Below are 137359 nucleotides of genomic sequence, written 5' to 3' on the forward strand. Positions count from 1 at the left end.
CCCAGAATGGGACGCAGTCCGGAATCTTGTTCTGTTTTTTTTTTTTTTCTTTCTTGTCTTTCTTTATCTGCCTGTATATCAGCCGCTGTCCAATCCGACGGCCTTTTCGTTCAATCGCGCGGCCACTCTGGCCTCCGCCGCATCGCTGCATCCTTGAGCCCGCTAATGGACGAGCGGCGCTGATGGAACGATATCAGCTGGTTCCGCTCCAAAGCCAATCAGCCGCCGCCGCCGCCCCCCACCCCCCCACCCCCCCCGTGACTGACAGCCGCCGTGCATCAACACACACAAACAAGTTATCTCGCCAACAAAGACGCGTTTTTTTTACGACCGTCCCACCCCCCTTTTTCTTGTATCTTTTTTTTTTTTTTTTCTTAAGAGTAATAGCTGTCATAGGGCAAGAAGACGCGTTGAATATTTATGAGGCCCGAGACCGAGGCCTGCAGGGGCTGAATCACTCCTGACGCCCATCTTTCCACGTCAGTGAATTAGTGCCGCTGATGAAAAAAGCCCTTCCGTATCACCTGCAGTCGCGTCGTCTCAGATTCTGAGTGAACTCGGCCGTGACCCCCGGAGCCCATCCTTCGCCCCCCCCCCGGGGGCAGGCGGAAAAACAAGTCGAAATGACAAAAACAAGAAAAACTTTTTTTTTTTGGTAGAGTTCCACACGACTGCTTGATTAAGACCTGTAGGGGAGGACAGCGGGGGTGGGGGGGGGCGGGGTGTTCTGGATAGGAGGTTTTTGGCCGTATCTCTGGTAGTATCTCCACCGTGCTGTGTCACCTTGGCACCGTTCCAAGGCACAATTAGACCCCCTCGGAAAGCCGGCGGATTAGATGCCAGGATGATAGTTTGCTGTTGCCAGGTCGGTGCTTTTTTGGGGGGTTTTTTGTTTGTTTGTTTTTTGTTTTTTTTTAGTTTGTAGCTTAGCTTTTCGTGGAGGGGGAAGCGACGGGCACTTAGCATGCTACATGCTTCCTGTAGCCTGTTAAGTTCATCCTCCTCAATTAGTCCGCACCGGGGAGGGGCAGTTATGGATTCCTCCAGCAACACCACCACCACCACCCGACCCAATCTGGCTCAAGCAGACGTCCCTTTAATTAAAGCACAGCTGAATTCCCTTCGCCTTTGGTCGGGAGGTTGGAGGGGGTTGCTGGTGGGGAGGGGGCAGGGGGGGCAGCCGCTGACCGCCTCTCAGCAAAGCAAAGCAGCATCCGGCTCGGCCGTCCAGATGTTCATCATGAAGTGACCCAGATTGCACTTGCTCGCCCTCCCGCTCCTCTAAAGCGGCGGCGGCTGTGGCGTCCAGCCGCTGCGGAGCCGCCGCTGGTCAACGCCGTGTCACTGCGGCCTTCTACCCTCCCCCCTCCGCCACCCCCCAAAGCTCTTCCTGTCCGCGGCCTCTCGTGTGTCATCTTCACCGGGGCGAAATCCCCCCACCACCACCACCACCACCACCACCACCCCCCACCCTCCCTCCCTCCATCAGTGTCAGCGAAGCATGAAAGCATACACAGAGTGCATGTTGTCAAATCTTCTTAGTGCAAGTGTGTGTGTGTGTGTGTGTGTGTGTGTGTGTGTGTGTGTGTGTGTGTGCGCACGCGCCCGCACGGGCGCCCGCACATGTGTGCGGTGTGATTGTGAAAGCGTGTGTTTACACCATGATTCCGTTCTTCCCTGCGAGTTGGGAATGTTTTCAGAAGCCGAGGATTTACTCAGCTCAGAGGCTGTGTTGCTTTTTTCGTTTTTTGTTTTTTGTGTGTGTGTGTGTGTGTGTGTGTGTGTGTGCGTGCGTGTGTGATGTCTTTTTCTGTTGTTGTTGTTTTTTTTTTTTTTGCCCTTTTCTTTTTCTAACCCTGGCAACTATTGACGGGTAAAATTGTGCTTCACTTTATCGCCACAAAAAAGTGCTTTTCAACAGTTTTTCTCCCGCCCCCTAAAAACTTTTGCCACCAGGCTGTGCACTTCACCTTTTTTCCTTTTTAAAGACAAAAGCGACTGGGACGGTACGCGGGCAAACACACACACACACACACTCACACTAATGTGATGACACACACATGCTGACAACAAAAAGACTGGGAAAAGAGTTCAGAGAAGAAATAAAGCCCAGGAAAGATCAATCACTGTGTATCATTAGTGCTATAAATATGTCGGTCCATCTTGCAGGCTTTATTTATCTATTTCTGTGTGCGTGCGTGCCACATGCCACGCAGGAGTAGGTATTCAAGCCTTCCTCCTCACTCTCAATATGCAGGCGCCGCCCCATTGTTCCAGACCCAGGGGGAAAAAAGGAAGGAAAAAAAAAGGGGGGGCACAAATGTTTTACATTCACGACAAGACCTAAAATATGCGACATCGATCGCTTTGTCTTTCAAGACAATGGCTGCCAGCCTAACAAATGTAGACGGAACCAAACCGCGGTGCCGTTTTTACAGCCGGCGCTCTGATTTACAGCCCATCTTGTTGATTTTTTTTTTTTTCTCCAAATTTATTTTTCTTTTTGTCGTCGCCGTCTCGTTCGTCAGCGGAACGGCTTCCCGTTTTTTGTCCCGTCTCCTCTCGCTCGCTCGTTCTTTGTAAGCCCCGAGCTGTCGGTTAGTTGCATCACTCATCCCCCCCCCCCCGACCCGCCCAGCGACCCTTCGCCACCCGGCACCTTCCTCGGGATTATCGGCCCGATTTAGTTTTCCCGAGTACCAACCTTGCAGTCTGGTGAGTGCACGGCAAAGCAAACCCACTCTATTAAACCGGCGCTGATGGACCCTGATTGGCGCCACGAGAGAAGGTGAGGAAGCGGTGTCGCTTCTTTGAGAGGTTGGTGGACGGGTTGTTATACGATTGATCGCCGTCCCTGCTGTGTCCCGAATGTAATGAGGGGAGGACGGCGGGCATGGACGAAAAAAAAAGTGGATTTGCACGTGCACCTGTTTGTTGAGTCCATCGATCCATTTGCTTTACCCGCTTCTTCAGCTTAGGGTTGTGGAGGTTTGCTGGAGCCTATCATAGGGTGTCATAGGGCGAAGGCAGGGTGGCACCCTGGACAAGTGGCCAGCTCATCGCAGTGCCACATAGAGACAAACAAGCATTCACTCTCACACTTAGACTTTAGAGTTTCCAATTCACCTCACGTGCATGTTTTTGGAGTACGGGAGGAAGCCGGAGAACCAAGAGAGAACCCACGCAGACACAGGGAGAACATGCAAACTCCACACAGAAATGTCCGAGGTCCAGAATCAAACCCACAACCTCCTTGCTGTGAGGCGGCGGCGCTAAACCTCTGCGTCACCGTGTCGCCCGTTGGTTGAGTTGGGAAATGCCAATTAATCCGACCTCCCATTAGTCCGATGAATTGCGCATTGGTTCAACCTCCCATTACGGTTGCAGTTACAGTTACAGTTACAGTTACGGGTAGGGTAAGGGGAGGTCACGGGCCACGCTCCCGGTTGAGTCGAGTGTTGGAAATAAAATCCAGGTTTTTTAGAAGGGATATGAAATACATCCACCTTCCGGTCAAAAACAGTAGAGACTGCAAAGGTGGGCGGTTGGGGTTAGAGTGCCTGAGGTTGGGGTGTGTTTATTTTCCTGTCACTCACATCCTCGCACGAATCGATGGCGTCCATTAATGAGGAGGCGACGCCGCCCAAAGTCACGGCGCCGCGTCACTGAGCTCCCCGGGCTGCGCCGGCCGTTAGAGTCAAGGAGAGAATTGCTCAGCCAATGAGCCCCGGCAGGAGGCCGCGTGAAGGGTAAGAGGGGCACAGCCTGATGGTTTTGCTGCTCGGTGCAGACGGGGTGTGGGTGAGGGAGAGTGTGAGGGTGAGCCTCCCTCACCCACACACTCTCTTCTGCCACAAACAGGGAAGCTCGCCTGAAGGTTAAAATGCTGTCTTGAGGTGAGAAATCCAAAAATTAGCCTATTACCTGGTGTTGCGTGATAAACAGCCGCAGGGCGCTCTTCAGTCGGTTACGCAACAACGGCAGGGGGGCAATAGGTAGGTGGCGGGGAGGTTGGGGGGGGGGGGCGTCTGTGGGTTTTTTTGTTTTGGTTGTTTTTTTGTTTTTTTTTACGAAATTAGTATCGCCATTAGCACACATTTAGCTGCATCACGTGGAGAGGCCTCAACTTGGCATCCAGGGAACATCGAGCAGCGGTGGAAATATATACTTCGGGCCAGATCCACAAAAAACGACCGTTAAGCAAGGAAATTTGTTCAAATTGCAGCAAAAACACTGCGTCCCATCCACAGAACCTTTTGCGCCTTTTGCGCCACGACGCAAAGGTGGCGGAGATTACGGCCGCAAAGTCGCCACAAATTGACCACTGCGCTCCATTCTTTGTGGACCTGGCCCTTCCTCTCCTGCCTTGGGGGCACCTGAACATTTCTGGGTGATGGCCGCTCTTTGATCGTTCAAGCGTTTCGAATTACATCATGAAGAAGGGGAGAGAGAGAGAGAGAGAGAGAGAGAGAGAGAGAGAGAGAGAGGATTCATGGGAAACAGGATTATAAAAAAAAAGAACTTTCTATTTGTGCTTTCTCTCTTTAACGCCGCTTATCTACCTTCCACATCAGTGCCGGTTCCACATTGGCCTCGGAATCGGCGATAAGCACGCCAATCCCGTCTGTCACCAGAGGTGGCGCCGGAGGGCCGCTTTTCCAAGCTTGCCGGAGGCTTTTCCACACTGTCCCCTCTTCACCTCCTCACCCCCCCACGCCCCCAGCCCTGCCTCAGGGGAGCCTTGTCACCAGGCTATAACGCGTGTACCACTGCGTGACGAAGGGGTTGTGCTGCACCCGTGTGGTGGTGTCAAAGGTCAGGCGAGAGCGACGTACACAACCGACCAACACGCACACGAGAGAGTGATAGAGAGAGAGAGAGAGAGAGAGAGAGAGGGAGAGAGAGAGAGGGAGGGAGGGAGGGGAAAAAAAAATCCCAGTCAATCAAACACACAAGCTCATAAACATGCATGTGGACGGCGGGGCGGCGAGGTTAACGGGGATCAACAGATCATCGTGACAGCAGTGGACGTGGGCGGGGCCTGGGGGGGAGGGGCTGTCGTGTGGGGGGCGGGGGTTGTTTACGGCACCAACACGGCGCGGAGAGTCGGGCAGGCCGTTAAAACAGCAAGTTTTTATGGGTGTAATAATCCCAAGCGCCCGGCCACCCGGCCGCCCGCCTTCCCAGCAGGCCGCGTCCAGATTAAGTGGGGCTCCGACACGACACGGCCAGGCGGCGGCCCATCAGCTAATGGCGAGGAGCGCGTCGCGCCGCGGCCGGCGAGAGCACGTCAGCGACGTTTCAGCTTCCCGTCGACACGGCCGAGAGATTATGGGGAAGTTTCCGGAAGGCTCCTTGTGATGGGATTCAGCCCGTCGGTCGGTCGGACTGCACCATTAAAAATTTCCTCGCCAGCTGTGCGGGGGGTTTTCTCAGTGCCCCAGGTCGGAGTCGAGAACAGCGTTCCCGAGCTATTTTTCACTCCGCTTTTGTTTTGCCCGTATCGCTGAGTTTCGTGCGGCGACCGGCCTCCGCTGACTTCCCGGTGATTGCGTTATTTCACACATAAAACTAATAAGAGCGGCGGGCCCAAGCAAAGCGTCTCCGGTGGCGCGCTAATGGGGCTCAGCGCGGAGATTAAGGCATTGCGAAGAGTACAGCTCGAACAACTTGATGATAGTTGAATGCAATATTCATGCTGTTTTGTCCTCTTTTCCTTTTTTTTTTTCAACTCGGGTAGAAGGCCTGATCGTACCTGGGAGATTGCCTGTGAGGTTTCCAGCCAAAAGCGCCTGTTACTACGCGCGGAAATGAGACTCTTGTCTTGGAGTGTTTTGTGAAGATCCAATTGCCAAATTTAAAAAAATAAAGAAAAAGAAATGCTTATTTTTTTTCCCATTTACTGCTCCCTGCTTTTGTGTCTAAATTGTTCAGATGTGACTTGTTGATTTTGGAAATGCTCGTCTCTTGAGGCGTTTCCCTCCACTCAAATGACAAAATACATGCAAGAGCTGCAGAAGAATCCCCCCCCCTCCCCCACCCTTTAAACCAAGTCCCAGTTTCTCAACAGAGTCCCCAGTGTGTGAAGTGTAAAGAAATTCTGTTTGCGTATCAACTTGCAGAGGGGAATGTTTGCAGGCAGCGTCGGCTCAAAGGGAAGAAGCCGGCTAATTAGCTAGCTAACGAGCTAACAGAGCCTCATCAACATGCAATTGATATACAGAGTCTTTACAAGTGACGTTTTATCGCTGTCCTGGTGCTGCTTCAAACAATCAGTCATTCTAAAGATCATCAGATTTAACCCTTTGTTTGTTGACGAGATGCTTCATGTTTGGAAAGGGATCAAAACAAGGGGTCAGAGGGCGAAGCAGCACCTGGCTGGGCATGCCGTCCCTCTCCATGAGGAAGTTGCACTGCCTTTTGTGACATCACAAAGGGTTGATTGCCAGAAATGCGTGTTTTAGCTTGCACTTTTTGAAAAGTTCAGAGAGAAAAATACACAGGAGTTGGACCGGGCATTTCATTGGCGAGCTAGAAAGACAGATTACTGTCCGAGCACATTAACAAAGTGAATTTTGCAAAGTATGGGACGTTTGTAGCGGCTGGGCTCCCGACGTGGTCTGAGGATTATCTTGGCTTAGCAGCTTTTACTCCTTTGCATGAGGCACCGCCATTAAGTTGCCCCCGAAAACAAAGCAATAAAGTGCTTCAGTCAGAATCTTTAAAAGTCGTGCCCGTGCGCCTGGTGCAGTCGAGGTGGGGGGTGGGGGGGGTGCGCGGTGACACCCTCGCTCACAGCAGGTCCCAGATCAGCTCCGCTGACTCCACCGCCGCTCAGGGCGCCACTTCAAAGGCGGCGTGCGGCGCAAAAAGTGAAGCGGCGGCGGCGGCTGGTGGAAACTGTTCAAAGGAATGTTTACTATTGACTTTGCAACAATTACCCGGGCATGCGTGCGCGTGTGTAATTAGATAAGGCAGCCCAGTTGTTCTCTAACGCGGGCAAATCAAATTAACTAAAGATGGCGCATTGATTTCTTTGTGTTGCCTAAATTATTCATCTTCACTTTGCACTGAGTCAACCAGGCAGCCACCGGAGCTTTCCCCCACCTAAACCTCAGCGTGTTCAGGCTCCCATGCTGCCTGCACCCGCTGATTGTTTTGAGAGATTTACCCAAGTACCTTCTATCCCCCCCGACCCCAACCCCAACACACACACACACACACACACACACACACACACACACACACACACACACACACACACAAGCTCGCAAACTCACAGTTTTTCCAGCATTCAGCAATTTAGCAAATTGACCTGCGTGAAAAGGAGGATGGAGAAGCCGGGGATTCCCATTAACTCAGATTGCTCTGAGCTCCATCATTGTCATGCTCATGCATGCGTGCGTGCGTGCGTGCGTGTGTGTGTGTGTGTGTGTGTGTGTGTGTGAGAGAGAGAGAGAGAGAGATACAGTGGCGAGCTGGAGAAAATTTGCTTTGCACCGTTGCGCGGCTGCACGCTGCGAGCACGCAGGCTGCGAACCAGCGCATCTCCATCGACGTCCTGTTCTTTGGCATGTTGTGCACGAGGTGAGCTGGGGGGGTGGAGGAAAGGGGGATCAATATGACCTTACCTCCACCACCCGCTCCTTTGAAACTTGATTACTGATATTCAGCCACAAAGTCATCATCGTCCGGCTGTCAATATTCATCGGGGATCATTAGGAGCCTAATAAAAGAGGTTATTTACGGGTCCGCTCCGCTGACACGGGGGGGTCCAGAGCCGCGGCTGCAGCCGTCTCAATTTGATTCACCTCCTCCCACCACCTCCTTCTCCTCCTCCTCCTTCTCTCTCTCCCTCACCTCTCCCAGAAGCACTGACCTGAAAAAGAAAAATTGACAGGAGAGGAATGAACAGGAGGGGAGGATGGAGGGTGAGTTCTCCTGGCACGCCGTTTAATTCTCTCCTCCCGTGTTTGGGGATTTTTCAGCCCGTGCCAGGGAAAGAAAAAGAAAAAGAAAAAAAAACACCGACAACAACTACACGAACAAGACGAAGGAGAGCGAGTGCGGGAAAAAACACACACACACACACACACACACACACACACACACACACACTGCAGAAGCAGTCGTGTCCCTAACTTTTAACTCGGCTCGCTGCTGGCGTCGCAGTCAGACACGCACAGGGAGATTTCCTGACATTTAGAGAAATGTCGCGCCGACAACAGGCTTTTTCAAGCTCCTCCGCTCCGACATCGGCGACTGTGTTTTCCAGGTGGCGACGCTTCTTTCCCCAGGTTGGTTTTTCGGCGGCGGGAAGGAGGGAAAAAAACAACTCTTCAGAAACATGTTCTCGGACCCTCAGACGTTAGCATTGCGGCGGCGTGGAGGAGGAGCCGCGTGATTGTAGAGGATGGCCGTATGTTAATTTATTCAATAAATCAATGGCTTCGCCGTAATTGAAATGGTCGGCCATCTGCTGCGGGAGGGGGGGGGGGGGAGGAGGAGGAGGCAGTGGAGTAAAGGGGGGAATGGAGAAAGCGAAACAGTGAACTCTGTAGATGAAAAGAGGTACTGCAGTCTACCTAAGATGATCCTACGTTGTGTTTCAGAGGCACACAAACACACACAAACACACACAGAGTCAGAGGCGCATGTGGCTCTCCAGGTTCCTCTTAGCGTCTTGATTTATTCGGCCCGCTTTGCGAGCCCGGTAGCGCCGGATGCCGCGCGCACACTGCGGCTCGCCATCCCACAGCAATTAGTGTTGGGGCTCCACCGCCGGCGCGGGATCGTCAGCAACAAGATGCCTCCTGACGGGAGCCACAAGCCCGCTGACTTATTCATATGTGTTTACTTTTAAAAGCCTCCTCTTTCTGTTCGGGACGGGAGGAGGGGTCGGATGTGGGCGGGGTCACCAGATTTTTGGCCCAGCGACCGCTCAGCGCTGACATCTGGAACACCTGGATGGATTAATGGCGGGTTTGCCGCCGAGAATCCTCGTCACCTCTAATGATTGTGATTAGTAAATTCTCCGTGAGGAGCTTAGCTCCCCTTTTCCATGCCAAGACATAAGCTGTGACTGATAATGTTGTCGTCGTTTTTATTTCCGTCTGCGTTCACTATTTTTACGCGTTTTTGGAAAAAAAAAAAAAAAAGGAAACAGCAGGAAGGCATGAATAATGAAACAGGACCGTCAGAATCCCACCACCGCCACCTTTTTTTCTTCATGTGGCATTTGTGGCTCAGTTGGTCGAGCGTGTCGTCCAATGATTGAAGGGTTTTGGGGATTTCAATCCCGACTTCTCCAGTCTACGTGTCAAAGTGTCCTTGGGCAAGACACTGGACCCTAAATAGGCTCGCAATGGGCCCATTGGTGTGTGTGTGTGTGTGTGTGTGTGTGTGTGTGTGTGTGTGTGTGTGAATGTTGAGTGTGGGTGAGTGAGAGGCCATTGTGTTGTTATTGACATTTTGTCCAAATTGAGGTTGCAACGTGCTTGAATGATTGTTTGCCTGTCCTGTCTTGTTATTATGTTGTTTTTGTATTGTGTTGCTTCGTATTCGGAGTAGCGCGGTGGCGCAGTGGTTAGCGCTGTCGCTTCACTGCAAGAAGGTCGCACGTTCCATTCCGGGCCTGGGGCCTTTCTGTGTGGAGCTTGCATGTTCTCCCTGTGTCTGCGTGGAGAAACATGCATGTGAGGTGAATTGGGAACTGACCGTAGGTGTGTGTGTGTGTGTATGTCAGTGCGAATGGTTTGTCCAGGGTGTCACCCTGCCTTCGCCCAACGACAGCTGGGAGAGGCTCCAAGGAATTTCGTCCAATGAATAAACCTTCCTAATCGGTAACACTAGCTGCATTTCCATTCCAGTTTTTCGCCAAATAAAAGCGGTATTTCAAAAGTTTCGACAAAGTACAATTGCGATTTGCAGGTGTTTCCATTGAATGGTGTGAAGCGCCGTAATTCTCGTAAAGTTCAATTGAAGTGAACTGGTCATGTGACCCCGTACGTCACGTCCGGTGACTTGTAAATGCGAAAAAAAAGTGTTTCCATGACACTTTTGTGATGTTCCTCTATATCGATGCGTCTGAAAAACCACCTCATGAGAGCATCAAAACCTCGTAGCCATATTTGAGAGATTTTTCCGAAGTTCAGGTGTTTGGATTACCAGTTTTTCATTGCGATGTTTAGGTTTTGCGCAATTCTAGGGGTAACGGAAACGCAGCCACTAAGCGCTTCATGTAAGTTCAGTCTATTTACTCTTTTTGTCTGCGTGTCTCCGCAGCGACCCCAACAAGCCGGTCCCCCAGGACACCAAGTTCATCCACACCAAGGCCAACCGCTTCGAGGAGGTGGCCTGGTCCAAGTACAACCCGCAGGACCAGCTCTACCTGCACATCGGCCTCAAGCCGCGCGTGCGCGACCACTACCGCGCCACCAAAGTGGCCTTCTGGAAGCACCTGGTGCCGCACCTGTACAACCTGCACGACATGTTCCACTACACCTCCACCACCACCAAAGTGCCGCCGCCGGAGGCCACGCAGAACGCCGGCGCCACCAAGCGGCCCGGCGCCAAGGCCGCGTGGCCGTTCAACACCAAGCGGCCGCCCATGTCGCCGGCGTACAACAGCGAGGACAAGGAGTCGTGGGCCGACGGCGGCGGCGACGACGTGATCACGGACCCCCTGGTGGTGGAGAACCCGCGGGACTACTCCACCGAGCTGAGCGTCACCATCGCCGTGGGCGCCTCGCTGCTCTTCCTCAACGTGCTGGCCTTCGCCGCGCTCTACTACCGCAAGGACAAGCGGCGGCAGGACTCGGGCCACGGGCAGCCCAGCCCGCAGCACCCGGCCGCCGCCAACGACATCGGCCGCCACGGCCCCGAGGAGGAGATCATGTCGCTGCAGATGAGCCAGGCGGCGCACCACGAGTGCGAGGCGGGCAACAGCGGCGGCATGGGGGTCGGGGGAGGGGCGGCGCTGCGACTGGCCTCGCTGCCCGACTACACGCTGACGCTGCGGCGCTCGCCGGACGACATCCCGCTCATGACGCCCAACACCATCACCATGATCCCCAACTCGCTGGTGGGCGTCCCCAACCTGCACCCCTACAACACCTTCACCACCGGCTTCAACTCCACGGGCCTGCCGCACTCCCACTCCACCACCCGCGTATAGCTTTAAGGAGGCCACGGAGGGGGGGGGGTGGGCGGCGGAGGACGAGGAGGAGGAGGAGGAGGAGGAGGAGGATGAGCGAACGCTCGGACGGACGGACGGACGGACGGACGGAGGAGAGGATTGTGTTTTATAAATATCACAGCGGAGGGAGGGTGGGGGGAGGGGGAGGGCGGAGAAAAGGGCGCGAGCGGGATTAAAAAGACGAAGAGATTTAACGAGACTTTTACTACGAGGAGAGTGTGAGCTGAGAGCTCCTCCGTGGATGTCAAGTTTGTGCAGAGCTGCCAAAATCAAACTGCTTCCCTTCTCCCCCCCCCACGCAGGGAGGCGGCAGGGGGGAGGAGGTGGGAGGGGGAGGAGGAGGGGAAGGGGCCGCGGCTGACGGCGGGGGGTGGGGGGGGGGGTCTCTCTCTCTCTCTGCAGTGGTTTTTTCTAAAGTAATCATTTTAAAAAGCCTTTTTAAGCGGGAAAAAAAACCAGAGGAGATATCAACACTTTTTTTTCCCCTTTTGCTTGAATTCATAACAAACAGACGAAAAACAAAACAAAGAGAAGTGCTTTTTTATTTCCCATCTCCCGTCTCCCACCGGGAGACGCATCTCGAACAATGGCCTCTATACGTCAATACTCGCAAAATGTTTTTAATTGCTCTTCTGTTTTTTGTCTTTACGTTTCAATGCCTTACGAAGCGCTTTTCTTTTTTTTTCTTTTTCTGCTTTTGTTTTTTCCTCGCCATCATTTCTATTCCCTCAGACTGCGTTTCCAAGTCGCGGAGGATGTTGCAGGCTGACGAGACTCACAGATGAAAGACTGACTCCAGGATGGAAACCGAGAGGATGTGCAGATGTTGAGATTTTTAAAAGCCGCATCTCTTCTTCTTCTTCTTCTTCTTCTTCTTCTTCTTCTTCTTCTTCTTCTTCTTCTTTCTTCTGCTCTTTGCGTATCAACAAAACAGCCACGCAAAAATGGTGTTATCTTTTTTTTTGTTTGTTTGTTTTTTTTCGCTCTGGTCCGGTATAGAAATTAATTTGTCTTGGGACAGCTCTCGCTGGAGGATGAGAAGGCAGAGATAAAAAAAAAAATTAATAATAATAAATACTACGTTACTGTGATTGTTTTGTTAAGGATTTAAAAAAAAAGTGCATCTTTTTCATCCAATTTATCTGTTCTACTATCTGATATAATCTCCTCTGCAGAATGTGCGCCGACACATGCTGCTCAGAGCACCTGTGTTTGTGTGCATGTGGGTAGAAAAGACGGTTTTTGCGTTGCTTTTGCGTGCGAGGAGGCGGAGCTGAAGGAAGAGACACCGTGTCAGGACTTGCAAGCGCAAGGAGGATGAGCGAATGTGTGCGAGTGCGTGCGTGAATGTGTGTGCGTGCGCGCGCGCGTGTGTGTGCACGCACCTGTTTATTAAGTTTGTTTACAGTTTATTTTTTCTCGCTCTGGGTTTTGGTAGATGTGGGTGAGGGCTGCAGGGTTCCTTTTCCTCGTTGCTTTGGGTTCATCACCAGAAGTGTTTCTGCTGCGTCTCTGGGTGTCTTTTTCTTGCGAAATAGCACTTTTTTTTGTTTGTTTGTTTGTTTTCAGAGTTCTAAAGTTATATGTCTAATTTTTTTTTTTTTTTTTGCTTAAAGATTACGAGAACAAAAAAAATATATATTATTTTATGTGTAAGAGAAAAAAATAGCTAAAGATTCAAAACTGAACTAACTGACATGATTCCATCGACTTTGTAAGAGTTCCTCTCGGAAAAGCAGACAGTGGCCTGTTTGCGCTGAATAAACCTACATCAGTGCACACTTGTATTTCTTTGAATATATATATAAATATGGGCATACATACATATATGTATAGGGCTTCTATGAAGATATCGGTCCCACCCTGGAAAAACAACTTAAAAGTACAAAATGCAGATGAATTCTCTGTTTTCTCCCCCATCATTTGAAACATCCCGAGCCAAGACCGCTCCAGGTGTCTTTGTCAGAGCTCTATATGTATATTTATGTATAAAAATATTTAATATTTATTTATGTAAACCAGATGCATACATGCTGATTGTGCCATGTGCCAAATTAAAACTGTAAAAAGAAAAAAAAAACTAAAAGAATATAAAGTTTGACAGAACTTTTTCTTTCTCCTCTCTGGCTTGATCAAAGTTTGTCTTCTTTCCTTTTTATGGCTCTTTTTATTACATTCATTTTGAATGAGTCAAAAAAGAAATATTCTTGCAGCGAGTGCTCCCCCCTCAGGACCTTCCCTCCACCCTCCCCACCCTAACCCCCACCACCACTCCTTCTCCCTGGCTGAAAACCTTTGAGAGGAAACTGGCTAACAGCTCGGGGGCCTATCTGCACGCATAACTTCCACATTTTCCCCTGTAATTCATGCAAAGTAGCGCCGCAGCGTGGGGAGACAGCGGCGGAGATTGCCTTGATGTGCTCACACAGCGTCCCATTATGCGTCATTCGCACAGAGAAAACAGAGTTATTGATTCTCTGAGTAAAACTGACAATTTCCACCAGGCAGTCTCGACACAGCGGCGCAGTGGTTAGCGCTGCCGTCGCGCAGCAACAAGGTCATAGGTTCAATTCTGGGTCCGGGACCTTTCTGTGTGGACTCAGCATGTTCTCCCTGTGTGTGCGTGGGTTCTCTCTGGCTTCCTCCCACAGTCCAAAAACATGCATGTGAGGTGAATTTGGAACGTTAAAGGGCTGTTTACATGGAGACTGATTTTTTTGAAACCGCACATTTTTGAAAAACGCTCTTGAAAAAACGAAGCCGTATTCAAAAATAAATCCCATTAACAGGGATACGCTAGAAACGACTGAAAACAATGTAGTACCTGAGCCAGGCCTGGTGTGGCACCGCAAGTTCAATCCCTGAATGCGGAAGAAGAAGAAGAAGAAAACTTGAAGCACGCCATGTTTAAAGAAGCAGCAGCTCGCTAACAACATTAGCACCACTGAGAACAGAAAGAAAGATCGCTGGTGAAGGGACGGTGTGAATGAACGACAGAGTTGAACTTCTGCTTCGAGTTACTGCAGAACACAAACCCAGAAAAGGTCCATGTTTAAGGTTGACTGGGAGTCGTGCCAATAAAAGTTTGTTAACTTTTTTTTGTCATTTAGGTTTCCTGCCTCAATATCCCAGTCCGCTGTGCTGCCCCAAAAGAAAATCAAGAAAAAGTAAAACATTAGGTTTGCAAATCGTTTGCAAATGTGTTTATTTTCATTTTGCACACGATGCACGATCGATCCACTGACCACCGTGTGTTACTGTTAGCGGTTTGCTGTAGTGAAGGTTAATGGGAGACTGCAGGCTGATCATTAGTAGCAACAACAAGTCCGTTGCCCGACGTGGTTGTTGTTGTTGTGAGTGGTCGTCTGCACCTCACGGCCGCTCAGGTTGCAGGGCGGGGGGACGGGTTTAGAGCAGTGACATCAGCATTTCCAAAAAATGATCGGTTTCGGTGAAAACGCTGGCTTCATGTAAACGCAAAGAAACCTGTATTTGTGTAAACGGGGCCTAAAATGACAGTAGGTGTGTGTTTGTGTGCAAATGATTGTTTGTCTTTGTTTGTCTCTATGTGGTCCTGCGCTGAACTGTCACCCTGCCTTAACCCTATGACAGCTGGGAGAGGCTCCAGCAGACCCCCTGGACTCTGAGCTCAGGAACGGATGGACGGTGCCGCTGTGCCCCAACTCCGCCTCCCAGACTCTCCCCCCTCGCCAACACCTGGATGCCTATTTTTTTCACGCACGTGGACCCTGAGCGTTGTCATGGCGTTGTGTTTTTAAATGAGCTGCAGCAGCAGGAGGAGGAGGAGGAGGAAGAGTCTGGTCAGCTCATCAGCGCCAGCAGACGGGGTTATTTGAGGGGAACGCCTCAGAGACTGATCTCCATGACTCATCTCCTCTTTCCTCATCCTGCCTCGTGCTCGTGCTCGTGCTCGTGCTCGTGCACTTTCCCCCCACCCCTCTCCACTCCCCAAACCTCCCAAGTCTTCAGCTTTCTAGCCGGCAGAGGAGGGAAACTGTAGCTGCCGCTGCTTCCTGAAGCCTCGTCACAAGGAGCATTTTAACAGCGTCTCCCTCCGCGCACGCGCTTATCTCTGCAACAGGCTCTGTATACGGGGGGAAAACCAAATAGCGCCCCAAAATGTGCAAAGACACAGCCCAGTCACGAACGCCGGGGTATCAGCGGTGCCTCGTCTCCCGGCATTAAAGAGAAAACAAACGTTACGCTTGATGACATTTTGCCTTCAGTTTTTTTGTTTTGTTTTTTTACTCCAGGATTGGGCCTCGGCTGCACGGCGAAGGCAGCCAAATTAATTAAAAACTGCAAAACATCCAAGTTTTGACATCTATTTTTTTCCGGAAAATGAAAATATCCTTTTCAGTGCAAATACAGATAATCCATACAGTGGAGCTGCTCAGCTAGAAAGAGCACCGGCTAGTCGTTTCTTGCAATTAATTTGGAAATTTCTAGATATAATAGCACACCCATTGAGTTCACCCAGACGAATCGCTTCATCAGACGCACAAGTTGGACCTCTCACAAATCTTTTCGCTGTGTTTTTAGCATTCAGAGCGGAAATCTCAAAGATCTGGCTGCCGTGCGAGGTTACCAATCAATACTTAGATACGGGTCTGGAACTTTAGTATATATATTTAAAATCTCATCATCGAAGATTGCGCATCGGTGATGAATTTGTGTTTGAATGAGATAGATACAGACGACACGGTGCTGGTCCTACGTGGAGGGAGGGGTTAGCCTCAGTCCCGTGGTTTTGATGAATGCCAGCCCCAATCTTTCCTGCCGTCCTGCAACGTTATTTATATTGTTTATCAGCATTGCCTGCCGCCCGCCCACTGCGCAGTACCTGCACCAGAGGCTAAGATTCCAGGCGTGGGATTTTTATCTGGCCCTAATTTACAGCCGGGGTAACTGGTAGCACCAGCAGGGGATCAGCGCAATGGTATTAAACATCAGGGGAAAGACTTTATGGCGTTATAAAGCACAAACAAATCCGCTTTTGAAGAGGTAAAAATGTGCCGCTTAATCTCTGGCTTAAGCACGTATTGAATTTTGAGGTCCTGTGTTATACACATTTTCAGATCTCCGTCACCCCGGATCCCATTAGAGCTGTCTGGCACAGGCACAGAAAAATACTACTGTCATAACATTTGACACCCCACCATCTCACAAGCAGACAATCTTTCAACAGCAGCGCTAGCCAGCCGCTAAAATTATTGCCAGGACCAGAAAGTGTCTCTGGCACCGCTGTGTGAAGAGGCAACACAAAGCCGAGCTCCGCCGTTGCCTCTACAAATACGGGCCATTCAAGGTTTTTCTACAACTTGGACAATAGTGGAGCAGTAGGTCACAGTTAAATAACCCCGAAAAACTCGATTGAGCGCCAAGAAAACTATCTGCAAATAATAATAATAACTAACTTGATGCTGAAAGTGAAATTTAGTTTGATTATCCACAAGACGGCCAAAGTATGGAACAAACACCTAGCTGTGGGTGTTGTCACTAAGCTGGGAATAGCTGTTGGTGCCCTTTGTGACATCACAAAGAACCGATTTCCAGAAGCATGTATACACTTTCTGAAAAGTGGAGCATTTGAGGGAGTTCGCCAGCGAGAGACTTCTTCTTCTTCTTCTTCTTCTTCTTCTTCTTCTTCTTCTTCTTCTTCTTCTTCTTCTACCGCTTATCCGGGGTCGGGTCGCGGGGGCAGCAGCCTTAGCAGAGATGCCCAGACCTCCCTGGCCCCAGTCACCTCCTCCAGCTCATCCGGTGGGACCCCAAGGCGTTCCCAGGCCAGCCGGGAGACATAGTCCCTCCAGCGTGTCCTGGGTCTTTCCCGAGGCCTCCTCCCGGTGGGACATGCCCGGAACACCTGCCCGGGGAGGCGTCCAGGAGGCATCCGGAACAGATGCCCGGGCCACCTCAGCTGGCCCCTCTCGATGCAGAGGAGCAGCACTACTCCACTCCGAGCTCCTCCACCGGGAGACAAATTTTTGTTAATGCGAAAACAGGGATTTCGCGTAATAAAAAAAAAGTTCAATTAAAAAAAGACAAAAATTTGAAGTTCCTTCCGCTGTCCACGGGTGATTTTAATTAATTTGTATTTATTTTTGCCTAATTGGATGAAGTGTGTTAATCAGCGCAACTTTTGCGAGCTGACAAAGAGGCACGGAACAGAGCGGGAGAAAGGGAATTCTTTTCATTATTGACTAATTATGAGCGAACACCATCTGCTGATGAGGGCCAGGGGACTCTGTTTACACTCACTTGTTCTTTTCTCTCTGTTTTGTTTGTTTGTTTGTTTGTTTGGTTTTGTTCCTGAGTGAGCTCGCATGAACCGGCCCGTTCAGACGAGATCTAAATCAAAGCGGACATCTCCTCCCTCGCCGGATGCCTCGGCAGCGGTCGCAGGTCATTTTTCCCTTGACTCCGACGCACACACACACACACACACACACACACTAACACACAGACAGACAGGCAGACAGAAACGCACGCACGCTGAGCTAAAATTGAGTGCTGAGCTCCAGAGCCAACTTTGAAAAGGCTTGCTTGTTTTCTTCTCCTCCTTCTTTTGCAACCGCATCGTTTTTCCCATATTTTGTTAAAGCGGAGCAGATGTGGCCGGAGAGGAGCTCCCGTCCTCGGGGAAGCAGGCCGGGGACTAGAGGCTCTATAAAACATACGAGGGGCAGGCCTGGAGCTAGTGGCGGCGGCGGTGGCGGCGGCGGGTGAAAAGAGCGACTGGGAAGCCTTCAGCGATCAGGGCGCACCTGTAGGCTCGGCTGAAATTAGCCCAAACGTCGGGCTGACAGGAAGTGGCAGCGCTGGGGGGGGGGGCAGTTACGAGGCAGACGCGGCTCTGCTTTGCACTTCAGCGAGCGTGTTTCCAAAGTGATTTTTTTTTTTTCCTTTTTTCGCGACTGCCTCGACAGCAGCGCAGACAAATACCAGGCTCGGAAAATGGATGCGCCAAATTACACAACGCCACCCGCTGGGAGGGAGCTGCAGGTGCGAACGTGTGTGTGTGTGTGTGTGTGTGTGTGTGTGTGTGTGTGTGTGTGTGTGTTATTTTCCCACCGCCACGACAGTTTCTCATCGTACGCTTCCTCTCCGCCACGCCGTGGCCCTCATCACTCTCCCAGAGCTGCCGTCCCATCCGTCTCCTCGCTCCCCTTCTTCTTTTATCACGCGAGTGTTTTTCTTCCGCGCCGTGGAAAAATGCGAGCCGAGCTGCTCCGCCGCTGTCGCACGCGTTAAAAAAAAGGCGAAAAAGAAAGAAAGAAGGAAAAAAACGACTCACCAGATTTTCCCTCCTGGCTCGTTCCTCCTCCTCCTCCTCCTCCTCTTCACAGGTGCTGTGATGTATGCTGCTCCCTTACTCCCAATCATTTAAGGCCTAATTTTGCTTCAGTTTAGCGCCTTTCTCGCAGGACCGCCGAGCTAATTATTGTTTCTCATTGTGAGGCGGAAACAGGACCAGCGCCTGTGAACCACAAAGAGGGGGGGAAAAAAGTATGTGCTTTTTGAAATTAAATTGTTGTTTTTCAGTCGATTTTTCTCCAAAGGGAAATCACTCTGAGTTTTTGCAAAAAAAACAAAAAAACATCTGTAATCTATTTTTTTGCCATGTGAGAGAAATTCACTTGTGAATGGCCGAGTGTGAACACACCGCCGGTCTATGTTTTGCAGGTCTCGCTAACAAAGCGGTCCCGAGTAGCCAATCAAACCCATGTATTGTAACAGCGGCTATTTTTGTCGTTTACCAAGGATTTTCAAAAAGATTAAGAAAAAAAACAAAAAACAAATATTATAAATTTCCACTATGGTCACACAGGGACACAGGAGAGAGAAAAAAACTATCTCTGAATGAAAGTTCTTGGGTAGTTGGGTTGGACTTTTCAAACTACTGGGAATTCTTGACCGGGCAGGTCTTGGTGCAGAAGAATTTTGATTGGTGGGACACACTTGCAGCATTCTACACTTTGCTTCACCTGCCCTAGAATGCGTCACCGCACTTGTTTATTTAATTTCTGTGCTTGTGTTTGAGCATTTTGGAAAAATGGAGCAAAAGAAGAGAAGCTTTAAAAAGTAAATGGATGACAACATCGTCAAGGCTGTTTCCACCAAAGCATTGGTGTAAGAAGCAACCGATGCTGTTCAAGCTTATCTTCATCACCATTAAAAATAACATGTCGGTATGGATTCTTCTAGTCTCATGGTACAGCCAAAGATACTGTATACAGACTGGGGTGATTCCACTAAAAGATCTCCACTTCCTTTATCTTCAGTGCTTGGATTCTAACTGTGATAAGACAAGGCATCCAAGCAGAGTCTCTATCAGATTCTATCATCTCCACCTCCCGTTTTTTTTTTTTTTTTACCTCCATTGTTATGATGCAACAAATTAAAAGAAAAAATCAACTCGAAGCAGCATTTCATTAAAGTTGTAAATTTCACTCATTTCTTTGTCCCCCTTACCTGAAGGAGGCTGTGGTGACGACTTCTAATCCACGTTGCCATACTGGAGTTTAACAGAGGGCAAGTAGTCCAAATTGTTTTGACAGTCCGATATCAATATAGTGGCCATATGCCAAGAAAAACAACATATCTCTATACTGCCTGTATGGTTTGGTCCACGTGTCAGCAGTCCAATTAGACTGGAAAATATATTACATCTTTCTTTCTTTCTTTTCTTTTTTTTTTTCAAGCTTATGGCCCCGGTGAAACCTCCGTGTTGTTATATGGATGAGGAAATGTCACCCGAGCTGCCACTGACATAGTGGAGAGTGGCAAAAAAGGATGACATTTCAGTTTTGGGCAAAACTATCCCTCTAATAAGCCCCAGACCAGATATAGCATATGGCTATTTATTACACTGTCATAAAAAAAAATAGTGGGCTGAACAGGAGGCAGACGGCTGCACTGGGTGACATATTCTTAGGTTAAAACAAACTCTATTTACAGCTCGTCAAACTGGGCTCGGCTCGGCGGCACGTGCAACACGGACGAACCGTCCAGGGCAAAGTTCTGCTGCAGAGTTGTCTCACTGTATAAAAAAAAAACTGAATCAAATGTGTTTTTAATGGCTTTTTAGTGAGCGGCCGAGCCCATGTGTCACAGAGGCAGCAGCTAACGGCCGTTCAGACGGCACTTGTTAGCAGGATGGATCCACGGCTGCTTTTCTTGGCCACTGGCGGTGATGGTTCCAGTTTAACTGTGAGTGCGACCGGCTGTGAAAAGGAACAGTTTTTTCCCCGTCTTTGCGGCGGCGCCGGCAAACATCAGCAGCATCCTCCAGTTTGCGGAACAAGCAGTCTGACCTGCCGCGGGTCTCAAGCCGCCTGTCGACCGCATAATGATCTGCCCTCTGGAAGATGGATGGCCGGGAGACACCGGGAAGGCTGCCGGGAGCAAACCGCCAAGCGCTCCCGGTGTGTGTGAGGAGGAAGGCGACGACAGTAAACAACAAAGCGCATTTCTGGGCCTCGACATGAGGTCGATGCTGCTTCCTGTCCACAGAAAGCCTGTTCCCAGGAGCGGCTGCTTGTCGGCTAATTTTTTTTCTCTCTTTTTAGCTAGTCAGTCAGTCAGTCAGTCAGTCAGTCAGTCGGTGCTTCAGATCCAGCGGGATCAGAGAAAGTGTTCCGTGGAAAACTTGTGCGTTATTTCCCCCTCTTTTTTCCCCCGGCTATTATTCAAGGCACCACCTCGCAGGTTGGGTTGCCGGGGCCGCTATCTCTCGCTTGCATCAGCCGGGGGTCACCATCAGATGGCAGTCAAGCTAATGCCTTTTTTTTTTTTTTTCCCCCGGAACGAGGGGGGTTGCATCAGAAGGCCTTTGGTGTTAGAACTGTGCGGACTGCAGTGGAGTCCTGGAGGACTTTCTCGCAAGCGTCTCATCACCTCCATCACGCCACAATGACTTTCAGCTGCGCCAATTTCACCCTCACTGCTAATCCAAGCGACTGCAAAGGCGAGTTTATCGATGATCTTTAAATGAGGCAGGGCCCTAACCCTAAAGGTCCTTACACACCCGGGAGTGACTTCGCTAGGCAAATAATTTGTTGTTGTTGTTGTTTTTTTTAAACCTATTGAGGTCGGTGGAACCTTACTTAGTGAATCTGCACGGAACAAAAAAGCGGCTGTTATTTTTTTCGCTCTTGTGTCGAATTTTGCGAGGCGAAAAAGCAAACGGCTGGATTCCTAAATCCTAAATGAGTAATTAGGCTGAAGTACTAGCGAAATTTCACCGGGTCAAATCTGAGCTCCTGGGTCGCCGTGTTGAACTCACCCATCTCCGAAGGTCATGGTTCGTTTTACGCACGTAAAACAAAACCTCTCAGTCGTCGCACTTTCTAAAATATAGGCACATCCAAAGGAAAAGGAAAAAATCTTGTAAGGCAACAGGAACTGTTTGTAACCGTCCCTTCTTAACCAATTATTTAGTATCTTCCACCTGTTCCGCCAAGTATTCACCTGACCTATACATCCACCTGACGCACACAACACGGCCCCTCATTTTTAGCAATACAATAAGCAGAATGCACATGTCCACTATAAACTAAGATACTAGCCATACAAAAGTTATTACTTAAATTGATCAGCTGTAGCACCTCTCTCAAGAACAATATTGGGTCTACCCAAAGACTTCTATTCTTCATCATCACTTGAGGATGCAGTCGACTTCATTGTTTCTCCGTCGGTGCGAAAGAAGCAGCGCCGAACTTTATTCGCCAGAATTTTATACGCATATTCAAGTCGCGTTTAGTGCGTACAGAAAAGATTTGGCGCAAAAATATTAGCATTTTTGTGTCGCTTATTGCTTCGCCTATTGCCCGTTGTGTAAGGGCTTTTTTTAATATTTCGTACAGGAAACACCCTTCACAGTGAATATTTATGTCCGACACCTGTAAAAGTGCAGTGAAATCTCGGAATTGTGGCTAGCGTTTCATCCAGGCCTCGTATTAAATGTGAAGGTTTTGACATTGTAGCGGTCGCAGCTGAAAGACTTCAGACAAATTTTAACGGGGCAGGGGGAATTGTTGGAGCAATTACGAAACAGCTCCACGTCTGTGTGATTTTCTCCGGCAGGACGGCGGTCCACAGGTGGCGCTGACAACTCTCAAAGGCGCCACTGGATACCAGAAATTTCACACGTTCATTTCAGCCAGCGGTGCTGAGACGCGCTGACACGACAGCTGAGACTGTGACTAAAAGCTTTGTGCATTACAATGAAGAGCATTGATTTTTCTGCCAACAAGGTAGCACACGGCTGCTGTTGCAAATATGTCACCGTCACCTCTGTTGATGCATCACAGTCTCCATACATAAGTAGCGTTCAAGCCGGAGACGTGTCGCCTGCGACCGTGCTGCTACTTCAAGGGGACGGCTCCCATCTTTTAGATGTTTTCCTTTCTGTAAAGTAACACAAGGTAGACTGTGTGCTCCATGCATGCACTGACTGACAACGATTCCAAAAGAGCAATATAACAAAGTCGTTATTGGTCCAGAAACGAGGGAAAAGAAGATCTTTTTATCCTTTTTTTCATTTCTTAATTTAAAAAATATATTTTTTGACCTGACACCAGCATAACTCCAATATTCTAATATTCTTCAACCAGGGATGATGAAAAAAGTCATTTTTTTTGCAACAACCTTCCTCTAATTAGAATAGCGCTAGCAGTCTCAACCATGAGACCATCAGGACGAATATCTCAGGGTGATGGAAGCCCCAACTGTGTTGCAGTATGTTGGTGGTTAAATCTGATATGATCATAATATTTAAATAAGCCATTCACTATTTATTGAAATTCAGAAATTGGCTTTGGAATAAATTATATATTAGATATTGAATGTTGCATGAACTCTTTTAATTAAGTACAAAATAAAAAAAAATGATTTGATTACATTTTGGCACTAGGGCCATTGCGTCCAGTTCATATACTGCCTTTAACCACTTGGCTTTTTGCCCCATGAGTTTTCACTGCAGGCTATGCACGAGCCTGAGAGTTAGATATATAAATAATTATTACATAAATAAGACATATATCCTGAATTCATTAAAAGTGGAAATAAGTGCATTCATAAACGAAATAAATCATTATACATTCAATTAATATAACCCTTCAAGTCTCCAGTGATTGTCACATCCTTCGAAATTTGTTCTCCGCATTTGACCCATCAAACCCTGAGGGAATGGTGGGCAGCAGTGGTGCCACGCCCAGGATTCATTGGGTGATCTAACCCCCCAATTCCAACCCCAATACTGAGTGCCAAGCAGGGAGGCAATGAGTTCCATTGTACTTTGCTGTGTTGTCTTTGGTATGACTCGGCCGGGGATCAAACCCACAACCTACCAGTCTCTACCACTAGACCACTGTGCTAACCCGAACACCAGCCCCAACCATAACCCAGGCCGGAACCTGATCCCAATCCTAACCCCAGCCCAGACTCTAACCCCAACCACAACCCTGACACTGCAGACTGTCGGTTTCTTTAGGGGCCAAAAATGTAAAAGTTGCAGATCAGCCCGAACTCACAGTATAGTAGAGCATGAAATTGGATGATACTGTATTACAAAATCTCAACATGTCTGGGAACCAAAAGAAAAAGTCATACTGTTCATGTCCAAAAATAGAAGGGGAAAAAGCCATACTATACTAGTACTGAAAGAAAACGTCATAATTTAAGAATAATTTAAAAATAAGTAACTACTAATTTAATTTAAATCAAGTAACTTAAGAAAAGTCTTTTTTTTTTGTTTTTGTTTTTGTTTGTTTTCAGCTTTTTGATATTCTGATATGGTTTTTGCTTCGTTTGGTCACTTTTCAACAATCACTTTTTCAGGAAACAGCTTTATAGGAAACAAAAGGGGCATGATGTGGCGTGGAGGAATCCCCTGCGATACGATGGAATGACTTGTTGTCACCCAGGGTGGGATGAATCACATTCTTTAGGAGTGACTCCTTTAAAAACAAATCATTGCACCGGCTTCCTGTTCATCACAATGAAGACGGGGGGGCACAGAGCAAAAACAGGAAATACCACAGCTTGAGGTGGATGCTTTCATTTACATCACAACAACCTGAAAAAAAAAAAAAAAAAAAAAGATAAATGTTACCATCATCAATGTTGTTGCCAAGGAGTTGCTAGCCTCACATATTAGCTTTGAGCCAGCTAGCATTTCCCTCATCAGCACAATTAAACTGCTTTCTGTTTGACAATCTGAAATTTTGATCTGTGGATGGCATATATATATATATATGTATGTATACATATATATATATATATATATATATATATATATATATATATATATATACATATTCATTCCAGGACAGCGCAAATGTCTGTAGCCTATCCGATGCAAACCATTGGGTGGCTGTTGAGACATTTCGCTCAAATCCACAAATGTCAGCCTCGGTGGCGCTGGCGGAAATGTCAGCAGATAAGTCACCGGGATAACCTCCAGGAATGTATATGAGGATTTAAAGGAACTGTGCAGTGCACAGATCGGTCTGAAAGCGAGCGAGTTCAGCGGGGAAGTGGGGGGAGAAAACAATTAAGTTACAGGCCGCCTGCATTCTATGGCCCGGCTCTGATCACATCAGTGTTTAGGGTCCTGTGACGCCACAATATAAAGATGGCTGAAAAATCAGTATTTATGGCCCTCTAGCTTGTTGCTTGGAAGAGATGTTATCTCGGAGCAGAGCACCAGCTCCCTCTGCCTCTCCAGATTTGTGCTCCTCTGCAACGACAACAACAACAACAACAACAACAACAACAAAACATCACACAAACTGTGTGTGTGTGTGAGATGAATAGGCAAGCGCCTCTATCACATCACAGACAAGACCAGCGCTTTCACTGAATATGCTCAAACAACAGACTGTGTGGCCACCGTAGCAAGAAGAAAGTGATAATCGCTTTCAATTACTAAGTTTGTTCCAATTACGTTTCAATTCCCGACCAAATTTTTAATTAGTTTCCAATTTTCAACCATTCAACCATTCACTCATGTGCACATTAAGTTTGGTGAGTTTTGGAGCACGTTGAGGGCTTCGCAGTGACATAACTACAACAACAACAACAACAACAACAACTTACAATAGAAATAGAGAAATAAAGAATCAGCAGAAAGGCAGCAGGGTCTCTGCCCTCCTCTCCCTCCAGGGTGACACTGGCTCCGTGGAGCCGCTCCACCCTGTGGGCTCGGCCCCTAATAATCTGGCAGTGATCCCTGAGCCTGATATGGGTACAGGGAGCCGCCTGCAAGTAAAATCTTGCGGGATTCAGTCAATTATGCGCGGCGTTCGCGTGCGCACCCATGTGTGTGTGTGTGTGTGTGTGTGTGTGTGTGTGTGTGTGTGAGAGAGAGAGAGAGAGAGAAAGAGAGAGAGCGAGCGAGCGAGCTCTGGGGGCGACTGAGCCCGCTAATTCCGTGGGAGCCGCGTGGTTAGGCCCGGGTCATTTGGAGAGCTCTCGAGGGAGCGGCGGCGCTCGGCTCTCTCATCAGGCGGATGACAGAGGGCTGCGTGCTCTGCATGCCGCCGCTGCGGCCGCCCTATCACCGCTTCATTTACCCATCGGCCCGATAATAACGAGTGTCTCCTTTTTCCCCACTATACTCAATTAGAACTTCATTAGCCCGCTTAACGAGCTTAAAACAAACCCCGGCATTGTTGCGTCGAGATTTTAAGTCCGTGCGACATTTATTACCGGGGACGGGATGAGTATTTATTAGGTGGGGGGGATGTGGGGGGGGCTTTATCGCATCGCCGTCTCTCAAACCTGTGGAGACCTGTCTCGCTGTCACATCAATTCATTTGAAATTACCAGCTAATAACCCGGGGTTTCGTTTTTCATTTGCGCCGTCGGTTAATCCAAAGATAGGCGAGGGACTGGCACACTGGCCTCTCGCCGTCAATCAAAACACACCGGTCACATGGTAATTAGCCAAACAATGAGGGTGGGTAGAGAGGGGAGAGGCGGGTGTTCCCCCCCGGGAGATTAACTGATATATTACATCAGATGGCGTTTTGAAGGGCGGCGTAATGAAAGTCGCGTGGCGTAATTAGCTACTTGTGGCTTTGGCAGGAGCGGCTTCAGATCGCGGGAGATTACGGAATCCGTTGTTTTCTTTCGCCCTCACAGGCGACGCTCGCTCGCGCAAGCCCGTTTCCTGCATTGTTGCCATTCCATTCCTAGAGGAACAGGACGTGCGCTCCGTCGGCGACAGGCGACTTTGGTTTTTTTTTTTTGTTCGTTAGCATCCTGAACAGCTGTGGCCTCAATCAGTCACCCAGTGCCGCCCGCCGCCGTGCCACTAAGTGGAACAGACGCGGCAGAAGGAGCAGCTACCTCCGACCCGTGTTCGCTTCCACACTTGTCCGCTCACTCTCGCTTCCCCTCGAGGGCTTTCCTCTATCGGATCCTGTTTGTTTTCACAGCGCCGTCGCGTCCCGAGCTGGGTTGTTTGTTTTTTTTACTCTCACTTCCACTTACTCCTCACTAAACTCCCTTCTGTCCCCAGACGAGCGCCACCCCCCGGTCCGGGTCGCAGGGGGTCAAACAGTTTTGCTGCGGTGAACCTTCTGTCTCTTAATGAGACGTAAACAGAAGCTACTGCATCTCAGACGGCCAGACTTCCTTCCCCGTTTTGCAGAAGACTCCCCGCTGATTATTTCAAAAATAATCCCCATCCGTAATATATCAGCAGGGTCAGCGGAGTGGAGTGCGTCGACGTCGGCTGTTTTTGTCTCGTATCGGGAGGAAAAGAGCGGCGTTTCGATAAACGCGCCGAGGCCTTCGCGTCCCCCCTCCTCTCCAAGGCTTCTGTCTCGATTCACTTTCAACGAAGTGGGAAACCAGCCTTTTCCAGTAAAGCCGCGTGCAGAAATATCGCGGGGATTGACGATTGTCGTTCCCCATTCAGCCTCCTAACTCGCAACTCAAATGTGGCAGCCGACTAAAAATAATTTTCGCACACTTCAGCGGGATTATACAGCTGACGTCAGTCTGCGTGTGTTAAGTCTGGAGTAGGCTGTGTGGGAAAAAATTAAAAAAAAAGAAGAAAAGTGTGTAGACACTTTATAACCACGTCATTCTGGCCTGACTCGGTGTCTGGGGGAAGGGCTGCTTCGGAAACGAGGAGGAGGACACCTGTAAATGGATTACGCTCGGCAGAAGCACCTCAGCGGTAACGTGGAACGACGGAATATAAACAGGCCAAGACGAGAGAAAGTCGGTAAGAAACAACAACAGCAACAAGACTGGTTGATCTTTCACAGGCGGCACAAACAAAGCACAAGTATTTCCTTCCATCTGTCGGGAGCTTAGGTTTCAGGAAGCCGCCGAGCCGAAAACCCCTCATGAGAGTTACAGTACAAAGTCTAAATGAGCATTGTTTCCCCAAGAACTGCCTGACGCACTTCCTCTGCACGGTGTCTATGCTAAATCTGTGGGTTTCCTGTCTTGGCGGCAGAAGTGCGACTCGAGAAAGGAGGACCTGAAAACTGAAAAGAAGAAGGAGGCAGGCGAGGCGGAAGTGGGGGTGGGGGGTGGGGGTGGGGGGTAGATTTGAGCTGAAAACTTTTGAAAAATATGGTGAAACTATCACCAGTGTGGTGGGTGTTTTTGTTTTGTTTTTTTGCATGGCAACAGATTGAGACAGCAGATCATCTGGAAAAAGAAAACAGCAAAGATTTAATTTAAAGTCATATGCAAACAAGAGATGTGATTTAATACATTACAGTTAGTATTTAGTTTCATTTCTGTGCGTGTTAAACTGTACAATATTTCATATTAGAAAACAAATGGCACAACATCAACATAAACTGTACACGTTCAGCAAGTTTTTAGCGCCAAGCGGTTTGGCTGCGCTTCAGGCTGGAATCAGCTGAGATCAAAACAGAGGTCGCATTCATCAATTTGAACAAAATGAAAGTTCATCCTGGAGATAAACAGAGCGCGAGAAGAGAAAACACGGAAAGAAAATAGGAGCGGTGTAGTCAGGGCCAGTAGCTGGAATGATACCAGAAATCTCAATGTAGCATGAAATCTATTGTATATTTTGATAGTCTTGGCAGTTGTTTTGGGTTGTTGTTTTTTTCCTTCGCTGCCCCGACATAAAATCATTGTCTCATTTCCAGGGAACACGTCACACATTTCGGATGCAGTCCAGCCGGCGGTCCCTCCTGACGGCTGGCAGCCGCGTCCACAGGGGTCGCTGGGGTTCAAGGGTGGCCTCGGATTTTTAATTCCCCCAACAGCAACCAGGACATTTTTTATTCATTTTATTTATTTTTTTGGCATCCCCCTCGGACGTGTCGTGGTGTCGATCCGCTCGGCTCCTCCGGGCCTTCTGGTCCGCTTTCATTTATGCCGCTCGCCTCCTTCTCACATCTCTGCCAGAGAAACAAACAAACAAACAAAAAAAAACAGAGTTGGATGGAGAAACTCCTGAGCCCAAAAACACAAACACAAACACGCTGCACACGGCCACTCGGTCGGGGGTGCGGTGGGGGGGGGGGGGGGGGGTTGGTTTACGGCTAATTTGCAGCATTAATTCTCCCCTCCCCTTTTGTCTCCGCCGCTGACAGCCGGCTACACGTGTTTTGTGCTCGCCGGTCCCTGGCGCGCTCACGCCGGGCCATTACTGGCGATGCCCGCGCAGTCAAGTATTCTATTATCGCTAAAGGTGCTGCAGATAGTCCCCTGACACGCCATTAACACAGAAGAAGTGCTCAGAGATAAAGTGGAGAGGGGACGGCGGGCCCGTCTCTCCGTAATGTGCTCTCGCCGAGGCTGTCCCGGCGATTCCGCCACGTCGTCTCCAGTGGAGATGAGGCACACGCGCACACACACACACACACACACACACACACACACACACACACAAAGGGAGTGGGGGGGGGGGGGGGGGGGGGGGTAATTCTCTTAATACTCACCTGCAAGTTCCTGGTCCAACATGCTGATAAAACTCTCCAGCTCCCTTGTGTCCCCGAGCTTAGCTGTAGAAAGGAGGGGAGAAGGAATTTGAATAGGGGGAGAGTGGAGGTGGAGGAGGAGGAGGAGGAGGAGGAGGGGGGAGGTGGAAAAAAAATGGCAGCAGTGGAATTTTTTTTTTTTTTTTTTTTATGGGTGGAGAAATGCAGCTCAGGTCGATGGAATTTCCTTTGGAGGGAACTCTGAAAAGGAATCTGAATGACTACATGTGAACCGAAGCGCCTGTGGGCCTGCAGAAGAAGAAAGTGTGTGTGTGGGGGGGGGGGGGAACTACTGCTTCAGCGTATTTTTTATTTTTTATTTTTTGCAAATTGAAGTAAAGCCGCTCTTAAGTTGTTGCAAAAACCCTCGGCCGATTTTGTTGTTTTTTTTCCTTGTCAATAAATACGTGAAGGTATTCTCTGCAAGAGTGAAAGGCACCTCCTGGAAGCCCGCCTTGTTTTCCATCCATTGAGATGTAAAGACGGCGCTGCAACATTCCGACACACACCTGAGACCGCATTCTCCACAAACAACCCCCCCCGGTGGAGGGGGGGGGGTTCTTTTTTTTTTTTTTGCGGGGGGGGGGGCAAGACGTCACAGCGGTAGGAGCTTTGTTGTGTTAAAACAAAAGAGTCCCCACCCACACACACACACACACACACACACACACACACACACACGCGCACACACACACACACACCTCCAAGCCTAATGTAGAAGTTTTTTTTCCTCTCTGTTGTGTTGCTGTGATAGTGATCAGAGCAGGAGCGGATAGCGATCAGGGCTATCTGGGTGGAGATCGGCTGTGCGTGCGCTACCTTTGGGTGCCAGCGTTATGCCTGCTGTGTGGAGCTCCTCCTCGCTGGCGTTCAAACTGTTTCCCAAAGATGCTTCGCTGCCTGGGGGGGGGGGAGAGCAGATACAATCAGCGACAGGCAGAGTGAGTCCATGCGAGACGACGATGTTGCAAGACACAACATCGGGACCCAGAAATGAAGATAAACACGTGTTTCTGTCGCAGACGCTGGCTTTTTTTTATTTGGAGAGAGCGGTAGAGTTGGAGCTGTTCGTCTAAATACCGGTACCAGGGTGAGTATCGGTATCGGTATTGGTATCAAAACTTGCGGGATGAGATCAATACTTTTGTTTCGTTTCCCCTCCAGCCTCTGGCAGATTATTCCAACTTCCTCGCAGCTCAGTGCCATAAGCAGAGACAGCAGTTTGTGTTGCGTTTCTGGCATTTACAGCTTTATTTGTTCAGCTTATTTTGCACAAGTGACTTTTTGTTCTTAAATATCTGTGTGTATTAATAGGGGAACTATTTTATTATTTTCATACTGTAAAATTGTTTTGTTTTGTATATATATGTTTATTTGCCTAAAATCCTCTCTGGGTTTTACGCCGATTATAATAAACTAACTAAAGGCAAAAATCACAAAATTCGCGATCATAACATTTCAATTAAAGAGCATCGGTCTTGGCGATACCAGCCCAGTTTTTACTTGGAATTCGCTATGATGAAATGCTGGGTCAACTTGGTGGGCCAGAATACTTTCAGCCATAATGACGACCGACGCGGGAGCACAGAAACACACTCGGCCCCTTTTCATCTCGCTAACCGTCGGCGAAACAAGCGCACAATGGCAGAGAGAGACACACAAAAAAAAACCCAATTACAGAAGATGGGTTATCCGCAATTGCAGTTCATTTGGGCGCCCGGCGACGGCATTGTGACGGGGGCGAGGTGGCGGGAATGTGTCCTCTTGTCGCACTAATTCCACGCTAATTAAAAGTGTCAAGCTGCTGTTGTTTGGCCTGATAGAGGAGCAGCAGCCGGCATCCACACAAACAAGAAGGATGGAGCGTGAAAGCGCTGATCCCTCAAACCAGCATCTCGCTCAAGGCGCCGTGGCCCCTCCCTCCCTCACCCACTCCCTCACTCCGTCACTCACCGTAGTCGGAGTCGTCCGTCGCGCCGTCGTCGCTCGGCCCCGTGCGACTTTTGGCCTCCTTCAGCATGTGCTGGTACGCGTGAGGTCTGCTGTGGGTGGGGGCCTTGAGCTCCTCCACCACATCCTGGAACTCCTGCAGCAGATCGCCCAGCTCCAGCTCCAAGTCTGCGGAAAGTATGACAGCAGCATGAGAGGAGAGGGGGGTGGGGGGGCAGAGGGGGAGGAGGAAAAAAAACATTATTCCAATGGGAAAGAGAGAAAAAAAAAGTGGTTTGGATCGTCTGAGGTTACAGTGGTGGGGAAAAAAAAGGGATGTTGGACACCTCGTGGATTTGTGTATTGAGTTAAGAATCGGTCTTAGGTTTCCGAGCGCAGTCACCCACGTTTAAGCCACATGCTTGCACGTGCACTGTTCCATCCTGCTCGGAACTGGACTGTTAGATAATGTTAAAGATAATCACCCTCTTAACACATCCGAGTTTTCTTATTTTGTCTCATTACAATAAAAAACAAAAAAAAAGTGTTGTTTGTGTGTCTCCGATGCAGCCAAAATGTTTAAAGAACACAAAAAAGGAATTCTCCTCCTAATATTCTGTGACATCAACAGGGGTTGAGTAAAAAAAATTTAAGGCTGTCGGAAAACTTCTGTTCAACTTGTGTACCTCAGAATGCTGGGAAGGCGATGGCCCCGGGGGAGGGGGAACAAACACATTTTAAAACTGAATACACGCGGATTTAAAAGGAGCGTTTTTGGGAGAAAAAAAATACTTGTTGTCTCAAGCACAATATATAATTTACATCGTGAATAGCTTCTGGCTGAGAATATTATTAGATAAAAGCCTGCAGAGCCTGTGGCTCATATCAGATTTGTTTCATAACTTTATTAGGAAAAGGACACCCAACAGCCCGGAGGCATGTGAAACATCTAGCGGCCCTGTCAGAGCACAAGATGGGTGGCGCTGATAACAAGAAGCTTGGAAATATTATGGACAAAAATTAAACTTTTACACAGAAACTACGCCGCTTGTTGTTTGTTTTGTTTTTTTAAACAAGGTTTTAACACAAATCAGCACGAAGTGGCCTATACAAGATGCAGCAGAAAAAACGGACTAAACAGAAGATTGTGATTCTAAAAAAATATATATACATATAATTTAAAGTGAAATGTTGACAGTCTGAGAGGCGGGACTCACCTGTGCGCACTTCTGAGGACATGGTGGTTAAAACCAAACTGCACCACTACTGCTGCCTACGTTGCTGCTGCTGCTGCTGCTGCTGTGCGGATCTCTGACTGTTGCAGATGCAGCTCGCGCTGGGACAGCTTCGACATCATCAGCCAATCATGTGGCACCGAGACCACAGAGGTCTGCGGCAGCTGGAAACAGTGGGCGGAAAGTTGAGACGGTGTTGAGAGACCGCAGCGCCAATAAGCCGTTACGCAATAAACGGCAGCGGCCGAAGCGCTAAATAATGGGAAACTTTGTGCAGGATTATTTTTAAACGTAACTCGTGCTATTCGGAGGACATTCAGCGACGGGGGTTTTTTTTTTTCTCTTCCCCAACAGAGGTCCTTGAAGTGTCAGTCGAGTCTGAGCGGAGCTTTAATGGGGAATTAAGCTCGGTGGTGCGCAGTGAAGACCTCGTCACTCGATAAATCCGCTCAGATCAACACTGCGTTTCGATGCGATCGGGATGTTTTTAACTTATCTGTTTGCCTATAGAGGATGACAGCAACCAACAAAAGGAGAGCAAAGTCTTGTAGAGTCTCTGTCCAGACTGAACTTTTTTTTTTAAGAAAAAGAAAATGGCACAAGTGACGCAGTTTAGCCGACAGAGGTCGCCCACCTGCGACTTCTGTTTACGTCTGTCTGACACCCTGAGATGACGCAACTTCACACGCGACAGGGCGGTATTATTACAACGTGTTACAATGGAGCTAAAAATAAAGTATCAAAAGCATCAATGAGACCAAATGACACTGAGTTCAAATACATTGTTGGGTCATAATGTTTTTCTAATATTAATATTTTCATTAAAAAACAAAACAAAGGAAGTAGATTATTATGTTTAACAAAAGCAGTGCGGCCATGACATATTCAAAAATAGCTTCTGTCATAGCTTTTGTTATTTCTGTTCTAAAACAACTGTGTAATTGCAGTGAGAGGTCGTTGGCGTCGGTGCTCCCCGACGAAAGCAACTTCCAATCCAGCAACAACAAGGGTTACGCTTTAGGTTATAAAGACTAAATGGACTGTGCCAGAGGATTTAATGTGAGAGGCAACATGAATGTAAAGCTTGTTAAAATGTCATGAAGTAGTCCGGGGATGGGAAAACAGATGGCGGCGGTGCTAATAAAAAGGTGGGACGTGTAAAACACACTCGGTGTCATCGCGTCTATTCTGTCTGCGTGAAGTCGGGAGGACAGATTTGTAAACACGCAGCGGCCTGTAGGCTTCAGGAAACACGCGTCCAGCGGACAGTTACATGTGTCGGCCAGGCGCAGGCAAACCTGTCGTCCTCCCGTTGTCTCGTGTGTCGCTGCGGCGGAGGAGGGGCGGACAGTCAATTACGCCCTCAGCCGCGCAGGATCAGGTTGGCTGGCTCCGTGCGAGGCGCTCACTCGGATCAGCGTGGGGACATGCGCGGGAGCGATGGGCTGTGGGAGTACTGGTATTATGAACTGGGCCGGACCGCTGCAGGAGGTTAGTGAGTCGAGCGGGCGGAAGGGGAGCTGCTCAAACCCACTGCTGTAAATTCTGTCTGTTTACAACAGAGTAAAGGGGGGGGGGGGGTTAGGTGTTTTGTTTTGTTTTTCAAAGTTAAGCTCAAAGTGTGATGAACCGCACGGAGACGCAATAATACAGCTTAGAAATCGAAAGGTAAATCAAAATGAAATTCATTATTAGCCTTTTGAAAAGGACTTGTAATCCCCCAAAAAACGCTGTTTGCTTTTGCCAGTGTGTGTTTTCTGCGTGTCAGCAGGACTGCACAGAGGCGTCGCATTACCTTTGAGCAATTACCCGCTTTAAAATGGAAAAACGGCACAACAATGAAAGGCAATTTAAACCCCGTCGCATCGCAGCCGGGACAAACAACTGCCTCGGACGGCTTTCAAAGCTTTCACACGTTCTGTTTGTTCTCCCCTCCCGCAGAACCTGCTGCTCCTGCTGCTGCTGCTGCTCGCGCTCCATCTGCGCCACTGCGCGTGCGCCTCCGTCTGCTTCCCCGTCCCGGAGGAGCAGGAGCCGGGAACTCTGGCGGGGTCGCTGAGTAAACACTACCCTCCTCCCTACCAGCTCCTCACCCGCGACTACTTGCGGATGGACGAAATCACAGGCAATTTCTACACCACGGAGAATAAGATGGACCGTGAGGCCCTCTGCCCCGAGGAGAGACTCGCTGAGGAATGCATTATTCTGCACAATGCCGTGGTGGGGGCCTCGGGAGACCTTATACAGTTCCCTGTGATCATAGAGGACGTGAATGACAACCCGCCTCGTTTCCAGAACGGCGAGATCCACCTGAGGGTCTCTGAGGACGTGACGGCGGGGACGGGCCTCTTATTGGACGAGCGGGCCGTGGACGAGGACGCTGGGCGGAACGGCCAAGTGCGCTACCACCTGGAGGACTCCGACGGGGCTTTCAGCCTGAGGGTGGAGGACAGCGGCATCACACTGGTGGTGGAAGCAGCTCTGGACAGGGAGACTCGGGACGAGTATCAAATGCTGCTGGTGGCCACGGACTGTGGCCCGGACCCTCTGAGCGCCACGGCGACTTTAATAGTCGCAGTGACAGATGTTGACGACAACTGTCCAAGTTTCAGCGCTGGCGACCACCTCAGAGTGGAAGTCCCCGGCGACGCCAAAAAAAACACGCTGGTCGCTCAGGTCAGAGCCACAGACCCAGATACGGGACCCAACGCCGCCATCGCTTACTCCCTCAGTCCCAGAGTCTCCGAGCGGGCCAAGAAGCTCTTTAGCCTGGACAGCCACACTGGGCACATCAGACTGGCTCAGGACCTCCGGAGTGACACCTCGGAGGAGCTGCTGTTAAAAGTGCTAGCCAGCGGCCGCGGCTGCCCCCCAGCAGACACCCGGGTAACCGTATCCGTCCTCCCCGGGGCGAAGCGGGAGCTGACAGTCCGGATCAGGTTCATAGCAGAGCATCAAGACCAGACGGTGGTGGTAGCCGAGAACCAGCCCCCCACCGCCTTGGCAGTTCTGGAGCTGGAGGGCGGCGGCTTTGAGAGCTCATCCCTGTCCATAGAGAACAAAGTGCCTTTCGCTTTGAGCCGGCAGAACGGCAGATATCTGCTTTCCACATCAAAGCCGCTCGACCGCGAGATGAAAAGTGAACATAATATTTCGCTGCTCGCGTGGGGCACGGCGGCCGACGGCGCCGCGGTCGCTCCATCCAGGCGTGTGATCAGGGTGACGGTGGCAGATGTCAACGACAACGCCCCCCGCTTCCTCCAGTCCGCCTACCAGCTGGAGGTGGAGGAAAACAAGCGGCCGGGCAGGTCGCTGCTGCGGATCTCGGCCACGGACGCCGACGGCGGCAGCAACGGCAGGGTGACCTACAGGCTGTGCGACTGCAAGCCGCCCGTCTTCAGCGTCGACCCCCAGACGGGTCAGCTGACCGCGTCCAGGGCACTGGACAGGGAGCAGCAGGGTCTCCACCTGCTCAGCGTGTTTGCGCGAGATAGCGGCTCCCCTCCGATGGAGTCCACGGCAACTGTGTCCGTCCGCGTCCTGGACCAGAATGACAACGCGCCCGTTTTCCCAACTCCCCATTTCGTATTTTTCGTCCCTGAGGATGTGGCGCCGTCCGCCCTGGTGGGGCAGGTGGAGGCGACAGACCCGGACGAGGGCGAGAACGGGCGCACGGCACTGCGGTTGGTGGACAGCAGCGGGACTTTTGTCCTGGACGGCCCCCATGGGACGCTCCACACTGTTGAGCCGTTGGACCGGGAGACAGAGGAGCGCTACGAGCTCTTCCTGCTGGCCAGCGACCACGGCCGCCCGCTCGCCCTCACCTCCACCGCCAGGGTGACCGTCTTTGTCCAGGACGTTAACGACAACCCGCCCAAGGTGATCCTTCCCGGCAGAAACTCCTCGTGCACGCCGGTCTCGGTGCGGACGGCCGCCAGCGCCACGGTAACAAAAGTCCTCGCCATTGACGAGGACTCGGGCCTGAATTCACAGATTACATACACCGTGGTGGCGCCCGCGGCGGCTATGCCGTTGGCCAGGAGCCCCTTTCGTCTGGATCCCAGGTCGGGGAACATCACCACAGCCGAGCCGCTGCTGCCCAAACACCTGGGAATGCATCACCTGTTCATTGTGGTGAGGGATGGAGGCGAACCAGCCCCACTCTACAGCACCGTCTGGGTTAATCTGCTGGTCAACGACAGCGTGGAGCCCTGCCACCTCGACAGGGCGCCCACCTGGACGGGGACCCCCGACTTGGTGCCGTTCCCCTCAAAGGCCCCCATCTGCGAGGCTGGCGGCAGCAGATACGCTCAGCTGACGCTGCTTGTGGGCTCAGGCATGATGCTGGCGTCCGTGTGTTCGCTGGCGGCAGCAGCGGTTTTGTGTCGGAGGCGAAGGAGGAGAGGCGCGTCGCGGAGAGAGGGGCGCTGCGCCGAGGAGGAGAACGAGATTCCGCTCAGACTCAAAGACAAATATTACTCGGAAGACTAATATAACTAAGGCACGGCTGTAATCCTCATTCACACACTGTCAAGCGTGAAAATCTGCCTGCAAATCAGAGATGGTTTGAATATTTGTCAAAGGCTTCCTGCATTTTTTTTTTATTTTTTTTTTTAAATAAACTCCATTTGTTGAGTCATTCTGACCTGCACTTTAATCAAACCATTTGAGCAGAATCGTGTTTCAAATCAAAGCCGCGATTATTCAGAAGGTTCAGGGGCAAATAATTAGCGCCGCTGAAAAAAAGTGCAGAGTTTCAGAAAGCGGCAACAAGGAGCGTGGAACAGCACGGCGGTGGAAAGAAGAGAGGGGAGGGAAGCGTGCGCACTAATTTGATTGGGCCTCTCTCAGATTGCAGCTTTGAGTGACGGGAAGGCTAAAGTCTTTAGACGCACAGAAGAGTTTAATGTTCCTCCGGCGGTGTGGGGGCGATGAAAGTCTGCAGCAGGCAACGCGGAGGAGAAGCGAGAGGGAGGCCCCGCAACCGTCTCAAGTCACCGCCCGCCTCGCACCTGTTACCTGACCGCGCCGCTTCTCGCCCGCCGAGCTGGATCCCGTCCAACGGGCTGAGAGCCTCCCACGCAGTCAAAAACCTGTTGTCTGTCTGACAGATGTTTGGAGAGGAACCACGCTGTGTTCAAAGGAGGACCTTTTACAAAAAGCCTTTTTAGCTCCCATCTGCACCGCTCCACCGCCACCTCCACCGGTACATGTGTGCAATGAGGAAACAACCGTGATCAAATCAGGTTAAGCGATGCATGAAAGTTGGAAAATGACTCAGCCTTGAATGGAAGGCATTCACATTCAGCAGGTACGCAGAGAAGGCAGGCGTGATGTTTTGGCATACATTTCGAAATAAACAACATTCTTTCCTTACCTTCGCATTTGCACGAGGAAACCGAGCGATCCTCTTCGGTGCCGGGGAGGCCGCCACTAAGATGCTCTTTAGCACGATGTAAAACATGCAGGTTAATGGAGAAAGCGGCTTGTATGACATGAACGGTGTTTCTCTGAGGCTTTCGGAGCTCACAGCGGAGCAAGAAATATAATAAATAATCTAATAGGGCTGCGCTGGGACACTAACGACATTAGCCAAGGGGAAACAAGAGCCCCATAACGACATTACAAATTAAAGAGCATTTTTACTTGAGGACGATATCTTATGTAAAGAATCTTTAAGGCTAAAGATGCCTCTTTAATTTGTTGCCATCTGATTCCAGGAGATTTATACACACAGGGATTAATATTAAATCAAGCATCATTATGTTTAGAGAGAAGAATGCATCGCCGCCGCCATGCTCTCCTCCCTTTTGAGCCTGAATTGAGGGTAGCAAGGGAAAGCCTGCCATCTACTGGCCGCCCTCGCAGCGGCTCTGGCTCTTTATTCCTGGTATTTGGCCAGAGGCTGGAGATGAATCATTCTCTCAGTCTGCCACAATCAGGTCGACTGAGATCAGTGATGTTTCGCCGGCTGCATGCTGCTCTGCTCCACTCGCAGCACATCTCATTTTAATCTTTCTTTCTTTCTGTTTTTTTTTCTCTCCCCCTCCGACCCTCTCTACCAAAATTGAGCGATTGATTGTGGGTTGTGGGGCTTGCGTGAGCTGACGGGGGGACAAAAGGAAGCAGCTGGCACTGACCCAAATACTTGGTGGATTATTCCTGAGATACACATCAGGAGTTGGATGACCAGGGATGACACAACCGTTCAGTCCAATTAGAAGGCTGTTTGTGCTGCACTGTTGCACCGACGTGCTGCTCTGCGTTTTATTTTTAAACTGCCGTTGTCTCGATTTATTTAACCTTTTATTTCTACAGGTATAAATAAAGACACAAGCCCTCATTCTCATGAGAGACTCGTCTCAGAGAGAATAGAATATTACAGCAGGGAGAGACAGCTCAGTGCTGCACATGCACAATTTAACTGAAACTCTCAGGGAGGTTGGGGGGAGTGGATTAAAATTCTAAAAATGGAACTGTTTATTTTTCCAAAGGCCTAAAAATAAGTTTAAAATCCACCAGTTGGATCAAGCTAAACAATTTCAGATTCAACTAAAAGTCTGCTCCAGGATCACAAGGGTCTGTCTGCTTGAAAAGCAGGAGAGACGTGTTTGCACCTTGCCAAAGCCCGAAGTTAGAAAATGAGGATAAAGCGGTGCAAACGTCTCCGTGTGGATGAAACCAACCAGTCTGAGGCAATGTCACGATCTCTGAATACCACCTTAAGATTGCTAGTAAAGATACTTTGAAGAGATAAACCTAGAAGCAGCAAAAATGAGAGGGACAGTGAGGTTTATCAGGTTAGAGGGAGCAAAGATAAAGAGGAAGGAGGATTTCCAGAAAGGTCAAAAGCCCAGAGAGAGTGGAAAGGAAGTGAGAAGAAAGCGTGGGCGAGAAGGTTTGGTAGAAAAGTGTCGGGTGTGATGTACGATAACAGTGTCAGCAAGAATCAAAGAAAAGGTGTCGAGTTTTTGAGATCTAGGGGGACTGGTGCAGGGGGCGGAGCCATAGGTAGCAGAGCTTAAAATGTTAAGCTTGTCTTGCCTGGGAGTGTTCGGGATGGACAGGATCAGGAACGTGAATATCAAAGGGACGGGCGCCTGTTAGATGTTTTTGTAGATGAAGCCAGCGAGAGGTTGAGGGACAGTGGATTTATGGACAGAAGGATGCCGAGGGTGGAAGTGGCAGGCAGGAGGCCTGGAGGAAGAGCAAAGAGGAGATTTATGGATGTAGTGAAAGAGGACACCACATTAGCCGGTGAGCAGGGGGGGTGGGGGGGGGATGCAGAGGATTGGCTTAGATGGAGGCGGATGAAGGGAACAGCCAAGTAGGAGACGATTTCACAAAGTCACGACAGTGAGGATCTGCAGTCTGCACGATCATGTGACCACCAGACTAGTGTCTGACTTAATCCGCTAGCGGTGGCACATCACTCCTCAAGTGAGATTTTCCAGATTCACAAGCTTTTCACGCCTGTCCGATGAAAGCCTTCGACGCCAAAACCAAAGATCTTGGCAGGCCCGGCGGCGAGACGGCGTTGCGGCCCGAAGCCGTGACAGTCAGCAAGGGGACTCAGTGTTGTTGTCGACTGATTTTATTTTCCACGGACAACAAGTGTCCTTCTGTATTTGCATAGGGAGCCGGGGAGTCCGCTCCGCGTCTCACTCTCTATATATGCAAATGAGTGCAAAACAATGAACTGAGGCAACTTGTACCAGCGTAAAGAAAAATCTTGACCTCCTCATTATTCAGAGGGGGGAGTTGGGGGGGGGGGGGGTTAAAACATGTGAAAAGGCGACTTTGTTTTGTTTCTTTAAGATTTTCACTCTCAGCCATCAGTGGCTCTGTCTATTGTTGGGGGGTGGGGGTGAGGGGGGTATGTGGGAGGAGGGCAGAAGAGAGTTGAGATTGATATACGGTGGCCGTGCACCCGCTTCGCGCACATGATCAGCGGAGCAGCTGCGGCGCAGCGGCACGGCACTGGCACAACCGACGAGCCCTGAACGCATCCTTCCAGACAGACATGGGTAAGTAAGCAGAAGTCCCGAGCACTCCGACCGCTTCACCTCCGTCCCGTTGACTGCTTTTCCCCCCTCTCCCTCCCGCTCTCTCTCTCTCTCTCTCTCCACGGCGACGCGGCGGGGAGACTCACAAGTTTCTTCTTACCGGCTTTGTGTCACTTTAGAGGTCGCCTACTCACCGGCTGATGCTCCGCCGATATTATGAGATTTTATTTCATGCTTGAGGTGGCAGCGCCGCTTTCGGAAGGGGAGCCTTGTCGCGTTTGCTTTCATCCGTAATCTTTCTCAATTTTTAAACAGCCTCAGCTCGGCTACAGATATTTATATATTTTTTTTATATTTATATTTCTTTTCATTATTCAAACCGAAGCGCGGCCTGTAGTTCCATCTTGCCAGAGACTCGTCTCGAGCCAGTGGGGGCAGTGGCGGTGACGGCGTTAATTAGTTAATTGGCAGCAGGTGCGGCCCAACGTTAGTGTGGCTAATATTTGTGTAGAAGTTCAGATGTGGTTGTTACGGAAACTAGCATGGAGGGAACTCTTAAATGTCTATGTGCTTGAGGACGCAAAGATCCTGAAACTTTTGTCTTCTGTCGTATTTGAATCATTTCCTTAAATTTATGCTACTAGCAAAGCTCTGAGTGCAATTATACACTTGCGCACACACACACATTATGTGTGCCAACCTAGCACACTTGTGCCATCTGTATTTGCTGTAATGGTACCAACCAACCAACTGCAGTCTGCCTGTGTCCATTGTGCACGTCTCATGCACATGCAAGCATGTGACTGCACACACACTCACGTTATTGTTTGTGGCTTTATTTATTTTGTGCACTCCTCCAGCACACTGCAGCTCCTCGTCGACACTGGTTCCTGTGCCCCCCCCCCCCCCCATCCCCTCCCCTCCCCTCCACCTCCCAAACCCCATCCTCCCCAGAAGGAAGTGCACGAGTGCGTCCGTGCCAGCGTGCGAGCGCGTGCACGGAGGCGCCTCTGGTCTTTTGTCTGCGTTGACATTGGTGGCCCTTGTACCCCGACATCGCTGCAGCACAAAGGCTGTTGTCTCCGCTGTCACAAAAGCGACCCCTCTGTCCCTTTTTTTTTTCCTCCACTGCGTCCTCCCCCCCTTTTTTCTCACACCCTTCCTCCCTCCTCCTCCTTTCCTCACGCTGGGTGCTGAATGGAGTGCGGCTGTGCTGGCTGTGGGTGAGAGCAGATGCATCCCCGTGTCCTTGGTCCTTGGCTTCTGGTCAAGCAGCACATAACTATTGTGTGTGGGGGGGTGACAAGTGGTGGGAATGGGAGTGATGGTGGTGGTGGTGGAGGTGACGATGCAGCTGCAGCTTAGTGACTGACCAGCCTACTCTGCCTCTGTAGGCCTTCTCATGGGTCTCTTTGACCACAGAAACACAAACCATGATGAGAATTTTAGTTTTTAACAACAGTGATCTAAGAATCTAATGGTTGGGAAAAATCTAATTATGAGATTGATAAAAAAAAAAAAAAAAGATGCTATGCTGGATTGATTGCTCTCCATCAGTTTTTGTTTAGAAAAAGACGTCAGATTGCTGCTTCTGCAGCATATGATCAGTATTTGTATGGGGTTTTGAGGTGTATTTTTAGTTCGATCCCTAGTTTTAAAATGCAAGCAATGATGTCCTGTGTTGAAGACAAATCGCGGCACTGCGTCATTTGTGCGAAATGGGGATTTATTATTTTTTTCTCAGGTCGGCACACATTGCAAATGCAACTGAATAAAACTGGGAGGAAATGAAATTCACCAGAGGAGGACACCTGCTGTCTGCCACATTGCATCAGCTCCCTTTTTATAGAAATGTATAAATAGATAGATTTTATTTTATTTGATTTATTTTTTTTTAACGACCCTGACTTTCACGCTGCTGCCCCTTGATGAACAGGTTGCTATGAGTGCTGCATGCGCTGCTTGGGCGGGGTGCCATACTGCTCCCTGGTGGCCACGCTGCTGTGCTTCTCCGGCATCGCCCTCTTCTGCGGCTGCGGCCACCAGGCGCTCACGGAGACGGAGAGGCTCATCGAGATGTACTTCGCCCGCAACCTTCAGGATTACATCACCCTGGCCTACATGTGAGCGCTCGACCGTCATTAGAAACCCGCGCACAACGTTGGGGCCGTCGGAATGTTCACTCTCTCAAGTTCCTCGTTCCTCTTTTTTTTTTTGGCAGCATCCAGTATTTCCAGTACGTCATCTACGGCTTGGCCACCTTCTTCTTCCTCTACTGCATCGTGCTTCTGGCCGAGGGCTTCTACACCACCAGCGCCGCCAGGCAGGCCTTCGGAGAGTTCCGGAGCACCATGTGCGGCCGCTGCCTCAGCTCTTCGGTGAGAGGGCCCGGAGAGTTGTGGGGCGGGGGGGAGGCCAAGGCGGATTGGGGGAGCTTGAATGGGATTAATACACATATCAGTCCCGGGTAGCGCTGAGCCGAAAATCTTAAAGCTGCTGAGAAAAAAAAACAAACCTTTGGGGACATGCAAAGATAAGGATGCTGAGTGTTAAGAGGAAGATGAGGGGGGACGTGTGTGTGTGTGTGTGTGTGTGTGTGTGTGTGTGTGTGTGTGTGTGTGTGTGTGTGTGTGTGTGTGTGTGTGTGTGTGTGTGTGTGTGTGTGTGTGTGTGTGTGTGTGTGTGTGTGTGTGTGTGTGAAGCTTATGGGGCAAATAAACGCAATCGCTAAGCGAGTCGACGCTCCTCTGGATGATTTTCCTGAGCCCTCGCCGTGCTTCAACCCACACGCAGTTCATCGTGACCACCTACGTGCTGGCCATGCTGTGGATGCTGGTGTTCGCCCTCTCCGCCCTGCCCGTCTACTTCCTCTACAACATGGACGCCACCTGCCGCACCATCGACGTGCTGACCGAGACGCCGGCCAGCATCAACCAGCTCTGCGTGGACGCCAGGCAATACGGTACGATGTACACGGGCAGCCCCCTTGATTGGTCAGCCGACACTTTTCCTTGGGTGTGTTGGCCACCTTTCGGATTCTGCAACTTTGGTTTTTGCCAGATGGAGGATTCCCTAAGTCCTCTGGGTGCGTCTTGCATATCAAACAGGGAAGCTTCTGATCTTCCGATCGCATTTAGGCGGAGCAATTAGAGTTGCTTTTTTTTTTTTTATGTTTAACCACAGCTTGCAAGATCCCTGTAGTGTCGGGGGGGGGGGGGGGCAACATTAGGCACGTGTCACTGCCAGTGGTGTTGAGATCACTCAAGCTATCCCACCTATCCCAGTTATCAGATGCTGTTTTTTCTTTTGCCGCCGCCATGCTTGTTTTGGCGCAACATCGTTGTTTTCGGTTGTTTTTCTAAATTTCATACATTATGTGGATAATAAGACCTTTTTAGCTTGCAAAATATTTCGGAAAAGCAACGGAATCTTTACTTGATAAAGTAATTGTGATATAATGACCAGTTTTGCCACAGTAATCCCATCACATTACTCCCTTACCTAAAAAGTAGTTTAATGACAGCAGTGGATTACTTAGTAATAGATTGCTCGTCAACGCTGGTCACTGCCCCTGTGACAGCTAAACTTTTCCCAACGCATGTTCGGGGAAAAGCAAAAAAAAAAAAAAAAAAAACCTTTTAATATAGAATTGTGAGCCAAATTCCATTAAAAACTGCACCTACTTTAGGGGCAGCAATTAATGCTGGTCTTTCTAGCTCAGCTTTCTGGATATTCTAGTATATTTTAGTATTGCAAACACACGCAGCAGTATCTTGCGCCTCCACTAAAGGGAAGAAGATTGAAAAGCAAATCCTCAGTCCGGCTTTTGGAAGCTGGCGAGTCGGACGATCGGGGAGTTCACAATACACGTGCTGAAAGATTTGCTTGTGATTAGCGTGTGAAGAAAGAATGGGGGGGGGGAGGGGGGAAATGAGGGTCGTGATGTGGACTTTGGATTAAAATCTCGTGTATCAATACGGTGTCCGGTCTAAAGCTGCGGGAACGATCTGGGATCAATGCTTTAGCTGAAGTGGGACTCGCACGTTTCATCCCGAGGCAATCCGGCCGTCAGATGCCCCACGGAGGCCAAGCGGCATAGCCCACATACTTGTCGCACAATCGGCGCACTGTCAAACGGCTGCAAGTGCCCTTAATGCCATGAACATGGCCACTGTATTTTGTTTTAGAGCCCAACCCACGTACCCCATCCCGCCCACCCCGCCGGTGACGCAGATACACAGTCGCTCATCAAAGTTGCATAAATGCGCAGCTTTGAAAATTAAGAAGAAGGGGGGGAAAACGAGAGTCCCCAGCAATGCACAATTCACTGATGTTTTCCCAACAGTTGGTAATAAACAACATGGCCTGCTTTATAATTCATTTGTCGTCTAACTGCAGCGGCAACAGTGGAGGTCTGGAAGCCGCAGCACGGAGAGAATAAACATCCAGCTCTTGACTTCAGAGAGGGAGAGAGAGAGAGATGGAGAGAGAGAGTGTGTGAGATGGGGTGAATTTAAAAAATATCATTTCCTAACAGGTCTCCTGCCCTGGAACGCCGTCCCGGGCAAAGCCTGCGGTGTGACTCTGTCCAATATCTGCAAAACCAGAGAGGTAAGAGCCAGGAAATCACAGCCCCGCGGTCATGTTCTACATTGCTGGCCGACATGAAACGAAGGCGACTTATTGCCACCGCTGACGCAAAATCTCTCCCCCCCCCCCCCCCCCCGACCGACCCATCAGTACCTGACGACCTACAGCCTGTACGTGGCCGCCTTCGCCGGCGCCGGCATCACCCTCCTGGCTCTGGTGAGTGAGTTCTGGCGTGACTCCGCTGCCAGCGTGGGCAACAAGGCATCTCAGGCGCTCGCCACCGACGACCTGCCTTACTGTCGCTCTCTCTGTTCCACTCCCAGCTCAGCTGACTAAAGTCACCGTAATGCTGCCAAAACGGTGCGGCCGTTACACTGGGCCTCTTTCATTACTGGGGAAAACCCTGGGGCAGAATATTCACTTCGGCTGAATTTAATGAGCTGTCAAACGACTTTTTTTTTTCAAACTTCCAAATCCTTAATTGCACTCTTGCAGACTTCCTTATCACTTGTGACACCCCCACCGCACCCTCTCCCTCTCTGTCTCTCTGCTTGTGCTTCCATAGCTGACCTACACGGTGTCCACCACCTACAACTTTGCCGTGCTGCGGTATCTGGGGAGGAAGGGCATAGCCGCGCGCTGTTAGGCCCCGGCCACTTTCCCGTGCACGCTCACTACTGCGGCAGCACCTCGGGGATGTAGAGGGACTGGCGACAACTCTCCGCTTCTTTATCGCCTGCACTGGGCCACTCGTGCTCACGGACTCATAGAAATGCCTCTATTTTTACTCTTTTGTTTCTCTATTTTTTACTCTATTTTTGAAAATGTTGTGATTTTCTTCTATTTCTTCCTGTCGTGAGCGTGTGTGGTTTTTTTGCCAGTTTGTCCCATTGGTTCTCTTTCATTTTGTTAGACTAACGTGCAAATAACACCCCGCTACTAAATCGATATCTGTACGAGTCCCCACTCATTTGCATGGTGGGTTGGGGGGGGCAGGGGGGGGGGTTAGCTAGGATGCAGCTGTTGCGGGGAATAGGAGATTATAGAAAGCCGTGGTTGCCGTCCCCTCACATCTGGTTGCCATGGCGGCAGACAAGGAGCCATTTGTGCTCTCGGGGCTGACCTCAGGACTTTTCTCACGGGCTGGTGAAAAGCCCCGACAATGGGGCCGTGCCCATTTAAAGGTTGGCCAATGAGAGGGCCGGCGTGTGGGCCACCTGTCTGCAGCTCTTGCCAAGGGTTATAGTGCATGTCAGAGGAGGGGAGGGAAGAGAAGAGGGGGCCACCGGGACAAAGGGAGGGTTAGACCTCTGCACAGCCTCAGTACAACAAGCAGTATTAGCCACATGTTGCTCCATACACCCCCACCCCTCCCCGACCAGCACCACCACCACTGCCCAGTAATGGACCTGATGACTCAGCGGGAGGGGAGCCGAGGGGATTTTAGATGAATTTGAGGGCTTGTGCTCGTTAAGTGTAGATCTGGAACGGTCTGAAATTGTGTTTCTCATGATTTTTGAGATGAGGGGTAAAAAGCACCAGGTGCTGATTTATTAGAAACTAGGATGAGTTTAATTAGACATGAAACGCACTGGTTAGATGTGAGTCCGCCCCCTGCTGTTAAAGCCCGGTGCATCTATATAGTGAGAGGACGGCTTTGTTTTATTCTTTAAGAATTATGTTGTAGTTATTCTATAACACTTTTTTTTTTTTTACACTCACTACCTACTTATAGCTACTTTTACACTTAAAAAAAAAAAAAAAGCTTTTGCCAAATGTTAAGTACTTGTTTTTTGTTTTCTATTTGCTGAAAGTTTTACTCAGCTGTTAATGGTGAATTCAGCCAATCGCTGACGGCTCTTCAAGAACACTTTTTTTTGTGTCAGTTGGAGAAAAAAAATGGATAATAAAGTTATGTTCTTTTCAGTAAATTAGCAGAGTGACTTTGCAGACGTTTTTATTTTTCGTGTGTGTGTGTGTGTGTGTGTGTGTGTGTGTGTGTGTGTGTGTGTGTGTGTGTGTGTGTGTGTGTGTGTGTGTGTGTGTGTGTGTGTGTGTGTGTGTGTGTGTGTGTGTGTGTGTGTGTGTGTCCCAGAGTTAAATTGGCACGCCGTCCTTGGAATCCTGCCAGGCGGGCAGGACACAGTATTTTGTAAGGTGTTTTGTATTCTCCCCTCTTGTGTTCACAGATGCACTGCTTGCTGCACTTGGCCATGAATCAGGTTCACCTGAGGAAGAGGGAGAAGCACCAGAGTCGGGACCTGTACAGGCTGCTGCAGCGAGACCGAGGAGGGGGAGGCACGCTGCGCTCGCCGTACCCGCCAGAACCACTGGACGTGTTCTGACAGCGACGCTAGCGGTTAGCTCGCAGAGACGACTGTCCCAGCTGAGCTCGTCCTTTGAAAGGACAAAAAGAGAGAGCGATATTTGTAAAGTCCATTTATTTTCAATTCTTTCTGGGGAATTTACAAAATATTTCCTAAAAAAAAAACCCTGAATGCTTCATTTTAAGTTGCGGAAGAGTGCAAATGAAAAGGAAAGCTGTTTCTTTTGAAATTTCAACCTTTACGAAGTGTTCTGACTGAACTCCAACGACGCCCTGCCATTGGACAGTGTTTACAACCTTTCCACTCTGCATGTATCTTAGGTTCGAAAACGTTCAGATTTATCGGCAAACGTGGTGCATAATTTTCCCGCCTGCAGAAGTGCGCGTCCAAAATTGGATCTTGTTGTTTGTTTGTTTGTTTTTTTTTTCAAACGAAGGTAAAATAAACTGCGTTGCCCGTCTCGGGGGTTCCCGCATGTATTTGGTGAACGAAGGACACCCAAGGTGTTGGGTGATGACTTTAAATAAGCTGCATTTTGAGTAAACTGGAGGGTGGGGAAAAAGAGGAAGTGTGTGTTTACCTGGTGACCTTGGTGAGGGATGAAGTGCTGCTTCACATCCGCAAACCAAATATTTGAGGCTTGTTTTTCCCCCTCCCTTGACGGCGAACCTGCCAGCGATGAAGACTGAATCTCTGGTTAGCTAATTAATTTTTTTTTTAGTGACCTACTTTGTTTATCAGAAATAGTCGAGTGAACCTGGAAGTCAATTATGAAGGCAATCAATCAATGAGTTAGCACAAAATCAAACAACACGCACGCACGAGCGCACACACATCCAATAGACTCCGTTTGATTTGTTGCAGTTTTTTATTTCTTTGCAGCCAAGCCCTGGAGAGCGAGCGGGCGGACACGCCCACTCTTGTCCTCTGTAGTGCAAAAAGAGGAGTAAAAGATCGACACGCCATCATTCACGCGGCTGGAATCACACTCAGGAGCGAAGCACTGGCGGTGAAACAGACTTTTAGCGTCACGTCGTACATTATCACTGAAAAAGATGCCCTTTGTGGTTCACATAAGCAATAAACAAGGACAGCCCAAAGACTTTTTTTTTTTTTTTTTTTTACATTCAGGAATATTACAGCAGCAGGAGAAGAAAAAAAAATACTGACAGAGTTTGCAGTCACACCAGACGCACGGCGGTGTTACGCAGATTAAAAGTACCGATGGTTCTCGGGGGTCGAGAAAGCACGAGTGAAAATGTGGTAAACGACATTATGTTGACGGTTAAATCAAGAAAACATCAACGCTGACACTCATTAAAGCAACACTGGTCATTTCGCTCTGAGCCAATGCAAGATCCATTTTTTAAAAGACCTCCAATCCACTGCGAGTACCAAAACAACCAAAACAACAACAACAACAAAGAAACAGATCCGTGTGATGGGCAAATGAGACGGTACTGATTAGATTAGCGCGAGTTTCACAGTTCACCTTCAGTCCGCGCAAAAATCTGAAATGTAATGCAATCGACTTGGAAGTCAAATGGGGCGTGAGAATGTAAATGGGGGGGAGCACATTAAGAACAGAGAGGAAGGGAAGGAAACGTACCGCAGTGGCACATTCGGGGACAACATTTCCGCCTCATTTGAACGAGCGTGGCACAAAAACCATTCCAGCAGCAATTAAAATACTCACGACAAAGACTTTGAGGACAATAATCTCTGATACAACCAATGCTGGGCATATTATTCCTCCGACTGTGCAAACAAACAAAGAGGATAATAAAATGGTATGCATCGCCGAACGTGAGAAATAGTACCATGTAAAATACCATTAAACTGGAAAATAATAACAGTAATAACAAAATATCATAATCATGATAATTAACTTCTGTAATTATATTTCACCCATCACTTTGAACTAGTTGATGCACACAGTGAGGCCAGTTCATATTAACAATAACTTTAGTATTGTCTTTTCCCTTTTTGTTAAAAAAAAAAAAATGGAATGTTAATTTCAGTCAACCAATTAGCAAGGAGGATAAAACATTACAAATTGGACATGAATACATATATTTTTTTAAATGGCAAATTATAATTTTCAGTCTGACAGTACAAGGGGAGACGGGGTTAGGGGAAGGGGGGTGAATGAGCCCTTGAATGAACCTGGAAGCCTGGAGTAAATGTCACACGTCTCGTCAATAAATAACATGCAGGCAGCAACAGTTGCTTAAATACGTGCTTAAAAAAATATATTCAGCTGAACTGAACTTTGAAGTAACACACAGTCGGGGGGGAGCAGTACCGCATGAATTCAATCGATCTGGTAACCAAACACCTGACATCAGCAGCCACACAAGAGGTGCGGCCGTAAAGGATTAAACAGTCCAGTGAAGGTGAGCACGGTAGCGCCGGCCCCAAACACTTTCACGGTCGGACCTGGAAAACCAAAGATCCATATTCCCTTCAAACCTATTGTTTAAAAAAAAAATCTGTCGAAAAAAAATCAAAGGTAGAAGGGTTGAGTTAGGACAACTGGACTTGTTCTTGTGATCTTCTTGAAGACATTTGGCCTCTCATCCAAAAGGCATCTCGAGTTCTGAGGTTGGAGAGTCCCAGGTATTTCACCACCAGGAGGCGTGGGTGGGGCTTAGCATCCACTCTCCAACCCCTTTTCAGAACCGAAGAAGCCTTTTGGATTAGAGGAGGCAAAACATCTTCAAGATCACAGTTGCCCTCAATTAACCTTTCTACCTTAAGGTGACCTGGATGACTCAGAACCTTCACAGACGTCTCAGAAATCAAAACGCATTCCAGTCGGACCGACGGGATGTTAAGCTGTGTGTGTCCCAGCCTGCTAGGTTATGTCGCTGTGCCAACCTTGAGTGTGCTTTTTAAAATCTGAATGTTCTGTCGTACACTTTTATGTGTGTGTGTGTGTGTGTGTGTGCGTGCCTTGAAAGCAGTACTCGCTGTTTAAAACTTCTGCACACGTGCAGACGAAGCTGACGTTTGGGTTACAATGTTGTTTTTTGTGTGTGCAAAACGCGACCGAAAGCCTGATAGTACAATGTATCGGTGTGCCTGTAACAGTTGTGCCTGTACCTTGACTCCTCAGTCTAGTCTGGCTGAATCTCTGACCTGGCCTCCCGTCACGCGGCTTCATCGTCGTATCCAGAAGGTCCTCGCTACCTCCTGACGTCACGCTGTGCGCGCGCTGTGCTACAGTTTGTGTGCTAGAAACAACATCCGACCGGGGGGAGAGGGGGGGGGGGGGGGAGGGACCCGTCAACAGCAGGACCTGCGAGAAGCTTTACGGTTGCCGTGGAGGTCGATGGTGCTGCTGAGCAGGGCGTGGTCGATGGGGTCCTCGGCGGCCAGCACCTCCCTGACGGCCGCCTCGAAGGCGGCGGTGACGTTGGTGTCGTCCTTGGCGCTGGTCTCAAAGTAAGGGCAGCAGCCGTTCTCCTCGCACCAGGCCCTGGCCTCGTCCTCCCCGACCGCCCGCTCCTCCACGTCCACCTTGTTGCCCAGCACCACAAAGGGGAATCGCTCCGGATCCTTCACGTCCGAGTAGAACATGAACTCCTTCTTCCAGCTGCAGAGGTTCTGGAAGCTCTGCAGGTCGTTGACGGCGAACGTCAGCAGGCAGCAGTCGGCGCCCCGGTAGAAAGGCGTGCGCAGGGACTTGAAGCGCTCCTGGCCGGCCGTGTCCCAGATCTGGAGCGTGACGAGGCGTCCGTCCACCTCCAGGTCCCGGTTGAGGAACTCCACGCCGATGGTGTGGAAGGACTGGGAGTCGAAGCGGTCCGTGACGTAGCGGTTCATCAGCGAGGACTTGCCCACTCCGCCATCGCCGAGAAGGATGACCTTCAGGAGCAGGCTCTTCCCGCTCATTGTGTTTCCCCCCAGGCGGCGAGACCCCCGCGCCAGACCAGTGGCATCAGCATCAGGTGGCCCGGTGGTCTGGTTCAGCACAGAAGGAGGAAGAAATGAAACCCATTAAGATCAAAAAGTGGAAGTGAGACACAAAGTTTGGGGAAAGGGGAAGTGAGAGGGCTGACTTGTCAGCAGTGTTGTTGGGATTATTCCATAAAAGTAGTCAAACTACTGGTTACTCCTTTAAAAAAGTAATCAAGTTACTTTTTTTAAGTAACAGTTGAGAACGTCGTGTTTCCTGCACATAACGTACAACAAAACCACAATATTCTTTCATTTTGACGAGATGAACTCAGAACAATGTTTGTACTTCCAGCTTTTTATTTCCAATCACTTTATTGTTTTGCCGCCGCCTTGCTTGTTTTGGCCGCATATCAATGATGTTGCACGCACGACTGCATCCTGCATCTGCGACATCAGAAAAGTATTGGAATCGTTACTTGATAAAAGCAATTATGATATAATTACCAATTTTGCCAGAGTAATCCCGTTACGTTACTCCGTTACGAAAAAAGGTAGTTCGAGTACAGTAATAGATTACTCGCCAACGCTACTTGTCGGCAAGGAGAATCATTGATAATGACAAAAACAACGGTGGCTTCCCATTCACTAAAGAGACCACCGCGGTTGCAACAGGCTCGAGCTCTGAGTAACCTTTCCGACAGTAGGTTTAATGGTTTACAAGTTTTCTGTGGCAGGGGTGAAGGGCCGAGGAGCTGATGGTGATGCTCTCCGCTCCTGAACTTTAGCGCTCGATGGCAGCCTTGTCCTTCATGACGAGCGGAACAAACTCCTAACGTGTGAAAGCAGTGTTGGCAGGTGAAGCTGTGTCACTCATTTACCCAGACAGAACAAACAGACAGGACCGGTCCACTCTGGTGTGGAAACAGCCTCAAAAACCAAAGCGCCCGGAGTTGAATCGGGAGCGTGACTTTCAGAAACGCCACTGCACTTGCGCAGAACAGCCACTACAGCCGCTTGTCTACCACCGCCCTGGCTATTAACTGCTCAAACTCGCACCAAACTGCCCAAATGCGTTCGCGAGAGCCCCCTATGAGCATAACCCAAGTTGGCGAGTGGCGCGACTGTACAAAAATCTTCTTTTTTTTTTTTTTTGGACGCAAAGGAAACAAGTGAATAAATAGAGATGGAAAGGCGCATGATGTGGCAGAATTGTTGACACTCCCAAAATTAGACGCCAGCCAGTCAGCCAGCCAGCCGGCTTCTCCGGAGGCTTGTTGACATTCCTGTTAGCCGTTAGCATCAGTGCACATGCGACCTGAAAACTGCTGTTCAAACAAGTTAAAGCGGCCAAAGAAGGGACGCCGCGGTGGAGTAATACAGTTCCGATTGAACGCAGAGAACAAACTCCGCAGGAAATAACAAAGAATACCGTGGTTTACCTTTTGGCCAAATACTGTCACGCGTCGCCTCCCGAAGCTGAGATTGAGCTTCGTGACGTGCGCGCTCCCGTCCAGGAGCTGCACATGCACAACGTCGGCGGCGAAGCGAGGTCCTAAAGCCCGTAGAGTTGCCGAATGATCCGTGATCCGCGGCTAGCGTTTGACTTCCCGTCAACAAAAGTTGCGCAACATTTACGGAGTGAAGCTGAAATGAAAATTCCTTTTTTTTTCTTTTTTCAACTCGGTCACAGTAATCCTTTGAGAAAAGTTGCGAGGTTTTACAACTGATGTAGTTCTGTCAAAAAAAACTCAAACTCTCCATTAAATAAGACATTTATAATGGTCGAGTCTGTACACGTATCTTTCAACAAGCTAGATTTTTTTTTCTAAATAAGAAAGAGAAGTCTTATTTAGAGTTTAAAAGTAGGTTGTACGTATTTATCATTTCCTAATAAGATATATAATATATGTTTCATAGTGTTTTTGTTGAGAAAAATAAAAGTCGCGCCGATGTGACCGACATTTCTAAATGATTTCCAAAACGGTTTTGATGTATGAAAACAAAACCGAACACATTTTCTGCCCTGTCAGTACTCCAGAACTGCGGGCGGCGGTGTGCAGCCTGACACCGACAACGACCCGACAGCGAAGAAGAAACGAAGCAACGTAGGAGGAGGAGAAGAAGACGCGAGCCAGCCGTTCACTCCCTGCGGCTGGAGGGCATCGCTTCGCCGTCTGCACTCGGACGGCTTCCTGTCGTCACTGGCAGCCTGCGCGGATAGATGACTCTGCTACAGTGAACGCGGTAGGAAACAGTTGTTGTCAGTGCCAACATGGTAACGATTGACTGGAGGTTGGCGGCTAACACGTTACACGAAGTCGGTCAAAACAAAGGCATCCAGCGACGCTGCAGCTTCAACATCATCAGGAGAACAAGATGAACTCATCCTCCCACTGTGTTGTGTGTTTTTTTCCCCCCCTCCCATTTCAGATGGCTGGTCGGCGCAAGCTGGTGTCCTGCGTGTGTCTGGGCTTCTTCGGCGTCCTGTGCTGGGTCTGGGTCTCCTTCGCCTCCTTACAGGACGACCACTTCTCCCTGGACTCGGCGGACCATGGAGCCTTCCAGCCCCAGAGCGCCCTGTCAGAGATGGAGTTCGCCTCCGTCGGCTCGTACGCAGGACCCGGCAACAGCGACCGGCGCGCCAACAAGGAGCTGCCCATCCTCCTGTGGTGGAGTGGGGGTCTCTTCCCACACTTCCCCGGAGACACGGAGCGCATCGACTGCGCCAGGTCGTCCTGTCTGGCCACAAGCAACCGGAAGGTACTCAGAAGTTCTTAAGTCTTCTTCTTCTTCTTCTTCTTCTTCTTCTTCGCGATGGGCAAACGTTTTGACTGGTGGGGCCACAATGGGGTTCTAAACTTCTAGACAGAGGGGCTGGAGCAGGAGCTGATGGATGGAGTGTTTTGGTGACCCACCTCCATAGGAGAATAAAATATATCATGGGATTATGTAGAAAACATGTGCATTGAAAATCAACAAAAGCAAAGTTACGACAAAATATGTGTCTTTATTGAAATTACTTAAAATACTGAAAAAAATTATGAAATACAGCTATTTTATGACTTACTTACTATAAATATAATTTCTTTAAGTTCGGCAGGCCGGATTAAAAAGTTTAAGGGGCCGCATGTGGCCCCCGGGCCGTAGTTTGCCCAAGCCTGCTTTAGAAGGGCAATATTTTAGATGACTTTGTCTTATCAACAAATGTATAGATAGTTTCATTAATTGCAAAAAAAAAAAAATCTTCACTTATATCCGTAAGTATCCTTACTTTTACTTAAGCACCGAATGTGAACACTTTGCCACCTCTGCATAGAAGAGACAAACACGTTTGCTTGTTTCCAGACTCTCAGACAGAGACGGTCTGCCAGTAATCTGCAGTTTGGTGCCGACAGGTGCAGCTGTACAAGCGCACGGCGTCCATCATCTTCTACGGCACAGACTTCAGGGCGTACGAGGCTCCCCTGCCCCGCCTCCGTCACCAGACCTGGGCGCTGTTCCACGAGGAGTCGCCCATGAACAACTACCTCCTATCGCACGGGCCGGGCATCAGGCTGTTCAACTACACCGCCACCTTCCGCCGGGAGTCGGACTACCCTCTGACGCTGCAGTGGCTGCCCTCCCTGGACTACCTGCTGGCGCCCGTGGCCGTGTCCCTCGCCGAGAAGAACCGGCTGAGGAGGGAAGGCCTGGCGCCGGTGCTCTACATGCAGTCCCACTGCGACGTGCCGTCGGACAGAGACAGATACGTGCAGGAGCTCATGAAGTACATCCAGGTGCAGTGCAGAGACACATGCATGCAAACGCACACCTGTTTAGTCCTTGCTGCACTTGAGATAGATTGAAGTTTGCAGCTGTCAATATTGCATTTATTATTCATACAAACAAACAACCGAAACGAGTTGTGAAAAATATGCATTATTGTTATATTGTGTCGCCCACAAAGTTGGAATAAAATATGTTTACCTGTCTAAATGTTCTGCATAACATTCAGGGATTGTGATGCAGCCAACGTGGAACGAACAGAATGATTGCAACTCTATGGGCGGCAGAGGAGTGTGTTTGATCCCTTCCTACATGTCACTCACACGTTTGCACACCCCTTCACAGGTGGACTCCTACGGCAAGTGTGTGAACAACAAACCCCTGCCGCGGTATCTGGAGGACACGTCCACGGCCACCGGCGAGGACCAGAGGTTCATGCATTTCGTGGCCCGCTACAAGTTCCACCTGGCGCTGGAGAACGGCCTGTGTCCGGACTACATGACGGAGAAGCTGTGGCGGCCGCTGCACCAGGGCTGCGTGCCCGTCTACCGCGGCTCCCCGGCGGTGGCCGACTGGATGCCCAACAACCGCACGGCGGTCGTGGTCGACCGCTTCCCCTCGCCGGAGGCCCTCGCCGACTTCCTGCGGCGCCTGGACGAGGACGACGAGGAGTACGGCCAGTATCTCCAGTTCAAGGACCCCAAGCACATCGCCAACGCTCGGCTGCTGCGGGCGTTGGAGAGCCGCGAGTGGGGCGTCAACGACATGAGCAAACCCAACTACCTGAACGGCTTCGAGTGCTACGTGTGCGACCGGGAGAACGCCCGGCTGGCGGCCGAGCGAGCGCACAGGAAATCCCCCAAGAAGAACCCACCTCACCCGCCCAGAACGGCCAACAACTCCCACATGGGGTGTCCCCTGCCCAGCCCGGGGTACGGCCGCGTGGCCGACCTGCCAACGGACGACGGGTGAGTTGCCAGGTTTGCTAAAAAAAATCCCTCCGCACTACAGGCACGCTGCGTTCGGGGGAGGTGTGTGTGTGTGTGTGTGTGTGTGTGTGTGTGTGTGTGTGTGTGTGTGTGTGTGTGTGTGTGTGTGTGTGTGGAGTAATCAGGTCACGTGAACGATCTAATTAAAACGTCCTCGGCGGTGAGCCTGATCTGTTTGCTCTATCTGTCCGCAGATGGCTGCAGACGTGGCCGCAGGATTACTGGCAGAGCCTGGACCAGGCGGAGGGGCTGGAGTCGCTGATAAGACACAACGAGTCGGATCCGTCGCTGCTGTGGCGCCACATCCAGAACATGGCCGCCAGCAGAGCCAGAGGAAAACACTGACACACGCACCGCGCACACACACACACACACACACACACAAACACACACGTCCGGCAAGAGGTTGGAGCGCGTCCAAGATTACCAGGGGGGTGGGGGGGATGAGGGGAGTCCGTATTATGTTCAGATCCCCCCCCCCCCCCCCCAGTTGGAATGAGGGACGGAGGCCGAAATGGGGTCGCTGTGTTCGCACCTGAGCCAAAAAAAAAAAAAAAACCCTCCTCGTACCCTCGCGTGCAGCTCAGCCCTGGAATAACAACACTGTAATAACATATTCAGCGGCCATAATACCATTGTCCTTTATCCTCTGCCCGGTAATGGGGAAATAATGTTGTAAAGTGCTTTACTTAAGTCCGTTTACCTCCCCACCTGAGGCACCATCTTGGCACGGCCACCGCTGCCAACAGCAGCTGCGGCGGCTCCGCTGAGGCACGTTTCCATTAGACGGTGGCAAAGATAAAGACTCACCCCCCCCCCTCACCGAGAGAGATTGAACTGTGCTTTCGAGCAGCCGCCCACAAACTGCATTTGTGCATCTGACAGTATGTAGCAGGAAGTGAAGCTTTTTTCTAATGGACGGGAAAACGGGGCTGCACAGCTGCCCTGTGGGGAATTCCTGTTACTGCCGCGGCTCAGCTGCTGCGTCGTCCGCGGCAGATACTTTATTTTGTTGTAACGTGTCGTTTAAGTGCAATATTTCTTATCCATTCAAAAAAAAAAAAACATGAGTGAAACTACACGCTAAACGCTTTAATACCAGGAAGATCCGTTTATTTTTCTTAACAAAGCATTTTACATTCTTAACATGTTTTTGTACTGAGGAGGAGATGAGTATTTTGTAATAAACTTATTTTATTGTCTTAACTGTATATTGAATTTCATTCTTAGCTTCTTCTTCTTCTCCTCCTTTTTTTTGTTGCCGTGCAGATATAATCCTTCACAGCACACAGCTTCCACCACCAAAACAAAAAAAAACAAAACACACACACACACAAGGCAGATAAAAATGTCCGGGGGGGCGGGGGGGGGTGGTGTAACATAAGTGGTCCCGGAGAATAATTCTCAGTAATCAATCAAAGGCTTTGGAGTAGCAGCTCTCGCAGTTGACCTTCCCTCTGTGAATGAACATGTCGTCCAAGAGGTCCCCCATCGGTTTACTGCAAACATTGCACTGAAAAATAGACGTATAGAGAGGGACATGTTACTAACACAAAATGTACTGCTTCCTTACTGTAGCCCCGGAAACAAAAGTATGTGGTTCAACTGGCAGGGGTAGAGGTTTTATATTTAAGAGCTGTCATAACTTTACAGAGTGTAAGGACACACTGACATTTATTAGATAATTTATGTGCAGAAGCTGCCAACATCGTTAGACTTTAAATTCCACTGTTAGACAGTTGGCCCCGACCGTGAGCTACTTAGCTTAAAATCATCACCTCCAGGGAGGAGACGGCTCACCCTTCCATAAAAATTAGCTTGAGATGAAGAAATAAAAGTTCCACATCTTGGTTCAAGTCAATACATTGCAGATATTGCAAGGTTTAAAGTCTATATTTGTATACTGAACCCAGTCAGACTTGATTGACTGTTTTTGGTTGTTTTTTTTTGCTGATGAGTATTTTTTTTTTTTTATATTCGCATTCGCTGAACTATACATTCACACATTCAGTTCGGTTTCGGCAACAGAGCAGACAAACGGGTTATAAAACACATTTTTGCAGGGACGTAGCAGCTGCTGGGCGCGTCGCCTGAAGGCGACTAGAGGGGGCGCACTTTGTCGCCGCCCCGCGAACGCCTCGCCGTGACCGTGCGGATTCTCAGCCGCCGTCTCGGCCAAAAAGAAGTACCTTGAAGCAGCCGGTGTGACAGTTGATATCCAGGTGCTCGATGGTGATCTTGGCGTCGTTACCCACGGGCTCGCCGCAGTACGTGCAGAGGGATGACAGCGGCCCGCTGCAGATGCACAGCCAAGACGATTAGTTAGTTTTGGCCACAGACGGCGGCGGCGGCGGCTCTCGTCTGCAAGAGTGACCTGTGACCCGTTCTGTCCGAGGCGCAACGGAGCCAAATGAGTATGAACAATTTAATGGGCCCATTTCGTCCGTTTCTTTTTTTTCTTTTTTTCTTTTTTTCTTTTTTTTTTTTCGTCTGTTTCTAATGAAACGGCCTTGTGGAAATTCTGCCCCGCCGCCCCCGCACGCATCCAGTCAGATATGTATATAGATAATAAATAACAAGGCAGACGCAGAAACGCTCGGCATCTCTGAGTTTTTTTTTAAAAAGAAACAGGTTTGGCAAATGAACCAGTGTTTTGCGATAAAGTGTTTTGCGATAAAATGTTTTGGTTTTTTTTTGTTGTTTTGTTTTTTTTTAAAAGACACCCAAAGGTCAAACATCCCAAACAGTTGAAATGAAAAGCGCGGCAAGGGTCAAAACGTGACTCAAGTGCAAGCGTTGAAGCAGAAGCTGACGGTGAAGTGAAAGCCCTGAAGGAAATTGTCAGCATTTTTGTCAATCCAAGGAAGAGACGCCAAGTGAAAGGTGAATTCTCCAGAGCGAAAACAAAAACTAAACAATACAACAATGTGGTCCTATAATTCAGTTTGGTGCTCGACCTCCAACAATTAATCAGGTTTGTATTGGTCAACTTGAGGTGTACAGGCCACGAGTAGAAAAGCCCCCCCGACTCCAGACGGCTGGTTTCAGTGCGGCAGCACAGACGCATGCAGCAAATCTAGAAATGCACAAGTTGTCGTTTTTCGTACTTGATGTGCTGCATGCCAGAAACTCGTGTTGTAGTACCCGAGATCGGTCTTGAGTCTCAAGAGCACTTTTTAAGGGTGTCTGCCTCGTCTCGGACTCGGAAGCATTTTTACGAGGCCTTTTTACTCTGCCTCAGACTGGGCAGACTCGGGACTTTGGATCAAGACCAGTCAAGACTCAGCCAACGCTGCAATGACACGATAATGAAGGAAAAGAATCCAGCTGCTGTCGTTTTACGCTCTGTTTGTGACACCCACAGTGACACAGCCCCTTATTCCTAGTTACTTTATTTTTCAATTTTACGAAGCAAAGTTGTTTTTTTGAAAATGGTTCAAAATAGTTGGCAAAGCAGCAAAATGTTAAAGTAAATTATCAATAGATACCTCGCTGAAAAGAGATGTTGCTGTTCGACTTGGAGGCAAACTTGAATTTTCTTTTTTCTGTTTTGTTGTTATTTTTCTTGAATGTATAAAGCCTTGGTCTTGTCTAGATCTCGATACGCTCTAGTCTCGATAATGTCTGGTCTCGGTTGGTCTTGACTACAACACTACCAGAAACGCAAAAGAGAAGCTAAAATGCTGGAATATTCAGTTTTTCATAATAGGAACCCCTTAAAAGTAAAATGGTGGTAAAAGTCAGCGGTAGATGCCAGGGTTTAATTTGAAAGCCGGAATAATTTTAAGAGCCCGGTGTCTGCACTGAAAGCAAATGGACCGTGGGAGAGGGCAGCAGTTAAACGCAGTTGAAAATGTCAATAACGTGAAGCGGCACTCAGCCACTCAGAGATCAAACGGGGGGGCAGCCGAGCAGTCAGGAGAGAGGCGGCTCTGCCAAACGAGGGTTCAGGGGCGCTCGTCTTCTTACCTGGAGTAAGTGGAGGGGCTGCTGTAGGAGTAAGTGGTTGAGCTCTCCGTCAAGTCGGACCAGCTGACGAGAGACAGACAGAGCAGTGAGAGGCTCGCGGCGGAAACGGCTATTCTGTTGTTGTTTGATAAGCGGTAAATCTGAAAAAAAGTAAAATAAAATAAAAAAAATACAACAAAAAAGCCGCGTCCTACCTGGGGACTGCGTCTCTGGCGTTATTGGAGGTCTGCTCTGTTGAATTGACGTACTCCTTGACATAGACAAACCCCCTGAACCAGGGAGCGGAGTTAACAAGTGAGGTCACAGCTTGCATATCGTACATCTTTCACTATTATATTTCATTGTACTACATCTCAAAGACCAATACGTCTTTTTTTTTCTTTTTTTTTATTTGCAAACTCGTGGACGGCTCAGAAGAAGCATCGGAGTTTTCCATGCCGCTGAAAAGCACAGCCGCTCGCGAACAAAGCGTAATAACGCACGCGGCTCTCCGGGACTCCGGAATGAAAAATATGTGAAATGTGAAATGTGAAATATCTCAAATATCACTTTCAACCTCTGAAACACCGTCCGTCACCTCGGGCTGTTGTGTGAAATGACTCACATTTTGGCCGTGGGGTCCGGCGTCAGGACGCGCTCTTCTTCCCGCACCGCCGTCCTCCTGTCGCCGTGCAGGAAAAACAGCCACGTTAGTCGCGGGCCCTCGACGTCTGTCAGGCATAACTCAGCTGCATAATGACTGTCTGCCATTGCTTGTTAACGGCGAGCCATTTAGTGGGCTGGTGATTTGACAAAGCGAAGTGTCTAATGCGCGTAATTAATCTGACATCTGGAGGCTGGTAATGACGGGTAGGGAGACAGGAGTGAATTGAGAGATATTCGGGGAGCAGATATTGTCATTTGGAGCGAGGCGGCCCAGTTGATCAGGGAGCCGGGGTGAATTAGGGAGGAATGCGGAGGGAACTTTTCATCCCGGGCCTGCAAGTGAGCGGCAGACGCTGGCGCTGGTCGTGCAGGTTATGTCATACGCTCCATAAACACGGACGCCGCATCGGTCTATATACGAGGCCTCTATCGGATTTTACATCCATTCTTACAAGTTAAGCAATATTCCACTCCTGGTACCGCAGGCTGGATGGACCGGGAGCCTCGCGGTGGCACTTTTGCCTTCCGCTGTTGTAAAAGCCTCGGTTAAGGACAAGCGTCTCAACGAAATCTATAAAGGCAACAGACCAGAGTGGAAAATAACACTCTGGAGAAAGTATCCTTGCATTATGCCGTCTGACGTTAACAAGATCATAAACCTACCGATCCATAGCTGGCTCCGGCTCGCTCCACGTCTCCCTGGAAAGTAAGGAAAGCCGTATTAGACTTTTACCGTAGGCTGAAGCAGTCAATAACCTGGCTGCCATCCAGTCAACGATGAATCTGCACTTTTTTTTCTTTTTTTTTTTTATAAAGGTCTGTAAAGCTGATTTTTGTGACTCACAGCACCAGAGGGGATGCAGTTTATTGACCAGGCCGGTCTGTTTGCTGCGTATCCTCCCATTGGTGGGGTTTCACGAGACCCTGTTCCCAGAATCTTCGGTTTTGTCAATGACATTATCTTTAAAGGCCCCAGAATTAAATACACTCACTCAACAATGATATCTGATTCTAACCCGTCAGTAAAATCTGTTGTTTGGGTATTTTTTTCAAATGATCTCTTTGTGATGTCACCAAGGGCACTGATACCACTCCATATATATATATATATATATATGTATGTATATATATATATATATATATATATATATATATATATATATATATATATATATATATATAAATATATATATATATATATATATATATATTTATATATATATATATATATATATATATATATATATATATATATATATATATATATATATATATATAATATATATATATAGTGACAGCACCTGTCACCAAGTCAGGTGTTGGTACCACCTTCTGAGGCCAGCAATCCAAATGTTTCAGGATGAAGCTAAAACCACGCGTCTTTGTTGCCAAACATAGGGCTAACTATGCTGTTTTGTTTTGGACGTATTCTGCTGAAGGACGATTCATTATGCAGGACCACTCCAACGGGGCCGAGGACGGAACCTGAAGGCGTAAACGTGGGTATAATTTCCGCCCGTCCCTCAAGACCGTCACAGTGTTCTTTCCCGACCTGACGGTGGTGATGGTTGTGACCGTCTGTGTCTGCTGTGCATCCTCGGCTCTGCAAAACAGGACATTTCCTGCATCACAATAGGTCCCGGCAGCACAGGCGCTGAATGTTAACGTGCCATAATCTCAACCTGACAAAACGTCGGCGGATAAAGTAGTTTGGGGGCTCTAAACGGCGGCCAGGCTGTTACCTTTCCTCCTCTTCCTCCTCTTCGGAGGCGACGGTGTAGACGGTGGGAGACGTCCACCTGTCCCACGGCGAGTCGTTCTCCTGGGATCTGGGGGACGGAGAGAGACATTTAGGAATGAAGCGGGGGCAAATAATATAAAAAACACACCACTGAATATATCATAAAAGGGTGGGGAACCGCAGATGTGAGGACTGACTGGACGACACGCATATCTGACCTATATTTACTGGCACCAGCGCGCAATGTTTTCCGCACGGGTGAGTAGCCGCTGCCGAGGCCTCGTTACTCAGCGGCGGTGAAAAGCGGGGGAAGGAGGTCGAGGGGATACAAAAAGGATGCGGCGTGCACGCAGTGTGAAGAGGAGACTCACTTTCTCTCAAACATGACCACCAGCTTTTGTTCTGCGTCCTGGCCTTCCACTCCGGCCTCTTGGCTGAGGGGGTTGGGAGGAGAGGAGGAGGTGGCGGTGGGTGGTGGTGGTTAGGGGAGGCGTGGGAGGGGTGGGTGGTGGTGGTGGCGGGGAGGGTGGGTGGGGGGGCATACATTGAAAGGCTTTTAGTCCACAACGAGCACAGATGGAAGCATGCAGATGAATGAAGCACGGCACACGAATGCGCCAGAAAAGAGACTGAAGCGTGCGGCCACCTCTTGTCCGCGTCGGTGCCGGTGTCCCACGTGCGCGCCCACGTCCGCTGTGTGCTCAGACTGGAGGGAGGGAGGGAGAGAGAGAGAGAGAGAGAGAGAGAGAGAGAGAGAGAGGCAATGAAAATGTTAGGACAGGTCGGGAATATCAGCTCAAAGCTAACGTGTGCTCATCCTGGCCGATCCCCAAACCAGCATCCATAAATTCATGAGGCATTCATGCCAAGAACGTCCGGCTCTCCCACCTCGCGGCGCCAGTGTCGATTGGGATGACGTCGTCCGCCAGGGACGCCAGCACGTTGCTGCTCATGCTGTCAAACACAAGGCACAAGGAGGGAAAAAACATTAAAAAAAAAAAAAAAAAAAAAAACAGCAGCAGCAGACAGCTTGAGTGGCACGTGCCAAAACAGAATGCAGATTCAATCTCCTGAGCCACCTGACCCGTTCTCATTCACATTTCAAATCAACATGATGAACAACTGGACTGAACAACTGGAGCTGGAACTAATAAAATCCCACTCAAATATTCCAACGTTCCAGAGTCTGCTGCTGCGTAGGGAGAAACATCTTTGTCGGGACTAACTGAAAATTGATCTGTTCTTTTCCAATCTGTTAAAGATGAGTGAAACAGACAAACTAACAAACTAACTTTAGAATATTTAATTATTAACCTCTTACAATCAGAGGGTTAGTTTTGTATTTTGTGGCAGTAGCTCTGTGGAAGAACTAGAGAAATTGTAGAGCTCCTTCTACTACCAGTTTGATAAGTGTTATAAAGATATTCATCATTTTTTTAATAATGTTTGTATCTAATAAAAAAAAAACACTAACTATCTACAACGTTGACGAGTAATCTATTACGAAGTAATCCACTACTGTAATTAAACTACTTTTTTAGTAACAGATTAATGTAACAGACTGATGGATGACGCAGCCGTGCATGCAACGTCATTGATTCGCGATGACGCACCAAAACAAGCATGGCGGCGGCAAAAGAAAAAACAGTGATTGCGTTTGATAGCTGCAAATAAAAATATCATTTCGAGTTCATCTCGTCTAAATCAAAGAATGCTGTGGTTCGTTGTACAGGAAACAAGACGTTCTCAACCGTTATTTTTTTTTTAGCTAAAGTAATTGGTAATTGATTACTTATGAAACAAAGTAGCTAAAGAAGTAATTAGATTACTTTTTAAGGAGTAATCAGTAGTTGGATTACTTTTATGGAGTAATCCCAACAACGCTGACTATCTCAGTGTACATGTCAATCCAAAATAGGATGAAGTTAATACTTTGTTGATGTAATGAGACTGTAGGTGGAAGTGCATTTCAGAACATTTACTAGATTCTTATCCAGACGAGGCCATTGGTTTTAACATTCTTAGAGTATAGGAGGTCAACTTTAACCACAGATAACTTTTTTTTTTTTTTTTTTAACAGAATTAGAGCAACGTACTTGGTTTCAGCAGGACTTGGTTCTTTCTCCTTGGTAGAATACCTAGACATTAAAACACACACACACGCACACACACACAGAATTAAATTCGTTTTTAAACGTCGATATTTCCACACAAGGTCTTCAGTGTGTCTGCTCTGACAGCGGCTGCTGGAGCCTCCACTCTCATCACGTCTAGCGGGGTGCCGCGTCTAGCGGCTGCATAAGGCACCGAGGGCATTTGCATTTGCAGTCCAATACCTGTTGACTGATGCGTCGGAGAGAGGCAGGAGCAGGTCAGAGGCCCTGCAATAAAGAGAAGTGGCTCATAATCACGCTGGCTGCTGCATTATGCATGTGGCGATACTATCTGGCTGGCTGGAAAACAGAGGCAGCCCCGAACCAATATGATTACCTGTTACGGGATGTGGTCCCTATCGGACGTGGATCAAACGGATCAGCCGAGCTGAAAAACAATTTCACACTGATTTCACTCTCAATTGTCACCGCGGCTCATCTTCTGTCGGAGGAATTCTGATCACATTGACTCATAATGGAAAGATTTAATGCAGTTTGAATAGTAAACAGAAACACAGCGGCCCGGGGACAAACTCAATCAGCGGCAGGGCGCAGAATGTCGTTAACAAATGGAAGAAATGTACACGGTTGGGTGGCAAAATAAGTCTATTTGAAAACCTCCATCACACCAGACCGATTAATGTCTTAACAAATTACAAACTTGAAAGATTACAGACTTCATTATTATCATGATATGGAGATTATGAATAATAAATACACGGCAGCGCTGGGAGCTTCTGCTCTGTTTGACGGCAATTCGTAGAAAGTCAAAAGGATGAAAACACCTTCAGCAAAAGAATACAGAAAAAGAAGCTGAGCAACAAACCTTTATTATTTTCAGACTCAAAATGTTTTAATCTACCAGAAATGTAAATGACAATGTTTCTAATATTTAACAATAAAATAATTATTCTGAAAATGTTTCGAGCCAACTTTACTTAACCCCAAAGGGTCTGAGAGAATAGGAAGACATTTTAAACTGAATTCATTCTTCCCAGCTCACTGCCCCTCAACTGACGTAACTAGCCTACCTTGATTCAGTGATGATTGTGGTCTCATGTGAGGTCTGGACGGGGTCTGCACTGAACTGCTCTCTGTGAGGTCCGAGTGGGGAAAAAAAAATCACATGGTACCAAGAGGGAAAAAGGGAAGAAAGGAACGGGGCAAGAAAAGGTTAGTGAGGTTCTTCTCATACACTATTTACCACAGCAGCCCTTAAGAGAGGCTGGAGACCCACTGAACAATTTAACAAGCATGAAAACCTTCTGAATATAGTTCAAAGCCACCGTGTGTGGGTGTGTGTGAGTGTGTGTGGGTGTGTGTGTGTGTGTGTGTGTTCCCTTACCCTTTGTCAGTAATGATCACAGTTTTGGTGGTTATTGTGACCGTCTCTGTGGGGCTGAGGAGCAGAGAGACACAGGGCACAGCGGTGGGCACGGTTAGCACAGATCGCTACCGGGGGCTCATCTGAATCGAATGCATTTGTGAGCAGGGAGCAGCCCTGCACTGTGAGATAATTGTTTAAGAGCGGCCCTGTCATCTCCCGCTACCTCTGCGTTCCTTCGGCTGCCGCCGGTGTCTCCTCCTCTGGCTGCGTGTTGAGGCGGCTGTGGGGGGGGGGAGAGATAAATAAATAAATTTACAAAAACAGTCACAATATTAATCATCACAGAACATCCTCCTCTATTTCCGTTTGAGCTGCAGATAAGAGGCGGCTGTCTGTTTGAAAGTATTAGGGTGCTTCAGGAAAAGTGCGACTTCCTCTCAATCTGAGGCGGAGCGAGGTGTTAAAATAGAACGCAGGAAGTGGAGGAGCCCTGATTTATGGATCAAACTAGAAGCGGATAGGATTTATACATTTATTTATTTATTTATTTATTCATTTATTTATTTTGTCTGACACCTTGGAGGGGGGCGGGTTTGTAGATGGCGGCACCTTTATCTGCCGCGCTATCAGGATCAATGGCACGCCGGGACGGACAGACTGCCCTAATAAGTGTGTGGTCCTCACCTGCGGGCCTCGGTGTTGATGATAATGACATCATCAGCAAGGACATCCAGGGCGCCGCCAACCTTCACTTGGCTTGACTCACTGCAGACAAACACAAAAGAAGAGTGTGACGCTCCAGCGAGGCGAGGCCAAGGTGACGCCTCGATTTCGCAACTGATGATTCTACACTGATGAAAAGATGATTGTGTGCGTGGAAACAAATGCTGAAAAAAAACCAACTCAAAAACAGAGCTGTGTTTACATACCCGCCGATACCACCGAGAAGATCCTGGCTCCAGCGTCCCGGGCTGGGAGGAACAGGTTCTGCTGAGGCCTCGGGGCTGCAGGGAGGAGAAGGAAATAAGAGAAAGGTAAAGAAGGAGGTAGGACTTTGACTCCTCTCCAGGACAGGCCAAGTACATTTGAACATCATGGAGCGCATTAGAGGTCCTACAGTGCCCCCTTGTGGAGGATAATCTTTGATTTCGTTTTTTTTTTTTTTTTTTAAACAGCAGCTTGATAGATGGCACCAGCAGTAAGAGTGCGTTTGTAACCAACCCATCAGAGAGAGCCAGGAGATCATCTGTCATTTGTACACAGTTGCTGAGCTGCGGAACTGGCTCCAGTTCAGCACTGCCGGCAGGGAAAAAGTGAGAGAGGGGGGAAAAAATAAAATACATCAGTGCACCTGCTTGCGTTTGGGAATCAGGCACCCTGTCTTGATATTAACTACATTTTTAAACGTCACACTCAATCATGTCTGATTTGGAACAGTGTCTCAGAGTGCTCCAACTGAGATGGAGGCTCGGTTTGTTTTGCTCCGAAGAGAAAAGCGTGGCGGTTAGCCATTGTCTGCTCCCCTGCCAAACGCTGCTATGACACGAATGAGAAAGTTGTCCGTTTTTCGTACTGGTGATCCGTTGGGCGAACGTCCGCGGAGGATCCCTCTTCCTCTGCCAGCGCTGGCTCGCGGCTCTTCACACTGGGGGAGGAAATGAAACTCTAATTAATCGACGACACGTCGCAGAGACCGGAGGCACCAAGATTCACGGTTTGCTTTGCACTCTCGCCGTCTCATATCGATGTGGCGTGCCAATAGGACATTCTTTTTCTTTTTGCCGTACCTGGCTGAACCAGAGTCAAAGGAAATGAGAGTGTCAGACAAGGCGGCGAGAGTGTCAGCACTGGAGCTGTAAAAAAAAAAAGTAGATGGGACACAAACACAGGGCTTTCAATCACACGGGGAAAGAATAGGAGCAAACAAACTCTGTGCAAACACACCAGGAAAAACAGCCGGAAGTATAATACAGTCTTGTAAACTGGTGGTGTAGGCAGAACTCATAGAGCAGGTGGGTAGAGAGAGAGAGAGACTGCCTGTCCCCATAACATTCCTCTATTGTTTATTTCTGTGTTCAGGTGATTGCACATAGTAGAAGTTATTGACCATATTTGAGTGGGTGGGGAATAATAATAACTATTTGTGAACAGCAACTAGAAATACTGGTTACTCACTCGTTTAAATTATTATTACTTTTACAACTGATTTATGCAACATATCAGGCTCACTTCATTAATGCTGTGTTCTGATGTTTGTGCACTGCTGCGCTTTTTTTTGTTGTTGTCACATTCTTCAGTTACTCACAACAGAGGCTTTGTGATAAATAATTGGGAGAACAACAAGCATATCAACACAACAACTAACAAAACCCCCGTCGATTTGGGAGAATAAATTAGCATGGAGTCGAGAGGCTCGAAATGAATCCAAACTAAGCAGAAACTCATCTCAAAAATTACGCCTGGAAACTGAAACTGTCTTTTGTTGTTTGTTTGTTTGTGGTGGTTGAAAAGCTCACCTAATGTTTGTAGACGATTCTGGTTCCGGTTCTGGTTCCAGTGCAGTATTCTGTAAGGCCTCAGTTACAACGGTCACTTGGGGAGGTGATACTGGGACAAGTGTCTGCAGGTATGAAGGCACTGGTGTAGCAGACTCTGGAGCGAGAAGGTCCGTGACGGGTACAACAGGTGTCTCTGGAGGCGGAGACACTGCAGCAGGAGAGTCGGGGCCTGGAGGCTCCGGAGCAGGAGCAGGGGGTTCAAGGACAACTGAGGCAGTGGATTCTACATGAGCAGATATTGGAAGGCATTCCGGGATGAGCAAATCTGGGGCTTGATACACCGGTGACGGTGAATCCATGACAGACAAGGCCGGTGCCGGAGATTCTGGAGTGAGCGGCGCAAGGTGAGGGGATTCTGGGACGGGAGACGCTGCGTCTGCAGACTCGGGGACTTGAGGCTCAGGGGTGATGGACACCAAAGTCGCAGATTCTGGGATGGTCAAAGCTGGGGCTACAGCTCCTGGGGAGTCAGGAACAGATAGTTCTGCAGCTGAGGGTTCTGCGACAGATGGAGCTGGGGGTTCTGCAATAGAGGGTTCTGGAACAGATGGAGCTGGGGGTTCTGCAGCAGAGGGTTCTGCAACAGATGGAGCTGGGGGTTCTGGAACAGAAGGTTCTGCAACAGATGGTTCTGGAACAGATGGAGCTGGGGACTCTGGAGCAGATGGTTCTGCAACAGAGGGTTCTGGGACAGATGGAGCTGGGGATTCTGCAACAGATGGTTCTGGAACAGATGGAGCTGGGGACTCTGGAGTAGATGGTTCTGCAACAGAGGGTTCTGGGACAGATGGAGCTGGGGATTCTGCAGCAGAGGGTTCTGGAACAGATGGAGCTGGGGTTTCTGGAACAGATGGTTCTGAAACAGATGGTTCTGGAACAGATGGAGCTGGGGATTCTGCAGCAGAGGGTTCTGCAACAGATGGGGCTGGGACAGAAGGTTCTGGGGCAGATGGTTTTGTGGATTCTGTAGCAGAGGGTTCTGCAACAGATGGGGCTGGGACAGATGGGGCTGGGACAGATGGAACAGAAGGTTCTGGGGCAGGTGGTTTTGTGGATTCTGGAGCAGAAGGTTCTGGGACAGGTGCAGCTGGGGCTGGAGACTCAGGCTCCAGCGTGGGTGACAGTGACTCTGGCGTCGCTGGGATCAGTTTAAGCAGCGGCGGGACCAATTTCCGAGGAGCGTCCGACTCGGCCGGTTCAACTTCTGCAATGACGGCTCGGAAACTCTCTGGGGTGAGCTCGGGCAGAGGGGTGTACACCTTGGTGCACCCCGGTTTCATTTCAGCAGACGGATCAGACTCCGTCACGGACACTGCTGGGGAGTCCTCTTTCACAGGCTCAGGTGCAACAGCCTCCTCCTTCTCCATCTCCTTCTCCTTCTCCTTCTCTGCCTCGTCCTGCTTCGGTGCTGCTGGTTCATTAACGCTGACATCAACAGCTGCTTTAACACTGCCGTCGGCTCTGTAAACCAGAGGGATGATGAGTAAAAGGAAAGGAACACGAGTCACTCGTTGCGCGGAGACCTGAGACACAATGGGCGGGACTGACGTTTTTCTGGGCCTGGGCTGAGGCACGGAGGCAGCGGATGCAACGGGGCTGACGGGAGAGGTGGGCGTGGCAGATGCCTTGGAACCTTCGTCATCGTCCGTGATTTCAACCCTGCGCGTTTGAAAAGGAATGAAAGAAGAATAGAATGCGTGTGAATGCAACAGGTGGAGCACATGCGTAATTGAAGTGATGACGTTTCGAATTTGCTCAGTGTTTCAGGTATTGGGTGGAAGGTGTTGTACCTTTTGGCCACAAAGGGCGGGCTCTTGGCTTCTGCTGCTCCATTATCTTTTTGCGGAGACCTGAAGTGTATTAAAGCACAAACTCAAAAATCATCCCCTTATATGGTCCTTATAGGGGGATGTAATCGCCACACTCTTAGGGTGCGTTCAGACTGCCAGCCAAAATCCGATTTTCAGCCCATTCAGATTGAAACCACACGGCTCGTTTGTAGTCTGAACAGTCACAAATGACATGAAATCCGATTTTTGCAAAACGGATTGAAACGTTAGTCTGAACAGCTCCAAACACACCGATGGGTTTAGACTGTCCTTGACGTCACTCTACGCGACGCAAGACCCAATGCACCAGACCAGAGGGAGCCATTCCAGGTGTAACGTAATGCAGCAGACAGAAGAAGTAGAAAACAGCAGCAGTCCCTGGACAGAGGAGGAAACTCATTGCCTCATCAGTCTGTGGGCAGATACTGTAGCTCCATTCAAGCCAAGCTACAGGGCACGCATCGCAACAAGTGCCGCTGTTGCAATGATATGACGTCACACACTACACGCCACGTTGGACGACGCCTCCACTCTGACGTCATTGCTACAGCAACCTGTCAGATGGGTCAATAATGTGGCCCAGTCTGAACAGAGCCAGATCCCATTTGGACACTTTCTAAAAACAGTGTGGACAGTCAGCCCTAAAAATCAGATCTGATAAGGAATCTGATTTGAATCAGATTTGCCTGCAGTCTGAACGCAGCCTTAAACGATTCAATAACTCCGGATGTAAGGTAAGGATGCAGTCTGGGAAGAAACTTGATTGATACGTACTCAAATTTCCTCGTGGCAGAGAAGACATAAGACCGCTCTCTGGCCGCAGATCTTCTCAGAACGTTGCTGGCCGCCTCCGTCCTGCGAACAGATCATTACCATGCAAATGAAGTCCCCTCTCAAAGCCGCCACGTCCGACCCCGAATGCTGTTTTCTGTGAAGGAGGCGAGTCTCACCGCTTCTCCTTCTCCTCAGGGGTCAGCGGGCCCTCCTGGTTCTCCGAAGTGGACCTCACGGTGTGGGGGGCTCTGAGGGGGAGAAGAAAACAAAACAAAACGTGAGGCAAATACGAAGCCGAAGGTGGGTGTTGAATAGAAGAAAAAAAAAAAAGTGGTTGATTAAATGCGCGCTCACATCTTCTTGTAGTTCTCGGAGGGTTTCTTGGCAAATTGTGTCGGGCCACTGCAGCAGGAAAAAGCAGGAGGAAAGCAGATGTCATCTCGGGTACCACTGTTACCTCGTTGGGCAAAGTGGAGAAGGACCTACCTGGAATTGTTGGTTGGTGCTGGTGAGGCAGGCTTGTCCAGTTTGGGGAAGACGCCCCTGAGTTTATAACAATACTTTTTTTATTGCACCAGTTATTTTTTTTCTTCCTTTCTCTGGGTATTTTTTTTTATATACTGTGCTTCTGATTTACAAATTTTAGTCAGTTAACGAGCACCGGTCTTACCTCACAATAGATCCAGATGGCGACCTGAATTCAAAAAAACAAAACAGAGACGTATTATCAGCGCTAACGGTTCAATTCCACCAGTCAGTAGTGCTTAGCCGACCTGGTTTTACCTTCCAGGCTCGGCCTTGGTGGGAGACGGAGCGGCCTTGGTGGGAGACGGAGCGGCCTTGGTGGGAGACGGAGCGGATTGGGTGGGAGACGACACCGGGCTGGATTCTGCGAAGGCGCTGTTCAAACGGCAGGCCCTCACTTCAGCCACCCTGCAAACGATGAATCCCTCGTTTCACTTCAATTCCACCCGACCGTTCCGCACAAGGTGGTGGGGGAGCATTTAGTTTGAGCTTTACCATGGTTTCTCCTCTTCGGCCTCCGGCGGACTCCCATTTTGACGCTGCAGCCAGCTGAAGTCGCCTTTCAGCTTGTTCCGGACCTTGTTGGCTCTTAGAACAGTAGTTTTTCTGCCCTCTGAGACACAAGTGAGGGTGGCAGAAGTATTCATTCTGTATTTACGTAAAAGTACCCTGGTAAAAGTAAAAGTACTGATGGAACTCCTTTACTCAAGTAAAAGTAAGAAAGTACAGGTTCTGAAATGTACTTACGTAAAAAGTAAAACTGGCTCGTTTTTTGGGGGGGGCAATTAATGAAACAATGCATTCGATGTTACATATTGAGCCACACAACAGTAGAGCTCAAACACTTCCACTTCAAGCAACAACAACGATGATGTCAATACAATAGTTGCTTTTAACAGAATTTGTGACTTTTAAAAACATGTTTTTCCAAATGTAAACGAGTGAAAAGTATAGATATTTGTGTCGGAAATGTAGGGAGTCAACATAAAATGTTGTCAGAAAAGGGAATATTACAGTAAAGTAAAGACAAACAGAAAAAATCTGCTGAAAGTATTGGTATTTGGTTACTTCCCACCTCTGGACACAAGCAGACGTGTGTCACACTTCATGCTACGCACACACACGCAAGGCCTTCACTCACTCACTCACTCACTCACTCTCTCTCACACACAGAGTGAGCGGGTGCCATGATCACAACCTGTCTCTTCCCGCCAGGATGTTCACGGCACACAAACCGCAATAATTGTAGCATGGAAGCAGGTGGAATGAGAGGGGAGCGTCAGGAGAGGCTGACGCAGCAGCGCGTCGCCTCACCTCGCCGACAGTCGGCATCAGCCCTCTTACCTGCTGACATGCTTGTTTTCGCTCCGTTCGCACCGCAGGCTGTCTGGAGGGGGGAGGGAGAGAAAGGAAGAAAAATCGAGACGGGAAATTGTGTTGAAAGTAAGTGGCCGCTCGCAGAAAATACATCACGCCGAAAAATTCCTTCCCACGCAGGTGCTTAGTCAAGAATTCCTGTGTCAGCCCGCTGACATGTCGGGGATCCTGTCCTGCCGCTTTTCAAATAAATATTTCTGGCACACATTCTTAAAATGCAAACCACAGGTCCGTTCGTTAAAATAACAAAGCGACTAAAGAAATGACAAGTATTGTTCCATTAACAGATACAAATTTGCGACAGGCCACTAAGTAATAATAAACTAAATGAATGAACACACTAATGTTTTAAAATAACTCCAGCTATTTTCTCCAAGCTGCTTATTCCAACCAGTACCAGAGCTCCTTCACTCGGGGAAAAACAAAACAAAACTGTGGACTCCGACCAATTACCAAAAAATTGCAAATACAACTTGAACAAGTTCTCCAGGGGCCTGAGGAATTAATTTGTTCTGTCGTGTGTCACTCGAGCCTCCCCGAAGCACATTGCCCTCAATTCTGGTGACAAAACAAATACAGCAAGGGCAACGAGAACATATTTATTCTGGGTTTAACCCATCAGTCCACGCAGGATAAATGATTAATAAGGAGCAATGGCATTCAGGACAGGCGGCTCGGCCTGACAGAGCACCTCTCAAACTACAGAGAGGGCAAATACTGACAAGCCAATTTTTTTGACGCCATAACAAGCACGACAGATCGCCTATTGTACCCAGTAGTGTCACAGTGGCTGTTGAAATGGACAACGTGTAATCAAGTTAGTCACCGTGTCGCGGAAAATATAAAAAGGGACCAAGACCACCCACCTTTTGATTAAAACTTGAAATCCAGCCGAACAAAGTCCAGTGGAGAGTCTGTGATAAGTTGTGTTGTTCGCAGGGCGGAAGACTTTCTCTGTCTGACAGGTGCCTCCGTTGCTGCGCAATAGAACAGGTACGGGCGAGAGCAGCGACAAGCCCAGCCAGTCATGGGGAGGAGACTTTGGGGTGGAGCAGACAGTGTTTGCCAGCCTGCGTGAGCGTATTCCACAGTGTGTAAGAGAGAGAGCGAGGGAGGGAGAGAGAGAGAGAGTGAGAGAGAGAGAGAGAGTGAGAGAGAGACAGAGAGAGAGAGAGAGAGAGAGAGAGAGCGGTTGCCAAGAACTCTTGTGTGTTTACTACACCTGTGCACGGGGAAGAGGAGTCACACAAACAAGCACATACCTGTCACACAGGTGCCTGACGCGCTATTCCGAGAGAGACGAGAGGCAAAAGGGGAAGCGGCTGACACCGACTCGGGGCCCCGGCGCCGAGAATACAAATGAGGTTGACACTCGGCAACAGCCTCCTGTGGGAGCGCCGCTCTCACGCTCACCGGGGGGAGCAAAATGCCGGAAGCCCCGGCATCACTCGAGACTTGAGAACGCCTCAACGATGAGGCGACTGAATCACGCAGCCCGGCCGGCATCAGTCACAATGTGAAAGAAGTCGTCTTGATGCGACACAGGAGCCGGTCCGGCAGAGAAGTTTGGCTGCTTTTCACCGCCTTTCAGGCGGGTCGGAGAGAAAACGTGCCAACCGCGGTCGCTCTTGTGAGCACTCTGCGTTTTCCGGACCAAAGGAGATTTGTACAGTTTGTTTCCCTTCGGACTGGAGCGAAGTGAACGCGACCGCGTGAAGGAGAAGCAGGCGGGGATAAATCGGCCGTCCCAGAAGCCGTACCCATAATTCCCTTCCCGACACAGATCGCTACTCCAGAGCAGCTGGCGTGACCGCGGCGGCCACTGTTTACATTGGGTCTCCAATGTGTTCGTTTTTATGCAAAGATACGGCCAATCAGACAGGCCTGCTGGCAGAAGTCACGGTGATTGGGGGGGGGGGGGGAACGGGGAAAGTGGAGGAGGGGATGTAGGGTGAGACAGGAAAACAAAAAGCCTGGCAGTCAAAGTTTCACCCAAGGTGAACGTATTGGCACCGGCCTATCGCCTCCCTGGGTTCCTGGAGGCCGTGATCCTGGAGGCCAAACCAGTCGGGCAGCCTTTCCTAAATGCGTAGACTCTGGCAGTGAATCATTTGGGTGCAACAACTGCAGTATTAAAACAATGAATGCTAAGTGTCATTCACAAACACGCGGTCACCACGCCAAGACTGGGAATGCCAAAAATGCCACAGTGCATATATTAATCTGTGTTTTGCATCTCATCCGGGAGGATTTTTTTTTTTTTTTTGTATATATATATATATATTAAAACGCAGAGACCATCCCTCCTGTGGTTTTATAGCTCCGGAGCCCTCGCAAAAATATCAAAGTTTATGAGGCCTGTCATTAGCCCGTCCCATTATTGCATGACAGGGACAGTCTCATTCAATAGATTAAATAGCATTGAGATGAACTCATGTGAGAGTGAGACGTTCGACGAGAAGTTTTAAATGCAAAAGGTGCCACAGTATCACGACGGAGGGAAGGAATGCCATAGGCGGAACTTCATCGGCAAACGTCAGGCAAAGAAAGGCACCAGAAAGAAGGAGACACTGAAAAACAAATGTCCTTGGACATTGAAACAGTCATTGATAGATTCTTCCTGTCCATGCGCCATCCATGAAAATAACCTATTCAATAGCATTTATATGCGGTCTAAAACTGCGCAAAAATGCCTCAACTCGCACCTCTTACAAAAATATCTTGTGTATAAAGACCGCTACATAAGAGCTTTTCAATTGTAAGAATTTATTCCTTGTTTATGTACTTGCAAGTGGGCCCAGTCCATTATTTCAAGTTATGATGAGTGTAACCAGGGTCTATTTGTGTGTTGTGGGGCGTGGTAGGACACACGTCAAACCTGGGCAGACGTCCGGGATCTGACAGCGCTAATCAGTGCAGTCGTGAGCAGTAACAAGGCTACAGGCTACATTAGCAAAAAATATAAATGTATCTCCCTATTAACGCACATATATCCAGTATGTCACCGAATGCCGGTCTTTAAATGTTGCATGGTGCCAGTTAGGCTTTTAGGTCTAAATCCTCTTTTTCATCATTTAACTTTAGTGGGGGATTATTACAGGCCTGGTGCGGTTGCTCCAGGTTCCACCTCACAGCGAGAGGGTTTTGGGTTTATGTCCCAAAGCAAAGCCCTTCTGAGTGACGTTTGTATTCTGTCCTTCTGGTTTTCCTCCAGATATTCCCGCTTCCTTTCACCGGTGTACAAAGGCACGCGAGCCAGATGTATTAGCAACTTGAGATTGTTTTCACGAGCGAATGCTGGTTGGTGTCAGCCCCGCGATGCGCTGGCAGCTTCTGAGGTGCACCCTGCCAGCCTCACCCCCTCCACCTCCCCAACCGTATCTGGGAATAGATCCGGCCCCTCTTTAAAGCCCAGTGCAGGATAAGCAGTGGCGATAACCAATGGATGGATCACGCTAAGATACCAGTAGAAATGAAACGACTTTGACGGAAACCCATTGACGTTGACGTCTCAGCCTCACTTCCACAGCACTATGATACATTTAGTCGATTTTGCTATCACTATTCTCAATCACAGACACAGTGAAGAGAATGGGGCCGAGCTCTTTCAAGCAAGGCTTAGAAAACCAGTGTTCATGGTCCTAGACTGTGTTCAACTCCTGATTCACCACTGTTTAAAGTGCATCACTGCCCAGTGCCTCACCTGATTCAGACGACATCCAATATTCTAGAGAATGTCCTGCTTCCTGTCACTCCACTCCATCCTCTACTATCTCTATCTTCAGCTGTTCCTATCAATTACAAGCCAAAAGGTTCAATTAAATAAATATACAAAACTTAAAGTATGTTACTTTAAAATAACTGTGGATTGTTTAAAAAAAAAAAATTAAAGCATTTAATCACGCACGTACCAATAAAATGTTTTTAAATGTCTGCATGTATTAAGGCATTCTGAAATAAACAGCAGCATTAGAAAGTGTACACAGTGCTCATTTCAAACACAGGGAAATCTAACAAAAAGATTGTGTGACCAAGAATAAACTTGACTCAATATCTGCTGCCACCTGGTGGTGAAAGTTTTGCACTCGCTCTTCTGTTGTTAACTTGTCCGTTGGGTTCCACCATCAGGCGCCTTTCTTGAGATGAGGGTAACTCTGCACCGTGCGAGCAATCCCTTCCTTCAGACCGACCACCGGTCTGTAGGCCAGGTCTTCTTTGGCCCGTTCACAGCTGTAGTAGTGGTGGGTTCCGGCCAGGGCCACTCTCATCGGCGTGAATGTGGGTTTGAAGGAAACCAGCGGGCGCAGGATCAGGGCCACCAGCCAGAGCAGCAGGGCGAGTCCATAAATGAGCATGTAGGGGAGGTGGTAGCGAGGGGCAGCATACCCAAGACCAACCAGTATCTCTGACATGAAATCCCAGAATCGAATGGGCTCGTCGTTGGTAATATGGTAGGCCTGAGATCACACAGTGAATGAAAGAGCTTTATATGTGGAAAGACTCAAAATTCAGAATTCAGTGACCTTGCAGAGTTAAACCATGTGATTAGAAGCCTGAAGTGTTTCCTGTGACTGAACATCTCATTTTTATTTCTACTCACTTTTCCACATGCAGGCGACTCTGGTCTCAGACGTTCAGCAGCCAGGATGTGGCCGTGCACTACATTCTCCACATAGGTGAAATCCACCAGATTAGTCCCGTCTCTGGAATAGGAACAGAACAATAAATGAAAAATTCAACCATCTCTCTTTGAAGAAAGCAACAATTAAAAAACCTATTTCTCACTGCAGGTAAGGAAAATAAATACATGCAAAAGTATTATGTCAGACTAATACTATAGGTGGTGGGTAACAGCAATATTGCAGATGCATTATGCAATCAATTATTATCATATTATGATATTAAAGGACCTCTTAATATAACACAGTGGGTGTTTGTGGGTGAGTGTTTAATCATTGACCAAAATGGAATGGACTGCTTCTACTTACCCAATGATGAACTTCATCTTGCCTCTGCGAGCTGTGTCCACAAGAATAGGAACTAGCTGTGGGTCACGAGGGCCAAAAATGCCATGAGGCCGGATGGCAGCAGTGAGAAAACCCTTTTCTTTATCACAGGCCTCGAGCACCAGCTAAAACAAAGAGATAAGGGAGGGGAAAGAAAGTCAAGACCAGGTGGAGAAAAGTCACTTCTTTACAATGCCAAACCCAATTACAGTTTGCTGGTGTTTGACCTTTTCCTGTTCAATCTTGGTCTCCGTGTAGTAGTCGATGGGCTTCTTGGCATAAGGCAGGTCCTCTTTCCCATTCTTTATATCTTTGCCTTCAAACACCACGCTGGCACTGCTGGTCAGGACCAGTTTCTGCCCGAGTCAAACAGTAAAAATCACTTTTGCGCTGGTTTGAGACTCCTATGAGAAAAAAACGAGACGCAACCCATCTCTGACGGCTGCCTCACCTGCACTGCAGCCTCCAAACACGCCTGAATGACCGTGCGCGTGCCCTGAATGTTGACCCTCTCAAACAGTGCGCGGTCGTCGCTGGCTGGGGCCGGTGAGGCACAGTGAAAGACCAGAGACACGTCCCTCAGGGCTGGCAGCAGAGCCTGGAACACCATAGTGGCGGGAATTAGTTAGAAAAACGTGCAAAAAAAAAAAAAAAAGCGAGGAAGAAGAAGTAGTTTGAAGAAGAAGAACGGTAGCGTGTGTGTGTCAATAAGGAGGGGTAGAAGAAGTTTGAGAAGAAGTTTGAGAAGAAGAAGAAGAAGAAGAAGAAGAAGAAGAAGAAGAAGAAGAAGAAGAAGAAGATTGAAGTGTGTCTGGGAGTCACACCTGTTTATCGCACAGGTCTCCCTGGTGAAAGGTGACGCCGGGCAGCTCGTAGCTCTGGCGGATGTCAAACACAGACACCGAGTATCCCCGCTCCACCAGCTTCTCCGCCAGGTGTCTGCCCAGGAAACCAGAGCCCCCGATGACGGCACACCGTTTGTTACTCTGTGTGACAAACGAAGACAAAAAAGAAGAAGAAGAAGAAGAAAGAAACGCTTCAGCTCACATACCGGGTGATTAACAAACCCAGTGACCGAGTTAAAAGTCAACTCACAACAGTCGACGACGTTTTAACTCACCGGTCGAACGCGCGTGGCCATGACAACTAGGAGTGACACGCACAGGAACTCTGGAAAATATATATATTTTGACGTCTACTAGCGATAACTCCCTATATGTCACTAGTTACCTGTAGTACGCGCGTGCAAGTTCAGGTCGCACTATGAGCCGCACGCACGAATCAGCAGAGTGACAAGAAGCGCTGTAATTGGTCGACCGAAAGACAAGCTTGGGGCTGACGTTCGACTACAGCCAATGGGGTGCCGTCTACGTCAAAGAGCGCCATGGCGTCGGCGAATCGTGAGCGCCGGAATTGTTTTGGGCTCTCAGACACGCCCTCCCATGACAGGCACCAGTCCAATCAACACGGTCGATGAAGAACTTCTTAATTAATCGTGTTGAACACGTGTGTTTTATAATTTGTTGATGCACTTATTTATATCTTTAGAAAACTATTAGCGAAATACCCACCTAACTACATAGCCAAACCATTATTGTTGTTGTTACAGGGATTGAATTAAGAAAATAGATGCAATAATAGCAACCCTGCAGTAAATCATGGCCAGAAGTGTCAGTTGGTCACATTAGCAAATGAATGTTGATATGGTGGTTTATGCAATTATTCATGCACACCAACCCACTATTTTCAATTAGTACCCCAAGATTATCACGTATTATCAGATGCCCTGTTGATATATTGTGTTATGTCGCCATTGCGCAGCGAAGTAGGAGCATTGACATAATAAAAAAAAAAGAAAAAAAGAAAAGAAAAGAAAAGAAAAAAAAGAAATCAATGTTATTAGCACAACAACCGCTTGCAATTGTAAAATTCGAAGAGAAAATACAAAAGGTATCCTCTCTCCCCTGCGACGGCGGTCCTGTCCTGCGCCCCGTGATCCTTACAAACCAATCATCGTGTTGCCCGAATGGTGCGTTTGATTTCCATCCCAGCTTTGCCCGCCCCTTAATCCCGGATGAGCTCCTCGATGGCCGCAGAGCGGGGAGCCGCTCTTCAGGCACCGAGGTGTGAACAAGTTAAACAGCCCAGCTGCTCGGCGTCAGTCGGTGAACAAAAATAATAACTGCGAACGCTAGTCAGAGAAAAACGTTTCTTTTTCATATTTTTTTTCGCCTCGCGCTGTGAATAATACGACGGTTTTAGAATAGCATCACGGTGGATGCGAAGCGAGCTCATTTTTTCCTTTGATCTCATCTTCCCTAAATGAGATGGAGGCTGTATAGCTCAGAGGAAAAACACTGATTGGCTATTAGATCAGCATCACCTGTCATTGAAAGCATCTGTTCAGCGAGCGATGGTAAGAGAAAGCCACTCAAAGTCCTTGTTTGTCGCCTTAACACAGATTTATGTTCTCATTTGAATCAGTCATTTTTGATGCACCCCACACAGAAACACCCTACCCCTCAAACCCATATATTATGTTTTGTTACCGTTTGTCACACGCTGAATTTGTATTTGACTTTATCCATCGTCTCCTCTGTCTGTCTGCTACAGGCGACCAGCGCCAAGAGACCATCCCTGCAGGGTCCAGTGCCCCCTCCTCGCAAGAAGACCACCCCCAAACCCGAGCTCACAGAGGAGCAGAAGCAGGAGATCAGGGAGGCCTTTGAACTGTTTGACACAGATGGGTCTGGATTCATTGATGTCAAGGAGCTCAAAGTAAATGAAATATGAAATAAATAAATAACCTATTTGAACCGTGATTATGTTGTGCTTCAATGCAAGTCGTCTTCACTCTGCTACAGGTCGCCATGAGAGCTCTGGGGTTCGAACCGAAGAAGGAGGAGATCAAAAAGATGATCAGTGAAGTGGACAAGGATGGCACGGGGAAAATCTCCTTCACAGACTTCCTTGCGGTTATGACACAAAAAATGGTAATTATAAAGTATTCATTTGTGCACATTGTCATTTTTGCAGCTTGATAAAAATGTTTGGTTTCTCAGAGTGAAAAGAAAAATCAGATTTGAGGTCACACCAGCATATGTACACCTGTTACATGTGCAAATTTTATTTTCCCTTCTCCTCTCCTCTCCTTTCAATATGTTTATTTGTCTAACCCCCTCATAATGAGACTTTGTACTTTGCAACTCCCCTGTCTCCTACTTTACTTTAGGCTGAGAAGGACTCAAAAGAAGAAATCCTGAAGGCGTTTCGCTTGTTCGATGACGACGAAACAGGCAAGATCTCCTTCAGGAACTTGAAGCGGGTGGCCAAAGAGCTGGGAGAGAACCTCACAGATGAAGAACTGCAGGTATGCCAGCACAAAACCACACGCATCGTTCAGTTCTCCCCATCCCTGCATCGTCCTCACTTAATTCCCCCCCTTGCTTTGCTTGTGAAGGAGATGATTGACGAAGCAGACAGGGACGGAGATGGAGAGGTGAACCAGCAGGAGTTCCTGCGTATCATGAAGAAAACCTGCCTTTACTGACGGAGGAGAGGAGGAGAAATGTTTTCCCCGTGTGATGCTGCTCATATCTCTACTTCTGTTTTCAAATCTATAACTTGTGAACCTCATATTGTGTTGTGCCATTAGTTTTTTCTCAAAGTGTTGCTGTGACGTCTTTCAATGAAACGCAATCAAAATGCAAAATTAGCCCAACTGAATTATGTGAAAAATCTATATCGGAGCTGCCGAAACACAAGATGGGAAAACACCTTGTTCAGAATGCTGCACACTTTTATGACAAAAGCCACAGATACTCTCAGTGATCAAAACACAGGTAAGCAGTCAGTGCCTCTGCCAACATGGTGACACACAACACATTGCACCGCTTTTGTTAATAACCGTGCGCATCTTGCTTTCCTTCCATCTTTAAGCTCCAACGTGTCGCCTCGTTGTTTCGCTCTCGGAAGAAACGTCACAGAATTTGTTGCGTGTTTATTGCCTCACCTTGATGCTGCCTGTAGGATTTGTGCCTGTGCTTCAGGGACGCCGCTGCACCTCTCTAAGCTGCAACCTCCCCCGTCTGCCAAATGTAGTTGATTACTGAACAGAAGTTGCATTTCTGAGAATCGATCTGTGTGCTCTCTAGAATGTTTTATTATCATGCTCTGTGAATTTGATGAGTGTTTCTATAGCATGTAAGAGTTTAAGTACAAATTAAATATTGATATAAAGCAGCCTGTGATGTCCCCTGGTGTTTACATTGGTGATCAGGTTTAGAAGTGATTTACTGTTTGTTTTAGACACTGACAAGAAAAGAACACATGGTTGGAGGGGATAAATCTAATAAGAGGTGATTTCAACAGCACAATTAAGGACAGTGGAAGGCAGGTTAACATTGCTGGGCCATTAAAGGCTGGACTTCAGTGCCTTGCTTAACATCTTCAGAGTAAAATTAAACTTGACAGATTGAGCTAAAATTATCAAAGGAAAGATCACTTGTTTGAAATACCTCTTAACATCAGCATTCTCTAAACTCAAGGAGTCCCACAATTTTAGCTTTATTAGGAATTCATATTGGGGGAAAAAAAAAACATAAAAAATATACCTGGAGATTTTAATGAAATGTATTTCATAGATCACTTGGATTTTCTTCACTATCCAGCAAACAAAAAAAATTGGGCTCAGTTAAAGCACATACAGACACAAACTCACAAAGGGATACATGGACAGGTAGAAACATATGTAAACACACACATAGAAAATAAACCAAATTGGTTTTAGAAATAGAAAACTAGATTGAGTGTTTAAAAGAAACGCTGGCCGAAGTGTGAAAAATGACCGAGGTATGTCAGGCGCTGCTGGTCCGGTGACGCTGCAGCAGAATGTTCTGTTTTCGGCTCAGGAGATCCGATCCAAGACGCAGGTGGCCTCAGGTGAGTTTCGCCTGGGAGGCAAAGTCGGCGCTGAGTTTACGCATCACATCCGCGTGGGTTTTCCCTGCCAGCTCCTGTCGAACGAAACCGTAGTTCTCTTTGACGAAGTTGGCGAAGGGCGTCGGGGCCCGTGGCTTCGAGGGCGTCAGTAGAACCAGCTGCCCCATGCAGTGCGCGCACGCAAACCTCTGCGTGTCCAGGGACTTGGAATGACGCCCAATCCTATCATATAAAGTACACACATTAAATCAACAAAGTAGTTTTTTTTTCTTTATTTATTTCTTCTTCTTTTTTTTTTTTTACTTTTGCATGATTTAATTTGTTGATTCACTGACTTAGAGTGGAAGACCTGTCTGACAGACCCGACTAGCCTGGTATGGTTACACCTGCATCAGTCCATACCAAACACCACCAGGGCTGCCTAACTCCTCCTTGGCTGCATTCAGACTGCAGGCTAATCTGAATCAAATCAGATTCCTTCTCAAATCTGATTTTTAGGACTGACTGTCCACACTGTTTTTAGCAAGTGTCCAAATGGGATCTTGCTCTCACACTGTCACACTCACACTGTCCAAATTCGATTTGAAACTACCTCCCAAAGGTGGTTTCAAAATTGGATTTCATGGGATTTGTGACTGTTCAGACTAGAAAAGAGGAATCCGGTTTCAGTCTGAATAGGCTGAAAATCGGATTTTGGCTGGCAGTCTGAACGTGGCACAAAAAAAATGAAACATCACTTTGACAAGTAGATTTTTAAAGCATTCCTGCAGTCTTCACTCACGTATTCTTGCAGCGAGTGCACTGATACTGGAATTTGTACTTGATGTCGTAGCTGTGGCAGCGGGTCACCATGGGAAGCTCGGGATGCGCCAGCGTAGCTTTACGAGCGTACAGCTTCCAGAAGTTCCCGTGGCCGTCCCTCACGCCGTTAATCAGCCAGGTGGCGGCGTGGCACATCTCGTGAATCAGCGTGTCCCTGAGACGATCTGGAAGGTTGCAATAATCGGGGGGGGGGGGGGGGTTGATTTAAAGATTTAATCGAAGCAACAGATTTAATCAGACATTCACACCAGGGACTGGATCCGACAGCTGCGATTCATCACCTGCGGAATCGCAGACTTTCTCCGACAGTTCGATGCGGGCGTAGCGGTTTCCTCCACCTCGCTCCTGCCCCGAGATACAGTATCCCGCCGTTTTGCGCATCTTCTTATTCCAAGTGACTGACATGTCGACGGGAAGCTAAAGGCCACAAAAAAAAAAAAAGATGAGGCGAACTGAGCAAAAACATTCACACAAAAGATAAGCCAATGATTTGATAACAAATAAAGGGTGCGACTCACCTTACTGTCAAAGACGCTGGTATTGTAAAGCTGGTAAAGTTTACTGGTGAGCTCTTCTTTTTTCGGCTTGAAACTGCGACAATAGCTGGTTGCGGGGTCTGAGAGGGTCTGCAGGAAACACCCAGCGGTCTTACACAGAGGCTGCCTGGAAGAGGGCGAGCACAGCGCATGAAGGACGAGAGAAATGTGTTCATGTAACACAAAGGATCCGGTAGTAAGTGCATAATTAAAGACTGTGATAACACAAAATGTATCTTTTGTCAAGTTAATTCACAGACAGACAGACAGACAGACAGACAGATTCATACCTGCTCGCCTGGCTGGGTCTTGGCTCCGTCAGGCTGACTTTGGGCTTCGGTATGGCCGCTTTTGGCGTCTTTTCCAGCGAAGGTGTTTCTCCCAGTGATTTGGTAAAAGGTTTTTTAAATCCCTTTTCAAGAGGATCTGAGGCAGGACGCTCTTTTTTGTGCTCTATAGGTAACATCAAAGGGGCAGATAAAAACATACATGTGGTCTGACATCGTAAAATTAAAAATTACTTTTTAAATTTAAATTCTGTCGTTGGAAAATTCAGATGAACCGCTTACCGTATGTGTTCCTCGGGGTGAAGTTATTTTTCTTCTTTAGCCTCTCCAGTAAGGATGCAAACTCATCCTCGGAACTCGAGGAGTCGTCCACCGTCACGGGTGTGAAGACGGTGCGTTTGGGTGTCGCCAGGGACGTCGGAGTTTTAAGCGCAGGGAGAGACAAAGGAGGCGGGGGAGGCATCGCCGGCGAGCTCCCCGCTTTGTCGTGCAGACGAGCAGTGTTGGCGTTAGCCTTGGGATGAGGCCTTGAATGGCGAGTCCTCCATGTGCTCTTGATCACAATATTATCTTCGTCGTCGCTGTCACTCACAAAGACTGGGGAGTCACTGCAAGACAGCGGCCTCAATGGACGACGCTGCGTTGACGGAGTCTTGGTCCTTGTTGGCTCTGCAAGGCCGTGAAAACAGGACATCACTATTACACACAGAGGTAGAATTATACAGCGTAACCTCTGTTAATTAAAAAAAAATAACAACATCAGTAGATGCTCTGTAACGTAACAGTGAACTTTTTAAAGCAAAACTAAAATGTTACTCTAATGATGTTATTCAGAGCTACCTTTAAAGACAGGCCTCTGCTCGATGAAGTCGTCGTCCGATGAGTAGTCATCCACAATGAAGTTTTTGAGGCTAATGATTAGAAGAAGGAAAAAGACACGAGTCAAAATGAATAATTTCAGAGAGCAGTGATGCATTTCGAAGAGGAGACGAAATAACTTTACCTGTCCTCACTGCTGCTTTCTGACGTTTTCTTGGCGTTGGCAGCAGGTGTTCTGACTCGCTGCAAAACTTGAGAGCAAATAAAAACTCATAAAGTCAAATGTCAATTTGATATTAGTTTATATGGATACAAAGCAAAGGCACCAAGTTGACAAGAGGTCACTTACACGTCTCAAAATTGTCGTCGTCGTCAGAGCTCACAACAGGAACAGTGGAACTGAAACAAGTTTCACAATCAGGATCAGAAATTGAATGGGGAAACACGAGGGACCAAACTGACGCGAGAAAATGACAAAAACACGTGATGCTAACATAAGTGTTGACTTCACACACAGACCTGTCTTTCTTAGCAGCACTCGGTGGTTTGTGAGGTGTGGCTTTATTTTTCGGCGTCGCCTTTCCAACGAGAACTGACAAATGAAAAATGCAAAAGTCAATATCAGTGACACTGAAAGCTGGGCCTCGAAATGTAACAACAATGAGAATGAAACTCACAATGGTCAAAGTCATCGTCACTGGACTCGATCAAAGACTTGTTCCTGTAACTGTTTCCTTTGGAGCATTTGTTCTCCTTATCCTCATCCTCCTTATTGTCCAACAGGGGAAAGAAAGGAGATCGCACTTGTCCATCCGTGGATTGGTAGCTGCTTGTGGCACCGTGACGACTTTTTCCAATTTCTCCTAGCAGCTGAAATAAGTGGAGGTGTCAAAAATAAACAAATGAATAGCCTACCGTGAACAATTAAGCAAGCATTTATTTAGCTATTCTTAATAAACATAACGTCATTATGAAACGTAAACAGTATTTTTTTATTATTATTTTTTTGTAAAAACATGTGGGTACATTTGCAGAAGATATACCGATACAAAAATTGCTACTTCGTTTTGTTTTTGTTTTTAAATTAACTACTGCTATATTAATCATAACTTGTAAATGGAAATAATGGTGATGACACAGAATTAATTTCTACAGAGATACGAACCTTTTCCTCGGCTTCGTCCAGTCGTCCTTCGCTGGCCCAGCCCATCTTTTGTGCAACTCTTTTAAATAAATTGCAAGTATCATCATTCATCCTTTCTAACTCTGGAAAACAGATAGATCATGGTGAGATGCGGGGTTAAAAACATCGCTAGACTGCCAAGGCGCCAACCACGAGACCTAGGTACTAGTAATTTCAACAATATATCACACAAAATTGTCTCAAATTAAGGCTCCAACACGCCACTGTTTACGTCGTTTAAATGGCAGCAACAAGAGTCGATCGGACTTCTTTCCTCGTCGTATTTTTCTCGAACGCGCTTCAGCATTTTAATGCAATTTAATAGCGACGGTGATGCAGCATAAATTATTAACTTAAAATAAGATTACCCGTTTGCAGACGTGTTTACAAAAGCACAAAGGGGGTAAAGGACAGGACAGGACAGAACCAGGAAAGCCCAGGCAGATTCAAATCTCGTGCTCCCTCAAACCGGAAGTCCTCACAAGGGACTCGGCCAATCAGAGAGAGTCTTGCTTGAGACGCTGTTTAACACCACCGGTGCCATGTCAAATTCTGTGTGCCTACCGAAAAATGCGTGTTGCTAGAGCGCGTACTGCAGCTACAGCTTTCTTATCGCTTCGATGATAACACAACACAGAGACGTCACAGAAATAATTGAATGCGATCGATATGCGGTCGTAATCAATGATGTGTCGGTGTTGCCGAAACGCTGCGACGCTAAAGCGGTGCGCTCTCCCGAGAGGTGCCCGCGCATCCCGGATGGCAGGCGTACAGAACTCGCCACGACACCGACCACTTCATCCGGTACACCCGCAGTGCAGCAGTCATTCTGCCGCTCATTTTCCGGCTATATCCGTGGTCAAATCGGCCAACTCCACGTTTTAAGTACATTCGTGTTTATGGCAGTACGCTGGAATTATTTCACGTTGCCTCAACAGTTATGATTGTGTCTTCGTACAGGAGCTATTTGCCACAGGAAACATCCTATAGCGCATCTTTGTCAGATGTTTCAGGTGGTTGAATTATCTCTGGCCAGCCAATCAACATCTCGGAGTTCAGCACTATAGATAATCAAAATTGTAAGTCATACCGTTTGACCGTATGGATTCGGCCATATCGAACAATTGAAGTCATTGCATCAACCAAAGCAAGGACACACAGGCTTTTGGATTTAAGCTTTAATTGTGTCTACATACAACTAAACAACTCATTGCAGACAGTACAGTGTTTTGCCATCACTTTATTGTATATATTTTTTTTTAATTCATGTTCAGAGCCATGTGGCGATATTGACAGCATACAACTAACAGACCATTGAAAAACAAATATACCATACTGCTTAGAAAATACTTACCTAGGTCATTCCTGGTTGAGAGATTAAAGGGAAAAAAAAAGCAAGGTCAAACTGAAAAACTATGACGCTAAACTTAAATTTGTGCTATTTTCAATAAACGGAGACACCTTAGTCAACTGTGTGTATTTCACACATGGTCATAGTGTGACTGACAGAACAACAGTCACAGACCACATCTTCTGATGAGCAAATAGAAACGGTTAGCATTTTGGTGAAAAGCTTTCCTTATCTCCACTGTGTTTCCACATCAGCTCGTTGATGAATATTAATAACAGCGTAAAACAAACTTAAGAGCAGCAGAGCGGCTGCAACCTGTGTTTTACACTTGCTTGGTAAAGCTGGCGCAAATCAAGTTACAAAGTTCTCGGTGCAACAATACCCAAAGGAAGAAGAAGAAAAAAAAAGATAGAACACACAACACTCTTCATCGATCGGAGGAAAAAAAAAAATCTGATCAACCAAAGATGACAGCTTGAGCATTCCCTACGCAGGCTGCATTTAATCCTGTTTGCACAAAGACGTGTGAAATAAAATCCACTGATCCACGTACTCAACGGCATTCATGATCCTCTCATGCGTACCAATACACTATTATGCTTGAGGAAGAGTCTCAGAAGTGGTGCCTGAAAAGTCTCAAGCTCAATCTGGCTCAGTAGATGCAGAAGTGTGAGGCAAAGACAAATGTGAGTTTGAAGGGGCTGGGGGGTGGGGGGGGGGGCAAATGTGACACCTATAGGCTCCTTGATAAATCGAGTCCTGTTTAAAGTGAACGGCAGCAATGGAGACAGTCGGGGAGATGGCTGGAGCAGGATAGTGACCATTAAGAGCCAAACGCTGATAACGGCTTTAAAAAAACAAAAAAAAACAAAAGGATGGTAGGGAGAGCTGGGGCCTATGTGGCATTTAGAGCAAAAAAGAATGACGCTTCCTGTTCAGGCGTTCTCACTGGTCTCCACTGTCTGGACTAGGTGTTCTGGTTTTCTGCCATTGCTATGGTGCTCCCACATCTGCAGATAAAGCCTTTCCAGGTCCATTGTGTACTGCTTGGTGTTGAAAAGGGGGCTGCAGATACGCTGCTTCCAGATGCGTGCTCTGACCATCTTCAGGCTGAGGAACGATGACGAGGAGAACAAGAGAATCAGACTCGACAGCGAAAATAATAATGGAAGAAAAGGTTCAACAAACCAGACTGGTCAGAGTCTACTTACTATTCCATGTCTGATCCCAGTTTCACTGCAATGTCCTCATAGTCCTGGCGACTCTGAGCTATTAGCTCAGGGCAGCCCAGACAGTTGAGTTGTGATGCGGCCACGCGGGAGGCGAGAGTCTCACCTGAACGTAGACGTGTTACAGTTAACATTGAATTGTTGTACAAAAGTGCAATAAAATGATGCAGAGACACTGCAGACAGACAGAAAAAAGGATTGGTGCTCACCTGGCATTGTGACCATGGGGGTGCCGGCCCAGAGAACATCCATGCCTGTGGTGTGACCGTTGCACAGTGGAGTGTCCAGGCACACGTCCGCCAGCTGGCCTCTCCGCACGTGCTCCTCTTTGGGGGCTACGGGGGAGAAGATGGTGCGGGAGCCGGGCAGACCCATGTTCTGGGCGTACTGCTGGATGTTGGGCTCGCCGACGGCGGGGAAACGGAGAAGCCACAGCACGCTGTTGGGGACGCGCTTCAGGATCTGCCGAAAAGGGGGAGGGGGGTGTGAGAGTTTTGAAAAAGGGTTGAAAATAAGCAACACCCAAATAAACAAACTTGTTTTGTTGTTCTCAGGTCGGTCAAACGTACATTAGCCCACATCTGGAGGGTGGGAGGGTCAATCTTGTAGAGCTGGTTGAAATTGCAGTAAACGATGGCGTCCTCTGGCAAACCGTACTGGGAGCGAGTCGTGACAACGATGGTGCGGGGCACCTCCTCCCCAGTGGCGGCTTTATTATTGATCTGCAACAGAGGAGCAGTCAGAGATGCTTAAAACTGAAGGCCCTTCAGTGCTTTATATTAGTTATACTTTGCAATTGTTAACGGTTGTGCACAAACCACCTAAATTTACCCCAACAGCAGTTCAGCACTTACTGTACTGCTCTTATTTAATGCCAAGGTAGCATACATTACCAAATAAGCATCTACATTTCCAATACATACATTTCTGCAGAAACGTGTGCCGGCGTACCTGTGTGGTGGCCAGACCGTTGCTGACGGTGAAGCCGTTGATTGTGACCTGGATTTGGCCTTGGTTGATCATGTTGATGACGGCTTCGGCTGCAGTGTTCATGGGGATGACGGGCATGGACAGAGCTCCGTTTGTGTCTCCAGCAGCCTCCTGGTTGTTGTCACACTTCATCTAGTCAAAGAAAACAATGTTGAAGGTTTGCCATTAAACCAAAATGGAACAATGCAAGAGGAAGGGTATTCATATGGGGGGAAAAAATAAATCACCTTGATCACTTTTACGTCGGGCAGACTGTCCAAAAAGGCCTTCAGGTCGATGCCGTTCAGCACAATACGGTTGTCAAAAATGTGTCCGTTAGACTTGAAGTCAATCACTGCCTTCTTCTGCAGGTTAGAGAAGAAAAATAGCATTGGAATAAATGGATCAACATTTGCGTTTCATTGCGCAGAGCAGAGCGGACGTGTGAGGATAAACAAACCTTGAGATGCGGGAACATGTTGGCATGGTCGCCGATGAAGAAAGTGTGCGGCATGTAGGCCAGTTTCTCCGAGTACTGCTCAGCAACTTCAACAGGGGACGTCTCCTTGTCGCTGATGAGGTAGTCCATGAAGGGGGCACCACTGGTTCCAGGGTAGCCCAGCCACATAGTCTGTTGAACAAGTCAAATCATTAACAAATACATACATTAATATAGTAAATACGTGGATTTTGTTATTACTGAAGATAAACATTTTCATTTATAAAACGGTAATGAACCAGTAATTAACACAGGACAGAGTCAAGGCTGTAATTGTGCAGTTTATTTCTTTTTTCCTTTTATTTAGGTTTTGGGTAGCATTAAGTGACATTCACCTGAATAGGGGCAGGGCGCAGGGCAAACAACTCATTTCTAGCTCCCTTGGTGTATCCATTCATGTTGACCAGAATGTGGACTCCATCCTGGTGAATACGATCAGCTGCCTTCCCATTGCAGGGAATCTATGGGAGAAAGGTGATCATTGCAACACTTCTGCCCCAGCACAGGATTTCCTTTAACTATATATGGTAGAAAAAAAATTAAATGGATTATGCGAGTCAACAACAAACAGAGAAATACCAATACCGACCTGTGAAAGGTCTGTGAAATGATGAGCCTCTGCCACCACTTTCACACGGAAGTTGGTACTGTCGTCAGGGCTCAGTGCATAGCAGAACACCTTGAAGGAACAAGGATAGAAGAATTGTTTTGACGTAATAAAATAGTGAAATCAACTTTTTTTTTTTTTTTTTTTAAAGGCGTACCTCAAATTTCTCAGGATTGTGCATTCCCGGAATGGACTGCATCAGGTGGGAAGTGGGGTGGTTGCCAAAGTCAGAGCTGACGTAACCCACACGCAGACGTCCACCGCTTGCTTTCAGATCCTTTGGATGCTCATAAGCTGGTTTGTGCAGTGCATTTATCTGTGGAAGGACCGCACATAGATCATTAAAATACACCAACACGTGCTGAGTGATGCAAGTAAATGAAAACAAAGTAGTTAATCATATAAACGCACACCAAAATGAAAACCCCACGGCGTCCCGGCAAACAGCTTGTTCATCGAAAGCTTGGCCCCCCTTCCTATCGAGACCCCAGCACCACCTGCCACCATCCCTTACCACATCCCTGCAGAGCTGCTACCTCCACCAGCCACCTTCCACTCCCCTTAATAATAAACAAAGGTTTTACTTGCTTTCGTCACTGCGAGTACCTTATCCAGACAAAGGTTTCCGTGTCGCTCGGCGATAGCCTTGCGGAAGCCGTGAGAGAGCGGGTACAGCATGCTGTGGTGTGGGTGCACTGAGGGCAAGCGGTTCTTCTCCAGCTGGTCGGCCACAATGCTCACAAGCTTCTTCATCCGCTCGTCGTAGTCGGTCCAGTCACACACAATCTGTGAGAGAAAAGTCAAGCAATTAGAAAAAATGTGGATGCAACACAAATTTAAGCCTCGAGTTCAATGAAACGATAAAATGGTTAAGAACCTGCAGGCAATGTGCCAAGTTGCAGTATGCATCAGGGAAGTCTGGCTTCAGTTTCAAGGCTGTGCGGTAGGACGCAATAGCCTCCGGGATATTTCCAGAATCCTTTGAGAAAAAGAAGCAGGAAGTTATAAGCAAACCATCAATGGACAACTCGACTCAACTAAATGCAGCAAAGCCTATAAGCAACAATTTATTGTCTAGGTAATGTTTCCACCAACGATCGAAGATGAAAAAAAATGTTCCTACCTTGTGAATTGAGGCCAAATTGCTGTGGGCATCAGCAAAGGCGGGGTTGATCTGGATGGCACGAGTGTAGCACTGCAGCGCCCCCTGCACGTCTTGCATTTCCTTCAGCGTGTTGCCCATATTAGAGTAGGCGTCGGCAAATGTGGGGCTGATTCTGAAGAAACAGAGAGACAAGAGTTCAATATTTGCCTTGAAATGCATCAAGACATCATGCACCGTCGCATCAATAAGAAGCACTGATTTTTTATTTTATTTTTTTCTTTCTTTATATGATAAACACAAAGGTTCAGAGGATATTTACGAACCTGATGGCCTCTTTGTAGTGCATGAGGGCCTCTTGGAGTTTGCCCTGCTGCTGCAGGACACTGGCCAGGTTGGAATGAGCTGCTGCAAACTCTGGAAACACCTAATGTTGAGTACGAAACAAAACAATAATAAATAAATATTCATGAAAATATTCACTGAAGTCAGGTTCTTTTTCCCCCACTCAAAACTTACCTCCAGGGCTTTCCTGTAAAGCTGAACTGCTTCCTCAATGTTTCCCTGCTCACGCTTGATGTTGGCCAAGTTGTTGAGAGAGTCGGCATGTGTTGGACACAAACGCAGGGCAGTGTTGTAGCACTCCTCCGCTTCGGACACCTGGGAAACACAAGATAAGTTAAAGAAAAGAAAAAAATATTGAATACCATACACTTGGTATTCAAGAAGATAAACTCGCATTAACTGCTGCCTTACATTGCCTTTCTCCTTCAGCGCATTTGCCAAGTTGCAGTAGGCGTCGGGGAAGTGCGGCTGCAGTTCAATGGCACGGCGATAGGTGTCGATGGCGAGGTCAATGAGGCCTTGCTCATAGTAGACGCAGGCCAGGTTTCCATGGACGACCGCGTGGTTCGGGCTGAGGCTCAGGGCTCGGAGATACCCAGCCACAGCTCTGCACATGTGAGATAAGGGAATGTTATTCAAATGAGTCTGGAGAGGGAAGAGCAGCAAACACGTCCTGCGATATACATGGGTTGGAAATAATACACAGACAGACGCAAGGAAAAGATTAGACAGGGTGGCTCATATGAAAACGCACCTGTCAAAAATGCGTGCTTCTTTTAAGACGTTTCCCAAGTTGATGTACGCGTCAAGGAAATTGGGATCCAGGGTCACTGCCTGAGGGTGAAAACAAAACAGACGTTTAAAACAATCAAAAACATGCAGAGGACAAACGTGGGACATGTGGCTTTATGAAAGTGACCTTTTCAAAATGGTGTATGGCCAGCCATATCTCTCCCTGTGCGTTGAACACACAGCCCAGGTTGCTCCACGCCACTGCAAAGTTGGGCTGAGTCTCTATGGCTTTCAGGTAGCAAGCCTTCGGTGGGTTCACAATGAAAAACCACAGGACAGAAGGAGGAGAGAGGTACAGTGTGTAGAGAGGGGGAGGGGGGGGAGGAAGAGGATTTTAAAATAATAAAAAAAATAAAAAAAGATTGAGAGCAAAAGCAAGGGGAAAAAAAACAAAACAAAAAGGGCAGAGAGAACAAAATTAGTGACCGGTCTCCGTCAAAGCAAAAAGTGAGTCTACAGCATGGGCTTGAGTTCGCACAAGTCTGCCGCGCTAAGCTGCATTGCTTTTTCCTACGCTGCGCGGATCCAACCAGCACCCACACGGAAGGCCGTCACCATTGAGTTAAGAGTTAGAATGGCAATAGGAAGTCTTTGCCGTCACTGTACAGTCAAATTGAAAATCGAGAATTGTAGATGTACTGATCGTAGTCAGCAGCAATTGTATGATAATCATAGTACTAAAGGAGTTCAATTAGTTGACCCTGTGTGATAAAGAGACTCCAATTTGAAGTCAAATGTTCGGGCTGCATCTCATCTCCTCTCCCAACCGAGGATGCCGGACATTCCGTGCGAGTAACGGCCCCTGTAATGCAGGCGCAACAGACGTGAGCGCGCGGCGCGTGTCTCTGCCGACACAGTCACCTCAATGCACCATAATGCCGCCTGCGTGACCTTGCGCCTGGCAAGGTCGCCCGTTTCTTCGCTAGCGCGCCGCTTCAATGGCCAGGTGAGGCAACTGCAGACCAACATCCACCAGGCAGCGCCAGACTGGCTCACACTCGACCCCCCCGATCTGTCTCAGAGTGGAGGGGACTTGAGGGGGAACTGCAGCCGGTGGCTACAGGGGGCGGGGGATCGTTTTGAAATGAGAAGCCAATAGCCAATGGACGATCATTTCTCCATGAAGCAGACGACGCACTCGTCAAAATGGATTGTTTTTAGAAAAGCCAATGTTGTCTGAGACTTTGGGGGGGGGTCTCCGGGAGCGAGGCTGGTTTAGTGGGGGGTCCACAACCAACAAGCCAAAGGGAGTGAGGGGTGTGGGAGTCGCTCGCATGCGCTTGCCGGCATTTCGTTCGCTTGGATGGTGTCGCTGCGCAGCCCCTGCGCTGCTGCAGACTCACAGCGCGTTTTCTGCATCAGAACGCTGCAACTTCAAATAAAGAAGGAAAAACAAACAAAATAGGAAAAATAAACAACATGTAAGAGTTAGAGGGAGCTTACTTGATTTTTTTTTTTTTTGCACAATTGCTTCCAAAATCCATGTTTCTTTTAATGTCATACAGAATTGGATCATTAGTAGAGCAATTTATTTAACGCATACTTGAATTTGTCAGATACTGTTTTCATTTGGTCTTCAAAGGAAACCACAAGACAGAGGAGCTCAAGTATGAAGTAAGGTGGTTTTTATTTTTCTTTTGTTGGCAGTTACAAACCCGTTACCATATTTTTGGGCTTTGTCAGAGATGTGGCCGCAGCTGGCTGGAAGAAGAGGAGAGGACTGAGGCTGTCCTAGTGTTCCTTTCCACCAGGCACCTACGCAGGAATAGTGTCACCCACCTGAAACCTTCTAAATAACAATATCAGTCGAGGAAAAACCAAAAGAGACAAAATCAGAAAACAAGATCGTTAGTAGAAGTTTTCAAACAATACAATCTCCTTTTTTTTTTTAAACGGAAACTAAATTGGTCTCTTCCGAATCACAACAAATAAAAACTGAATCCTTTTGGTTAACTTTCATGCAATGTTGTTCACTTTAAAAGAAAAAAAAGGAGAAATGCTCTGGGGATAACTGGGAGGGAAGAAAGGCTCTGTTGTATTCACTTTACCAGCAACATACAGCCGGGCGTCTGGATGTCCAGTGACTCAATTTTAAGACTACAGGAGGGCAGTTACTGGCTGGATCTTGTCCAAATGAACTGATCCCACTTCTTTGGGAATATATTTAAAAGGAAAAGGGAAGAAGTATTAATCATCGTCTTTAAATTATGACTTTAGCAGTTCCATCAATAGTTTGAAACTTTGCTGTCTTTATCCTTGCCTGCTTTCTTGATTCCTGGCCAATGAGGGTAGGGAGAAAAATCTGTGGGTGTAATTATTTGTATCTAGAAGCCTCCACAGCTCTGAAATAAAGAAGTCATCGCTGTTGCTGCGCTTGTTTCTGCCTTTCTAACCAAGCATCTGGCGCAAGTGGTGGAGCGCAGATAAGGAGCTGTCTGCCGGACACAACATCTGAAGGCTCTCGAGAGTAACTTCTTTTAACCTCAGGCACGTGAGGATGTTGATTGGTGTGCATATCAGTGTTGCCAAATGCCAATTCCCCATTTTAACCCTTGTTCCTTTTTTTTTTTGAAAAAAAAAAGGAAACGACATTGAAAATACAGCCATGAATGCAAGGTGCATCTGAGACAGTCGCCCGTCAGTTGCCCAACTGACGGGAGTCAAGCGGTCAGGAAGGCAGCTCCAGGCGCGCGCACTCCACCAGTTCTCAGCAAGCGCGCGGGGGTGGAGCGACAGAGCGAGGGAGCTTGGGACTCCCTGACACTCCTCCCCACTCCGTGCCCCCCTCAAGTACAAAATAAGATGGCCTGTAACCCAGTGGGAGCTCCACACCTCCAGCTTTGACCCCACCCAGGGAGCCCACCCCGTAACACAGCAACAATGTTGACTATGGCAAGTGTTTACAGCCCCGGACTAATAGGCGAGCAGCTCGACAGTGCCGACGGCCTCTCATTTAGGGGGGAAAAATGGAACGCTGGAGTGAAGTGGCTGGGTTAGAGACCATCTTGATGTTTTGCACCGCAAAGGTCAGCTAACTCCTCGTCAGTTCATGTAACCTGCAAAGACCGAGCCAGCATTTCCCCTCCCAAATTAAGTGTTATATGCACGTGCAGAGGTCCAGAATATGAAAACAAATGGTTGAAAAGACTCCAGCCTTTCTTCCTGAAAAAGGGAGGGGGCTGATCCGCTTTAAATGATCATGGAGGAAAAATAATAATAATAAAAAAAATCAATCCTTTAGACTAAAAATGATGTGAAGCAGGGAGGTATGATGTAAATATGATATCTTAAAAAAAATAAATTGACCTGACTTTTAAAAAGTATATATAGCTTGAATGTCTGATTTTTTATTTTTATTTTATTGACTTGAATCACCAAACTCCTTGCAGTCTGATGCTTTTGGAGAATGTGACTGGTGCCTCTCTTTTGGCCAAGCAGGCTTAAACTGTCAGGAGAGGAGGAGCGTCGTTTATGGCACTACAGCCAGGATTCTAAACCAAAAATGGGAAAAAAAAGAGAAAAAGAAAAAGAAAAAAGGGGGAAGAAAAAAAAAGAGAAAAAAAAACTTGAAACAAAACCAGCGAACAAAAACACAAACAACACAACTAGATCACTGCCACCCCATGATGACATACCTTAGCCTCTTCCAATCGCCCCAGGGCTTTAAGCAAGTTGCCCAAGTCACTTCGCACGCAATAAAGATCCTGGGAACAAAAATAACAAACCATGTAATGCGGCAGCTGAGATGAGACGTCGGAGCCACAGACGCATTTTGTTTGTAGCGATGCCACTTACAGGGTTGTACTGTAACGCAGACACATAGGCCTGCACTGCTCCCTCCATGTCCCCAGCGGCCACCAGAGCTGCTGCCAAGTTGATGTATCCATCGATGAAATCGGGCTTCAGCCTGAGAGCGTGGCGGTAGTGCTCGATGGCTTCCTGCAGTTGCCCGCGCTCCTTGTACACGTTGCCCAAGTTGGAGTAGGCCTCAGCCAACATGGGGTTCTGTTTGATGGCCAAGGTGCTGAAGTGTGCAGACCTATTGAAAGGACTCGCCTATAGTCAGTCCATTTACCACAAATATGTCGACTTACTACAAGTCCCGTATTACTGAAGGAAAAAACGACTTTGGACTGGCAAAGAGAAATCAGCCAGCTTCAATCAGTACATTCGCATCGGACGGTTTTTCCAGATCCAAGAGCAGGTGTGTACACCGAACCACAATCATTACTCTTTTGTTCACACCGAGCCTCACCTGTCAAGTCTTCGGCACTGGAAGTGAATGGAGGACAGGAGGAGCAACACGCCTGTGTTATCAGGCTCCTGCCTCCACAACTGCATACAATGACGCTCGGCGGCCTCAAAGTCGCCTGACTGATACTCCCGGTGTGCGAGTTCAGCCAACCCTTGGAAGGAAAGCATACGTTTGGTCGGTTCTGGAGCACCATCACAGCCCAAGGGAGGGGAGGGGGAAACAACATGTTAGACATGATGAAAGAAAAAAAAAAAAAAAAGCAGACAAATGAAAGCAATAAATAAAAGATGAAGCTGACACTGTCAATAATAAACAGCTAAGTAGTCTGATTTTAGGCAAGATTGCCAATTATGTCAATAGAATATTTGTATAAGTGTGGAAGACAGGTGTTTGACTTTGAAATACACTTCATGTTAAGCAGTATACTTGTGAATAATAATCATGTTTAAAGAGGAACAGTATAAAACAGACAAAAATTGCTCGATGCCTGTATGATGGCTCATTTGAACCAGTGGTTATGCTTTGACAGGTACTGAATGCCTCCACTGTACATGTTTACATTTTAAAAATGAACACAAAGCCAAATAGAGTGTTGTGGCATTAGTTGCTTATAGTTTACATGGACTAACTGGAGTTTATGTTCAGCGTAGTAACAAAAAATTTAAAAAAGGATCAAATGAGATGAGAAAACAAAGAACAAACAGGAGGGGGGAGTGTGGTGGGCAGTGGGTATTCAGGCGTGCTTGAATTTAAATTTGGCAGCACAAAAATGAACAGTTAGGGTTTCATGCAACACCAGAGACGTTCGGTTCTATGACTTCAAAGTCATATGAAACAACCGCTGGTCACCTGTCGCGAGCAGACATTACCGCTCTATTAACCAACAATCCAGGGGCGTGACAACAACTCCATTTGAACCAACACAGCGGTCCCCCACCCACCTACAAAAAGGATGCTCTCTCTATGGTCGTGACACAGTTAAGACATGGCAGTAGACCACAATTAACCATCTGTGAAGTCATATACAACTGATGGATGGATCGAATATAACTGCGTTCGGAAAAGGCAACGTGATAACCGCAGAGGGTTTTTTTGTTGTTTATTTTTTAAGGCAAACATTACGACATCGAAATCAGCTCTTTAACCTTGGCCATCTGCGCACATCGTCTCAAGCTATTGGGGGTGGGATCATTGTGCGCGCTCCCCTGGCTGGCTGCGGAAATCACATGTGGCATCACAGAACACAATGTGACTGAAGGCCGGTGCGTTTTTAATGGGGGGGCGGAAGCCATTTTTAGTCTGAAGGGCTACATAGCGACATCTTGAGTTAGCGTTAGCTTGCATGGCTGCCTTCCTTTGGCACCAACGTATTTGACGACAACAACTCGTTTAAACATAGCACACCTGGGAGCGTTCCAGCGAGACAATGAGTTTCACAGAGGGCTCTGTCACTGCGGTCAAAGCAACAATCGAGCCATATTGTCAAGTAAAGGCTAACGCCGCGCCATCCAACGCACCGAACCCCTGGAAACAACGCGTATCGCGTTGCGTTCACGTAAATAGCCGTAATTGGAACCGGCGTAACAACGATCTTTGAGGTACACATCCGTACAGGGTATAGGGGTCTTGCCACATATATCATAGCTATACACGTAGAAAGACAGGTTTATCAGCGACGTGTCTAATAAAAGCTGGTTGTACTTGGAATAAAGAGGCAAACCAACCTGTGCTGTCGGCCACATTTCCCACCGAGGTCGCCATCTCCTCAGCCTTCGTGTCTTGCACGGTGGTCGTCAATGTGTCGTCTGGTCGGTCACAGTTTGAGAGAGAAAAAAATGAGCTACGAGCAGCCGTCTGTCCTAGCTAGCTATGGTCGGCTAGCACGTTGTCCGTAAAGCTACCTTCATAAAATAAGAGGACCTAATCTCTACTGCAGCCTGTCATGAGCAGCAATTTAAAAAGCCTCTACCAACGATTGACAAAATGTGTTTATGTATGTGCACAACAGCAATTAACTAACCTTTACGCATCACGCGGCAGGAGCCGTGTAGTCACTTTTAGCTCAAGATGGTTTTTCCCTCGTCACAAAAGGCAAACTACACAACATAAAATGGCGAAGAGGGTTGGATCTCGTTTTTAGCGGAAAAAGTAGATCCTCACACTAACATTACCGCGAAGAATGGCTTATAATGTACCGCCAAATGCAGCCTTTGAGCAACATTGACCTATAAACAGGGAGCTTTCGTGCTTTAACAAGCCTCCGTTTGAATTTCCACTAAATAATATAAACGTCATGAGGAATTGATCTGCGCGGAAGAAGACGTCGGTTGAGGGAGACGCAGTGCCCTTTCACTGGAGTCATGATGCAGACACTGCTGAAGAATGGTTTTATTTAATTTTTTTTTTTTTTTTTAATGGTAGCAACATTACCGAGTGACATCATTAATGCCAAGACTTGATGTTGACGTGACCATAAATCAAACAGAATGACGGAACATTGTGAAACTCCAAACTGATTAAAAGAATAATAATAATGATAAAAATTCATGTGTTCATGCACACGGAAGCAGGAAATTGATTTTTAAATGACTGCATATATGCCATTGTGCTTTGACAGTTTATGTACTCAAGGAATTTGTCATCAATGACACTGTGATACTGAATGATATATCTAAACTCTGGGACCTAAGGTTTAAAGACAGGAGCTGACATAAATTAATGAACGTGATGCATCTGTGTAGACGTTTATGTCTAATTATGTCTAAAACGAATGTTGTTGTTTTTTTCTTTTGAAGTGAGCAGCCACTCACTACAAATCATGACAGGTCGTCTTCACTTTATCTGGACCTAACCTACGGGTGATGTTGCAGTAATACTAATGACCAACAGAGGGCAACCCATGTAAACGTTTTAAACAGGCTGCAGAGTTTTCCAAATATGCTTCGACCCCCCCCTCCTTTTTTTTTTTTTTTTCCTGGTGTTTTCATTATTCCAAGTACTTGTCTGTAGTTGCCAAAGCGATTAACTGGTTTGTGGTGCGTTGAGGCAACCACTGGTTTAATATGGCTTATTATGTAACCCTTACAGGCCCCTGAGGAGTTGAAGGTTAAAAATAAATAAATAAATAAATAAAAATAAAAAACCTGCCCGGATTCATATTTGTTGAATCTATGAATGTTATTTAGAAACGGTTGGCCACATCTCTTAAATCCTTTCATGTTTTATGCAATTCTGAAATGTGCGCCCCACAAGTCCATCGTCATAAACGTTCTATTGTACCCTGAATACGCCGAAAAGGGGGGCTGCACCCCAAACTCTGCCTCGGTCCTTCGATGGGAAAGTTGTTGACATCATTGCCCGTGTTGGCTTTTCTCTCTGTGCTCAAAGCATGCATAAGCTGCAGGGATTGTGTACACATCCACACGCTCCTCGCCTTTGCATTCCCCCTTCCACACTGCTTAGCGCTTGCTTGTGCGCGGAATGATGTCATGGCTGCTGTGTGTATATGCCAATCGCATCTGACGTGCTTTATGTTTGTGCAGGCTATAGTCACTCGGGAAGGCAGTCGGGGCACAACACATATTCTCTTGCCTAAAGGGTCGGTGGAAGCGCTTCACAAAAGACCCTTCTTTCACGCTGGCTATTTTAGGAAGCACGTGAGAGCAAGAGGTTCATTCACTCTCAGGTCAGCGTGGAACCGGTCACTATTAAAACCCCAACATGGCCTGGAGAGCATGTGATGTTGTTGTTGTTGTTATTGTGCTGTTTAATTGCGAGGCCAGAATATTCTGCAACCAAATGAGTGGCCTAAATTATTTCAGCCCATTTATTTCCTGAGCAAGCCGATGGCCCACATTATTAGGAATGTTTTGGAATGTGATGCTCGGCAGCCTTTCTGCGGTTTAGAAAACGGATGGGGGCCCTCTCAAATGTTTGTTGCCTATACAGAGCATACGTTGACGGCAAAGAGTAATTTTCACTTTCACTTTCTGAGAGGGGGACTTCTGCGTATGGGAAAAAGTTCGCCGGTGAGTCTTCTTACAGTCGGGCAGTGTTTTTGGTGGTTTCCAAAGACCGTTTGATTTACTATCAGTTGGCCAAGCCGTGGAGAATCTTTAAATTAAAGAGTGTACTGCTCATTTCCTTCTTCTTCAACGATGTGTTGAATAATCAAAATTTCCAGGTCAGAAAGATTGTTGGACCGGCAGAAAGATTTTTCTATAATGTAACACTGCTCGTGGCTTTGTCTTTCTAATAAATGGTAAGAAAAAAAGATATTAAAAAAGTGCAGATGAATACGGTGGCAGGAGAAGCAGAAATGACTTGTCAGCATGAGTGCAGCCCTTTTATTGCTTTCCCACATGGCCTGCAGAGACACACATACGGTATCTGTCACTGTAAGCTTCCCAGAAAGGAGGGACGGAACAAAGGCATTTCCTCAAGAGGCTGTTTGGCTGTTTGCTGCCCCTCGAGCTCGGTGGACCTATGACTGCTGACACACTGACACAGAGCAATGAATCAGAGTCGGTTATGGATGCACAGTTATATAATTGTTGTAATTTTGTGTCGTGCGTTTTTAGTCGAGTGGTGTTTCATGCTCATAGATGGGCAGATACGGCGCTCACAGCTGCCAGCTGAGATAATCATCAGGTACTGGCGCTTTGATTCATGCTTCTAACCTTTATTTAAAACATTTGGTGCCAACAGATGTTTTATGGCTTCACATTTTGTGGTTGCGTGTCATGTCTGTGCAAAAAAAAAAAAAAAAAAAAACCCCCCCCCCGACTGCTCAGAAAAAATGCACGGCTGTAAACTGAGGAGTAGCTTAATAGTCATGTGGCCAGGATCATTGTTAAAATGTTAGTCAGCTCACTCAGGTGCACAAGTACAAGGCTGCTAATGTGACAACTCAGCCTGCACTCACCGCAGCCAGCGGAATCGGGACAGGTCGAGGCATGGGGTTTGCGCCGAAGGTGTCAGGGCCCCTGTCATTCATCACCTGCCGTCCGGCCGACCCCGCTCGAACCCTCCCATGCGCCCTGCTTGCTAGCAATCCCCGTCATGTCCACCCCCCCCCTGCCCGCTGCGCTCGCGATGGCAGCGGACCTGGTGACACCTCTCTCGACAGCAGCTGTCAGACTGGCCTATCAATTACACTGCGTGATTGACTGCCAGTCCAACTCCCATCCTACCTTTTATTCTTTTATTCTCCCTCAGGGGTTCCTGATCATTTTCTTAGTCACTGCAACCCTCCACCGCCACCAGCGCTCCCCACCACACCCGACCACACCCCACCAGCTACCCCGTGGAACAGTTTTGTCTTATTCTGATTGACTGCGCAGCCCGTGGCATGCAGCGCTTAGAGGTGAATATGTGCTTTCTCTCAGGGTCTGGACTCAGTGTACCATGTAAGAAGTCCCCCTCTGATGGAAAAACTGCACTGATCCCAGCTTTGCCAGATCTCATTTGGATCCACCTGAGGGGGCATCGAGTGGCGTGCAATCCCGGGGACAGGATGTCTGGACAGGGGGAGGATTAGACCAGGCTCCCCCTGGCCGGCTGATGTTTTGGACCAGACGACCATGACAGAGATGTGAAAAGAAGTGTGCCAAGGGATGTTTTGTTTTTTTCAAACATGTTATATCATCACTGTCTGTGTGTGACCGTTGATCAGATAACACTTATCTTTGATCGCTGTGCACTTGGCTCTTAATAGTTTCTACCTATTAATCCGACCGGCAGCCTGGAGCATTTCACTTGCCTGCCAACACAGCCACACAATCCGACTGTCTACTGTATCTTAAACTAGCTCGTTTAGATGTTTTTGCACTTGCTTTATGCACATTTCATGGTGTTTCATTGAATCCTTCAGCTAAAAATGGAGAGCTGACTTTGTACCTATGCAGCAGGGACATTCTCCACACTCCCGAGACTCCTCTTCTCTTTTCCACTGTAAACAGAGTGCATGCTTTGGCTTGTCCCTTTGATAATTTGAGGCTGAATAGAGAAGCAAACTTCAATCCTCAAAATGGCAGTGGCAAGCTGTCACGGGCTAACCACCATTCTTCTCAGGAGTGAAACATTCGCACACCCTGGTTCCGCCCAACAAAGCAACCATCCAACCCGCGATGGCCCTCTTGACTTCGACGTTACCCTGCCAGGTTCTGCCCCTACTGGACGCTCTCCACATCGTCCACATGCTTCTCCCTCTCAGTGAAAGTTACGAGATAATTGACCCGTGGCCAGCCGAGAGCTAATGGGACCGGCGTCGTGTCAGATTCTCACGCAGAAGTCATCCACTTTGTGAATACCTTTGATGCTGAAAAAAAAAATGGATCATCTGTCAACTCGACTCGCCCCCCTCGCCCTCACCCTCACCCTTTTCTCCTCCCACCCGGTTGCGTAACAGACAGTACCTTGTGAGTCAGTCATGGTGGGGGAACCCTTTGTCCGGGGGTCACTGGCGGAGAGTAGAAATCAGCCTCTGACTCGGCCCGGGGGCACAATACGCCACTGTTCGCCCTAAGAGCAAAGGTTTGCCTTGGCCAAAACACGTTTAGGCGGCTCAAAGGGAAGCTGTGCGTTGGAATCCTGCTTACGGTACCAGTCAATGTAACTGACTGGCCAGGGCATACGTACGTCACGACCACCCCCCCCCCCCCCCCCCAGTGTGAGAACCTCTCCTTTACTGACTTTTTGACGCTGATCCAGGTTATGTAACTGCACACCATAAAGGATTAGACCAACTTGGAGGATAAGATTCGTCATCATAACAACAACAAGTTTTTAGCAGCATAGCTCTGCAGCGCTGCGCTCAGAAAGTTTTTATTGTCTATTCTAATGCACCATCTTCTGTCCAGTCTGTGTCTTTACACGTCTCGTCCGACCATAATCGGACAAAGGCAATAATTTGGTTTTCTCGAGTGTCACGTAAACGTGCTGAGTGACTCCATCTGTTTGGTCCCTCCTCCTCTCCCCATGTGGCACTTCACGTTTGCACCCCATGCTGTAATTGCACAATTGGGTTTTGATCAGGCTGCCTGAGCATCTTGGCCAGCTTTTCCCACCCATTCTGCTTCCCCGTTGTATCCTGTTTATCCGACACACGCACTTGACGAAAAGCAGAGGAAACTGGAGCCCAATTTGCGACACAATACACACTCGATACGAAGGAAATGTTGAGGTAAAAATTGTGTAAATAATGTCTGTCTACCAAAACTTGCTCATTCACACGCAAGTTTAGATCTGAAACAATTTGCGTGCGTGTTTAATTATTTTCATGTGCATGCCAGACTGTGCAAATTCAAACAAATCTGGCATTTTTGTGTGTGTGTGTGCGCGTGCGTGTGCGTGTGTGTTTGTCCTCGGTGTGGGTCGGAAAGAGGTTGGACCACAGTAGCTGTGGAAAGAACAGGGAAGGAGTCTGGAGGAAGAGGCGTAACTGCTGCCTGTCAACCACATCCACATCCACTGTATGTGCCACAGGGTGTAATAAAACATTCCACCAACACACATACACACACAGTGTGCAAGAGTGATAGCAAGTTATTAGCTCTATTGGGTATGTTTTGACCTCCCCTTGTAAAATGTCATGTCACGGCAGTCGGGACAGTGAGAGACATTTCGGCACAATCTGCAGTGATAGCTGAGGTTTACATCGCAGGAGTGAAAACAAAGAGGAGGATGACTGGAACGAAGCCGTGAATCAGCGCAGGGCTTGGCCACTGCGGGGCAAAACACAAAAGGACTCTCACTCTCACTGAACCTGAACTCTGACTTGCACACGTCACCTTCCATTTAAGGGAAGCTGTGCATTAAAGGGCTAATGTGATGAACCACAAGCTCCTTTTCCGTCTGCGCTGTTCTTAATCTGGAGAAAATAATATTTTTATCCTCTCGCAAGACAGTGTTGGGTGGCATTCACACACAGCTGTGGGGTCAAAGATCACCAAATCTTCCTTCAGTCACACATGACTGCAGGTTCTTTTTTTTCTTTTTTCTTTTTTCCGGTTTGGTGCAGTTCACATGGTGAGTTTACATACAGCTAAATCACAATAGATGTGAATAAATGTGAGAGGCTGCTCAGACACAGATTACATCCTCATTTGTCCTGTGTTATCTCTCGCAAAACAATCGCAGGAATCACTGGGACTTTTGCTGAGTGCATGAATGAAAAGTGAAAACAATGAGGATGCAAAAAAAAACAAAAACACGTGTCTAAGGTCAGGCAGTTTGCGCTTTGCATACTCCGCGTGATTCATGCCCATATAACATTACCCCTCAGTTTTTACGTGTCTCAAGCGTAAACTCTCAAAAATGAAACAGAAAACGAGAGCAGAAAAAAAAATTCCCCCCGCTTTCCATTGCTTGGCCCGTTAGGGTTAGAAGGTGTGTGCTGAAAACGCAGTTATGGAAATCAGCCACAAGAGCGCTGACACCAAGCCTCCTTGGTTTTCACCTAGATTTACTGCCAGGTGTTTGGTCAGTCCTCGCCTTATGGACATTTTTACAACCCTTCAAATTTGAGGAATGTAAAACAAAGCATCAGTTCTGGCAGGAAGCTCAATCGCTTTTGGGCACGACACTGGGATAAAAATATGGTGCTTTCTGGAGATGTATAGAGTTTGACAACAGATTAAATAAAATAGGATCATGAGATTATTAATTTATACATATTAAGTTAATATTTTGTATCTAATGTTCAGTCTAGTTAAAATCCCTAACAAAAGGAGCTTTTTAATTAATACATAAGGGTTAGTGCCAAATCAGAATTCACTGAAATGTGATATATTGTCATTTTGCCTGACCAATATCCCAGCTCCGTCTCGAGGCACCTCCTCAGGAGCACAGTAAGAACTGGGACCAACCAGGAGGAAATACGGGTGTCAGAGGTCAAGGGTTTGCTAATGCTGACACGTGGGTCAGTTAAGGGGGTGGCTTGGGTGGCTGGCCGTCAGCTTCAAGTTCAGTGCGGGAAGACATCGACTCAGTGGGTTAAATGGATGTTGGCTCGAACTAGTGAACAATCAGAAGTGACCATGTTTTATTGGAGGGAAAAGGGTCTCTTGAGTGAAACACAACAGCTGCTCAGCTGTGTTTACTAGCTTGCAGTCAAGTCTGCCCTAATGTGGCGTTACAAACCACCGTGAAGTCACAATGGGTTCGTCCATTGTGGTTTTACAGGCTCACCTTTTTTACCTTTTTGCTTTGTAACCTGTTTTATTTAGCGCTGTCCCGCTTGTGCGTAATAAATGGCTAAATATGGCGACGATAATAATAAGTAGGTCACAAGAAATTTAGTTTTCAATCTTATAACTAACACTGAGCATACATCTGCATAACACTAAGTCCTTCTGTGGCTGCTTTTGTCGGTGGAACAGTGAAAAAAATAATAATGTAGTGACGTAATCAGCAATTCCAACATCCCAGCTTATGTGCAGAAGTTGCTGACCTTGTATGTGTTACACAATGTCAAAAACAACTGACTCATAATTAGCAACAAAAACGCTAATAACAAAGACCAGCCCAGTGCACATGGGGAAAAGGGTTGCAGGATTGTAGTGTCTGACCGTGTTGGAGAACTTGATCTGTCAGATTGTTCTGATTTCACTAAGAGTCACGCTGCTGATATTACTATTTTTTATTTTTTATTTATTTATTTTTTACTATAGACTGGAAAATAATGCAAGACAAACTCTGCACAGCATATGACTTCTGACGGCTGTAATAAGCAGCCTTACAGCTCCTTTAGAGGAGCACTGTGTTATTATGACCGGTGCAGCGTACACATTTTGCGGCCCCTCCCATATTTTCCCATCTATATCACCTGGGCGGAAAATTATGACTGTGTCTCAAACCTCTGCTTACGACTCCACGTGCACGTCCTTCCTTTATGTCTTCCTTTGAACAGTGAGAAGCGGGCGAGGATGCGCTCGCTGCTCCTCCATATGTCTGTAACTCGCCCAGTTCGGTTCTGGCTTCGCCACAAGTGCTTCAAAGGAATGTCTACGTCACTCTGGGGTTCAAAAGGCCTTCATATTAGAGACCCGCTCTGTGCCAAAGGCTCCGTACCCTTGAACCCTGCAGCTCTGATGTGCCACATAGTGGCACCCTTCTCCTCTTTCATTCCCACATTGTCACTCAGGCCTATGGAAGTAATCAGCCGTGCGCTGTTTCTGCTCAATCAGAGAGTAGGGGGGCATCACGACTTGCCGTGTCTCATGCGCAACCCCCTCCGCGGGTCACTGGAGATGACTGGGGTTGGCCTGGGATACACAGCATCCACTGTGGGGGTCTCCTGCGCAACAAGAGTCAAAACAATGATGAACGACGGAGCGACGATGGTGAGTCTGAAGATCTGGGACGTCCAACATGGACAAAGCTGCTGGTTTAGCGTTAACTGCAAAGACTGCAGTAGGACGGCAGAAACAGTTTTAGGCTCTATGGGAATTCTTGTTTTTTTTTTTTTTTTCAACATAGTTGCGTGCACACAGCAACAAAACAAAACAAAAAAAACAATTAACTCACTATTATGAAACATTGTGTCCTTGGATCCTCTCCAGTCAGGTTTTTCAGTTCCTTCCCTCCCCGCCTGCTTTCTCAACACCTCCACACCCCTTGCTCAGGTCACAGCTGGAAGAGAATTAAGAATGCACTGCGGTACTTACCTCAACTTTCCTGACGGTGAATGAGGAAGGCGTTAAAACAAATGCAAAGCAGATTATCATTCAGACAAGTGCTACATTTGTGTTTCTCTGTGTGTATTGGGGAGAACTGCAGCCATTTCTTCTTTGTTCTTCCTCTCAAATTCACGGTTTTCACATCGTATTTGTTTCATAGAACAAGCGAAACCCCAAAGAGAGTTGAACTCTCTCTGCGTTTATAGACACAAAAAGAAATCACTGCTGTTAACTCTTCACACCCTCCGCGAACAACAGGCAGGTGTGACCAGTCGCAACAGGATGGCAGGGTTCAACACCTCGCCTCCCTACTGGCTTCCTCTCACACCCCGTCCACACAGACACACCCGCAGCGGCACATGGCGCCGTTCCCAGCCTCCCGTCGTATCAGAATTGTGTCAGTGTGCTGTTCTGGTTCTTCTTCTGTGTCCACAGAGAGGATGATCGCTCTCTCCCTCTCTCTCTGTGTTTTGTTCTCTTTGCTCCTGATCAACTCAACTGAGTTAATCCACTTGGTTGAAGTGCTGCCCGGCTCCTTCCACAAAGGTAGTTAACCCAAAACAAAAGCCAATAACCCCTGAGCCCAACCTGCGACTTCTGACCTTAACCAGAGGCTCCTCAAACAAGACACTAGCCTCCAGGGACTCGACGCGTTTATCTAAATGGGCTTCTTCTCTCACTGTTATGCTTTCTCCTCTCCGGGGTCCGTCACCCCCTCTCCTCTATCTGGTTCTGCTGGCATTTTTGTGGGTTTTGTTTGGGGGCCGCCCTGAGATTATCCTTAGAGTCTGTTTCCTTTAAAGGCCCATCCTGAGTTTCCACAACACGGAGCCAGAGGCTGCTGTCCACGTGAGGAGCAAATGATGGATCTGTTTGTCTGACCTGCACCGGGCGGGGCCATTCTTCTGTGTATACAGTGGAGTTTCACAGCAGATAGATGGCGACTATCATTTATACTTACATGTGTGTCAACCAGGGGGTGACTCCCAAAGCCAAGTCAGGGTTTCGGGATATATTTTCGGAAAAATAACACTACACTAACCATACTGGCCAGGGAGGGCCAACACAATTGGCTTTAGGGTTGCGTTTTTGAAAGTAAACGTAAAGAAAATCTACATTTAAAGAAAGACACATTGGCCAGATGTTCCACCAAGAAAGCACATTTACATAAACCTTGAAAGACAAACCAATTCTTATTGTTTCACACGTCCATGAGATTCCTTTCACACGTCCCTCTGAGCAACAGGCTGTGTAACAGCTCGTGTTTAGAAAGGTGAGGCCCCTCTCTGCTGGGCCGAAAGGGGCCATGATGTGATTAGATTGGTGGTCGTGCTCAGATCCCAACTGGACCTTTAGACTACATGATACGAGAATCCAAAAAGTGCAACACAGTCCCTTTTAGCCAGCTGTGGAAGAAAACAGCAGGTGTTTGTTCAATCTGAGCGTGTACACATGCTAGAATAGACAGAAGTTTTGTAGTCACGCTACATTTGCTTTGTACGTTTCCAGATAGCAATATAACTGCCCGTCACTCACCACTGTTTGGGTCAGCCGTTAAGTCTTTACGCCCCTTCAACAGGTTGAGTGGTTAATGAAGACTTCAAGGGAGTCATAGGAGGTTGTAGTGGGCAATAACACTAATTGGTGGTGGCTGTAGTGCTTTTAAAGTGGTATATCTGTGTGAGTAAACAGAGGCCTGGTTCTCCTCAATGAGCTCAGCCAGAGTGTTCTCTCTGTCCCAGCGCACAGCCTAGCAACAGTCCGTCCTTCCATTTAACTGAGTTTTGACCAAATAGCTCAGCTGGCTGTCGCAACTCTGCATTGGTCACTCATCCTTTTGTTGTCCTCCCCACGCCCCCCTACTCTCCCTTTGCCAAACATGCCAGATCTCCTGGTGTCAGGCGGAGAGGACGGAAGGGAGAGAGGGCTTTGCACGTGATTTCCACAGAGCAGAAAGAGCCCATGCTGTCTTCCCATTTATCTGACCCACATTAAGTCATTCTTCCCTCGCTGTGGCCCTCTCCATTAATGGCCGTGAGCATCTGGTCATTCTGAATGCTGGCAGCACATCTGATATTTTCCAGTTTTCAAGGTGACCACTATTCCTCATTGCTTGAGAAATCGAAAACATTCTCTCAGCGCAACTTCAAGAAGAATTCCGCTTGTTTGTTTCATAAATGTGAAGAGCTGCAGGTGGTGCTGCGCGCACTGGAAAATGCCACGGTGCAAACTTTGAAAATGTGCTCGCCAGTGTAGTTAATGCCTGACTCATCCCTCAAACAACCACAGTTTGGTTCATAGCTGGAATATTTGAGGCAAGAAGTGCAACGCAGTCGTTTTGGTTCATGGTAGACAGTTTGATCTGGTCTTTAGAGCCCACTTTCTTTCAGTCTGGAAGCTGACAAATGTAGTGCTTCTGTGTTTGTGTCGTGTCTATGTGTGTGTGCGCGCGCGTGTGTGTGTTTTTAAAGCTTAATTTGAGGAGCAGCTTCAGACCTTGATATGTTGTCTCTCTCCAGCTGGAATGTAAGTAGGCCACTGGGAAACATCAAGAGAGGTTTCATATTGCCGACCCATTGATCCTAAAGATGTAAAGTTGGCTCCTTTAACAAAGCAGTTGTCGTTGGGTGTTTGGAATTTAGATTTAAATGAGAAGATCAGCAGCACTCAACAGTTGCCTTGCTGCTACGTGTCCAGCGATGGCCTGGAGGCTCAACACAGCTCTATGATATTGAACGTCAATTTACTTTTTGCTTCAATATGTGCATGCCGTTGTGTAAATCCATGGCTTAACGATAGGGTCTCACTGAACATTTTTGTTACAGCATTCGAATTGGTGTCAATTGAACCACAGTCCTACAACGCCAGGCTCCACTCCACGCAACTCATGAAGCCTCCCCTCGAGCATGCCGTGTGCCCTAAATGTCCTTCACTGAGCTCCCCCAGCTTCCAAAGCTTCCCCAACAATGCAGCAAATCAGTTGGAGGGGGGGTGCCTAGGGTTCCTTGTTTTACCGACAGCTCCAGCGTGGTGGCAAAAGGCAGGCCGCATTGTTATGCAACAGTTTAGCAACGATGAATAGGTTTCAGCATAGCGTGCCAGCAGAAATGCTGGGAAGAGAGTAGCGGATAGGTTTATCCCAGAGTGAGTCCCCTTGGGCCGTGGCCCTCAAAACTAGTCCGTGTTTTCCTTTCAGCCTCAGATGTGTTCGCTGAGTGTCTGTCGGAGCCAAGATGGGGAGCAGAAAGGAGGAGGATGGTTCCTCGGCGTCCAGTCGTGGAGCAGGCAGGTTAATCCTCACAGCCCCAACAGAGGGGCCGGCCAAAATCTTTGGGGGTCCCCACCTCATTTTCTTACTTTGCAAACCTCTCAAGTGCTAATCTTCTCTTAACTTCCTGTCTCCTCTCCCCTCCCTTTGCGCCAGCGCGGCCACCCCGAGGCGCCGAGCCAAGAGTCCCACTGTCTCTCTGCGGCTGACATCACTGCTTGGCACAGAGAAGCAGGGGGCAGAGAATAATTAGGTTTGGATGGTTGAAGTAACCGTGTGTGTGCGGGTTGTTTTGTGTGTGCGTGCATACGTGCGCGCTTGAAGCGATGCCGAACGGAATATGCAGGGGCGGACTCGACGTGAGGCATGTAGGCCCAACGGTGAATAACTTGCATGAAAACAAAAGAATGCATTCGGAATTTCGCAATTGCTGCGAAACAAAAGCAGATTGCGCTTATTTGATGAAGGAGACGGAGTGGATGGGACCGGACCGTGGTGGTGGGAAGGAAGTACAAGGAGCCCTGCTTTAATAACTCACTATAGAGCCCATACATGACCACTCCTGCAAAGCCCGTCCTTTCACTGCCCTACGTGCTATATACACAGCCTACTTAGGGAGAAGCCTTTGTTTGTGCGACGCGCTTTGTCAACCTCTATTTAGTGGCTCCTTTACAACTAACCCGGCCCTTTGAATATTAACTGTGTGATCACTCTTGCCACACAAGCAGACGCTCAGGACCCCCAATCTTTGCAGACCAGCTCCCCCTGCACTCTTTTATTTTTTCCAGGGCTTTGTGCCCAACCACAGCTCTGTTAACGGGTTCTCATCATTCACTCTTGGGGAATAAAAAAAAATTGTCTCCATGCCCCCATTGACATTTGCTTGGAGAACGTTTGATTCGTTTCACATACGAAGGATCAGATATTAGAGGCCAAATATTTCACCGCCAAGTATCAGAGTTTGAGAATGTGAAGGAACCAAAGCCATGAAAGGTCTGACTTATCTGCATCGCTGTGTGTCACTACCATGTCATTGTGAACCTCTAGTGGAGTGCGACTGTTGCTCAGACCGGCGTAATGACCATAGCAGCTGGGGAAGGAAGACAACTGAGGGTGGGGCAGTCTGGGTCAGGGTTCTTCTTGCAGGCCAATAATCCCTTTTATTGAGTCTCAGGAAATCCTAATTGGAGTTCGGAAGTGGCTCTCACGGCCAGATGTGCGAAGACAAACAGAGTGGGATCAACCCCCCAAGGACAGCACGGACCACAGGCACCTCAGCCCGGCCTCCACCCTGCTGAGTTCCAATTAAATACACACACACTCGCATCCAAAACCTAACTGACCACAACCAAACCTTTTAAGATTCATCATCATCACGACGCAGGATACAAGACCGTGCGCACATGCATCAATAATTATAAGAGGCGCGAACACAAACAAAGCAGAGCGCCGTCTGCTTGCGCGCTCAGTGTGTAGTCTGCGCAAAGCAGAGCGACACGGCGTTCAGGTATGCCTCCCTATCCCCTGCTTATCACACGATAAAGCCAGAGTTGCAGCCTCGCCAGAAAATAACCCACAACAAACAGTTTTACCGGTCTGAGCAGAGAAGAGATGCAAGCGAGAGCAGCTAACACGCTCACATCTAATGACTAATGGGTGGGAACCCCTTAAGTAAAAACTTCCACAGACAGCCCTTCAGAATGTTTTACCGTCTCTCCACAAGTTTGACTCACAACCCTCTCATCTTTCCGTCTCCATAATGCCTCCATCATAGTAATGACCTGCCTGTGAACCCCTGAAGCCTCACTGTTCAGCAGTGTAGCACTTTGTAGACGGCTCCTCTCTGCGTCGTCTCATGCTGTCATCCCAAACATATGCATGCGTGGGAGTCTAATATATCACGTTTTGGCGGCGGCGGGGGGGGGCGTTTTGGGTTGTTTTTTTCGCCAGTGCATCGTACGTGCATGTGTGTGTGGAAGAATTTAGGAAAATAGGTTAAGAGGCGGAGAGTGTGTTTGTGTTGTCTGTCTCGTGCTGTCTCCCCTTATCAGCCTGGCAGTCTGACCAAGGCCAGAGATCCTTGTCAGGCGGGTCTGGGTAAACGCACGTGATCTGAGTGCAGCTGGAGGACCGAGGGAGCGAGATCTGAGGAAGTTAGGATTGATTAGGAGTACCTCCCCCTAGGCTTGCCGTCCCAGACTGGGATCAGACCCAGGTGTGCGCACACATACACACCACTGCGGCGCTATGCATGTTTTCAGTACCCCCGTGGAGCCGCAGTCACACTGACCTATTTCCGACATCATGAAAATGGCCAAGGCCCTGGAGGGTGAAACCAGACTCAGCAAAAGCAAAATACCACCAGTCCCATCCAGTCGCGTCAATAGTTTCACATAGATTCATTTTCCTGTCAATTTTACTCACTATATAAATAGAGTGTCTAGCAGGGAGGGAAAAATCCATCGTATTGACTTTTTTCCTTTTTTTTTTGCAACATCCGGATTAATTTCTGCATTGTCAAATGTCAGTTACAGCAGAGGTTATTGAATCGAGTCTGACCGCTGGGGACAAAAAAAAAACAAAAAAAAACGAAAGCGCATTTTCGCGTGAACACTACTCATTATGTGTGCACAGGTCAGTAGGAGGAGAGAACTAATAGCCTTCACCTTTACATAACCCCTGCAGGACTTCAAAGAGAGATTACGGAGGAGAGAGATGGCGAACGGCTAACACTTGCTGCATGGCTGCGGTTGCCCCGCCTCTCAAAGGGCTGAGCTCCATAAAGACTTGTCATGGTCGGAGTCTCATATCCTAATCCGATATCCTCCCATGAGAGGTAGGTAGCGGGCTTCCCTCGAGTGATCAAAGGGCTGTCACACTTACCATCCACCAGATTTTGGGGGGCTTTGCTACGCAACCGTATGTCTGCGTTGCGCAACCTGGGGCAGAAAAACATTTTTCTTGTGGCGTTCCAAAAAACAAAAACACACACACACACACACACAAACATGCACATGCAAATACAATGGCTCAAAGGAGAGGAGCAAGTAAAGCATAGACTCCCCGAGTCTCAATGTTATGCAAAAGAGGGGGAAGAGGCTCGGCGTGTCTGTAAACACATCACAGACTTTTTTGTCTCCTTACAAGCGAGCGATGCCAAGTTAACTCCTCAGAATTCATTAATCAGTGTTACGATGTGCCAGCTGCATGAATTGCTGGCACCGCCCGCAGCCCCGCTCAGTTTTTATCTGCCTCTTTTATGGACTATAAAGCATCTGTCCGTCATCGGCGGCGTTTCCTTGTATTCTATAAAGTGCACTGTACTCTGTGAAGTGGGCAGCTGAATAGAAAGTGTAGTTTCCTGCGAGGGGTTTATTCTGGCACGGGCAACGCCGCTTGCACAGGCACAACAATGGCTACGTCTCCTGGGGGTCATAACCCCCCCCCCCCTAATTACCGCTGAGTACGGGAGCGACGATGAGCGCCTGTCGTCGCAGCCTGTGAAGCCGGAGCTACCTGAGCCCGACTCTGGACCAGGTGACACGGGGGGCCTCCGGCGCACCAGCACCTCGGATGAAAGCACCTGGGGTCATTTCAGCACCCCGGTGGGTTGAGGGCTTCTGGTTTCTGAGCTTTCCCCTATGACCCAGGTCTCTGAGTTTGGGGAGTAGAAGCCGACATCATTTCCCATGTCTGATATCCATCTGCTGCGCATCTCAGGTTCTCGGCAGTGAGCTCCTCTGGGTCTGATCAAGGCTGCTCAACAGATCAGAGTCCTGTCTGCTGCTGTGATTAGCTTGAAATTGAGACCCGAGACCAGCGTTCTGGTGCAATATTAGCAGCACTCGGCTAATTCTCAAAATAAATAAATAAATAAATAAATTGGGAGGCGTTAAAACTCATTTCAATTATCAACTCAATTATAATAAACTCAAGTGCTTAGTAGAAAACAGAAGGCTTTGCTTTATTGTGACTGTCCTGATGACAAATCAGGGAGGAGCCCCGTCACAACATTCAGGAAAGCAGAGTCGAGAGGATTAATGCCGCCCTGTACCTGAAAGCGCTGCGTCCGTCCGTCCGCCCATTGGGGGGGAAGCTGGGAGGAGGACGCCAGCTCTTCGGGCACGCGCCGGCTGCGCGCTCTTGTGTGGAAGTTTCCCTGCAAGTTGAGGAAGAGCGGAGGAGGAGTGCGATGAGAGCGGACCGGCGCAGGTCTGAGGGATAAAGGATATACGCAAAAGCGACTAAAAGAATCGGGATGGATCTTTAAGTTTTTTTTTTTTTTTTCCCCACCCCACCCCACCCCCCGCTTTGCTGACAATAACATTGAAAACTACCGGCTCGTGGCCGCTGGTGCGTTTTCTTGTCCGGAGCGCCGCAACTTGAAGGTAAGTGAAATAAAGTGACCGGCTTGCACTCAATCACAGCGATGTTTATTCTCTCGCAGCGAGGTGATTCAGTGCGTTCAGACAGCATTAGAACAACCACACCGCTTTTGTGAGGTTTAGCTTGAGCTTGAAATAAACACATTTATTTTAAAGTTTTGTTTCATTATCTTTTTAAGTGCAATGTTCATTTTTTTGGTATATATATATATATATATATATATATATACATACATAAAATTTCTTAGATGTTATGAAGGTTATGCGCACATTTTCGTTAAAAAAAATTTCTATTGACTGACTGGCTTCCCTAACAACATTTGCACCGACCTCCTGAACCCGAGTCGCTCGCTGAAAAATGATTTTCTTTCCCAGAGATGAGACCACCGTCGGCCGCCTTTGCAGCGCGCTCATGCGGCGCTCGCAGGAACACATGCAAACTTTTCACCGAAGGAAAAATGTAAATAAATCGAAAAAGTCAATATTGTGGTCGCTGTAGCCGTTGCTAGTTGGTCAAGTCGTGATATAAGACTTTCTCTTGCTTGTACCAGACACCTGAAACCTCTGACTCATTGCTAATTGCAATACTAATCCTGTAACTGAAAAACTTGCTGGTGCAAGAGGAGTGTTCAGCCAGTTTTTTGGACGTTACCCTCCCATGACAAGGGAGCAGTCTGTGGTTCAAATTCAAAATTCGAATTTGAACCACAGGTCCCCTTACTTCCCCCGGACTTAGGGATGGGGCATCACGCCTCCGTGTGATTTCTCAATTTCTCCTAATTAGAAGGGAAGGGGTGTTTGAAGGTGTGTTTGCGTGCAGCCAGGTGAAACTGAACAGGATGGGACAAGCCGTTCAAACAGCCTGCAGTGAGTGTGAAGCGCTGGTCCCGCTCATCTAGTACTTTCCCCAAAATGCCTTCAACTTCCATGCAAAGTTGAACCACGGGTTACATTTAAAAAAAAAACAAAACTCAGACTGGCTGTTAAGTCACTCAATAGTCTGGTGTCACGCTAATGAAAGGAGAGGTGAGGCCAGCTGTCAGACCAGCTAAGATGAGGTCATCTTGCAAAACTGCGGCATACCTCCGACTTCCTGTCTCTCTCTCGCTCGATCACGTCTGAGATAAGTCATCTCTGCTGTCTGATTCCACAGGCCGAAGTTATTGGGTGACCTTTGAACTTGGAGTGCAGTCCGGAATACCAGAGGAGAGGCCACCGCTCGCTGCAGACGCTTCTCCGCTACCCTTTCAGACCCCCCGCCACCCTTCCGACGTCCCTATGCTCATCAACCTGACTGTGGCCGTCAAGGAGTCCCAAACTTTTCATGGAACGGCGCCTGCCCTTCCCGCGGATGACACCCACTCTGCGGAAGTGACCGCCATGGAGTCGAGTCCGGTGCTGGTCTCCCCTCCGCCACCACCGCCGCCACCTCCTCCTCCCCCTCCTCCGCCACCACCTCCACCTGCGCCCCCCTTCTCCTCCTCCTCCTCCTCTTCGCCCTTCGACCGGACAGACAGCGTCCGACGGAGCCGGCTGAGGAAGCTGAACTGGGAGCGCATCCCGAAGGAGAAGGTGGAGGGCAGGAACAGTGTGTGGAGCGGTGCGGCGCCGGGCGAAGACGAGATCCCCATCGACCTCCACTCTCTGGACGAGCTGTTTTGCCAGAGGGACAACAAGCCTCAGGACAGGACCAGCACGCTGAGACGCAGGTCTGCCCTGCTACGCTGCCGGTCCCCTCAGGACAGCCAAGAGGAGGTCAGATCATCGAGATTGCAGATCCAAAGCCGTGAAGACCTTCAGATTTCTCCTGCCCTCTTCCTCCTAACTGTTATTTATCTCCGCAGATCTCATTGTTGGATTCCAAACGCAGCATGAACATTGGAATATTTCTGCGCCAGTTCAAGATGTAAGTTTTTTTTCTCTTTACTCTCCAAGCTGTGACGAATTTGTTGTTGGTAAAATGTAAAATTTGCAGTGTTATTGTCATTGAAGTTAAATTTCCTCAGGCTTCAAGTGCAAAAAGAGCACTCATAAATAAAAACCAAGTTACAGGCTTTGACCCTAATAGTTGGACACTCTTTTTTTTCAAGTGGAGGTTACAATCTGTCCAAACAAAAGGTGGCTTTTAAGAGCAGGAAACGAGTGTGTGCTCGGCTCGAGCGGCTCTCTGGAGTTTTGGCTGTAAATCAGGGATTTGTGGGCGCCGGCGTGCGCAGTTTGTCCTGAACGTGTGAAAAGAAGAGAGGATATCTGCTGTTGGCGTGTGGGGACGACAATATAGGAGGAGACAGGTGCTGGAGTGGCTGCAGCGGGCCTCTTAAAGGAGGTCGGTGGGCCAGTGACCGGGCGTAACCCCAGCAGTCAGAGTTGACACCTGCCGGTGCCCTTTTAGAGCGCCTGGTGTTAAATGTATCCGCCTGAAGAAAAGGACCCCACTGGTGTTGTAATCCAGCCCCTCATCTCTCAAGAGCCTGTTTCCTGGCTCAAACAAAACTGCAGTTGGAGTCATGAATCGGTCTATAAATCTCACCGACATCCAGCTTGGGATCTGCCCGTTTTGATGTCGAAAAGCCTTGACATGCAGGCATACAGACATAATCATACAAAGAGGCAGAAAAGGCGTGCAGTCTTTTCATTGTCGTGCCTCGGCCTGTGTGTGAAAAGGTAATCACAGGCTTAATTGTGCCTACCGCAGGTAAAGGGCATTTTTTTTTTTTTTTTTTTTTTTTTTTTTAATTTGTTCCTGAACAAGATCTGTCAAGACTTGTGGAGAAGGCCATTATGCAAAAGCAGCCTCCTAAGTACACAAACATTTGTCATGTTGGGAGCTCATGTGCACTTTGTTCTGAATGCAGACGGCGTTACGATTGATCCGCGGGTGGAGTTTCAAAAAAAAGGCACGGCTTTGTGTTGTCAGACTGCTGCTGTCTGAGCGGTCTGCCAAAACCCTTTTTTATATAATGCGGTTGTGTTTTCTTAAACTTCTTTTTTTCATTTCTCCGTGTGTTTTTGAGTTTGGGGTAAAAAAAACAACAACAAAGTGTGTTAAACCTCTGATTCTGCTTTTAAATGCTGATGGAACATAATCAATAAAAAAGACAACAAAAAAACTACAAGGTGCTAAGCTGAGTGTGATGAAAGAGCCATACACAGTAGCAGCACACACACTCAAAATGGAGCATTGAACTCGTGCTGTGGGCAGAAAGATGAGCGGCAGTGGAGGGGATGATGGGATTCGCTGGAATCGAGGACAGATGTGTTACTGGGACGAAGTAAGTCTCAGGTTAAACAGCTCACTTCCTGCTTACTCACCTTAACATCCCTCAAAGACTTTTGCCTGTTTACCTGCGTTCTGTTTTCACCAGTGGACACTTTGCTTTCTGTCTCCAGTTTGGCGTCGATCAGCCCTCTTGTCTCAACTCAGATAAGAGAGGAGGGGAGGAAAAAAAGCCCCAACAAAATACTGTCAGATCAGAGCAGAGCAAAGAGCAGATAGGGCCTCAGAGTAGAGGTTTCACTTGGGTGGGGGGGGGGGGGGGGGGGGGGGGGGGGGGGTCAAGCTTTTTGTTTTCCTCCTCGTGCCGACAATGATGTCATCATTAAAATGTTTGCCTTTTTTTTCCCCCTCATCCTCCGCAGGCCAGCGAAGGAGATAGTTGAGGATATCAGGCAGGGTGCTGGAGACCGGTACGGAGCGGAGAAGCTGGCGGAGCTCTGCAAATTGCTGCCCGATAATGAGGAGGTGAAGTGTGTTTTGTGGCGTACAAATAGAAGGGTGACAGCCCCCCTCCCTGCCCTCCTTCCCTCCCTTCCCATATCCTCCTCCCTGTTGCTTCTGTCCCTCACGTGGCTCTGGTCAGACTAGATGATCAGACGTTTTGCCATTACACCATGTCTGTATGATGTGGTCTATTTTTTTTTCCGTCGAAGGCTCTTGCTAAAAGATATTGGACTTGACTGTCAACAGCCCGTCGGTTTCTGTCGTCCAGATGTTTTTTTGAAGCAGCGGTCTAGATTTCACCCGGCATCTGTTCTCTTTCAGGAGTCTCGCCTGAGGAGGTTTGGTGGCGAGCGGAGTTGGCTGGGAGAGCCTGATCTTTTCATCCTGCTCTTGCTGGAAGTCCCGAGGTAGGTAGACCCTCTGTCGTGGATTGATTAAAGCGACTTTAAAAAAAACAAAACAAAAAAAAAACAACCCAAAGTTTCCAAGTAATCGATTAGTCACTGTAAAACTTTGGTTTTAGATTGTTTAACTGGCGGATAATCGGGAGTGACTTTTTGCAACTCACTGCCTGTCACTCCAACGTCAAGTCCTCCTGTTTTGTCTCCGGTAGTTTTCGCCTTCGTCTGGATGCCATGATCCTGCAGCAGGAGTTTGACCCAGCTGTGACCTCTCTGTGTGTGGCAGCCAGATGTCTGAGGGAGGCGGCCAGAGGTAATGTTAACAACTGGGAGTCATGTACACAACCGCTATAAAGATCAAGGTCTGCCATGACCCTTTTTAAATGGTCCTTTTCAGGGTGAGGGTGGTAAACCTTAAATCTAGTGCAGATATATGAGTTACTGATTGACAGTGCAAAAACAATGCCGTTCGGACAGAGGATGTGTAAATAAACATGAGAAAATGTTTTCAAAGTCCAGTATGATCTTTATTTTTCATGCTGGACCCCAAGGGAGCAGATTCTTGTACAAAAATATCATATTTAGCCATCTGTTTACAACCCCCTCCCCAAAGGCTGTGTTTTAGCCTCCTGCTAAAACTGATGCTTTGCTTGACCTTCCACATAGCAGTCATAGAGGGCAGCCTGAACACCTGGCAAGGTGTGTTATCACCAAGCAGGGGGTCGTTATCACTTGGGTATCAGTGGCCTTTGTGGCATCTCAAAGACCCGAGGTCCACAACTGTGTGTTTTAGCTCAAACTTTCGTGAAAGTGGAGCAGCCAGCAACAGATGTGGATGTATTTGTTGACCCTGAAGCTCAACATTGAATCTCTGTTGTTGCTCTTCTAGAACTGCTGAGCTGCCCTGAGCTGCACTCCATCCTTCGATTGGTTTTGAAAGCGGGGAACTACATGAATGCTGTGAGTCATCCTTTATTTTATTTGTTTTGCCCTCTTTTCTTCCGCTGACAAAGCGGCAACCATCTTTTTATCCGTGCACAATACACTAGGAACCAAGGGGTCTGGGTGTGCGTGATCAAGGACGTCACGCTGTCTGTGTGTGGTTTATCATATCATTGTTTGTTTAAAGTGGTGGTATGGTGAATGTGTGTGTGTGTTTGTCCATGAGTGTTATTCTGACCTCGTATGTGGCTTCTCAGGGGGGGTATGCCGGGAACGCCGCTGGATTTCGGATTTCATCCCTGCTCAAACTGGCTGACACCAAAGCCAACAAGCCAGGCATGAATCTGCTCCATTTTGTAGCAATGGTAAGAATGCGTTGACCGACAGTTTGCACCGCTAATAGCAGGAGTAATGAGTTTAGTCAACAGAGAAAACATAGAGGTTGTAACACCTCTGTTTATAGAGAAACAGCCCTGTCTGTGGCCGCAACTGCCTTTTCTAAATTTTGATACATAAGAGACAAACAATTGGACTCATTCATAAGTGCACAGAACATTAAAATTGTCATTGAAAGCTCTTAAACTGCGTGAGTTCATCAGAAAATTACAAGTTGTTGGAATATAAAGCATGCAAGCGCAAAGGGAACAGTGGACTCTCACAACCCTCGAGCCAGACTGCGCCGTGGAGCAAATAATTTTGTAAACATTCACAAATGACGTGTTGCTTCTATCGAAACAATAGCTAGATAATCATTTGTGTTTGTCTCGGCAGGAAGCTGTGAAAAAGGACCAGAGTTTACTGTCGTTTCCCGGCCAACTAGGCCATGTTGGCTCCGCCTCCAGGTCAGTCTCTTCCCAAAAACTCAGAGACCAACCAGATACTCTGTCTCAGGGAGGATACAAGCCCTGCCTCATAACCTCAGAACAGCAACTCTGGCTGCCAAACAAATATAATGTAAATCTATTGGACTGCAGAGTGAGACACCCAGCTTTTAGAAATTGCAAGAGTTGCATGAGTAAAAGTGGGTCATGAGAGCTGCTAAGCTCTAAGCCCATACTGCTGGATTTGCTCAAGAGATTCGCCACCCTATTCTGCTTAAAAAGTAAAAGATACAGGACACAGCATATAAATATAACTCTGATATAACTACACAACTTCTATTTTACAACTTTTTCTCGGCGATGTTAAACACTTTCTATGGAGTTTATTATAAAAAAAATAGGATTTGTGTGGGTTTTTCCTCTTCAGATTGTCTGAGGAGTCGGTGATGGAGGATTTGATCAAGTTAAAAAGGAAAGTGGCGGCCCTCAAGGCGAACATCCAAACCGAGGCAGAGATCCAGCAACATACACAACCTTTCCTAGAGGTATGAGATAAAATCTGGAACACACTAAACCGTAACGTCATGCATCCACGTCTGTTTCCTTCCTGTGGAACCAACGCATTGAACCAAAGTGCACTTTCAGGTGGCCGAGGAGCGTCTGAAGGAGGCAGAGGATGAGGTGGAGGGTATGAGGATGTCGAGTCAGGCAATGGTGGAGTTCTTCTGTGAAGACGACAGCACATTCAAACTAGAGGAGGCCTGCATGGTCTTCAATTTGTTTTGCCATCGCTTCCAAAAAGCTGTCCAGGTACGATTTATCAACTGGAACTGAAAAGTATAAATGATATCATACATATGTGCAAAAAAAACTTGTCGGACTTGGCTGACAAACGATGCCTTTACTTCTCCCCAGGAGAATGCCGAGAGGGAGCTGAAAGAGAAGAAGCGGCGGGAACGTCAACGTGAGATTGAGGAAAAGCGTCGCTCTCTGGCTGTCTGCACAGGGCTGGACCCTGGCCTGAGCCTCGCCAGAGAGCCTCCCAGCCTGGAGAGCCAAGACGAGCTGGAGAAACTCTTGGAGAAGAACTTGAGCCACACTTGGAGCCGGCGTAGTTTTCGCGTCTCGGACTCCCGCAGACATTCCCATCACCTTCAGAATGATCTCCATAACTCATCCCTGCTCAAGATCTTTCCCGAGCTGGGCAGCAGCCCAGTGACCAGTTATCACTCCAACAGCTCCTCTGACCACGAGACCACTGCCGGGCTTTGCAGCTCCCCCGAGACCGATGACACGAGTTCCCCTATTGACCAGGACCCTGTGCCTGACAGAGGAAGCAGGTGTCAATACAACCCAGCAATTTACAAAAGCATGGGCGGAAATCAAGACTCACACATTGCTGCCTTTAGTCATGCAAAGCATGAGCGCAACTTCACAGTCAAGCAGCACGGCCCCGAGAGTATATCCTACTTGTTGCAAGGCCAACAGAAGGAGATGGGACCTCAGAAAGACTCTGGTAATTCACACGTACATGTCCCTAATCTACAATCTTCCCCCAGTTCTCATTTTGTCCCTGCTGCTATGCCCACTGACAAAAAAAACATTTTGGATACAAGCCAGGACTCCACTAATAATCGTAAGCCTGGCCTCCCAATGGTAGACAATTCTCACAATATTCAGAATAAACCTAAGGACATTTGTTTTGACAAATCTATGAATCAGAGCACCACCAAGTCTGTATTACTGAGGTACCAGAGACCTGAAGCCAAGTCCAAGACATCTCCAGATACTCCAGAGAGGGTCTTGTCACAACCACATTTGAGAGAGTTGTCTGGCGTAATGCAAAGCGCTGTGATCGCCAGTGTAGCTTTAACTGAACGCACTCACAGCGAAGCAGTGTCCACGACTTTGACAGAGAACTGGATGCCCTCCAGTCTGCCAGAGTTCAGCCAATCACAGCCAGAGGAATATTCTGACTTGCCAAGCCCTGATAGGGAGACGACGAGGTCATTCTCCCGCGTGGGCGAAATGCTGGAGTGCCACACTCTGGTGAAAGGCCTTCGATCCTATGACGCCTTATCACCTCCATCCTCCCCAGTCCCACGACCTGCACCAAGCCTTTGCTCCAAGTGGAGAAAAGAAAGGGAGGTTGACCTTCGAGAGGGGGCGACTCCTGGGTCCCCCACATCAAAGGAGGAGCCCCGAACCAAGAAGACCCCTGTGCGCAGTGGAATAGGGGGCAAGAGGGGACTCGTTTCACGTGCAGGGCCTTCAAACAACACAGGGACCCCCAGGGTGCGCTCCAAAACCGAGGCTTCAAGCGGCGCTCCGACCTCAACTCACCCATCCAATCAAAGCCGGCTGTCCAGTCCGCGCAGTGTATCCATGCGTTCATCTCCTGTCGCGCGGCCAACTACTGTTCAGACTGAGGTGAAGCGCAGTAGCAGCACACAAGAGACAACAGCAAGTGAAACGCACACTCCGGGAAAGCCTTCGCTGAACCGAAGGTCCTCTGATAGATCTTTACCAGAGAAAGCCTCGGTCGGCAGCCAGTCCGCCTTTGTCAGGGGAAGTCCTCTCCGTGTCTCCAAGCGACTAGCGCCCAACTCTGAGACTCAGATGCCATCCCAAGCCCGGACTGCTCACAGCCCGACCTCCGCCACTGCCAAGACCATTCGCACAACTGTCATATCCACGGCTCGAAATAAAACTGCCAAGACAGAAATCAAAAGCGCCTCTCCAGCTAGCTCCAAAATCCCCTCAGCCTCACGGACACCTGGTGCCAAAATGCCCCGGGCTGCTGCAGCTCAGCCACTGTGGAGGTGATGGGAGTGCATGGGCTGTTTCTTGGACTCCATTCATGCTCTTCTGTGGATGTCAGTCTTATAATATGTGGAAGAGAGAAATCAGATCTTTCCTGTCAACAAAATCCCACCTAAATGAATTGAATTCAACTTGAAGAGATTAATTTGTTATTCCGAGTGCTAAGGTTTGACACTTGGAAGTGCATATGGGGATAAATTCTTGGTTCACATATGGTGGATTTGATCATCTAAACCCTCCAGCTTTACAAAGTTTAGTGTCCTTTGCAGGCAACAGGACATTGGCCCATCTTCTATTCCTTTCTCGTATGGAAGACGTATCCGTGCTAGTAAAAGAAAACCAAGTGACATCAATCCGAGCCCATTTGATGCTAGTCTGCCTTGAAAAGAGAGGCTGTTTTTGAAACAGTCTCAGATTGTTTAGTTTGGCAAGAGTATTTTTATGTATATTAAAAAAAGAAATTATCAAAATATTTTCAAATGCTGTGAACTTCCTGCTAAGCAATCATTGTGTTCTTAAACTTGACTGCCATACAGTCTGAACTGAGCAAGGTACAAATTTGAACTTTTCATCCCCGTCGAGGCCTCATAGTTCTGATGCACTTTAAAAACCGAAAAGTAGACAGGCGAGGAGATGATTGCTGTAATGTTTATTTGTATTTTATGTTGAAAGATTCTATAACTTTATTGGATAGCATTGTTTAATGTTCACTGTACTGCGTGGATTTGAAAAAGATGAATAAAGACGGTGATGTAATTGTTATTACATTTTGAATTTTGAATGCCGCCTCTCACAGACTCACCTACTGCTGCTCTTGCCTCTTGACACCTCACGTTTCTTCCTCTCCCCTGTCTGAGCTCCCCCTCGCTTCATCTCTCGACGCGCTCAACTCTGTCTCAGTCAGTGGCTGTTGTCATGGAAATGCCACAGACGTCCTGGGGAATCTCCAAGCAGAATAGTGGGGTGCAAGGGTTGGTGCGGAGGGCGTCTGTGGGTGTAGGATCCCAGTGGGGACTCTCTTTTTATAGGCCGCAGTGACGCCAGAACCTCTTGGGAAAGGCAATAAAACCAGCGGCTCTTTGTGTTTTTGAGTGTCAGCTTGTTGGTCAGCGCTGGCCTTTTAACCTGACAAAGTTAAAGGAGGTGACGTCACCAACATGTCTCCAGGGGTGCAGGTTTTCAGTGATTTCTCCGAGATTCCTTTGCACACTCCAATTCTGAAAGCACTGGTAGGGGAAGAATGACAGTGAGAGGGGAAAAGGCACTGGCACATTTGATGGTGTTTTTAATAAAACGTATGTCCTCACAAAACTAAAGGGAGGAAGAGGCCCAAAAGTCATCAGAGAGAACTGTTTAGGATTTAAATTGTGTAATGGGTCACTATTACTCATGAGTGTTGCTTGTTCTATTATTAAAAAAACAGGAATAAAACAAAAGTATTTAGTACTTATTGATTATGAGAAACTGAATAATCTGATCAAGTGCCTTTATCCCTTTGTTCAGTCAAAATGTTTTAAATCAAAAGCCGAATAAAAATTTTCCAGTCAGTTTTTTTCAGGTTGGTTGAGATGAATACGTGATCATTAGAACAGTACATCTTTCTGAATGTTTCTCACATTGTCTGCATGCTCATCTGGAGTTAAGGACATGAATGAAGACGAAATTGTCTAAACTGATTGGCAATGCACCCGTTGTCCCCTCAATGAGTTTTACAACACATTTAGCATGGTTCACCCCTGACCTGATGCGCTTTACCTTCGACATATAAGTTTAGATATACATGTAAAGTCAGAATGGCTCGTTGTCGCCATCTAGTGTTCCATACGCAAAAAAACAACACACTGGAAACTACATCTACCGCCTTGCATTGCTCCGTGTGTCGATTTTTACGTAATGGACAGCTCCCCGGATGCGGCTGTGATTGACTATACCAGGCAAAAAGAGATCGAAAGCCAAGTGGCGGTAAGTCACTAAATGCTTCAAATTACCTTATAACAGCAGAAATACTATTATTGAACGACATATTAGCATACAGTACGATTAATGATGTAACTTGCAGGGAGTTACTGGGTCGGATATTGACTTTAAAAAAAAACTGTCTTACAAATAAACTTTCAGCTTGTTTGCTAACTAGCTAGCCGTTGCCCGCTAAAGCGCTAGTTCCTTAGCTTGCAGCTAGCCGCTGGGGGAACGCCTAGTATCATAAGTCAGAAAAGTGCGGAATAATAAACGCCAGAGGACCTGCGCATGATTTTCCACTCACCGGTTGTCTTACGCCTAACTCCCGGTTCATCACAATTTCCAGAAGTTGTTAAAGGGTGCTTGGTGAAGCTATAGCTACGGTCAACCCATGTATCGTTAATTAAGTGGGTGTGCTAATGTTGGCGGCTGTTAGCTCATGTGCTAATTGACCTATTTTGCTGTGAAAACTCATCCTATGTGTGCGGATTCAACTAGCGGCCACGGACTTCGGTCGTGATTAACTTTCTCCCTAAACCCCATCACGGAGTGTACTCGTTAGAATTCACCTGGGTGCTCTTCTGTATGTTGCCAGGTGCTGCAGCCCTAGTGGTCGTAGGCAGGATGCAGACCATAAAGTGTGTGGTTGTCGGCGACGGAGCCGTGGGTAAAACCTGTCTACTCATCTCGTACACCACCAATGCCTTCCCGGAGGAGTACATCCCCACAGTGTTCGACAACTACAGCGCTCAGATGAGCGTAGACGGCCGCACCGTTAGCCTCAACCTGTGGGACACAGCCGGACAGGAGGAGTACGACCGCCTGCGCACGCTCTCCTATCCACAGACCAACGTTTTCATCATCTGCTTCTCCATCGGCAGCCCCTCCTCCCACGCCAATGTCAGGCACAAGTGGCACCCCGAGGTGTCCCACCACTGCCCCAACGTGCCCATCCTCCTGGTGGGCACCAAGAGGGACCTGAGGGGCGACGGAGAAACGGTCAAGAAGCTAAAGGAGCAGGGCCTGGCCCCGACCACCCAGCAACAGGGCAATGCCTTGGCCAAGCAGATTGGGGCCGTCAAGTACATGGAGTGCTCCGCTCTGCTGCAGGATGGCGTCAGGGAGGTGTTTGCAGAAGCTGTGAGGGCTGTTTTGTACCCCGTAACGAAAAAGCACACCAAGAAGTGCGTGCTCTTGTAATGGCTTCTCCTCTGATTTGGACTGTGGAGCGAGATGAGGGAAGATTCACAGATGCAAAGGAAGCTTGAGGGACGAAGGTCATTGCCGTGCTGCCTCCTCACCACCTGCGGCCGTTTGGACTTTGTTTCCAGCTCCTCTTTTTCTTCACTTTTTTTGTCTCTCAGAGGATTCGCTCTGTCGTCATCATCACCAAAGTGACTATGCCAAAACGGGGCAGTGACTGTGTATCCACTCTTTCTCTTAGATTTTAACTTTTGATATTTACACTCTTTGCCAATTTTACATCTGTTCTAGATTTAGAGCTTATCTGCTTCTGCCTTATAGAATGCTTATCATGGTTGCCACAAGCCATAATAACATCCAATCCAACTGACCAGCCGAGCTTCCCTGTCTGACTGGAGAGAAGAGATCTACCCTTTGTGCAGGTGGACAAATAATGACTACCTCATGCTCTCGCCAAGGTTGCATCTCACCAATTTCAAACGGCGCCGTCATCCAGACGCCTCCACTCCGCCTATTTTAGACGTAATATAACCAGCAAATACAATGGTCAGCCAGTTTCAATTTCAAGCAACTTGAGCCCAGATAAGGTGCGATGACCCCGCCGGTCAAATGCCAGTACCCTATGACCAACATGCACAGATTAGAGGGGAAACTCTCGAGCTGCTCTTCGACCAGTGTTCAGTCTGGCATTCTAGAGCTGTCTGGCGGGCTGCCCCCCCCCCCCCCCCCCAGCCCCCCCAGCCCCCCCAGCCCCCTGTGCTGCTCTCACTGCCATGCATGGAAGAGCCAGTAGGCCTTTGAAGATAAGCTGGGCCCATTAAAAGCGGTCGACCGTCGCCCCCTCGCTCCGCTAATGGAGGAGCAGGTGTCACAAGTCTTCTACCAAATTAACCCACTCTGGTACCGGTACAGGATTCCTCAGGCCGAAACATCAGGAAGTCATGTTGTAGCGCAGCTCTCCTCCGCCTGCGCCTTAACTCTCGAGGTTCAAACGAGTGCCATTAAAACATGCCTAAGAATGACATTTTGACACGGTGGGTCAAAGAGACTGTTTTGTCTAATAATGTTGAATTTATTCTGTAAATGATTTCTTATTTCTTCAAATGTTTTTTTTTTTTTTTTTTAACCTGGAAGTACGGTTATGGCCAAAGTTGAATATATTTTTTGTAATAGCCTTATGTTTATTGATCATTAAGATGTCTGTTTGTAATAGTTGATGCTCAGATTTGATAAACCAGAACAACATTAAGCGCCCTTTGTCAATTATATTATTGCCATGCATTAAAGGTGAGCAGACCAGGGTCAGCATAGCTTACAGTAACTGAAATGTCACTAGCTTCCGCTAGGCTATATAAACGTATCGTCCTATGTTTTCCTGGTTTGTGGAATAGCTTTTCGTCGCGAAAGGAAGTGCTTCGCCACAGCTGCCTGGTTAATGTTTCGAGTGATGACTTCACCTGCGACACCGTTAGAGGAGCCTTCTTCCTTGGTCAGGTGCCTTATCTAAACCAAAGGTCACAGCAGCACTCCTTCCAATCCAATGTTTAGTAGTGACATCAGCGCCACAAAAACCTTTTAAACTGCAGGTCTAACCACTTCACAGTACGGTTCTGTCTTTTTTTTTTTTTTTTTTTCTTCTTTTTATGTCCTTGCCTCCTGCAAGAAAAACACATTTCCTGTGTTTGCTATAAGACACAGGTGTTAAAAAAAACAACAGCCAAAAAGAGTAAAGTAAATACAAAACTGACAGCTTGTGCGGCAGCAGAGAAAATGAAACGGGAGCTCGCCGAGGCCCACGGCTCTTAACAGATTGTGGTTTACATCCCCGCTCTGCACATTGCAGTGAGGTTAAGGCGTGAGCACAACCTGCACATATGCTTTGCAAGAGCCGTGTTTCTAGACCGTGCCTTATCACAACCCAAGACTTTTTTTTTAAACACATTTTTATTGTGTGCGCGTTTTTTTTAAATAACAGCTGACTGGTTGTCAATTTGTGCTCACAGCTGCCAGTCACACCACCAGCAAACTTAAACTATGCTCAAGCTGGGTCCCTTTAAAGTCGAGTTAGGTTATGACCTGTGTAAAGGTGAGAAAAAAAATGTAGACGCAGAACCAGCAGGATATCTTAAGCAGCGGTGCAGTTTCAGGTCTGCTAGGGGATATAGTGAGAGTAAGAATACTCCCAGGTGGTTGTGCGGTGGGTTGCATGTAAGTTGCATCGTATGTCAAACTGTGGCGAGTTTGTTCTATGTCCTGGTTGCTCTCTGACAACGATGATGTTGAAGTGGATCGTTCACCTGTGGGCCCCTCTGGCTGTGTCCTGGAACTGAGTGTGTGTGTGTGTGGTGTGTGTGTGTGTGAGAGAGAGAGAGAGAGAGTGTGTGTGTGTGAGTGCGTGCTTGGTACTGCGCCTTTACACTGGGAACGTGATTTGTAGAAATCTTTTGTAACTGTTATATATAAATATATAAAAAAAAAATATAACAAAAACATATTTGTACAAATGAACTAACAGTGAGATGAGTTTTAAATTATGCCAAATAAAATGGTGGCTCAAAACCAGTTGCTTCTCGTTGTTGTGACTTGACTGAAGTGTCCTCACGCGGTCACACTTCGCCTCGATCTAAGAATGGAATTTAAAAAAAAACCCAAACATTCTCACAGGGAACTGAGTCACATGCACGGTTTCGACACAGGAAACCACACCGAGGTCGAGCACCTATCACACTTTTATTTTTATTTTTAATTATTTTTATTTTTATCTTTGTGACAGTTACCACGCCTGGACACTAGATGGACACAGCCCACCAGCTCATTCCCTTCTTAAGCGATGTGTGCCGTCCATTCTTCCAGCTCCGTTAATGTGTTCTTGTGTGTTACTGCACACATTCAGATTAATGAGCTGCATCCAGATGGTTCAAGGGCCATCGTTGAGCGCATTAGACCACCTCCATCCCCAGCCCCACCCTCGCCCTCGGCCCCCCCACCATGGAACCACCATATCCAGAGGTTTTAGGAAAACCTTGAGAAATTCCTCTGACATTTCAGGCTGCTGGTTGGGACAAATGAAAGATGTTCTTTTGTTTTTTTTTCCCCCAACACCACCAAAGGCTCGTTACAACATTGCTGCTGCTACTGCAGCATTCAGTGGGCAACTTCTCTGTGCTCCGACCCGACCACAACAACAGTGAACGTGGTTTAGAAATGGTAAGAATTGTGGCTGCTGCCCAGCTGCGTCGACCTCAGAACATTTCTCAGGAAACTCTGCCAAGAGCTATGGCTGTGTGTGTGTGTGTGTGTGTGTGTGTGTGTGTGTGTGTGTGTGTGTGTGGATGAACAACGGTTGCTGCTTCTAATGTTGAGTCTGGGGTCCTTTGAGGGCATTTTAAGTAATGGGAAAGACGGGTCAGAGCAGTGTTGCCTCATTGTTGCCTCTTTCCTTTTCACTCAGTCTGCCTGGGCTCCTTTTCTTCCCTCGGTGTCCTCGACTCTTCCTCGTGACCTGATTGTCTGGCTGAAGTTTTGAATATGTGAAAGGGCTTTTGGGTTGTGCATGGAAATCGGAAAGATCTGCTGCTTTTGTTGCAGTTATAAAAATGTCCAACACAACATGTGTTGTTGTGGATTGGGGTGTTGGTTGGCACTGCATGTGCCTTAACTTTGTCCACTGTTGTGAGAAAGAAGCATCAGATTCAACAGGGCGATAAAACATGACATTTTTGCGGGATGGCATGGTTTAAAAAAAATAATAATAAATTGAGTCAGGGTGCCCTTCTAAAACTTAAAAAATACTGCTACTTCTAAGATTCAACTCCTCAACACTGAAAGATTTCTGCCACAATGAACATCTGAGCAATTTTTTAAACTTTTCTTGTCTTATTGTCAAAGACCCAAACACACGTGAACAACAAAACAAATACCTTGAGCGAGAACTTATAACGACGTACACAAGCCAATCACACAACAACAACACCAGCTGAGGTCGATCTCTAATGTAATTCCCACTCAGGAAGACCATCACAGCACCGGTAATGACTGATTGCTCACAGTTACAGTGCAGCGTCGTCATTAACGGTTCAAAACATCACGCAGCACCATGAAGGCGGTAATGCAAGTAATGTTCATGTGCGCATGTGATGTGAAGCATTCTGGGAGTGTGTTCCCAGACACACTCAGTAGCAGAAGCAGACCATGGTCTTATTCCAAACGCATGTGCATGGGGAACCAGCCAGCACTCTGTGGCTGTGTTTGTTTAACCGTGTCGGACGCGCTGACAATAAAACACGCGTGTGGTAATGCGATAATGACGCAGATGTTTTCTCACGCCGCTGCACAGTCGCCCTGCTCGAGGGAAGCAGGAGGCAGGGAAGATTTGCACCAGGATATATATACGGTTTCTTCTCAGTGAGTCATCGGCCAGTGAGCGAGTGGGTGGGAGTGCTCAGCGCCCGCCCCTCCGCTGGGACCTCGATCCGGACTATCGCCGCCCCGATCTCCCTTGTTCCCGTCCACCCTTCCATTGTCCGTTTGATGGTGCGGTGGGTGAAGCCGCAAGGCCGGTCGGCTACCTGTGCCCTTCATCAAGCGGCTGAGGGGATTCCTCTGTTTCCCCTCGACCAAGGATGAAAAGCCTCAAAAAGCCTTGATCTAACTGGAGGCCTGCAGCTAGCAGCCAGGGAGTGAGAGCTGCTGCCCCTCTGCATTCAAATCAGAATCAAGAGAGAGTGAAGAAGAACGCAGAGGAGAGCAAGGGCTGCCGGCTGCGCTGCTCGCAACTCAATCAGGACCCCTCCCAAACAGGAAATAAAATGGCGTGACAGTGGAATAATAATAATTAAAAAAAAAAAAAAAGCGGGGCAGGAAATTGGCATGCTTAATGAGCGATTAGCGTAGCCGTCGCGGGGAAAATAGAGTAAATTCAATTAAGGGGATGAGGAAGTGTGAGAGGAGAACAGTGGTGGTCAGTGGAACAGGAGCAAGGTGACCTGAGGCTGAGGAGGAGGAGGAGGTTTGAATAATCCCCAAAAAGTTTTTCAAAGCTGATTATCTATATACGCCGTAGCCACCTAGCTTAGTTTAGCGCAGCCCTAAAGACCACCAGCAAGGCGGTGAACCTTTAACACCATAAACAAGGGCAAGCCAGGCTGTGAAAAGCTCATAAGCTTCCAACAACTTTGGAGATAATTTGCCCCCTCTGTTTACACTCTACGGCAAAAATGCTAAGCCTTAGCGTCATGCTAACAACAGACGCTTTGTTATACAGTCACGTTACGAAACGGAAGTAAAAACGGAAGGAGAAAAAAAACGGGCTCAGGGTGTTATCACTTAGCTGAAAGAGGTATAAGTGAGGTGTCGGTGCCCTTTCTGACATCATAAAGGGCAGATTTCTATAACTGTGTGTTGTCCCAGACGCCTGCCCAAAGGCGGAGCAACGTAAAATAAGTTGTGTGTTTTGTCTCATTTACTGCGAGTTCATTCACAGGCAAGAGATAGTCCTCTGTCAGAAAAATGAAGTTTGTACTTCTGAAGATGTGAAGTCGAAATTATTGCTCTTCTCAGGAAGGAAAAACTAGATTATGTCACACTTATTGTGAAAGGTCTGGGGACCAGCGTGGACACTGAAACTACCACAGCGGCAATATCAAGACAGGAGTAATGAGCAAGATACAGTGTGTTGATTGATGGGATTCATCCTGATGATGTCTGTATCTAGATGGCAGCTCAACTCTGACACTCCTCTGATGCTTCAGCGTGGAGGCGGAGCGATGAAGTGAGAGGAGTGAGAGGAGTGAGAGGAGGCTGTTGCGGTTGCGAGTAAGTGAAAGCAATCGATGTGTTGACGTTGAGGCGCTGCCTCCCTTCATTAAGGGGCTGAGCGGGGCAGGCCGCGTGGAGAGGCCTCTCTTCCTCGGCCCGCTCGCAATTACCAGCAATAACTCTGGGACGTGTGTTTTTTTTTTTTTTTAACTCCCATTTGGAGCTGTTAGAACCCTGAGATGACAAGACAGCGTGAAACCGGACCCTGCCAAGTTTAAACACATTTCACATTCCGACCACGGCGTCTACAACCCCCCCCCCCCCCTGTTGTTTCACCCGTTGGTCCCCTTCCCCTCCTCCACCACCCCCGCTTTCTGGTGTGCATCACTTGTCAGCTATCAGCCGGGATCTGTCTGCGAGGGAGCGGAACCTTTTCACCAACTTGTCAATCTTACGGCGGGCCAGGCAAGAAAAGGTCGCGCAGATAATCCAGAGCCGCAGATTGTGAGCCCGATCCACGGGGACGGACGTGCTTCCGGCCAAGCGGCCGGCGAGTTCATTGTCAGAGTTTTGATGCCTTCATTGTGTGCGGTTTTTATTGGTTAGCGATAAGCAGGGGAGTGAAGAGGGGGTGTTTCTGGGAGCGAGCGCGGCCTCCGAGTGTGCAGAGACGGAACATCCTGTGCTGCCGCGCTGCGGCCGCTTTGATCTCGCCACTCTCCCTCCTTCAGGAACAGAGAGGGTTTTTTTCTTCTTCTATTTTTTTTTAAACACTTCTGCTCCCACCCTGGCGGATTGTGCTGTTTAACCAGGTGGAAAATGCTCCCCCACCACCTCAACCCCCTCCCTCACTCCTGGTCTCTTTCTGGGCTTTTTTTTTTTTTTTTTCTGGTCAGAGGCAATCTTCTTTTTTTTCCCTCGGCCCTTTCTACAAATCTCCGCTCTTTGAAATCCACGTTTCCTCATTGGCCGGGTTTCATTTTGTAGTTGTCCGACACGGCTGCAGCTCCTTCAGGTGCTGTGTGAGCTGTGAAGGAAGGAGTCCTAACGGTCCAGGCGTTAATCCAATTGTCTTTAGCCCCATGTGAGGAGGAAGAAGGGATTGGATGCTGAGTGTGCATGTGTGTTTGTTTGTGCGAGCCGTGTGTTTGTGTGTGTGTGTGTGTGTGTGTGTGTGTGTGTGGATTACGCGGAGTTCAGCCTCTGCTGTTGAGCCTCTCCTGGACACGTCACTGGCTCAGAGGCCCGCTGTGTTTGGTCCCACAACACTTCATATTTGCCTGTGAAGGCTCCACATTTAGACGCATTTACACACACACACACACACACACCAACACACCAACACCAACACTCACAACACTCACACACACACACTACACTTGCTAATTTGATGTTCAAGCGTGTTCAAACAGAAGTTAGCACTTCACTCTGACCTGCCATCAGAGCCTTTTTAAAGCAGCAATTAGGGAGCCGGTGAGAAGCGCTTGAAATGAAAGTAAAAATACCAATTTCCCAGAGGCGGCAGGCTGTCTCAAAGTAAAAACAAAAAAAAATTGGACCTCTCTTATCTTTTTCATTTCGGCAATGTAAACATTTACTTTGTCTCCTGTCCTGATTTTTTTTTTTTTTTTTTTTTTCAAACTTGGAAACCCAAAGGATCCTGTTATTTGTGGATACGATATATTCCGGATGCGAATTTTGCGATTTCTACTGCTACTGCGTACAGTGAAGCAGAAAATAAACACATAATAATAATAATGATAAGTCGGTTTCATTGCCAAAGTCCAACAAAGATGCAAAATAAAAGCGGACGAGACATCTTGTGGCATATTTGTTTTTAGTCATTAGGTGTCAAGAAACAGCATCAGTTCTGCACAAACACTGTCAGATGCTGGCCTGACTGTAGACGCACCGCCAGCGCTGACTTCGACGTGCGAAGCTGTGAGTCGCCGATGCATGTTGGAGCGCTCTTATAGACGCCTCGCTTTCATAACATCTGACATAATGAGACTCGCTGTCTCCCTCCTCCTCCGCGTGGCCATGGAAACAGGAAATTAACTGGATCTTTACGGTGAAAATGTTTAGTCGAGGAGGAATCTGTGGGCTGACACTCGCGCCCTCGAGAGTGCCAAGGAGGGCGAGCAGGATGGCAGAGGTGAGAGTGTATTGTTTTGACACATCAGTGTCAAAAACGGCTTTTCAGTTTGAAAAAAACACACGTACCAGCCCCCAGCTGAGCTCCTCACCAACCGAAGACAACCCGCGGTCCCGATGTCCTGATGAGCGCGAGTCCTGATGTGGCGACCAGCGTGCGGTCAGCGCCGCGCCCTCCGTGGGGTTCCGCCCAGAGATAATCGCTAATAAAATCGACCTCCTCCTCCTCCTTGCCGCCCAGCCAGAGCACAATTGACCCCTGCCTGCCACCTCCACGGGGTGTCACGCAAAAGGTCAAGATCGCGCATGGATTAACACACACGGCACGGCGAAACGAAAATTTAAAAAGCAGTGCCGACCGACTTCAGACTCTCTTGTTTTTCATGAATCATGGATTAGAGGTTTTCCGCCACGCACTCAGACGCAGACTTGCATGCCGTGAGTGTAGGGGCCAGCAAACATACACAGGGTTTTAATTTCACAGCTAAGAAAGGGTGGCTGCTCTTCTCTCGCTCTCCTTGTATAATGAACACAATTTGTCCTGAATAAAACATCTTGGGTGAATGCATAAAGGCAGCAGCGCCGAGCTGAGTGTCGTCAGCCTCGGGGGTTCAAAGGAGGATAAAGAGAAGAAGAAGGCGAAGATGAGGAAGATGAAAAAGGAGGAAGAAGAAGATTAGATTGATTCCAGGCTTGATGACCTGGGCACTGCGGCGTTTGACTTAATAATGGGCCATAAACAAAATCAAACAGATGATGGATCAGATTTCAGCTTGAGAGACTCACTCATCATTCATCTCACTCTTAAAATTAGTTTTGGATTCCATTATCGGTAAATGTTGTTTTCATTCTTGACAGGACAGGAAGAAAGCGCCGCAGGCTGCTCTCCAAAACTTGAGTCACAATGAAATATAATTTTTTTTAGGATGAACAAAAGCACGAAAACAAAGAAAATCACATTGGGATTACATTTAATTGCAACAATATTTATCCGGCATTATCCTCATCCCCCACCACGACAGTCTGTCAAGTAACAATAAATAATTCATGGTTCACAACAGGTTGATTGACAGGCTTGCGGCTGGTTCAGGCCAGAGCTGAAGCCATATTTTGTCATGTGCTCACTTCATCCCCTTGAGGAGGACTAGCACCCAGGGCGAAGTCATTCAAGGTGAACTGTCACTAAAGCTCTGCAGGCTGTGCGGCTCACGAGCACAAGCAGGCAGAGGAGTTTGGGGTGGGGCTAACTGGCTAACTGGCTAACAGGCCAGACGCTAGCTAGCCAGCTACCATTGAGGCTTTTGCTGTCGCTTGACGCAGGAAGAGTGCAGATAGGGAAGTGAAGGTTGACCAAACAGGAAGTGCAAATTGTGCAGCGCTGCATGCAGAGAGAAGTGAGGAGCTCAGATTCAGACCTAGAAAAGCTATGAGGTCACAAATTTCAAGCTAACAAGAAATGTTGGACAGATCCTTGGAAGGCTTGAAAACAAAGTCTGTAATACATATTTATATACTAGGGTTGCCACCCGTCACGTTTTTCCCAGAATTGTTCTCTTTTTTCACCACCTGTCCCGGGAAAAATAAAACACAATTTGTCCCGTTTTTTTTTAGGGAAAATGACAAAACCTCATTTGACTTCCGTCTGTGGTCTAGATACGG

General features: G+C 47.9%; 13 protein-coding genes across 24 annotated transcripts in view; 7 read left to right on the top strand and 6 right to left on the bottom strand.

The window, feature by feature from the left end:
• LOC142892604 (neuroligin-3-like) overlaps positions 1-11201 on the top strand; it is a 14266-nt gene extending 3065 nt beyond the window's left edge. The window contains exon 3 of the mRNA XM_076032797.1: positions 10285-11201. Within this exon, the coding sequence (XP_075888912.1) occupies positions 10285-11176 (892 nt within the window). The 3' untranslated portion in view covers positions 11177-11201. The remainder of the gene's footprint in view (positions 1-10284) is intronic.
• A 16695-nt stretch (positions 11202-27896) lies between these two features.
• LOC142892611 (regulator of cell cycle RGCC) lies at positions 27897-32502 on the bottom strand. Its single transcript, XM_076032806.1, has 5 exons — positions 32349-32502; positions 31156-31320; positions 30022-30102; positions 29164-29226; positions 27897-28620 (listed from the first exon to the last, which is right to left on the bottom strand). Exons 1-5 carry the CDS (start codon positions 32368-32370, stop codon positions 28613-28615), a joined length of 339 nt encoding a protein of 112 aa, XP_075888921.1. The 5' UTR covers positions 32371-32502; the 3' UTR covers positions 27897-28612.
• A 1304-nt stretch (positions 32503-33806) lies between these two features.
• On the top strand, positions 33807-36963 carry pcdh20l (protocadherin 20-like). Its single transcript, XM_076032798.1, has 2 exons — positions 33807-33857; positions 34308-36963. The coding sequence occupies exons 1-2, from the start codon at positions 33807-33809 to the stop codon at positions 36855-36857; spliced, it is 2601 nt and encodes an 866-aa protein (XP_075888913.1). The 3' UTR covers positions 36858-36963.
• Positions 36964-40264: 3301 nt separating this feature from the next.
• Positions 40265-47659, top strand: plp1a (proteolipid protein 1a). Of its 2 annotated transcripts, none has more exons than XM_076032804.1 (7): positions 40265-40393; positions 42309-42495; positions 42594-42750; positions 43166-43334; positions 44910-44983; positions 45113-45178; positions 47152-47659. In XM_076032804.1, the coding sequence occupies exons 1-7, from the start codon at positions 40390-40392 to the stop codon at positions 47305-47307; spliced, it is 813 nt and encodes a 270-aa protein (XP_075888919.1). In that variant the 5' UTR covers positions 40265-40389; the 3' UTR covers positions 47308-47659. The 2 variants fall into 2 exon arrangements, with proteins under 2 accessions (XP_075888919.1, XP_075888920.1); XM_076032805.1 differs by lacking the exon at positions 47152-47659 and adding an exon at positions 45528-45833.
• Positions 47660-49286: 1627 nt separating this feature from the next.
• On the bottom strand, positions 49287-51391 carry rab9b (RAB9B, member RAS oncogene family). The gene has a single exon (XM_076032807.1). It carries the CDS (start codon positions 51184-51186, stop codon positions 50578-50580), a length of 609 nt encoding a protein of 202 aa, XP_075888922.1. The 5' UTR covers positions 51187-51391; the 3' UTR covers positions 49287-50577.
• Positions 51392-53065: 1674 nt separating this feature from the next.
• Positions 53066-57152, top strand: pofut4 (protein O-fucosyltransferase 4). 2 transcript variants are annotated; one of them, XM_076032813.1, is made up of 5 exons: positions 53066-53436; positions 53623-53952; positions 54588-54968; positions 55303-55937; positions 56141-56278. In XM_076032813.1, exons 2-4 carry the CDS (start codon positions 53623-53625, stop codon positions 55927-55929), a joined length of 1338 nt encoding a protein of 445 aa, XP_075888928.1. In that variant the 5' UTR covers positions 53066-53436; the 3' UTR covers positions 55930-55937; positions 56141-56278. The 2 variants fall into 2 exon arrangements, with proteins under 2 accessions (XP_075888928.1, XP_075888927.1); XM_076032812.1 differs by having other exon boundaries at positions 53079-53436; positions 55303-55925; positions 56141-57152.
• znf185 (zinc finger protein 185 with LIM domain) lies at positions 57035-73930 on the bottom strand. 3 transcript variants are annotated; one of them, XM_076032810.1, is made up of 35 exons: positions 73711-73929; positions 72812-72854; positions 71963-72080; positions 71726-71875; positions 71613-71636; positions 71429-71485; positions 71297-71344; positions 71119-71190; positions 70943-71023; positions 70130-70189; positions 69888-69998; positions 69339-69800; positions 68298-69254; positions 67569-67634; positions 67355-67426; positions 67003-67077; positions 66711-66785; positions 66466-66546; positions 66005-66061; positions 65800-65853; positions 65486-65548; positions 64792-64842; positions 64638-64682; positions 64398-64439; positions 63190-63255; positions 62948-63007; positions 62673-62735; positions 62303-62389; positions 62113-62163; positions 61224-61259; positions 60520-60582; positions 60110-60184; positions 59916-59978; positions 58136-58241; positions 57035-57459 (listed from the first exon to the last, which is right to left on the bottom strand). In XM_076032810.1, exons 2-35 carry the CDS (start codon positions 72819-72821, stop codon positions 57358-57360), a joined length of 3603 nt encoding a protein of 1200 aa, XP_075888925.1. In that variant the 5' UTR covers positions 72822-72854; positions 73711-73929; the 3' UTR covers positions 57035-57357. The 3 variants fall into 3 exon arrangements, with proteins under 3 accessions (XP_075888925.1, XP_075888923.1, XP_075888924.1); XM_076032808.1 differs by having other exon boundaries at positions 60520-60576; positions 68298-69800; positions 73711-73930; XM_076032809.1 differs by lacking the exon at positions 60520-60582 and having other exon boundaries at positions 68298-69800.
• A 2833-nt stretch (positions 73931-76763) lies between these two features.
• Positions 76764-79127, bottom strand: nsdhl (NAD(P) dependent 3-beta-hydroxysteroid dehydrogenase NSDHL). Its single transcript, XM_076032814.1, has 7 exons — positions 78971-79127; positions 78675-78836; positions 78302-78448; positions 78078-78206; positions 77833-77975; positions 77445-77547; positions 76764-77301 (listed from the first exon to the last, which is right to left on the bottom strand). Exons 1-7 carry the CDS (start codon positions 78989-78991, stop codon positions 76969-76971), a joined length of 1038 nt encoding a protein of 345 aa, XP_075888929.1. The 5' UTR covers positions 78992-79127; the 3' UTR covers positions 76764-76968.
• A 956-nt stretch (positions 79128-80083) lies between these two features.
• Positions 80084-82092, top strand: cetn2 (centrin, EF-hand protein, 2). Its single transcript, XM_076032818.1, has 5 exons — positions 80084-80266; positions 80464-80628; positions 80715-80843; positions 81083-81220; positions 81311-82092. Exons 1-5 carry the CDS (start codon positions 80264-80266, stop codon positions 81398-81400), a joined length of 525 nt encoding a protein of 174 aa, XP_075888933.1. The 5' UTR covers positions 80084-80263; the 3' UTR covers positions 81401-82092.
• Positions 82093-82400: 308 nt separating this feature from the next.
• Positions 82401-86939, bottom strand: gcna (germ cell nuclear acidic peptidase). Of its 2 annotated transcripts, none has more exons than XM_076032817.1 (13): positions 86807-86939; positions 86421-86521; positions 85933-86125; positions 85775-85847; positions 85605-85654; positions 85440-85506; positions 85277-85347; positions 84719-85105; positions 84440-84602; positions 84132-84276; positions 83895-84030; positions 83573-83777; positions 82401-83013 (listed from the first exon to the last, which is right to left on the bottom strand). In XM_076032817.1, exons 2-13 carry the CDS (start codon positions 86508-86510, stop codon positions 82788-82790), a joined length of 1806 nt encoding a protein of 601 aa, XP_075888932.1. In that variant the 5' UTR covers positions 86511-86521; positions 86807-86939; the 3' UTR covers positions 82401-82787. The 2 variants fall into 2 exon arrangements, with proteins under 2 accessions (XP_075888932.1, XP_075888930.1); XM_076032815.1 differs by having other exon boundaries at positions 86671-86924.
• A 662-nt stretch (positions 86940-87601) lies between these two features.
• Positions 87602-99765, bottom strand: LOC142892619 (UDP-N-acetylglucosamine--peptide N-acetylglucosaminyltransferase 110 kDa subunit). 7 transcript variants are annotated; one of them, XM_076032825.1, is made up of 23 exons: positions 99608-99765; positions 99312-99392; positions 97588-97738; positions 97128-97371; positions 96968-97036; positions 93460-93576; positions 93295-93374; positions 92952-93147; positions 92715-92855; positions 92522-92622; positions 92217-92370; positions 91971-92072; positions 91700-91879; positions 91251-91409; positions 91076-91165; positions 90822-90947; positions 90448-90618; positions 90236-90352; positions 89970-90140; positions 89588-89740; positions 89228-89480; positions 89001-89124; positions 87602-88899 (listed from the first exon to the last, which is right to left on the bottom strand). In XM_076032825.1, the coding sequence occupies exons 1-23, from the start codon at positions 99615-99617 to the stop codon at positions 88725-88727; spliced, it is 3165 nt and encodes a 1054-aa protein (XP_075888940.1). In that variant the 5' UTR covers positions 99618-99765; the 3' UTR covers positions 87602-88724. The 7 variants fall into 7 exon arrangements, with proteins under 7 accessions (XP_075888940.1, XP_075888937.1, XP_075888939.1 ...); XM_076032822.1 differs by having other exon boundaries at positions 91682-91879; positions 92910-93147; XM_076032824.1 differs by having other exon boundaries at positions 97588-97768.
• Positions 99766-115618: 15853 nt separating this feature from the next.
• Positions 115619-125389, top strand: fhdc2 (FH2 domain containing 2). Its single transcript, XM_076032827.1, has 12 exons — positions 115619-115922; positions 117073-117674; positions 117764-117825; positions 119559-119661; positions 119962-120047; positions 120254-120354; positions 120931-121001; positions 121241-121348; positions 121755-121825; positions 122232-122349; positions 122450-122614; positions 122720-125389. Exons 2-12 carry the CDS (start codon positions 117198-117200, stop codon positions 124628-124630), a joined length of 3273 nt encoding a protein of 1090 aa, XP_075888942.1. The 5' UTR covers positions 115619-115922; positions 117073-117197; the 3' UTR covers positions 124631-125389.
• A 1048-nt stretch (positions 125390-126437) lies between these two features.
• On the top strand, positions 126438-129038 carry rhogd (ras homolog gene family, member Gd). The gene is made up of 2 exons (XM_076032828.1): positions 126438-126589; positions 127182-129038. The coding sequence occupies exon 2, from the start codon at positions 127211-127213 to the stop codon at positions 127784-127786; it is 576 nt and encodes a 191-aa protein (XP_075888943.1). The 5' UTR covers positions 126438-126589; positions 127182-127210; the 3' UTR covers positions 127787-129038.
• Positions 129039-137359: the final 8321 nt, after the last annotated feature.

Source organism: Nelusetta ayraudi, unplaced genomic scaffold, assembly GCF_046127955.1.
Source record: "Nelusetta ayraudi isolate G7.1 ecotype Tasmania unplaced genomic scaffold, CSIRO-AGI_Nayr_v1 ptg000039l, whole genome shotgun sequence".
In the NCBI taxonomy this organism is placed as follows: Eukaryota; Metazoa; Chordata; class Actinopteri; order Tetraodontiformes; family Monacanthidae; genus Nelusetta; species Nelusetta ayraudi.

Bases quoted from the DNA above. Each gene is read 5' to 3' on its own strand.
- LOC142892619 (XM_076032819.1), bottom strand. The intron at 93,375-93,459 runs GTCACTTTCATA...TTTCACCCTCAG, and splicing joins CCATACACCATTTTGAAAAG to GCAGTGACCCTGGATCCCAA. The intron at 91,880-91,970 runs GTTCTTAACCAT...TTTCTCTCACAG, and splicing joins ACTTGGCACATTGCCTGCAG to ATTGTGTGTGACTGGACCGA.
- fhdc2 (XM_076032827.1), top strand. From the start codon at position 117,198: ATGCTCATCAACCTGACTGTGGCCGTCAAGGAGTCCCAAACTTTTCAT. The intron at 117,826-119,558 runs GTAAGTTTTTTT...CATCCTCCGCAG, and splicing joins TTTCTGCGCCAGTTCAAGAT to GCCAGCGAAGGAGATAGTTG. The intron at 120,048-120,253 runs GTAGGTAGACCC...TGTCTCCGGTAG, and splicing joins CTCTTGCTGGAAGTCCCGAG to TTTTCGCCTTCGTCTGGATG.
- LOC142892611 (XM_076032806.1), bottom strand. From the start codon at position 32,370: ATGTCCTCAGAAGTGCGCACAG. The intron at 30,103-31,155 runs GTGAGTGACGGA...CCCCCCCCCCAG, and splicing joins GACGGACGACTCCGACTACG to GCAGCGAAGCATCTTTGGGA. The intron at 29,227-30,021 runs GTAGCGCACGCA...TCCTTTCTACAG, and splicing joins CATAACGCTGGCACCCAAAG to CTAAGCTCGGGGACACAAGG.
- plp1a (XM_076032804.1), top strand. The intron at 44,984-45,112 runs GTAAGAGCCAGG...CCGACCCATCAG, and splicing joins ATATCTGCAAAACCAGAGAG to TACCTGACGACCTACAGCCT. The intron at 45,179-47,151 runs GTGAGTGAGTTC...TTGTGTTCACAG, and splicing joins GCATCACCCTCCTGGCTCTG to ATGCACTGCTTGCTGCACTT.
- nsdhl (XM_076032814.1), bottom strand. From the start codon at position 78,991: ATGGCCACGCGCGTTCGACCG. The intron at 78,449-78,674 runs GTGTGACTCCCA...ATGGTGTTCCAG, and splicing joins GAGACCTGTGCGATAAACAG to GCTCTGCTGCCAGCCCTGAG. The intron at 77,548-77,832 runs GTAAGTAGAAGC...TTCCTATTCCAG, and splicing joins AAGATGAAGTTCATCATTGG to AGACGGGACTAATCTGGTGG.
- gcna (XM_076032817.1), bottom strand. From the start codon at position 86,510: ATGAATGATGATACTTGCAATTTATTTAAAAGAGTTGCACAAAAGATG. The intron at 85,348-85,439 runs GTAAAGTTATTT...TCTAATCATTAG, and splicing joins GAAAGCAGCAGTGAGGACAG to CCTCAAAAACTTCATTGTGG. The intron at 85,106-85,276 runs GTAGCTCTGAAT...ACGGCCTTGCAG, and splicing joins GCAGAGGCCTGTCTTTAAAG to AGCCAACAAGGACCAAGACT.
- znf185 (XM_076032808.1), bottom strand. The intron at 71,024-71,118 runs GTGAGACTCGCC...ATCTGTTCGCAG, and splicing joins CCTGAGGAGAAGGAGAAGCG to GACGGAGGCGGCCAGCAACG. The intron at 64,683-64,791 runs GTAATCATATTG...TCTTTATTGCAG, and splicing joins GGGACCACATCCCGTAACAG to GGCCTCTGACCTGCTCCTGC.
- pofut4 (XM_076032812.1), top strand. From the start codon at position 53,623: ATGGCTGGTCGGCGCAAGCTGGTGTCCTGCGTGTGTCTGGGCTTCTTC. The intron at 54,969-55,302 runs GTGCAGTGCAGA...ACCCCTTCACAG, and splicing joins AGCTCATGAAGTACATCCAG to GTGGACTCCTACGGCAAGTG. The intron at 55,926-56,140 runs GTGAGTTGCCAG...ATCTGTCCGCAG, and splicing joins GACCTGCCAACGGACGACGG to ATGGCTGCAGACGTGGCCGC.
- rab9b (XM_076032807.1), bottom strand. From the start codon at position 51,186: ATGAGCGGGAAGAGCCTGCTCCTGAAGGTCATCCTTCTCGGCGATGGC.
- pcdh20l (XM_076032798.1), top strand. From the start codon at position 33,807: ATGGGCTGTGGGAGTACTGGTATTATGAACTGGGCCGGACCGCTGCAG. The intron at 33,858-34,307 runs GTTAGTGAGTCG...CCCCTCCCGCAG, and splicing joins GGGCCGGACCGCTGCAGGAG to AACCTGCTGCTCCTGCTGCT.
- cetn2 (XM_076032818.1), top strand. The intron at 80,629-80,714 runs GTAAATGAAATA...ACTCTGCTACAG, and splicing joins TTGATGTCAAGGAGCTCAAA to GTCGCCATGAGAGCTCTGGG. The intron at 81,221-81,310 runs GTATGCCAGCAC...TTGCTTGTGAAG, and splicing joins TCACAGATGAAGAACTGCAG to GAGATGATTGACGAAGCAGA.
- rhogd (XM_076032828.1), top strand. From the start codon at position 127,211: ATGCAGACCATAAAGTGTGTGGTTGTCGGCGACGGAGCCGTGGGTAAA.